This window comes from Indicator indicator, unplaced genomic scaffold (genome assembly GCF_027791375.1).
Source record: "Indicator indicator isolate 239-I01 unplaced genomic scaffold, UM_Iind_1.1 iindUn_scaffold_54, whole genome shotgun sequence".
NCBI classification, from domain to species: Eukaryota; Metazoa; Chordata; class Aves; order Piciformes; family Indicatoridae; genus Indicator; species Indicator indicator.
Genome location: NW_026539189.1, coordinates 33,787 through 163,124, shown reverse-complemented (window position 1 = coordinate 163,124; position 129,338 = coordinate 33,787). Strand labels below are relative to the sequence as shown.

General features: G+C 58.2%; 10 protein-coding genes across 12 annotated transcripts in view; 3 read left to right on the top strand and 7 right to left on the bottom strand.

Annotated features, from left to right (window-relative positions):
* The first annotated feature begins 9,617 nt into the window (after positions 1-9,617).
* Positions 9,618-19,530, top strand: RNF126 (ring finger protein 126). 3 transcript variants are annotated; one of them, XM_054398452.1, is made up of 10 exons: positions 9,618-9,692; positions 12,728-12,786; positions 14,187-14,250; positions 15,234-15,475; positions 16,057-16,125; positions 16,213-16,282; positions 16,811-16,904; positions 17,885-18,000; positions 18,267-18,387; positions 19,485-19,530. In XM_054398452.1, exons 1-10 carry the CDS (start codon positions 9,618-9,620, stop codon positions 19,502-19,504), a joined length of 930 nt encoding a protein of 309 aa, XP_054254427.1. In that variant the 3' UTR covers positions 19,505-19,530. The 3 variants fall into 3 exon arrangements, with proteins under 3 accessions (XP_054254427.1, XP_054254428.1, XP_054254426.1); XM_054398453.1 differs by lacking the exon at positions 19,485-19,530 and having other exon boundaries at positions 15,234-15,406; positions 18,267-19,066; XM_054398451.1 differs by lacking the exon at positions 19,485-19,530 and having other exon boundaries at positions 18,267-19,066.
* Positions 19,531-21,737: 2,207 nt separating this feature from the next.
* On the bottom strand, positions 21,738-25,629 carry FGF22 (fibroblast growth factor 22). Its single transcript, XM_054398442.1, has 3 exons — positions 25,389-25,629; positions 22,198-22,301; positions 21,738-21,932 (listed from the first exon to the last, which is right to left on the bottom strand). Exons 1-3 carry the CDS (start codon positions 25,627-25,629, stop codon positions 21,738-21,740), a joined length of 540 nt encoding a protein of 179 aa, XP_054254417.1.
* Positions 25,630-26,317: 688 nt separating this feature from the next.
* POLRMT (RNA polymerase mitochondrial) lies at positions 26,318-48,036 on the top strand. The gene is made up of 21 exons (XM_054398473.1): positions 26,318-26,375; positions 27,294-27,389; positions 28,866-29,536; positions 30,227-30,357; positions 32,822-33,008; positions 33,642-33,791; positions 33,930-34,097; positions 34,416-34,586; positions 35,680-35,919; positions 36,639-37,418; positions 37,968-38,090; positions 40,319-40,441; positions 43,031-43,210; positions 43,903-43,989; positions 44,291-44,404; positions 45,062-45,111; positions 45,397-45,495; positions 45,772-45,844; positions 46,337-46,419; positions 46,955-47,025; positions 47,771-48,036. Exons 1-21 carry the CDS (start codon positions 26,318-26,320, stop codon positions 47,818-47,820), a joined length of 3,705 nt encoding a protein of 1,234 aa, XP_054254448.1. The 3' UTR covers positions 47,821-48,036.
* A 2,282-nt stretch (positions 48,037-50,318) lies between these two features.
* On the bottom strand, positions 50,319-64,519 carry HCN2 (hyperpolarization activated cyclic nucleotide gated potassium and sodium channel 2). Its single transcript, XM_054398462.1, has 8 exons — positions 64,035-64,519; positions 57,494-57,917; positions 54,222-54,383; positions 53,001-53,219; positions 52,650-52,796; positions 52,163-52,403; positions 51,833-51,997; positions 50,319-51,268 (listed from the first exon to the last, which is right to left on the bottom strand). The coding sequence occupies exons 1-8, from the start codon at positions 64,517-64,519 to the stop codon at positions 50,319-50,321; spliced, it is 2,793 nt and encodes a 930-aa protein (XP_054254437.1).
* Positions 64,520-67,634: 3,115 nt separating this feature from the next.
* BSG (basigin (Ok blood group)) lies at positions 67,635-83,725 on the bottom strand. Its single transcript, XM_054398469.1, has 8 exons — positions 83,644-83,725; positions 77,232-77,388; positions 74,616-74,704; positions 73,921-74,048; positions 72,891-73,164; positions 69,539-69,563; positions 69,150-69,220; positions 67,635-68,484 (listed from the first exon to the last, which is right to left on the bottom strand). The coding sequence occupies exons 1-7, from the start codon at positions 83,723-83,725 to the stop codon at positions 69,163-69,165; spliced, it is 813 nt and encodes a 270-aa protein (XP_054254444.1). The 3' UTR covers positions 67,635-68,484; positions 69,150-69,162.
* Positions 83,726-86,323: 2,598 nt separating this feature from the next.
* On the bottom strand, positions 86,324-93,798 carry CDC34 (cell division cycle 34, ubiqiutin conjugating enzyme). The gene is made up of 5 exons (XM_054398436.1): positions 93,594-93,798; positions 90,086-90,172; positions 89,051-89,148; positions 88,238-88,372; positions 86,324-87,285 (listed from the first exon to the last, which is right to left on the bottom strand). Exons 1-5 carry the CDS (start codon positions 93,768-93,770, stop codon positions 87,075-87,077), a joined length of 708 nt encoding a protein of 235 aa, XP_054254411.1. The 5' UTR covers positions 93,771-93,798; the 3' UTR covers positions 86,324-87,074.
* A 2,028-nt stretch (positions 93,799-95,826) lies between these two features.
* Positions 95,827-96,855, bottom strand: TPGS1 (tubulin polyglutamylase complex subunit 1). The gene is made up of 2 exons (XM_054398470.1): positions 96,521-96,855; positions 95,827-96,360 (listed from the first exon to the last, which is right to left on the bottom strand). Exons 1-2 carry the CDS (start codon positions 96,844-96,846, stop codon positions 95,829-95,831), a joined length of 858 nt encoding a protein of 285 aa, XP_054254445.1. The 5' UTR covers positions 96,847-96,855; the 3' UTR covers positions 95,827-95,828.
* A 913-nt stretch (positions 96,856-97,768) lies between these two features.
* On the bottom strand, positions 97,769-100,104 carry MADCAM1 (mucosal vascular addressin cell adhesion molecule 1). Its single transcript, XM_054398440.1, has 6 exons — positions 100,047-100,104; positions 99,453-99,719; positions 99,031-99,345; positions 98,445-98,734; positions 98,039-98,354; positions 97,769-97,893 (listed from the first exon to the last, which is right to left on the bottom strand). Exons 1-6 carry the CDS (start codon positions 100,102-100,104, stop codon positions 97,769-97,771), a joined length of 1,371 nt encoding a protein of 456 aa, XP_054254415.1.
* Positions 100,105-110,415: 10,311 nt separating this feature from the next.
* On the bottom strand, positions 110,416-123,750 carry LOC128980008 (hippocampus abundant transcript 1 protein-like). Its single transcript, XM_054398433.1, has 12 exons — positions 123,667-123,750; positions 119,203-119,298; positions 118,518-118,580; positions 116,148-116,275; positions 115,653-115,767; positions 114,928-115,146; positions 113,696-113,809; positions 112,745-112,816; positions 112,255-112,367; positions 112,014-112,111; positions 111,301-111,467; positions 110,416-111,215 (listed from the first exon to the last, which is right to left on the bottom strand). The coding sequence occupies exons 1-12, from the start codon at positions 123,748-123,750 to the stop codon at positions 111,006-111,008; spliced, it is 1,479 nt and encodes a 492-aa protein (XP_054254408.1). The 3' UTR covers positions 110,416-111,005.
* Positions 123,751-128,568: 4,818 nt separating this feature from the next.
* Positions 128,569-129,338, top strand: part of SHC2 (SHC adaptor protein 2) — a 4,054-nt gene continuing 3,284 nt past the window's right edge. Inside the window, exon 1 of the mRNA XM_054398455.1 lies at positions 128,569-129,069. Coding sequence (XP_054254430.1) covers positions 128,569-129,069 — 501 coding nt within the window. The remainder of the gene's footprint in view (positions 129,070-129,338) is intronic.

Below are 129,338 nucleotides of genomic sequence, written 5' to 3'. Positions count from 1 at the left end.
TTGCCCCTTGCCAGCCCTGGGAAGCACCATCCTGCTGCAGGGCAGGGAAGCGACTGCCCACGGTCCTGCCTCAGGCAGGGGCCAAGCTGGGAGCAAAACTCCACCAACCAGTCTGCCACACACGGGGCAACGCTGCTCCCACTCCCCTCAGCTCCCACGGGGCCCGGGTGGTGACCGAGCCCCAGCAGTACCCGCGGAGCGAGGTGGGAGAAGAGCCAGGCTGGGAATGGGCGAGAAACCAGCCCGGCAGCGGCACCCGGGGAGAATCAAAGGAGCCCATGGGCCGGGTAGGGGCTGGGGGCGGCGGGAGGAGCTGGAGTGGGACAAAGGAGCCCTTTGGAGCCGCAGTGAATGCAGCCTCACATCTGACCTTTCCGTCTGGGTGCTGGCATTGTGCTGGGTCGGGCGGTGTCCCGCTGCGGCTCGGGCTCAGCAGGATCTCAGGCTGAGGTTCAAGAGCCAACCATCCTCCTCTCAAAACCCCGTCTGCTTCATTCTCCTCCTCTCCTTGCCTTTAAGGAGGGAATCTCGCCTCTCTCATCAGTTCAGGCTAATTAAACTCTGCTAAACCAATTAGAGCTGCAATTTGCAACAAGACATTCAACTGAGAAGTGTTTTTCACAGAGCCCAGGGTCAGGGCACAGGCAGAGAGCAGAGGTTTCATGTTGATGATGAATCCACAGGCAGGAGCCGGGCAGGTCCCTGGATGTCTTTTGGTCGCCGTTTGCCCCTCGGAGTGAAACGATCCCGGCCCTGTCATGCAGCTGGGTGCCCAATGTTCTCCATGCAGCTGGAGATGCTGCCAAACACCCCAGCAGTGCCTGTGGGGGGAGGCAGGGCTTGCCCGTTGGGGGCTGCCCAAGCTCAGGCGGAGCCGCGGGGCCACGAGAACCCAGAAACCCCCCTGGGGATGAAGCCTGCCGAGGGTCAGCACAGTGTGGACTGGGTGAAGCTTGACCCAAGCCTCAGCATCCCCTTCCCCCAGCATCAAACAGAGCACATGGCAAGAGACCGGTGCAAGGTGTGAGCTGGAGACAGAGATGGCCCCGGGGCAGCACAGGGTCCCTCCCCCCTTCAGCGAGGAGCTGCCCCTCCAGGCAGCTGCCGGCAGCTCTGCCCCTCAGGCTGGGTTTTCTCCACCGCGTGTCCTCACGGCTCCAGCTGGGTAAATCAAAGAGGTGCTTATGGCTCAGGGCTGCATCACCAGCGTTTGGGGGAGAGCGGTGGAGCTGCGATCCGCACCTCGATGGCCCAGCTGGCCGCACTCCACCCCCAGCGCTGAGACGCAGCTTCGCCCTGCGCCCCGGGGCAGCGGCGTCACCACTCCGTGCCTCAGTTTCTCCATCTGCTGCGGCGAGATAACGCTCCTCTGCTTGATCCTGCACTATCTCCCAGGAAGGGTGCAGGGATTAGTTAGCTAATGTTGGTGAGGAGCTTTGAAGATGAAAAGCCGTGAACAAATGCCAAGAAGTGCTGAGCTGGATTCTCCTCGGCCGAGTAATCGTTTCATGTTCCTGGGACACTTCCACTTGTGCAGATGAAGGAGGGCAGGGCTGGAGGAGTGTGCGTGTGGGGAGGGTGGGGGAGGGGGGCCTGGGAGAGTCCCAAATCTTCCCAAGACCTGCCCCTCCAAATCTGATCACCCAGCCTGTTCGACTCCTGACCACACTCCCATCCCTCCTGCTAATGCCTCTCCACCACCCACCCCACTCTGCAGATGCCCAGGCTGGCGAGGCACAGCCACCAGCAGCCTCAATACAGCTTGTAGTGCTAGGACGAGGGGCAAAGGCTTGGAGCTGGAAGAGGGGAGATTGAGACTGGAGATGAGGAAGAAAATCTTTATGATGAGGGTGGGGAGACACTGGAACAGGTTGCCCAGGGACATCATGGATGCCCCCTCCCTGGAGGTGTTCAAAGCTGGCTTAGATGGGGCCTTGAGCAACCTGGGTTGGTGGGAGGTGTCCCTGTCCTTGGCAGGGGGGATTGGAACTGGATGCTCTGGAAGGTCCCTTCCAACCCAAACCAGTCTACGACTCTCTGTTTCTATGAAAGCAGCAGCCAGAGCTGGGAGGTGGTGGGGATGTCCCATCCCATCCTGTCCCATCCCATTCCATCCCACAGGACGCTGCTGCCTGGCCTAGGAGAAGGAGCCAGATATGAGGAAGTGTTTCCCCTCTCAGTGACAGAACAGATGTCTCTGGTCTCTGGCCTGCAGTGGGCTCTGGTTTCCATCTCTCCTGGCTGGACACACACAGATTTCCATCTGCCTTAACGAGTTCCTGACAAACCCATCCTGTCGCCCCCGTTGTGCCTCACAGGGGCAGCCACAGGGCTCATGTTGGCACCACTGAATGCCTGCACAAACCACAGTCAGCAGAGCAGGCAGGCACTGGCTGGACCCAGGACATGGCTCTGGCTAGGGTGGAAGGAGAGTGGGGAACCATACTGCCACACTAGCCCCACACAGCCTCACACAGCCCCACACTGATGCCAGGACTGTTCCTCACTGCAGCAAGACCTTCCACCTCCCATTGCCAGCAGAGAACAACTTCAAGAGGAAGATGATGCAGGAAAACCAACCCTGTGCATGCATGCAGAAGCTGGCTGTGTACAAGGATGCAGCTAGAACAGCAACACTGCACCTCCATCCTCCAGGGCACTACAGGGCAGGCACAAGGACAATGCTGTGAGCAAATCATAGAATGGTTTGGGTTGGAAGGCACCTTCCAGAGCATCCAGTTCCAACTCCCCTGCCATGGACAGGGACACCTCCCACCAGCCCAGGCTGCTCAAGGCCTCGTCCAATCTGGCCTAGAACACTTCCAGGGAGGGGACATCCATGACCTCCCTGGGCAATCTGTTCCAGTGTCTCCTCACCCTCACTCTCAAGAGTTTCTTCTTCATCTCCAGTCTCAATCTCCCCTCTTCCAGCTCAAAGCCATTGTCCCTCGTCCTGTCACTCCCAGCCCTTGTCACAAGTCCCTCCCCAGCTCTCCTGTATCCCCCTTCAGGTACTGGAAGGCTGCTCTAAAGTCTCCCCAGAGCCTTCTCTTTTCCAGGCTAAACAGCCCCAACTCTCTCAGTCTGTCCCCAGAGGGGAGGTGCTCCAATCCTCTGATCATCTCCGTGGCTTCCTCTGGATCCACTCAAACAGTTCAAAGTCCTTCTTCTGTTGAAAAGTCCTTCATCCCACAGAGGCAGGGGAGGAAGATGCTCCAAGCATCCATAGGGAAGCTTCCTCTGGAATCCTTCCAGCTTCCTCTGGAAATTGCCTCCCTGGGGGCTCCTGGCCACTTCCCCCCGCCCCTGAGCCGGGCTTTTTCTGTTCCTGTCCTTGCAGGAAGCTGCAGCGGGTGCCGGGACTTTGGGCTCGAGTGGCCTGGCTGCAGCAGGGTGACAGCTCTCGGAGGAACTTTCCCGGGCACGCCGTGTAAACAAGCGGTGAGTCAGCGGCCGGGGCCGGCCGTGCGGTTTCCCCGGCGTTAAATGCTTCCTCTGCCGCGGTGGGAGGAAGAACCAAACCGAGCCTCCAGGGAAGAGCTGGCAGCACCGTAAAACATAACGAAATCGAGTGGAGCTGAACTGGGTCCAGAGGAGCTGCGAGTCAGTAAAACCTCCCGGGCTGATCCAGCTTCTCGCTGGCTCCTTGGAAAGTTTCTGCCGGAGGAGGTAGATTTGCACCAGGACGGGCAGCGTCTGCTTCACTGATCTTTGGACTGGGAGCAGTGTGCAGGTTACTGGGATGGGACAGCTGCGGGCTGCCCTCCTCCAGCACCAGACAGACAGAGGATGCAGACTCGATGGCGCCAGAGCACCTTCCTTCCACCTTCCTGCCCAGGGGGTCTTCTCCAGAGCTCTCTGGAAGCCCCACACCACTGTAACTCAGCGCTCATCATGAGCAGAGCTTGGCTTGGGAAGGGGTGGGAGACACTGGCCTCATTCTGCCCGTTCAGCCCATCAGCAAAAGTGGCTTTTGCAGCCACATCCTGCTCACCACCCGACAGATGAGGGAGCTGGGACCAGCAGAACCCAGAGCACGGGCAAGGGGCTCTGGTGGGAGGATGGGGTAACATTTTTGGGAAAGCAAAGGTGGGTGGCTGCCTGGTGAGTGAGGGCTGGTGGTAACCCTCCTGCTGAGGGCCCAGCTTCTGGGTCAGGGGAGACCAAACAGAGCCACTGAAGGGGCTGGTCCTGCACTGGTGTGGGGATGCTGATGGGATGAAACTGTTCCCATGGTGTGACCTCACAGCACTGGCTCTCACCCAGAGGAGGTTTCTGCTATAACTTTCCATGACAATAGTCACTGAGGCTGAGGCATTAGCTCTCCAGCAGCCTGGGGCATTCCAACCCTGTCAGCTTGGGGCATCTCAGTCCTATCAGCTTGGGGCATCCCAGTCCCATCAGCCTGGGGCCTCTCAGTCCCATCAGCCTGGGGCCTCTCAGTCTCATCAGCTGAGGTCTCTCAGTCCCACCAGCCTGGTGACTCTCAGTCCCATCAGCCTGAGGCATCTCAGTCCTATCATCTTAGGGCATCTCAGTCTCATCAGCCCGGGGCATCCCAATCCCATCAGCCTGGGGACTCTCAGTCCCATCATTCTGGGGCATCCCAGTCTCACCAGCCTGAAGCATCCTGGCCCCACCAGCCTGGCAGCCCTGCAGGATCCCAGTCCCCAGCTCCCTGCAGCCACATATTCAGCTAGTGCAGGGCAGAGCTGCCACAGGGCACATCCCCCCATGGAGCCCCCATCCACCCCCCAGCCATGGTCAGACCAGGAGCTTGGTCGCTTACAAAGCCCAGGCTTGTAGTTGGTAGAGAAACCCAAAGCATCTTTTTCACATTAAAATTTCCCTTGGAAAAAAAAAAAAAAACAAACCAAACACCACAATGGTTTAAATCGAGTGTAAGAAAAGCAAAGAATCCAAGAAGGAAAAAAAAAAAAAAGGCAAAAGAAAAGGTTTTTTCTTGTTGTTTGTTTTTTTTGTTTGTTTGTTTTGTGGAGCCCCAAAACCAGTCCCCTGAGACTCCAAACAACTCCTGAGCCTGTGTGCAGGGTTGGGTGATCGGTTGGGCTTGATGATCTTGGAGGTCTCTTCCAACCCGGTTGATGCCGTGTGATTCCGTGTGCCATCGCTGCCCGCCGAGGCAGGCGGGTTCCCACCAGGACAGCACACCTTGGGCTGCCACACACGGGCAGAGTGCTCCAGACCTCTGCCGGAGGGTCAGAGCAACACCAGCAGCCAGCTGTGCACACAACAACCCTCGGCCCTTGAGCCCAGCGGCGGCAAGGATGGGGCTCGGTCTGTGCCCGCCCCTCGCGGGCTATCGGGAGGGCTAACTGCCGGGGCGGGATCCGGCCCCACAGCCCCGGGGGGCCAGGCTTGGGGAGACGAGGTTGGAGGGGAGAGGGGGGTGGGGGAAATGTAAAAATCTCCCGATCTTGTCTGCGAGTGAATTCAAAGGAGACCGATTCAAATCCGCCGTGACACGACTGGCTCGGGGCTGGCAGACAATCCCTGCAGTGTTTGTAACAAATCTTGCCGCTTTCCTTTGAGTGGCCTCCAATTTATTAATTAAAATAGGCAATTATATGTAATGTGGGGTGGAGGGGAGCGGGGAGACCAGCTGCACCAGTTATTCTCACTTGGCAGGAAACCTTGCTGGAAAGCTGCTCCTGCTCCGGGAGGTGCTTGGTGCTTCCAAGGGCTGGAGGCAGAGCTGGCATGAAGCTGCCCCTGAGTCCCCGCCTGGCACAGCTGGGGCTGGAGGGCCAGGCAGTGAGTGGGCTTTAGCGACAGCCACTGCTTTATTTAAGAGCACAGGACCCAGGGGGACAAGACCTTTGAGAAAATGACTTGCTGGAGTCAGCAGGGAGCTGGCAGCAGGGATGGGAGCTGCACCCAAAGGCTCTGGGATCTGCTGGCAGTGCTGGCTGCCCCCCAGCCCCAGCAGGCAGGAGTGTGAGGGGCTGGATGAGTGAGGAATCACAGAATGTTAGGGGCTGGAAGGGACCTTGAGAGATCAGCCAGTCCAACTCCCCTGCCAAAGCAGGATCACCTATACCAGGTCACACAGGAACTCATCCAGATGGGTCTTGAATATCTCCAGAGAGGGAGACTCCACAACTCCCCTGGGCAGCCTGTTCCAATGTTCTGTCACTTCAAAATGGAAGCCAGGTCCTTTTTCAAGTGTCCCCATCCATCCTTCCATGAAAGAAAAAACAACAAGCCGGATGCCAAGGCTTCAGCAGAGCACCCCACAAGCATGGTGCCAACGAGGCGGGGGGGGGGGAGTAGAACCATCAGCAACATGCCTGTGCAATGCCAGGGCTGCAGCACCAACACCTGTGTGTCTGGGTTCATCTGAACAGTGCAGAGCCAGTGGCAGCAGACTGGCAGGGTTTATGCTCCCTGCAGGAGGTGTTGGTATGAGGCCAGCCTCAGCCGTGGGCTCCTCTGTACATTGTTGACCACAGAGGGACGTGAGGTAGACCAGACCGACCAACAGTGCCCACACACCTGGTTGGTGCCACAGGGTGAGTCTGGCACGCTCAGGGCATGTAAAGGCACCAACACGCACACAAGCCTGTGCTGGAGCCCGCCAGTGGCCACCCCATGCCAGCACCTGGCATGGTGGCATTGTCTGAGTTAAGTAACGTCTCGGGACGTGAGCTCATCGCCAACACCCATGGCCCAGGAGATGCAGGTGGCAGCACTGGGTGCTGCAGCAGCTGGCCCTGACTAATCCCTGCCACTTCCATGGGGGCTGCTAGGAACACTCCACGCCCCTGGAGGGGTCACAGCCTTAGCTGGCTCCCATATGGCACCTCCTCCAGATACCAACATGGTCCAGAGCACCACTGAGGTTTTTTCACCTTTTCTGCCAAGCCCCATCTGGCAGCAGGGACCAGCAGCCCCCTGGCACCTTTGCTCTCAAGGTCTTGTGGCAGATGCCAGTGCACCCATGGGTGCTGTGGGTCCTGGTTAGAGATCACAGAGGGGCACAGAGAGCCACAGAGCCATAGAATCATAGAACTGTCGAGGCTGGAAGAGGACATCAAGTCCAGGCAAGCACCTAAAACTCATAATCCCACCACGTGTGTCCCTCCACAGCACAGCCCAGGTGGAATCACGACTCAGAGCTACCAGAGGAGCCTCTCATCCCATCCCATCCCACCCCACCCCACCCCATCAGGCAATGACAGGCTCAGGATACTTTCTGCTGCCCTTGGCCAAAACCCTCCCTCTTTCCTGAGCCACTGTGCCCGCCCGAGCCCTGCCCGCCCGGGGAGCAGGCTCTAAGGATGAATCGATGCCAGTTTGGGAGGTGTCACCTCTTCGTCAGCCCTCTCACAAGAGGGTGCAGTTAGCTTCTTTCTGCAGCACCGTGGGAAAATCCTCCTGGCCTCTCTAGCTTCCCAGAGTGACTCAAATGTGCTCCCAAGCAGACCTGGCTTTCTAGGAGGCAGTGGGTGGGGAGGGGACAGCCAAGCCCAGAAAACCAATTCCTGGGTGTGCAGCCCCTGCCAGAGGAATAGCAAAGATGAAGCCATCTGCCAAGGGACCCTCATGTCCCCTGCAAGGAGGGACTGTGGCTGGGGCTAAAGGCAGGCACAGGGCTGCCCAGGGGAAGCAGGAACCCCAAGCCATGGAGAAGGGCTCTCACGTAGCATCCTGCTCCATGCTCAGCACTGGGGATGTGGAGGGCCCAGAGCTGGACTCTGCATGAGCCCAGAAGCTGCAGATCACAAGCACTGGAGAAGCTGCAGCTCTAACAAGGAGCTTTCTGCCTCTCCGTGCTCGCTGAGCCTGGGGATGAGGTGGCCCTGCAATGGAGGGTCCTGAGCCTTCTCCCCACACAAACACATCCTGATTAGCCAAGAAGCACTGGAGCAAGGAGGGGGACGACTCTCAACACTGATGCTGGAGGTGTTGGCATGGCCCTGCCTGCCCTTCTCCCCGCGTGCACCAACCCCCTTGCCATTGGCATCCTGACGAGTTCAGCTTCCGCAGCTCCTGCGTCAGGGAATTCCAGAGGGACAAAGTCAGTGCAGCCGGATTCTTCCCTCCCCATCCCACGGGCACCCAGCACCCACTTGATCAAGCGGCAACTTGTCCTCCAACCACAAAACAGGGCAGGAGGGACGTGTCCGCATCCTCCTCGGCGCGGAAGGGAACTTGCCCAGGAGGGCGAAATGCCTTTCGCGGAGCCGCGGGCGCTGCTCACCGGGCAGCCGACCTCGCCTGGCCGCGGGGCTGGGTCTCGCCGGGCTGTCTGGACCCAGCTGCCGATGAAGGAGCCGCCGGACTCGGAGATAATTGCTAACGTGTCTTATCAGCGGCGGGATCATCAAGCAAGGACTGCACGAACGTCTCCCACAGCTGCGATTTCCACACCGTAACCAAGCCTTTCCAGAAGTCGGTGACCAGTTACCGAGCCATAACCTTGGCTGCTTTCCACCAGTGCCCATTTTACAGCGTTTCGCCCCCCCTGCCCCCATCCCTCGTGCCCTTCCCACCTGCAGGCACTGGGACGGGAGAGTTCTTCCACTGTCTCACCACGCTCACGGTCAAGAATTACTTCCTAATATCTAGTCTAAATATCCCTTCTTCCAGCTTAGATTTAGCGTGGATATTAGGAAGAAACTCTTGACACTGGGGGGAGACACTGGAACAGGTTGCTCGGGGAGATTGTGGCTGCCCCCTCCCTAGAAGTGTTCAAGGCCAGGTTGGATGAGGCCTTGAGCAACCTGGGCTAGTGCAAGCCCCCCATGGCAGGGGGGTTGGATGATCTTGAAGGTCCCTTCCCACCCAACCCATTCTGTGATTCCACGACAGAATGGAAGGGAGGGAGCGTCCCTGTGCTTTGTTCCCCAGGGCTTGCTCCACCAGCCGACAACAGCCAGAGCAGCAAAACCTGGGCTGAAGATGCCACCTGCTGGAAGCGGGGCGAGAGGGCACCCCCGCAGCCTCGCCACCCCTAAAATTTACCGCCTCACAGCCCTGCCTCCCCAAAAGCCCAAACTCCACAACCTCACAGCCCCACCATCCTGAATCCCCCCCAACCCTATAGTTCCACTACCCCCAAATCCCCCAGCCCCACCAGCCTGAACCCCCAAACCCTACAACTCCATCACCCTCAAACCGTCCAGCTCCAGCTCCACCAACCCTCCGTTCCTGGGACGGTCCAAGTGAGGACCATGAGGATACCCCCTAATACCCTATTCCCCCTCCGTAAAAGCCACATCCTCGGGAAAGTGTCAGGCTCGAACCGAGCGCCTGCTGAGATTTGGGGCACATTCAGGCTTTTTTTGGGGGTGCCACTTGTTAAGCCAATCTTGGCATTGCACCCAAAAGCCGCAATTTTGACGTCATTCGGCAGGGGGCTCAGGCTCTCCCTATCTCTTTATGGAGAGAAGCCTCCACACACACCCCCCCCCCCAGTCCTCTAGGTGGCGCCCTTCCTCAGCGCCTAAACCCCACCTCTCCTCCCTGTCCGTTCCGCGAATCAACGTTTCTTGTTCCCTCTCGGCCACCGTTCGCTCTCCGCCGCACGTCCGCCGGTCGGGGCGGGGTAGAGGCGGGGGGGCGGGGGGGGGGGGGGGGGGGGGGGAAGGAAGATGGCGGAGGCTTCACCACAGCCGGGACGGTTCTTCTGCCACTGCTGCTCCGCCGAGATCGCCCCTCGTCTACCCGTGAGTGGGGCTGGAGGGGTCTGGTGCCGCTGTAGGGTTGGGGGAGCCGGGGCAACGGGCTAGGGTGTGGGAGGGGGAGGATTCCGGTGGGTTGGGCACGTGGGGGTGAGGCCTGGGGGAGTCTGGGGGAAGCTGGACTCTCATGGCGGGGAGGAGTGAAACGGGGTGAGGCCCGGGGGGCAGTTGTGCCTGGGGAGGTCGGAGTTGGGGGAGGCGTTAGGAGAGGGGTGGGGGGTGGGGGGATCCAGATGGGGGAAATGACGGTTGGCGGGGGGGGGGGGGGGGGAGGGCGAGGGGGTAGAGACAAACGGGGCGGCCCCGGTCTAGGAGAACAGGGAACGAAGGCGATTCGGAGGGACGGGGGGGGGGTGTTTCTGTTCTCCTCGACCCTGTCCCGGGTGGGGGGGTTCAGCGTGGCTGTCTGCGAGGCCGCGGGGGTAGGTGCCCCCCAGCTGTGCCCCGAAGGGAGGAGAATGGATCGGTGGTGTTCCGTCCCCGCGCTGCTCAGGCGCCGTCACCTCACCGCTTCATCCCGAGCGAACGTTGGATAGTCGGGTGCGGGTGTCTCCTTTTTTTTTTGGTCTGTTTCAGTAAGATTTAAATGACCCTGAGAAAAGCCTCCGGGGCGGTGGTATCTACACACCGGTTCCACTCGCACAGAAGGGCTCTGTAGGCTGGTGCAGCCTGTGAGCAGACAGGTTGTAACCACCGAGTAAAGGCCTGGTGTGGGTGGAGAAAGGAGCGTTGGCTTTGGAAAGGAACTGGCTGAAAGACCACGGTGGGGCACGGCTGGGTTTGCTGGGGATCACTTGCCAAAGGTTGTGAGGTGCTCTGCTGGGAGGATCCTGGTTTGTCCTGGAACCCTTCACAGCATCTTGTAAGAGTAAGGTGTTGCTTTTTGTGGCTACTTAGTGCGTTTAAAGTCCCCTGATGGTGCATAGGAGGTGTCCCTCTGCCGTGGCTGGTTGGAGTTCGCTCTCGGTCTGGTTTTGTGACGTGGGGTTTGTCCTTTCACCCTCGGCCTTACTGCTTTTGGGTGAGGGCAGCCTTGCTGGTAAATCTCACAGCCTGTAGTGAAGAGTGAGGAGAGAACTCCTGGTAAGGCTCCTGCTGAGCACGGACTGGAGAACGCTGCTCTGCAGCTGGAGGTTGATGACCAAAAAACTGTTGATGCTTTGCTTTTCGTTTCAGCAGCCTGTGTTGGGCTGTGCCCACAGAGCCCTTCTGGTGGAGAATGTGCTGGACTGTGATAGGGAGAGAGCAAATGGCCTGGTTGGGTCAGGTCTGGTTAATTTCCAGCTGATGGACTTGGTGTGGAAGGTCCAAGTTCATTTGGTTTCACTCCCTGTTCGCAGAGCGATCTCCTGCAGAGCCTGTAGGATCTGCTGCGGAAGGAGTGGTTCAGAGTGCCTGGGAGACAGCAAACTGTGACATTTGTGCTGCTCCAGCTGCGGAGGAATGTGCTGATCCCAGCGTTCAGAGCAGGCTGGGAGCACAAAAGCCTCCCTCAAACAGGAGAGCTGGGAGGAGAAAGTTGCTCACTGCTGGAGTGTGGCCGCCCCCATGTCATGATTGACTCCGGTGATGAACTGGTGGAACATCAACCAGCAGGCAGAGGGAATCGATCTGATCCTCTGCAATCAACAGGGGAGATTCCTGTGGGGCAGGGACCAACTTTGGGAAGAGCTTGTGTGGTGTAGAAACGTTGCTGAAATCAAAGGCTGCGTTGAGTTGCACGGGCGCCGTTCTTGCACAATCCCAAATCTAGAGAGTCCTGCGCAGGGGAGGGAGCAGCTTTTTCTCCCAGGCTCTTTCTAAGCCTCGGTGCTGCCATGCCCTTATCTTGCTGAGCAGGCCAGAGCAGCACTGGTGGGCCCTTGGCCTTGCTTCTCTGTGCTGGGGCCTTATCTGGTTGTTCTGTGGTGGCCAGAGGAGCGATCCCAGATGCCTTTATCAGAGCAGCTCCATGGGGCTGGCGTCCTCCCCTCTTTTGGAGACTCCCTTGGTGTCATGAAGGGCCTGGGCCACTTCACACAGCATGAAGGGAAGCAGCATTATTTTTAGAAGCTCTTATTTTTTTTTTTTTTGTCCCCTGCTGAGTGTGGCTTTGCCAGCACAGGAGGATCAAGAGGGTTGTGTTTGCCTGCGGTGGCTCTTCCCCCTTGGCTGTGGTTGGGGCTGGGTCCAGGCTCTGTCACTTCCTCTTCTGACTCAATGCTGCTGCTGAAGCAGGACCTTGAGCGTTCTGGGGCTGCTGCTCGCTCTGACTGTGGTTGTGGGGTGTCAATTCTTCCTTGACAGCAGGAGTTGTGAGGAAAAGTGCCTGCCACAGAGTGCTGAGGAGTCCTTCCTGGCACACTGGGGGTGTTTATTCCACAGCATTCAGCACAGAGGGCACAAGGGCAGCCGGAGCTCTGTAAGGAGCATTGAGCGTGGGAGTGTGAAACTCTGGCATTGTGTGCTGCAGAATGACCCTCTTGTGTCTCCTTGACCTCTTGTGTGCTGCAAGCCCCAGACTACATCAGTCATAGCTTCCATTCAGCCCTTCCAAAGAGACTGCTGTGATGAGCCTGTGCTGCAATTCCCATCCCTGGTTTCTTTCCTTAGGGCAGTTTGGTCCCTGGGGTTGGGAGGAGGGGGGAGAGGGAACAGGGGAAATCCTCCAAAACATGCAGCTGTTAAAAAAAAAATTATGTTTGAGGGCTGCTTTTCTGGGAGGGCTGCTGGTTTTGCTTTCACTTCACCCACAACTACATCAGATGTTGCCTAATGCTTTGTCTCTCCTGTGGATTAATTAGTGTTATCTAAATCTTCTCTAAAGCCAAGTTCCAAACAGGCTCAGGCTTAACATTTTTACTCACTGGTCTGGTGAGGGCAGATATCAGTGCTTGAGGGTCTCTGGCTCTGGAGTTGTGGGGTGTGTAGGGGGACAGGGGGCTGCAGGACTCTTCCCTTCCACCTTGTCACACTGAAGGCAGCCTTTGCAGCTTTTACTTACCACATCCTTTTCTCATTTACTATTTCTTTTCCCCTAGGACTATATCTGCCCACGGTGTGAATCTGGTTTTATCGAAGAACTTCCTGAAGAGCCAAGGTAAGGTGCTGGCCCAGAGGCTGTTGCTGGAATGAATTTGGTCTGCTCTGCCCTGTTCTTTTCCCTTTTTTTTTTTTTTTTTTCCCCAAGTTAAAAGGCATTTTTAATTACATTTTTAACTGCTTCTGCCCAATACTTGTCTCATCTTTCCTCACTACGGGTAGAGAGCACTTCGCTTACATCCTCTGCCTCAACTGTGGGAATGCTGAGTGTGGAACAGTGCTGGGAGAGGAATGGGCTGGTTTAAAACAAACAAGAAAAAGTGGTGGAGAGACTTTCACTGTGGCATGTGATAGCTCTGAGCAAATTTGAGTCCTCAGGGTAGAGATAACCCTCAGAGAGAGGAATCTGTGGCACGGAGAGCCTACCTCTGCTTGGCCAAATGCTGTGACTGAGACTTTGGACTCTCTGCTGGAGCAGCCAAGATCTGCACAGGTTCACATGCCTCACTTCTGACTTGGTGGCAGGGCTGCTCCCTGGCAGTGTCAGAACAAGCAAGAGGAGGAGAAATGTCTTAAAAAGCCTCAGACCCCTTTGCTGGACCACAGCCTGAGGACAGGCAGGTGCTGGGTGTTGGCACACAGCAAGCCATGCAGGGATGAGCCAGGCTTGTGGTGCTGGTCTGTCCAGATGGGGCTTCTGCGCTCACAAAGTGACATTTGGTCTGACCACACCAAGCTTGGGAGATGAAAATGTGCCCTGGCTCATCCCAAATGTGGTGGTGATTTCACATGACCTCAGGGGAGTCACATAATGCAGAACCTTGGGGGGTTTGGTACTGGCAGTGTCAGAGCATAAACCTGAACAGAAAACGTTCCTGCAGCTTTCTAAAAGCAGAAGCTGAACAGTGTTAAGAGTTTTCCTCATAATCTGTCCCTTTTTTGGTCACATGCCTCTGCAACAGAGAAGTTCCTTTGATTCAAGATTAGACTGAAGCATGTTTGGGTCATAGTGACCAGGGTTTGTACCTTAAGTCTTCTCTTCCTGGTGCTCCAGAGGATTAGCTGATTTGTGAGGTGGATTGTACTTGATGAGGTGGATTGTACTTGGTGGCAGTCCTTGCCTTGACATCATGATTCAGTCACTTCCCTCCAGCTTCTTGAAATCAGAATCTAAAAGGTTAGGGAGAAGTGGGGGAAGGGAAAATGAAAGTTGCAGGGAGGGTGAGGTGGAAATGGATATGGACAGGTAGAAAATGAGCAGCTGAGGGTGGGTTGGTGTCTGTGTGGAGCTGACCTTGCCCAGGGGTGGCAAGGCTCCGTGGTCCCTTGAGCTCTGGTGAGCTCTCTCACCCCCAGCAGCTGTGCCACCTGTCAGACCCTGGCCTCTTGTGCCTCTCTTCTGGGAGACTCTTTCCACAGCACCCCTGGGAGCTTACCACTGCTCCTCATTCCTCACAGGAACACCGACAATGAAACCACCTCCTCTACGTCCACTGGTGAGCAGAGCAGGCATCCCTTTGAGGTGAGTCCTCTCTCTTCCAACCCTTTCTGGTTTACCTGGAGCTGAAGTATTTTTCCATTAGCACTTTAAACATTCCTGGGACTCTGACAGAATTTGGGAAAGGAGGTATTAATATCATCCCGCTGCTCCTGAAAGCTCCCTGTTGTATTTTTACTGCATGTTTTTTAATAGGCCCAGCACTTGCAGCTTGTGGCTGCTGTGAGGGGGCTAAGCTGGGAGCTGGTGAGCTGGCTGGGTGTGTTGCTATGCAGTAGCCACGGCAGTGAAACCAGGGAAGCTGGAGATATTTCTTCCCCTCAGACGTAGTTTCAGTCTGTGTCTCGTTCCTCACGGAGCAGCCTCTCAGCCTGCCCTGGTCCACTCGTGTCAGGAGGGGCTGGTGAGGTGCTGGGGGTGTGAGGAGATGTTGTTAGGAGGCTGGTGAAACACCAGGGTGAGTCATAGAGTTGTTTTGGTTGGAAGAAACCTCAAAGATTGAGTCCAACCATTGACCTAACACCACCATGGCCATCAAGGCCTGCCCCCAGGTGCCATGGCCACACATCTTGAACACCTCCAGGGATGGTGACTCCTCCCTGGGCAGCCTCTTCCAATCCCTCACCCAGCAAAGAAGAAATTTTTCCTCATCTCCAACCTAACCCTCCCCTGGCACAATTCCAGACTATTTCCTCTCCTTCTATCAGCTGATCCTAGGGAGAAGAGCCCAACCCCCACCTCACTGCAACCTCCTTTCAGGGAGCTGTAGAGAGCAACGAGGTCTCCTCTCAGCCTCCTCTTCTCCAGACTGAACACCCCCAGTTCCCTCAGCTGCTCCTTATAAGTCTTGTTGAATGCTAAAGTCTTGCTCCTGATCCAGCTGAGGATGCCCCTGCTGACCACAGAGGGGATTGGACTGGATGCCCTTTGGAGGTCCCTTCCGACCCAGACCGTCCGACGACTCCTTTCCTCCTTACCCTCTGCTCTCTGACCTCTGTCTCTCCCAGAACGTGGATCAGCACTTATTCACCTTGACACAGGGCTATGGCCAGTTTGCCTTCGGGATCTTTGACGACAGCTTCGAGTTCCCCTTCGGGTCCAACGTGCAGGCTGAGGACAACAGGGACTCGGAGAACCGGAGGGAGAGGGAGCACCAATCCCGGCACCGCTACGGCGCCCGGCAGCCCCGCGCCCGCCTGGCCACACGCCGAGCCGCTGGCAGGCACGAGGGGGTCCCCACGCTGGAGGGGTGAGGAAGCCCCCAACCCTGTGTTGCTTCTTCCCTGATGAGCAGCCCATCCCCTTGTTCATAGGCTCACAGGATGGTAGGGGTTGGAAGGGACCTCCGAAGGTCGTCGAGTCCGACCCCTCCTGCCAGAGCAGGACCATAGAATCCAGCACAGGTCGCACAGGAACACATCCAGATGGGGCAGGGAAGGCTCCAGAGAAGGAGACTCCACAAACCTCTCTGGGCAGCCTGTTCCAGTGCTCTGTGACCCTCACAGTGAAGAAGTTCCTCTTCATGTTGAGGTGGAACCTCCTGTGCTGGAGTTTATATCCATTGCCCCTTGTCCTATCACGGGTTGCAGTGGAGAAGAGCCTCTCCCCTCCCTCCATTGCACCCTGTTCTTTTGAGAAGAGGCTGCTCCTGAGCAAAGCTCCTCTGCAGGAGCCCAGCCCTGGAGGGGTTTCTCCTTTCCCTCCCCACCCATTAATGTGACTCTTTTTAGTGCATTCAGCCTCTCCTTCCATGCCAGGATTCTGGGCTTGGAATTAGCAGAGGACCACCAGTTCTTAACCTAATCCTGGGGCTTTTTTCTTGTCTTCCAGAATTATCCAGCAGCTGGTCAATGGAATTATTGCACCTACCACAATACCAAACCTAGGACTAGGTCCCTGGTGAGTTGAAGATGTGCTGCTCTCTCTCTGACACTGTTTCTGCTCCTGCTGCCAGCCAGGTTGTGACTCTTGTCCTTGTTCTTACAGGGGAGTGTTGCATTCGAACCCAATGGATTATGCCTGGGGTGCCAATGGCTTGGATGCAATAATCACACAGGTACCATGAGTGAGGCTGAAGCTTGAGGAGGGCAGAGTGAGGCTGGAGATCAGCAATAAATTCTTGACAGTGAGGGTGGGGAGACACTGAAACAGGTTGCCCAGGGAGGTTGTGGATGGTCCCCTCCCTGGAGGTGTTCAAGGCCATGTTGGATGAGCAAGAGGTAGGGGACAGGCTCTGCTCGGTTGCACCCTGGGACAGGACAAGGGGCAGTGGATAGAAACTACACCACAGGAGGTTCTGCCTCTGATCCTGTGTCCCTGCTCATAGCAGAGTGGTTGGAACTGGATGATCTTGAAGGTCCCTTCCAACCCAACCCATTCTCTGAGCCTCCTCTCCTCGTGTGCAGAGCTGCTGTGGCGCAGGGAGGTGAACCGTGGCAGGTGCAGGAGTTGGGAGAGGAATCCTGTGAGGAGCCCAGGGTGCAGAGATCAAGTGCATCAAGTCCCTGGTTCAATAACTGAGGAGGTTCTGAGTGCTGCTGAGCTCTCATCTCCTCTCTGCCTCCCTGGCCTGTTGCTTTTTCAGTTACTAAATCAGTTTGAAAACACCGGACCGCCGCCAGCAGACAAAGAGAAGATCCAGGCCCTCCCCACAGTACAGATCACACAGGAACACGTAGGTAAGTGTGTCTGCTCTGGGGAATTGTGCACCAAGAGCTCTCTCAAGGGTCTCCTTAATGTTTTCTGAGTGTTTTAGCTTTGTATCTTCCAAGGCCTAAAGCATTTCGAAGAGAGATGGGGGGAAAGCTGCAGGATGGCTCTGTTGAACTCACACCAAAAAAAGAGCAGTGGAGACTAGATGAATTTGCCCCTGGGGAAGGAGACTGCTTGGAGAGGGTGGAGATGGAGAAGGCAAGGAGCAAGAAGCACACCCAGAGCAGTGTGAAGTGGAGTGGTTGGTGGGGGGAAGGGTTTGCCAGCAATATGCCCAATAAGGCAAATAGCATCCTGTGGTGCATCAAGAAGAGTGTGGCCAGCAGGTCAAGGGAGGTTCTCCTCCCTCTCTACTCTGTCCTGGTGAGGCCACATCTGGAATACTGCGTCCAGTTCTGGGCTCCCTGGTTCAAGAAGGACAGGGACTTGCTGGAGAGGGGACAGCAAAGGGCTACAAAGATGATGAGGGGACTGGAACATCTCTCTTGTGAGGAAAGACTTGAGAACTGAGGCTTTTTAATCTGGGAAAGAGCAGGCTGAGGGGGATCTGGTCGGTGCTGATCAATACTTCAAGGGTGGGAGTGAGGAGGATGGGAGCAGGCTTTGTTCAGTGGCAGGGCAAGGGGTAACAGGCAAAAACCTGACCATAAGAAGTTCCATCTAAACGTAAAGAGGAACTTCTCTAAGGGTAATAGAGCACTGGAACAGGCTGTCCAGAGAGGTGGTGAGGACTCCATCTCTGGAGACATTCAAACCCTACCTGGACGTGTTCCTGTGTGACCTTCTCTCAGCGACCCTTTCCCGGCAGCGGGGGTAGGACTCCACCTCCAGAGGTCCCTTCCAACCCTTCCCATTCTCTGTTTCAGTGGTGGTGTCCCAAGCTGGGTGCTTTGGGTGTCATTGCTTTCTCACTTGGGTTGTGTTTTGCTTTCCCTCCACGGCCCAGATTCCGGGTTAGAGTGTCCTGTGTGTAAGGAGGACTACACGGTCGGTGAAAACGTCCGGCAGTTACCTTGCAATCACCTCTTCCACAACAGCTGCATCGTTCCCTGGCTGGAGCAGGTTGGTGACCCTCTGGGTGGGGGTGGGGGTGGGTGGGGGTTGGCCCTAGCACCTGGGGGGGTTGTCTGTTCTGCTGCTAAACCGCTCTCCTCAGTAAATATTTTCATACCTCCACCATGAGGTCCTCCTTACCCAGGAGCAGCCTTTGATCAGGGGGAAGTCATCCCAGCCTGTTCCTGGAGTGCTGCTCCTAGATGGTGTTTCTAACCCTCTTTTTTTTTTTTTTTCCCCTTATTTCTTGTTTTTGTTTTGTCTGCTCTCCCAAGCATGACACGTGTCCCGTGTGCCGGAAAAGCTTAAGTGGACAGAACACTGCCACAAACCCCCCGGGACTGACGGGGATGAACTTCTCATCATCCTCCTCCTCCTCTTCCTCCAGCTCACCCAGTAATGAAAACTCATCGAACAACTCATGAATCTTACTCAACCTCTCCCCCTCCCCTTGCCCCTGGGGCCCTCTTCGTTGTCCTCCCTTCTCTCCCCAGCCCAGCATAAGCATCAAACAGGGGCTTCCAGAGCAGAGCCAGGGGAGGAGGAGGGGCAGGGGGGAGGCAGTGCTTCCCTTTTGCTTTCTGAAGACACTGAGTCTCCAGAGATGAGAAAAGCCTCAAGCCCTGTGCTGGAGGGGGAAGAGCTCTCTCTGTCTGTTAGTAAAAAAAAAAAAAACATCCATTTGCCATGTGGATTTTTTTTTTTTTAAAGCCATTGCAGTGAAAGGCAGCAGCTGCTCCTGCCAGGTGGGAACCCTGAAGTGCAGAGCCAGCAGTTGCCATTCCCAGCGGGAAGGTTGCTTGTATGGGTTTGACTTTGAAATTCCTTCCTCTTTATTTCTTCTTCTCCTGCTCCTCCTCCTCTTCCTCCTCCCCTCCTTGGATACTCTTCTGCTTTGGAGATTTGAAGTCTTTAGAAAGAGAGCATAAGGATACTGCCTCCCCTCCCAGGGATCTCCAGCTGGGGAGGGCTAAGAGCTGTCACTGAAAAGATGAACTTGACATAGACCTCCCGCTGCCCCCAACACCCTTCTCCCTTTTCCTCTCTCCAGCCTCATTTTTTTTTTTTGGTTTGTTTGGGGTTTTTTTTTTGGTTGGTTGGTTGGTTGTTTTTTTTTTTTTTTTCTTTGTAACCTTGCCCTTCTGATCCTCAACACTGAAAGGGTTTTTATAATTTTAAATTATTACTGCTGTTAAATAAAACAGACGTTTCAGCTCAACCAGACTTCATGCATGATTTGAGGAGCAAAATGATAAACAGGGGGAAGCTCTCTGGAGCTGGCTGTGCCACTTTGGGCTTACCACAGCTCTGGGCACCGGGTACCAACCTGCCCGGCGCCACCCCTCTGTGCAGTGCCAGCTTGAAGGTCGCTGAGCTGCAGGGTTGCAGCTGAAAGCATCCTGGCCTGGTCTTGGGCCTAGGGTTTGTTTTTTGGTTTTGGTTTTTTTTTTTTTTTTTTTTTTTATTTTTTTGACATCCTCTCCCTGTTGCAGTCCTGCCCTTCTCAGCCTGAGCCGACTCTCTTCCAGCCTGTTGCCATCGGGACTGGGTGTGCACCAGAGCAAGGAGCAGCCACATGCCATTGTGGTCGAATAATATACAGGAAAAACAGCATTTTGGAGTTAAAAAACAAAACCAAACCAACAAAAATGTATCTCAAAGCTACTTAAAATACAGCTGATTAAAAAAAAAAAAAAAAAAAAAAAGAAGAGAGAGAGAGACAAATCCCCACGTTGTGTTGGTGACTCAGTTTATGTGACAGAGCTGGAGCTTGGAGAATGACAAGAATGTGACTGGAGTGGGCAGTGCCCTACCCATGTCCCTGCTCACCTGGGCTGGGAGGTGTCAGAGGGACAAGAAATGGGGACTTTGGTTTGGTCTGGCCATGCTGAGCTTCCAGTGTAGCCTGGCCAGCTCCAAGAAGCCAGGTCTGGAGCACGGGGGAGGGTTGGGGTTGGCCCTGGATCTGCAGTTTGGGAGGTTTCCTGCATCTCTTCCAGCTGCTGGGGCCCTGTGAGCAGCTGGGGAAGGAAGGTGCTGCCTTCCCTCTGTGGGCACTCAACATCTTGGCACTATCAAGAGCTTTGATGCCTCTTTCCAAGTAGCCTTCCCTAAGGACCCGGCCCTTCCTCCCCAGGAAGGGGACAGACCTGTCTCTCATGGGAGGGGGAAGGCAGGTACCTCATTTGGTCACTTTGGGATAGAAGAAGGGAAGATTTGTTGAGGAAAACATCTCCAGCATAGATGGCAACAGCCTTTGCCAAGCCTGCCAGGGCCACGTGGCCAGCACTGAGCAACTTCCCTGGAATGTTTTTCCTCCTGGGCTTTGCCAGGGTAGCCCAGCGGCACCTTTCATCTCGGTGGGTGGATGTCTGTGGGACCAGGGTTTATCTCAGGACTGGTCTGTCAGGGTTCATGGCTCATCCTCCACCAGAGGCTGAGCCAGAAGCTTTCTGCCACCAGGATCCTGGGAGGTGGGTGGCAGTAGGCAGGTCCCCAGCTGAGCCAGTATGAGCTGAGCCCAGCTGAGCTGGGCTGGCGTGGAAGGAGTGGTGACTGTTTAGTCACAGCCCAGGACAGCTGGAAAAAAAACCCTTTCCTTCTCCCACTGCTTCAAGTGTCCTGTGGGGCTCCTGCTTCTCCAAGCAGTGCTTGGGGTGGGCTGTGAGTGAAGCAAAGCCATGGCTGCTGCCACTCAGCTGGCAGGGGCTCAGGGCTGGGGCCTGTCGTGGCCACTTCACAGTTAAGGTGGTGATGGCTGTTCCCTTTTTCAGACTTTCCTGGAGCTGGCTGGGTAAGAAATGGAACAAGTTTGGTGGTTTTTGCTGGGGCCATCATTCCTGTCTGAGGTGACAAAGTGAGCAGGCTGTGACACCTCACTGTGGCAGGCAGCACAGGAACGTGCCCTGGCTGGGTGGCTGAGGTGTGGATGCTATTTCTGGTCACAGGCCCCTTCGGGCAAGGGGCTGGTCCTTACCACTGGTCACCTCCCCAACCACATCCTTGCTGGGGAGGATGGAACAGAATTGGACTCTGGGGAACAGCCTGGAGGTGCTGGCTGCAGCCTGGGGAGGTTGGATGCCCTACTGCACCTCGGGTCTCAGTCCAAGGTGTGGATTGGGCATCTTTGGCCCAGGTGCTTTCAATGGGGACAAGTCCACCATGGAACAACCATCACTGTGATTTTCTGTGAGTAAGGCATCTCCACCCATACATGCAGGTGGATGAGGAGCTGGACACAAAGGGACCAGCCAGGCTCCAGGAGGAACAACGCTGGTGGCTGTAGCTGTGCCCCTGGGCAAGTCAACCCCACCCAGCCCAAGCCATGCCAATCACTGAAGCTCTGAGACTCACTTCCCACTCTGGACCATGAACAGCTTTATTGCTGTGGGTGCTTGGACACAAGATAAATAGAACTCACCAGTACATCCCAGTACCTGCAGAGACGCTGTTAGCAGAGCTTTGGCTGCCTGGCCCAGCTGCACAGGCAGGGGCACGACATTGGCAACCCTGGCACACACTGGCTCCATTCCTTGGGCTGTGCCACACTGGCTCTGCCTTGGCAGGAGGGTGAGGAGAGCCACATCGTTGCACATCCACCATCTGCATCCACCCTCACAACGTGCATTTACAAATAAAACAATAAATAGCCAAAAAAAATATATAGATATGTACATAAATAAAATAACCTCTTTTTTTTTTTTTTTTTTTCCCCTAGAGGACAAGTCCAGAGCCACCCGCGGGGCTCAGCTGACGAGGATGGGGAGGAAATGGGTGGAGAGGTGCTGCCGGCGTGTCTTGGCCCCTCGCTGGGGTCTGCCCTTGCTGTTGAGCGAGAGGAACATGGGGCGGCCGCGGTGCCGCCAGCGCAGCGAGGCGTAGGTGTTGTAGCCGTTCTCCTCGATGCGCTCCGTGAACTTGCAGTTGGGGCTGAACTCCTTCTGGCAGGAGAGGGAAGGAGGTGAGGGGTGGCCGTGCACAGCCAGGGCTTTTTCCTTTGCCCTGCTCCACTCCCAAAAGCAGGGCAGGGGCTGGGGCTCCTCCTTGCTACCCACCGAGTGGAGGGGCTCGGTGAGTGCTGTCCGCTCATTGGGGAGGGCAAACAGGAGCCTGGGCAGCGATCCCGGTGGGTTTGTGACACACCTCCCCATCCCTTCCAGCTCTGACCCCTGTCTGGTCTCTCCCGGGAGGCAGCGTTCGACCTACCGACCCATAGAGCCTCCCCCGCTTGTTCATGGCCAGGAAGAAGCCGGTGTGCACCGCCCGGATGGCCACCACGCCGACGCGCACCGACCGGATCTCGACGATGCCTGCGGGACCGGAAAGCGCGGCGGTGAGTGGGGAGGGGCCGGCGACCTCCCCTCAGGAGCCCTGCCCCGACACCAGGTCTGTGGCTATAAAGTGCCCCCCCGCCCCGGGCGGGGTGGTCGCTGACCCTCGCCCAGCGCTGGAGCAGCCAAGGGACAGCTGCAGCCTGAGCTGGGAGCAGGAACCTCTGATCTGGGGGAGGGTTTGATCTTTACTCCTCTCCTCCTGGGCTGTGCAGGAGTGATGCCAAGGCACAAATTTCTGCCCAGTGCCAACCTTGCATTTATTCTCTCATTGGCAGCTCTGGCCCACGTATCTGTCCCAAGCACACCCACAGTGCCCTGGGGACCAGAGTCACCTCTCGCTGCCCCTGGCACCCCACGTGCTCAGGACAGTGAGGCTGGCATGGTCCTTGGAGGAGGCAAAGTGTGCACAGGGGTGGCAGCAATGGTGCACAACCACATTCTGGTGGACAGAAACACCTGGGCAGAGGGCTGTGGGGGCAGGGATGCGGCCGGGGTGGTGCTGCCAGTGCCAGTTGACCATCTGGCACAAGCGTGGACACATGCCCCTGTGCTAGACACTGCAAGCAGGAGGGATGTGGTGGCAGCTGGGCTGTGGCTGGGTTGGTGCTCCTGTGCCCGGCCACCGAGCTGCCGGCACCGCCGCTAATGGCTAAGGCATGCGGTCAGACCAGCGGCTCCGAGGGGAAACACCCAGACCATTGTCAGGTTCTCTGGATTCCTGCACTGCCTTGGCCATCCCAGAGTGCCACTGCCAGCCCTGCCACCGCTGGTGCTGTGGGAAGGGACAGAGATGAAGGCAGGGCAGTGGGCAGCAGGTAAACCACAGCAGGAGCTGCCCACAGGCACCACTGCCCAAGGCTGCCCCAGCAGGAGGATGCACACAGGGTTTGGCAGCCAGGGGTACACACAGCAGGGGAGGAGGGGGCTGCAGGAATTCCCAGGCAGGGGCTTTCAGCAGGCATTTACTGCCCCCCCCCCACCAAACAAGCCAGTATTCCCGGTGGGCACTCGTGCCCTTGCCAGGAGTGGATGGGGTGGGCACAGCAGTGTGAGGGCTCCCAAGTGTTCAGCTCCTTGGGGATGATGTTTAAAGGTATTTTCAGCTCAGCTGCCTCAGTGCTGCTGCCAGCACCTGCCCTGGCACCCACTGGGACCAGCAGGACCCTGCCCAGTGAAGCCATTGAGGAGCAGCAGGGGTGGGGAAGGGCCAAGTGAGTGCCTCTGAATCCACCTGCCTGACCCCCAGCTGCAGCTGCTGCTATTTATAACCGAGGGCTCTGCTCCTCTAAAAATAACCCCACACTGCTGCTCCCGGTGCCCTGGCTGGCTCTGCCAGGCTGTGCTCCCAGGTGCCCAGCCAGTGCCCAGCCCTGCGCAGCAGGGATGGGTCCCTGTGGGTGTAGAACAGCACCCCTGGGCTGGGCAGCAGCCCAGAGGCAGCTCCCAGTGCTCCCAGTTTCACACCCTCCGCCCCAGCGGGGTCCCAGGAAGGCTGGGGCAGATGTAAGGCTTGAGGCGAGGGAAGCCCTGGGACAGCCCCTGGCACCACTGGCACCACTGGCACCGCTGGCAGGGCTGGTCTGGCAGCTGCCAGGAAAGCTGATGAGCAAAGCCCAGCCCAAGCTCAGGTTATCTGCTGCTCAATAACCAGAGCGAGCCCCATGCACCAGCCTGGAGCTGCTCCACCTGCCAGGCCCCATGAGCCCAGGGAACGTGTTGGGGCACCTGAACCTGGCAGCATGCCCAGTCGGGAGTCCTGACAGCCTCTGACACCACAGGAGGGTTCCCTGGGTTGGGCTGGGTGATGTCCTGCACTGCCCAGGAGACTGAGCAGCCCCTACTGCCACCAGGTCATGGGCTGGGGTTGCTACTCCAATCTGCAGCATCCTTCATTCCCCAAGGATCCATCCTGCTGAGGATGCTCAGGTATCCCCCTGCCCATGGTCCCTAGCATTCCACCTTGTCCAGCCACTGCCCTGCCAGCCTGGTGTTCCCTTCCCTGTCACAAGAATCCAGCACCTGCCATGGGCTGACACCGCAGGTGGTGTACCCTGGCTCTCACTGCAGCTGTGCTGTGGGTGCCATGTCCCCTCAGGACCCACGGTGCTGTCACCTGGAGAGGGGACCAGGGAAGGAGCAGGCAGCCATGGAGCCGAGGCAAGGATCCCCGTACCGGGAGCAGCCTCTTTACTGGCACAGGACCCCCTGTGCCGGTCTCCACTGCCGTCTCTTCCCAGCCGCTCCCCAGGGCTGCAGGGTGGAGCAGCCCCAAGGGAAGGCCTAATCCTGCCGGCTCCTTCCTAAATTCCGTATTGCAGCACGGCCCGGGCAGCACCGACGTCCCCCCTTCGCCCAGTTACCCCTCGCTCGGCCCTCCTCCACGGTCCCCCACGACGGGGCTGCTTTGCTCTCCCCCGCCGGGCTCTCGGTTCTGAGACCAGCATCGCCCCGGAGCTTCCTCCGTCCTTCCTCCTCCTTCTTCTCAGCCTTTACCGGGAACGATCCGACCCTCCCCGGTCAGCGCGAGAGGAAGACAACCCGAAACGGGGGGAGGGGAGGGGGCGGACCCCAACCTACGCTGGCAGGATGAGGTGGTACAAGCGACCCACAAGATCGTCGGGTCCCCAGCCGGTGCCCGAACGCCGGGAAAGGGGTCCCGGGAGCGCGGACAGCCGCAGCAGTTCGTGTTCGAGAGAGCTGCGGGCTCCGGCCATCCGTGTGCGGGACAGCGCGGACGGAGGGGACCCGCGGCTCCCGCGCGGCCAGAGAAGCGGCTTCAGCCGAGGTTTTTACCGGGCGGAAGGAGCCGCAGGCTCTCCCCGGGGACGCGCACAGTCCAGGGGTCCCTCCGCCGTCCAGAGTTAGCTCTGTCCAGCCTCTGTGTCCCCGGACGTGCCCTCTGCCCTGCGCCCGATCCCGGTGCCTCTCGCCTCCGCCGCAGTCTCAGCGTCCTGGCGGGATCGGGCTCTCGACCCGCGGTGGGAATGCAGAGGGACCCCGCGGGCGGCCCCAGAACTCAGCTTTCTCGGTCCCAGTCCCGGCCCCGTTCCCGGCCCCACTCACTGCCTGGCCGCTCCCTCCAGCGCGTCCCTTCCACGCTGCCGCCGCCGTCGATGCGCAGGAAGAAGCGGGTGGCAGAGAAGAGCCGCCGCCACCTCACGTCGCCTTCCAGGTGGCCGTAGCTTCGGGGGGGCCGCCGGCCGCCCCCAGCCGCCCCCGGTCCCGATGCCGGTGCCGGCTCCGCCAGAACGGCGAGTGCCCCGGCGAGGCAGGCGGCGAGGGCGGCGGGGCCCCCGCGCCTCATGGCGGCGGGGCGCGGCGAAGCGGCGGGCGACGAGCCATGGCCACAGCGGCAGCGGAGACAACCGGCCCCGACGGCGCGGGCGGCCCGAGCACGGCGGGGCGAGCCGGTGGGGCAGGGCGGGGCCCTGGGTGGCCAATGGGCTAGGAGGGGCGTGACCGAGAGAGCGGGGGGGATCTCATTCATAAAATCAGCGCCCCGACGGCTGCCCCATCATCCGCGTTCCCCATCACTCGTAGGGAGCTCTGTTCGGGGGAAACGGCGCGCTGCGGTCCCCACCGACTCCCGCGGTAGACAGGCGGACGGGGCACGGGCCCCATGGGCGGGAAGAGGCAGAAATTGGGGCGTGGGGCTGCCCCAGGCTCAGAGTTGTTGCCGGTTTGTGACTTGTCCCGAGACACGCCGGGTTCGGGGCCGGGAGAGGCGCGGTTCAGCGCCGTGTCCCAGCGCCGCGGCCCCTGCGCTCCGCCACCCGTCGAGTCCCGCTCCTGGCCCGCTCGTCGGGGCTTCCGCGGCCGCCAAGGGGCGCGCTGCGGCGCCCTGCAGTGAGCTGCCGCGCTGCATCATGGGAGTTGTGGTCCTGGACAGGGAGGTTGCTGGTCCTGGAGAGGGAGGTTGCTGCTCCCGGCGTGCACTGCGCGGCGCAAGCGCAGTGTCATCGCGCGCCGCGGCATGGCGGCCTAGGGCCGGGATGTCCCTGCTGCGGCTGCGGGCGGCGCTGGCGGGCACGGCCCGGCTCCGGGGCGCCGGTGAGCGCTGGCAGGGATACCCGGGGCAGGGGACCAGGGAAGGGGTGCTCGAGTTCTGTCCCTCACCCCTGCGACGGAACTGGGGCTCTGCGGTCCCGCTGGCCTGACCCTGGCGGTGGGGTTGGAGCTGGCGTGGTGGGGTCCCGGAGGGCTGTGGGGTCCCGGAGGCCAGATCCGGACCATGGGGATGGAGCTGGAGGCGTGGGGTTCCGGAGGGTTGTGGGGTCCCGGAGGGCTGTGGGGTTCCGGAGGCCAGATCCGGACCATGGGGATGGAGCTGGAGCCGTGGGGTCCCGGAGGCCAGATCCGGACCATGGGGGTGGAGCTGGAGCCGTGGGGTTCCGGAGGGCTGTGGGGTTCCGGAGGGCTGTGGGGTCCTGGAGGGCTGTGGGGTCCCAGAGGCCAGATCCGGACCATGGGGGTGGAGCTGGAGCCGTGGGGTCCTGGAGGGCTGACTTCAGCCACGGGGACGGAGCTGGGGTGGTGGCATCCCCGAGGCCTGATCCCAGCCATAGGGCTGGAGCTGAGGGCTGTGAGAGTCTTTCTATGTCGTGGGGGTCTGTAGGATCCTGTCCCTGCTGTGGGATAGAATCTGCCTGTTCTGGGGGTCTCTGAGGTCCTGTCACCCCATGCAGCAGTGCTAGGGTTTGAGGCCTTGCTGGGGTCATGTTCCCTTCAGGAGATTAGAGCCAGGGCCTGAGGGGGTTGTCCCTGTCACTTGCTGGCACTGAGCTGTGCCCTGCCCTGCTGTGGGACTGCTGCTGCTGTTTCTGAGACCTACAAACTGAGCAGAGGAACACCACTCACCCTCTGCCCTGCATGCCCTCCCCACTGCCCAGCTGGTGCTTGGCTGTGGCATGGCTGTGGGGCAGTGAGGGGTGAAGCCTCCTGTGACCTTCCTCTGTCTTTCCACTGCAGGGATCCCGTGGAGTGTTCTCAGGAACTACTCCTCCGCCAGTGCCAAGGAGAAGGCGAGGAGAAATGCCATCTGTGAGAGGACAGAGCTGCTGGAAGGTAAGTCAGGGAGGCCTGGGAGAGCTGCAGGAGTTTCCCTTGTTCAGTTTCCTGGGGGGGGGTTGTCTAGGAGGCTTCCCGTTCTGTGTAGCCATAAAGAAGATATCTGGGATAGGAAATCTGGTGGAAGATGTGGGGCTTCCCATGGAGCTGCTGTAAAGTGCAGGTTTGGGATGGTGAAAGAGTCCCTCCAGGTTGTGTGAGGGCCCTGCAGACTGACCTGGACATGCTGTGGCTTTGGGCTCACTGCCCAGGGGAGCTGAGGGCACGAAGGTCTTGGCGAGAGGCCCGGTGAAGTCACCAGGCAGTGTGGCAGACCAGTGGCAGCTGCTGCCTTTCCCCTTCTTGGGTTTGCTGGGATGCTGGGGTGGGCCACAGTGTTTGAATGGATCCCAGAATGCCCCTGCTGAGGGTGGCTAATTGCTGGGAGAAGGACTGGGTGAGGAGAGGAGAACTCCCTGTGTGGATCTGCTTCCCCCTGAACGCATTCCTGGGCACTGCCAGAGGCAAAGCCCTGGGTTAGGACACCCCCTTCTTGCCATGGCTTAGAATCATGGAATCATAGAATCAACCAGGTTGGAAGAGACCTCCAAGCTCATCCAGTCCAAGCTATCACCCAGCCCTAAGCAATCACCTAGACCATGGCACTAAGTGCCTCATCCAAGTCTTCTCTTGAACGTCTCCAGTGATGGAGACTCCACCACCTCCCTGGGCAGCACATTCCAATGAGCAATCACCCTCTCTGTGAAGAACTTCCTCCTCACATCCAGCCTAGACCTCCCCTGGCACAGCTTGAGGCTGTGTCCTCTTGTTCTGCTGCTGGTTGCCTGGGAGAAGAGCCCAACCCCCACCTGGCTACAACCTCCCTGCAGGGAGTTGTAGAGAGCAATGAGGTCTGCCCTGAGCCTCCTCTTCTCCAGGCTAAACTCCCCAGCTTCCTCAGCCTCTCCTCACAGGGCTGTGCTCCAGACCCCTCCCCAGCTTTGTTGCCCTTCTCTGGACACCTTCCAGTACCTCAACATCTCTCTTGAATTGAGGAGCCCAGAACTGGACACAGTACTCAAGGTGTGGCCTAACCAGTGCTGTGTACAGGGGTACAATGACCTCCCTGCTCCTGCTGGCCACACTATTCCTGATGCAGGCCAGGATGCCATTGGCCTTCTTGGCCACCTGGGCACACTGCTGGCTCCTGTTCAGCTACTATCAACCAGTACCCCCAGGTCCCTTTCCACCTGGCTCCTCTCCAGCCGCCCTGACCCCAGCCTGTAGCTCTGCGTGGGGTTGGTGTGGCCAAAGTGCAGCCCCTGGCACTCAGCCTTGTTCAATCTCATCCCGTTGGCCTCTGCCCAGCCAGCCAGCCTGCCCAGGTCCCTCTGCAGAGCCCTCCTACCCTCCGACAGCTCCACCCCTGCTCCTGACTCGGTGTCATCTGCTTGCACCTCCTCACCTCCCCCCTGCTCCTGTGTTTCCTGGCAGTGCTGAAAGCTCGAGTGAAGCAGCTGCAGGCCGATCCCATCCCGGAGGTGAGGGTGGAGCTGCCCTTGCTGGGCGATGCCAAGCAGCAGGAGTCGCTGCGGCCCGCGGTGGCTCCCGGCCCCGCTCAGGACCCAGCTGCCAGGCCGAAGGAGGAGAGCCCAGCCTGGCCCAGGGGCTGGGTGGAGAAGATGAAGAAGGAGATGCACCTCCGGCAGCTGAAGGTGGAGCGGACGTTGTCCATCGCTGCCTCCCAGCCTGCCCCGAAGAGCCAGGTCAAGGTCAAACCGGAGAGTAAAGCGAAGGCCAAACAACCTAAGGCTGCCAAAACTAAAGCCAAGAAGAGGCAGGAAGCCCCAAAGGCTGAAGTGGCTGCTACCTGGAGCCAGAGCCCTGCCAGCTCGCAGAGCGCCTGCCCCCGCAACAGGCCTGGGGCAGCAGCAGTGAAGAAGGTTGCAAAGACGCAGAGGTCTCGGAAGGTGCTGGGGGACAAGGAGAGCAGCCACTTCAAGGTGCTGCAGCAGACCATCCAGTCCAACCTGGAGTGCTTCCTCTTCTTGCAGCAGCCAGAGGAGGCTGAGAGGTTGCTTCTCCTGTACCACAGCTCCCCAGCAAAGAGAAAGTTTTTGGACATCAATGCCTACAACATCGTGATGAGGAGCTGGGCAAGAAAGGTACCCAGCTGGGGGTCCTGCCCTTGTCTAGGGGTCCTGGGTGGCTGAGGGGAGAAGTGGTCTGGCCCTAGAGGGGTAGCCTCACGCTTCTAGAAACAGCAGTTCTGCTTTCCTCTGTGTTTGTCACAGTTGCCTTCAGCAGGTAGGTGACTGCTGGGGAAGGTTTGCCTTCTGCTGAGCTGGCAGGAGGCCACTGATCCCTGTGAGGTGGCTTGGAGGGGAAGAAGGGATAGATGTAGCTGAAGTTGGACAGCAGTAGAGGGGCCTGAAGCTGTGGTTGGGGTGTGAATTAGATACTTAGAATGGTTGGAAGGGACCTTCAGGATCATCTTAGTTCCAAGCCCCCTGCCATGGGCACCTCCTGCCAGCCCAGGCTGCTGAAGGCCTCATCCAGCCTGGCCCTCAACACCTCTAGGCAGGAGGCAGCCACAGCCTCCCTGGGCAACCTGTGCCAGTCTCTCCCCACCCTCACTCTCAACAATTTCTTCCTCATCTCCACTCTCAGTCTCCCCTCTCCCAGCTCAAAGCCATTGTCCCTCATCCTGTGACTCCCAGCCCTTGTCAAAAATCCCTCCCCAGCTTTCCTGCAGCCCCCTTCAGTTACTGGAAGGCTGCTCTGAGGTCTCCTTGAAGCTGTAGGTGCTGCTGCTGGTGGCTGTGCCCACAGCCCCTTCCCTTCTCTCCCTGCAGGGCCACTTGCAGCACATCCAACGCATCTTCTCCATGCTGGAATCTGCTGGCCTCCAGCCCAACCTGGACTCCTATGCAGCAGTGCTGGAGTGCATGGGCCGGACCCTGGTGTCCAGCAAGACTGTCTGGAGGTAAGGCACTGTGGTGGCTGAGCCCTGGGCAGCATCTCCACAGCCTCACCACGCTGGGAGAACTGGGAGCTTGCTCTGCCCCAGGTGCTCTGACTCCCCTCTCACGGGCAGAGGTAAGGACAGGAAGAGTTCCTCTGCACTTGGGCTCTCCTTGCCCCCCCCAACTGCCAGGGAGGTCCTCTGAGATCTTGCAGGGAGGTGGGAAGAAGCCTACTGTGGGCCTGAGCTGTGTCTGCTGCCCACAGAGCAGCTCCCTGGGTTGGGAGCAGCCTCTCTTTGGGCAGGCTCTGCACCCATCCTGGGCATCTCCCTCTCGCTGGCCCCTCCATTGCTGCCCAGTAGCAGTGGCTCCTCCAGCAGTTCCCACAGCACCTCTGTGGAGTTCACCCTGGGAGGCACAGCCAGACAGCCAGACAGGGTTGGCAGCTCTGCAAGAGTCTGATCAGGAGATTCAGGTGGATTTTCTGGAGCATAAGGGGCAGGAAAAGTGTCAGAGCCACAGCCTCCAGGAGCTGGAGGAGCCTTGTGAGAAGCCAGCGGGGGTTAGGAGTGGTGCTGGGTCTGGCAGCTGCCTTGCCAGAGGATGGAGGAAGCTTTCTGGTGCTATTCCAGTGCTGCCCACACCCCTTGGGTGGCTCGGGGGTTTGTGTGTCCCTTGGATGGGTTCTAGAGGTCTCTGGGGGAGTGTTTTCCAGTCAGCTGATTTCCAAGGGACTGGCCCTGACCTCCCTGCCTCGGGAGAGGCTCCCAGGTCACAGGGTCTCTGGAAAGGCATAAGGTGGGAGTTGCTTGTTTGAACTGGGCTGCTCTGGGGCAGTGTTTGGGGAGAGCAGCTCTGCAGGGCTGTGGAGCTGTTCCTCACCAAAGCTCCTGCCTTGCTCCCAAATGGCACAGGCAGCAGCAGTGGCAGCAGTCACAGAATCATAGGATTGGTTGGAAGAGCTCTTTGAGATCATCCAGGCCAACCATGGCCATCAAGCCATGTCCCAGCGTGTGGCAGTCCTGGCTCAGGTGCTTTGTCACCTCTTGGGCTCCTGATGCTTTCCCAAAGCTGCCTTGGGGCTCCCCTTTCGGTGGCCTCTGTCTCCCGGCGCTGCCTGTCCTGCAGGTGGGGCTCTGAGCCCTGCTATGCTCTGGTCCCGGCACAGCCAGGGATCCAGCATCCTCTGCAGAGCTGCCAAGTGGGAGATGTGGATGCATGGGGAAGGGGGGGGGGGAACCTGCACCTCAGTGCTCAGCCTCCCAACAGCAGCACGGCTGAGTCTCCCCAGCCAGGGAAGGTGAAGCTGCAGCGCTGGGGGGCTGGGGGGCTGGGTGATTGATCGCTGTAACCCGAGCCGGGTGACCTTGTCGGGACTGGCTGTGCTCTGGAGGCAGCTCCCACACCCTAGCAGATCCTGCAGCCCCAGAGCTGGCTGCTGGCTGTGTGTGGAGAGCAGACAGGGCTCCTGTGGCCTGCTGCCAGGCTGCCCAGAAGTCCTTGCTCTTGGAGGACTGAGGCATCTGCCTTCTGTGGGTGCCCTGGTTGTGCCCAGTTCTGCACCATTCATCCCCTGGCTGGGCTGGGCTGGGCAGACATCCCTTCCTTTTCCTCCCTTCCTTTTCCTCCCTTCCTTTTCCCCCCCTTCCTTTTCCCCCCCTTCCTTTTCCCCCCCTCCCCCCCCCTTCCTTTTCCCCCCCCTTTTCCTTTCCCCTCCCCCCCCTTCCTTTTCCCCCCTTCCTTTTCCCCCCCCCCTTTCCTTTTCCCCCCCCTCCCTTTTCCTCCCCCCCCCCCCTTCCTTTTCCCCCCCTTCCTTTTCCCCCCCTTCCCTTTTCCCTCCCCCCCCCTTCCTTTTCCCCCCCTTCCTTTTCCCCCCCTTCCTTTTCCCCCCCCCCCTTCCCCTCCTTTCCCCCCCCCTTCCTTTTTCCCCCCCGTCCTTTTCCCCCCCTTCCTTTTCCCCCCCTTCCTTTTCCCCCCCTTCCTTTTCCCCCCCTTCCTTTTCCCCCCTTCCTTTTCCCCCCCTTCCTTTTCCCCCCCTTCCTTTTCCCCCCTGCCATTTCCCCCCTTCCTTTTCCCCCCCTTCCTTTTCCCCCCCTTCCTTGTCCCCCCCGTCCTTTGCCCCCCCTTACTTGTCCCCCCCTTCCTTTTCCCCCCCTTCCTTTTCCCCCCTTCCTTTTCCCCCCCTTCCATTTCCCACGCTTCGTTTTCCCCCGAGTCCTTTTCCCCCACTTCCTTTTCCCTCCCTTCATTTTCCCCCCCTTCCTTTTCCCCCCCTTCCTTTTCCCCCCCTTCCTTTTCCCCCCCTTCCTTTTCCCCCCTTCCTTTCCCCCTTCCTTTTCCCCCCCTTCCTTTTCCCCCCCTTCCTTTTCCCCCCCAATTAATCTTCTGTTTCCAAACTGTTCCCTGCCTCGCTATCTGCTGATTCCTGCCCAGCACTCAGTCTCCTGTGAAAGGTGAAGCCTGTCTTATCTGCCCCCTCTGCAGATATGTGCAGCAGCTGAGGAATGATGGTTTCCATGTGGATGAGCTCTTCCAGAAGTGCCTGTTTGAGGATGATGAGAAGGAGAAGGTGCTGAAGGTCATCAGGATTGTCCAACCCAACTACCAGCTGCCCCCTCCACCTGACCCCGAGATCTGCACCTCTTCTCTGCTCCAGGACTTCTACTCCAGAGTAAGCCACAGAGCTCCAGGATGTCTCTGGAGCTCAGGGAGGTGTAGGAGTTGGCCAAAGGGTGTTCACAGGTATCCTCAGGTCCAGCCCAGGACTGGAATATGGAAAGAATTTTTCAGTCCCATCTCTGCTCAGTAGCCTACAGAGCTCATCAGCCTTACCAGCTGCCTTACAGAGCAATAAAGAAGTTAAGTGGTGGCAAGGGGGTGATGGAGATGACCTTTATGTGCTAGAGGTGGTGCTTGGGGGCATGCTTGACCATGACACAAGATCAGAACAGCCTCTGAAGGGTCTGTTTGTCCAGACTCCCTGGGCTTTGCCAGCCAGAGACCTCTGGACTCAAAAAGATGCCTTCAGCAGGGACCTGTGCCACGTGCCTCTTGCAGGGAAGCTGGCAGAATGGGCACATCTCCTCTGGCTTTTCATAGAACCGTAGAATCCTTAATCACAGAATCCTAGAATCAGTCAGAGTTGGAAGGAACCACAAGGCTCAGCCATTTCCAACCCCCCTGCCGTGGGCAGGGACACCTCACACTAGATCAGGCTGGCCAGAGCCTCACCCAGCCTGGCCTTAAACACCTCCTGAGGGACGGAGCCTCCACCACCACCAGCAATGCCTGACTCTTGCTGCAGGACAAGGCAGTGTCATACCCCAAGCTGGAGTTCTCAGTGGAGGAGCTGCAGGAACGCTTTCAGCAGCAGCTGGAGATGGAGCTGGACAGCACTGTCACCATCGAGTCGGTGGAGGCCACCAAACCCCTGACCCCACAGACCATCAAAGCGGTAAAGCTCAGGGAGGTGCTGGGGCTGAGCACCCGGGGGAAGGGGAGAATGCAGCCCTCAGGGCCTGTGGGGGATGCAGGTGGCCTGGGGCAGCTCTCCTCACGACGTTTCCTCTCTTTGCTCTCACGGCCGGCGCAGCGCAAGCTGCTGGCCTCGCTCCGTTGCCAGTGGCACGACTCCATCCTCCAGGCCCTGCAGAAGTCGAAGCACCAAATGTCCAAGCTCAAGAGAGCCTCAGGGCACAACGTTCTCTACCCCTACCTGTGCCTGCTGCCGGAGGAGGAGTATGTGGGCATCATGCTGCAGGTAGGGCACGGCCCTGACCTCGCAGAGCCACCAGGCTGGGGCTGCTGAGGTGGCCGCAGGGGCTGCCGCACAGCACTGCTGTCCTGCTCGGGATGTCAGGCTGAAAGCTTGCCCAGATTGTGAGGTGCAAGCTCTGTCTGCTGCCTGTGCTGAGCAGCCAGAAGGGCCTCTGCTCTCTCCTCATCATCTGCTTACCTTCATGGCAGTCAACATCTTCCTGTGCTCCCCCCACAGGGGGTTTAACTCCTGCTTTGTTTCTCTGCTTCCGTCTTTCCGTTCCTCCCTCCTTAAGGCCCTCTTTGCCTTCCCCTTTCTCAGGTTCTCAACAGCCTCTCTCCACAAGGAGAATCCCTGGTTGTCCTGGCCAGGGAGCTGGGCTCCAAGATCTACAACAGGTACATCACCCAGAGGAAGCTGCGCAGCCGCCAGCTGGAGAAAGTGCAGGAGATCTATGGGGAGTACATCCACCTGCTGGCAAAGGATGGCCAAGTATGCCTGGGAGAGGGGGGGCCCTGGGGGTCAGAGCAGAGGTGGGGGGAGGTGGTTTGTCTGTGCACCTCCTCACAAGCAGCAGGGTTAGGTTTATAGAGTCACAGAATGCCCCAGGTTGGAGGGGACCTCGAGGATCACCTTGGTTCAACCTTTCTAGGTCATCGTGGAGTTGAAATGTGCTGCCCCAGTACCCTGGCAGGCTGAGGTTTAAACCTGCCCACTGTAGGGGAATCCACCACTCCCCCTGGGAGGTGATTCCAGTCTCTGAACTGTTCTCCTGGTGGACAGTTTTCTCCTGAAGTCCAATGGGAATCTCCCCAGGAGTCACTTGTCCCCATCACCCCTTGCCTTTCCCATGGGACTCCTTACCAAAAGGGAGTCTCCTTCCTCCTGGAAGCCTGTTTTGTGTACTGGAACATGGTGATGAGGTCTCCCCTAGGCCTTCCCTTCTCAAGGCTGACCAAAGCCACATCTCTCAGCCTTTCCTCACACAGCAGGCCTTCCAGTCCTCTCAGCATTCTGGGCACAGCACACAGGTTCTAGGAACCTCCTGCTGCAGGGGCCACCAAAGCCAGTAAAAGGCCCAGCTCATGCTTGGCAGGCCCCTGCCAGCTGGCAGGCTCACTTCTGGCAGAGCAGTGGGAGCAGGAGGTGTTTTATCAGTAGAGAAGTCCCCTTGGAGCCCATGCAGGAGAGTCTGAGGCAGGTTGTGAGGGGAGAAAGGTGCCAAGGTCACCAATCTGGGCAGCTCGAGACCTAGTTGAACCCCAAAGCTGTCTCGCATTGCAAGTCCAGAAAGGCAGATCAGCAGTCTGGGAGGGAGGGTCAGGATGCTGTGGGGGCAGGGTGGCAGCACAGGGATGTAGTGAGAGGAAAAGCTTTGCAGTGCCACTGGCCTGGCCTGCAGCAGAAGCAGGTTCTTGCTGTTGGGCTTGCCCACATACCCATCCTTCCCCAAATACCCATCAAGGAGGACCTCACAGGGACAGAGACAGGAGACTCCTTCTCAGATCCCTATTCCAGGTAGACAGATCCTGTCCAGCAAGGTTGGCCCCTCCGTCTGACCCTGATTTCTCCTTCCACCTCCCAGCCAAAGGAGTACTTGCCACGGGAATACTGGGAGAAGCTGGTGGCAGAAGCAGGCTTTGGGCCTTCCCTGAAGCTGAAGGAGTGCAGCTGGCCCTACATGCTGCTCATGCGCCTGAGCATGCACCTGCTGGAGCTCCTGGTGCAGGCTGCCAAGGTGCCCAGGAACATCCTCAACCCTCGCCTGGAGTCCAAGCAAATCCCTGTCCTCTACCACATCTACTCCTTCCACAGCAGCTGGCAGGTGAGCCTGGTCCTGGGAGTCTTGCAGGTGCCCTCTGCGTTGGAGCTGAGCCTGTGCAAGGCCCTGATCCATCCCTGCTGCCTTGCCCACGAGGGGGCCCTTAGAGGAGCTTCTGGTTCTGCATGGGCAGTGCCAGGCCTTAGCCTGCTGGTGGTGGAGTGGCTGTCTGACCACGTGCCCTTCCTCTTACTGCTCACCTTCACAGAGCCACAGAATCAACCAGGCTGGAAAAGACCTCAGAGGTCATCAAGTCCAACCTCTTACCTAACACCTAATCCCTCCTGACAACTAAAGCCTGGCTCCAAGTGCCACATCCAAGCATTTTTTTTGAACACCTCCAGGGATGGGGACTCCACCACCTCCCTGGGCAGCACATTCCTCTTTCTGAGAAGAACTTTCTCCTCACCTCCAGCCTGAACTTCCCTTGGCAAAGCTTGAGGCTGTGTCCTCTTGTTCTGCTGCTGGCTGCCTGGGAGCAGAGCCCAACCCCCACCTGGCTCCAACCTCCCTGCAGGATCTCCCCTGAGCCTCCTCTTCTCCAGGCTGCACACCCCCAGCCCCCTCAGCCTCTCCTCACAGTGCTGTGCTCCAGCCCCCTCCCCAGCCTCATTGCCCTTCTCTGGACACATTCAAGTCTCTCAATGCCCTTCTTAAGCTGAGGAGCCCAGACCTGGACACAGTGTGGTCTAACCAGTGTCTCTGCTTCTCCTCTGCTGCAGGTTGGGCTGCTGAAGCCCCATCCTGTCTTCTCCCAGCTCCTCTCAGAGGCGGCGGAGACCATGCTGACCTTCAACTCCTCTGCCATCCCTATGCTGTGCCCCCCAGTGCCCTGGACCTCCCCTCACTTCGGTGCCTTCCTCCTGAACGACACCAGGCTGATGCGTTTCGTGGATGGAGTCGTCCAGCACCAGCAGCTGCTGGAGCAGTGTCCCCCAGTGAACCTCCACCCGGTGCTGGATGCCCTCAACCAGCTGGGCAACTGCGCCTGGAAGATCAACCAGCCGGTGCTGGATATCATCATCTCCATCTTCAACGACAAAGGCAATGAGAAGCTGGACATCCCACCACCCATCTCAGAAGCTCCCAAGCCTCCTGTCCCTTCTGGCAGTCCCTGTGCCTTGAGCAAGAGCCAGAAGCAGGAGCTGCTGCAGTGCAAGAAGAAGGCTGCCGAGATGCACAGCCTGCGGATGGATGCCCTCTACAAGCTCTCCATCGCCAACTACGTCAGGGACAAGGTCTTCTGGTTCCCTCACAACATGGACTTCCGAGGCAGGACTTACCCTTGCCCACCTTACTTCAACCACCTGGGCAACGATGTCACCAGGGCCATCCTGCTCTTCGCAGAGGGACGGCCCCTGGGGCCCAAGGGCCTTGACTGGCTGAAGATCCACCTCGTTAACCTGACTGGGCTGAAGAAGAAGAATTCCCTGCAGGAGAGGCTGGGCTATGCCAATGAGATCATGGAGGACATCCTGGACTCAGCTGACCACCCACTGACAGTAAGGGGGGAGGGGTATGGCTGGCAGGGCTCTGCTTGTTTTTGGGGTGCAGTGGTGGGACCGTGGTCTAGGTGATCAGTTGAGGTTGGACTTGATGATCTTGGAGGTCTCTTCCAACCTGGTGGATTCTGCGATTCTTTGAACCTTGAGGAAGAGGCCTGGGCTCCAGGAGTCTGCGTGTGGTCCCAGGAGGGTTGGGAGGACCTACCAGAGAAGCAGGGAAGTTGTCTGTGTGGGAATCCCAATAGGAATTGTCCAGATAGGCAAAGAAAACAGGGAGCAGCGTCCTCTTTAGTTTCAGAGGAGACTTGACTGGTAGCACATCCTCTAGAAAGTTAAAATAAAATGGAAATCAGATCAGTTTTGGAAGGAAAACGTTTGGAAGGGTGAGGGAGACACATTCTGCCTGAAAACACTCTGGAATAGGAGGGAAGTGCAGACCTGCTGGGAGGTGGTGCCTTGTCCTGTGTACCCCAGGAGTCTGGGGGCTCCTGCCTTTGCTTTGGAGGGCACTGCCTGCCTCAACCTCCTGTGCTTTCCCCTCCCCAGGGCAGGAAGTGGTGGATGAAGACAGATGAGCCCTGGCAAGCCCTGGCCTGCTGCATGGAAATCGCCAAGGCCTCGAGGTCCCCAGATCCAGCAGCCTACATCTCTCACTTCCCAGTTCACCAGGTGGGACCCTCACAGCCCTGTGTGGGGCTGAGCAGGGTGAGGGCAGGGAGAAGGGGCAGGGCAGAGGCATCCATGTGCCCAGTGCTGCATTCACTGCGCTGTGTGGCCAGGCTGGCCCAGGATGGGGCCGTGGTCTCTGAGCATCCTGGCTTGGGAATGCTGCAGGGTGACCTCCAGGGAAGGACTTCTGACAAGGTGAGAGGACAGGGTGAGGGGCAGTGGCTTTGAGCTGGAAGAGGGGAGCCTGAAACAGGAGATGAGGAAGAAATTCTTGCCAGTGAGGGTGGGGAGACACTGGAACAGGTTGCCCAGGGAGGTTGTGGCTGCCCCCTCCCTGGAGGTGTTCAAGGCCAGGCTGGATGAGGCCTTGAGCAGCCTGGGCTGGTGGGAGGTGTCCCTGCCCATGGCAGGAGGGTTGGAACTGGCTGATCTTTGAGGTCCCTTCCAACCCAACCCATTCTGTGATTCTGTGATTTGCTGCTGCCTGCAGCCCTTAAGGAGCCACTGCAGTGAAGTGCTGCTTTGCTGCCTGTGATGGGAGCAGAGCCTGTCTGGGAGGTCACCTCATCTGCCTGTGGGTGAGAGCTGGGACAATTGCACCTTCTCCAGCCATGGGATCAGGACTGGAGTCAGTCTGGCCCTGGCTGGGAGGGACGTGGCAGCAGATGCCCACCCAAAGTGCTCAAGGCTGTGCTGAGGCCTTGGGGTCTTTGCTGCACTCCCAGGCTGAGGCTGGGGGCAGACAGCCCTGCAGGAGCCAAAGGTGGCAGGTCTGGGCCTCTGAGGAAGGGCTGATCTCTGCTCCCTCCCCACTCAGTGACTGGCTGTCCCCATGGGCCCTGTCCCTGCTGGATGTTGGGGTGCTGCAAGGTGTTGGGATGCCTCTGTCCTTCCTGACTGGAGCAAGGAGCTGGACCCTTTCTGCCTCTGTGTCCCAGCAGATCTGCAGCTCTCTGGCAGCTGCCAGCTCCCTGTCTGCAGTGAGAACTCCCTGAGCTGCATGGCAGACAGTGATTAATCATTTTCCTGGGGAGAGGCCTTTGCTCATTTGTCTCATTAGAAGCTCAGCTGGCCCCTACCAGGGTGTGGGGGGGAGCAGGGGGCTGTGTCCTGCCAGTAGCCATGCTCTGGAATATGTATGAGACAGTCTAAGCTGATACTGTAATGACAACAAAAGATCAAGAGGGCAGCTGAGGGAGGTGTGAGGTGTGGAAGGTGCCAATAATGAAATTCAAGCAAGGACTTCTTCTGGAGGGCACCCGAGAGACTCTTTCCACCTGAGTCATCAGCGCTCAGTGAACAGAGGCAGCTCCTCAGCACAGCAGAGCTGCTGGAGGGAGCTCTGTCACTTCCCAGCTCTGCAACTTGCTGCACTGCAGGGGGTGGGGAGGAGGAGGAGGGGGACAGCAAAGGAGGGGAAGGTTCATCCTGCTGGCAGTGCTCCCTTGGCCCAGGCAGAGCCCAAGTACAAGAGGAGCAGGGGGAGTCCAAAGCAGCAGCAGCAGCAGCAGATCTCCTGTGGGACATTGCTGCTGCTTCTGTTTGGGGAGCAGCAGGACCTGCCCAGTGCCATGCTTCAGGTCCTGCCTCTCATCCAGGCTGAGCTTGGCCCCAGGAGGGCTGTTGGGGCAGCTGCTGTGACAGATGGGTGGCATCCCTCCTGTGACTAGGGCTTTGGGGATGGCTGCTCTCTGTCAGAGTGATGTTTTCATCAGCCTGCTGAGCAGAGGCAGCGTGGCTGGAGCTGCCAAGCTGGCTGTGCCTTGCCCAGAGATCTTCAGCTGGCCCTTGCCTCTTCCTGCCTCTGACCCTGCTCCTGGCTTTGCTGAGGTTGTTTTGACTGCTGCCTCTTGGGGCTTCTTTTGGCATCCCAGCCAGGTTTGAGGGTTTCCAAATGTTCTGCTTTTCAGTGTTCCCACAGAGCTCTGATGCCTTTGAATGTTCACGGAGTGGGGGCAGGGTGCTGTCAGGCTTCCTTTTGCAAACCTCCCACAGCAGCAGGCAGTGATGAGAGCCAGAGGGGACAACTGGGCACAAGGAAGGTGGAAACTGATGTGGCCCTGGCCACTGCTGGGAGATCAGCCTCAAACCAGCCTGGGGAAGGGGGCACAGTGGCAAAAACCTTCTGAGCCAAGTGTGCCTGTGGTGCTGAGCAGGAGCAGGTGAGCAGGGCTCCATCCACACCTTGACCCCTTCTTTCCTCTCTGCTCTCCCTCCTCCACACCCAGGATGGTTCCTGCAATGGGCTGCAGCACTACGCAGCTCTGGGCCGGGACCTCATTGGTGCCATCTCTGTCAACCTGATGCCCTGCAGTGTGCCCCAGGATGTCTACAGTGCTGTGGCCCAGCAGGTGAGGCACAGTGGGGACACAGGGAGGGATTCTCTTGGACCTGCCTCCCCCTCCTTGGACCTGCCTCCCCCTCCTTGGACCTGCCTCTCCCCCTCCTTGCCAATGTGTTGCCTGGGGTCGCTCCAGCTCACAGGGAGAGAGATCAGGGATAAGAGCAGTGGGGAGAGAGCTGGGAAGGCAGGAGCTGGGCAGAGGCTTCCCCCATCTGGGAAGCACTGCAGCAGCTGCAGTGGGCACCTGGCTGGAGATCTGTCCTGGCAGAGGTAGCAATCAGAAATCCCCTGGGTTTTTTGTCATCCTCACTCTTCCTGAATGAGATCTGGGCAGAGAGGTGGGAGAGGGCAGAGAGTGTTGCTGTTCCTCATGTCTTGGCCTGGAGGTTATGAGAGTTTCTTGGTTGGAGCTGGAGAGGAGGGAGCAGGGAGAGATTCAGCCCTTGGCACTGCTGCCAAATCTTCAGTTTTCTTGGCAAGACACGATGTGAAATGAGCCTGCTGGGAAGTGTGCTGAGATCTCCCAGACTCACTCAACTGGCCTTGACCCCCTGGTTCTCCCTTTGAGGTCTCAGAATATGTTACCCAGAGGGTACAGGAGGAACCCACAGGGGCTGCAGGCTTTGCTGAGAGTTCCCATTCGGGTGGCAGAGGCAGAAGAACCTCTGTCCTCAGCCACAGTCCTAGAGCTGTGTCCTTGTGATCCAGCACCACCCAGCCAAGGGACACTGCTGTGCTGAGGCAGCAGTGGAAAGCTCTGCTCCCTGCTCCCCACAGCACAGTGCTGTGAGAGGTGGCTGCTCCTCTACCCCTTAGCAGATGATGTTACCCAGGGCTGGCAGAGCTGGGCGGTGGGGCCTTGGGTGGGAGCTGGGGCAGAGCACAGCTGGGAGGGTCTCACAGCATCCCCTGGGTCTCCCCATGCCGTGGGGCCAGCATGGATGGTGGGGGGAATGGGCTGGAATGGTGGGGGGCTGAGCTGGCAGTGATGGGGCTGAGCTGGCAGTGATGGGGCTGAGCTGGCAGTGGGGCTCAGCTGAGCTGGCAGTGGGGCTCAGCTGAGCTGGCGGTGGAGTTGAGCTGAGCTGGGAGTGAGGCTGAGTTGAGCTGGTGGTGGGGCTGAGCTGAGCTGGCAGTGGGGCTGAGCTGAGCCCAGCTGGCAGTGGGGCTGAGCTGAGCTGGCAGTGGGGCTGAGCTGAGCTGGCGGTGGGGCTGAGCTGAGCTGGCAGTGGGGCTGAGCTGAGCTGGTGGCAGTGGGGCTGAGCTGAGCTAGTGGTGGGGCTGAGCTGGCAGTGGGGCTGAGCTAAGCTGGCGGTGGGGCTGAGGTGGTGGTGGAGCTGAGCTGAGCCGAGCTGGCGGTGGGGCTGAGCTGGCAGTGGGGCTCAGCTGAGCTGGTGGCAGTGGGGCTGAGCCGAGCTGGTGGTGGGGCTGAGCTGAACTGGCGGTGGGGCTGAGCTGAGCTGGCGGTGGAGCTGAGCTGAGCTGGCAGTGGGGCTGAGCTGAGCTGAGCTGGCGGTGGGGCTGACCTGAGCTGGCAGTGGGGCTGAGCTGAGCTGAGCTGGCGGTGGGGCTGAGCTGAGCTGGCAGTGGGGCTGAGCTGAGCTGAGCTGGCGGTGGGGCTGAGCTGAGCTGGCAGTGGGGCTGAGCTGAGCTGAGCTGGCAGTGGGGCTGAGCTGAGCCGAGCTGGCGGTGGGGCTGAGCTGAGCCGAGCTGGCAGTGGGGCTGAGCTGAGCCGAGCTGGTGGTGGGGCTGAGCTGAGCTGAGCTGGTGGTGGAGCTGAGCCGAGCTGGCAGTGGGGCTGAGCCGAGCTGGCAGTGGGGCTGAGCTGAGCTGAGCTGAGCTGGCAGTGGGGCTGAGCTGAGCTGGCGGTGGGGCTGAGCTGAGCTGGCGGTGGGGCTGAGCTGAGCCGAGCTGGCGGTGGGGCTGAGCTGAGCCGAGCTGGCGGTGGGGCTGAGCTGAGCTGAGCCGAGCTGGCGGTGGGGCTGAGCTGAGCTGGCGGTGGGGCTGAGCCGAGCCGAGCTGGCGGTGGGGCTGAGCCGAGCTGGCGGTGGGGCTGAGCTGAGCTGGCGGTGGGGCTGAGCCGAGCCGAGCTGGCGGTGGGGCTGAGCTGAGCTGAGCCGAGCTGGCGGTGGGGCTGAGCTGAGCCGAGCTGGCAGTTGGGCTGAGCCGAGCTGGCGGTGGGCCTGAGCTGAGCTGAGCTGGCGGTGGGGCTGAGCCGAGCTGGCGGTGGGGCTGAGCTGAGCTGAGCTGACGGTGGGGCTGAGCTGAGCCGAGCTGGCGGTGGGGCTGAGCCGAGCTGGCGGTGGGGCTGAGCTGAGCTGAGCTGGCGGTGGGGCTGAGCTGAGCTGAGCTGGCGGTGGGGCTGAGCCGAGCTGGCAGTGGGGCTGAGCTGAGCCGAGCTGGCAGTGGGGCTGAGCTGAGCCGAGCTGGCAGTGGGGCTGAGCTGAGCCGAGCTGGCAGTGGGGCTGAGCTGAGCTGGCGGTGGGGCTGAGCTGAGCCGAGCTGGCGGTGGGGCTGAGCCGAGCTGGCGGTGGGGCTGAGCTGAGCCGAGCTGGCGGTGGGGCTGAGCTCCTAGGGCTTTCCCCTGCCCACCCAGGTGGAGGAGTTTCGCAAGAGGGATGCCAGGCAGGGGGTGAAGATTGCCCAGGTCCTGCAGGGCTTCATCAGCCGCAAGGTGGTGAAGCAGACGGTGATGACGGTGGTGTACGGCGTCACGCGCTACGGCGGCCGGCTGCAGATGGAGAAGCGCCTCAAGGAGATGGATGAGTTCCCTGAGGTACTGCGCCTGCCCCAGCCGCCCCCACCAGTGTCTGCTCAGCTCTTGGGGCTCCCCGATGGGAGGGGAAACCTGCCCTTCCTGTGCCTTTCTTCCCTGCTTTGCTCTCTCCTTACCTCCCACCCAAATCTCGGCTGATGGAGGGGCGTGCGGGACCCAGCTCCTCGTGTCTGAGCTTGTGGGTGGGGAGGGATTCTTCTCCTCATCCTTCCTGGGCCCGGCTTGGTGGGATGAAAACTGCAGCTGGTGTTTCAGATGCCAAACAGGGTTTGTGGCTCTGCTCTTCCCTCTGGAAGTGTCCTAGCAGAGCTCTGGGCGGGGGGGGGGGGTGTATGTCGTTCTCGTGCTGTCGTCTTTGCTGAGTGGGTTATTTGCTGTGGTAAGGTTGGTGCTAGGAGTGTTCTGCAGTGTGTGACATTCCTGGGGCAGATGAAGCAATGAGAGCCTCTCCTTCATCCAGGGATGTTGCACAGAGGTCAGCTTGTCCTCAGACAGTTTGTGTCTGAAATGCTGATCTCTGCTTCCCCTCCATCACAAACCCGCAGCCAGCTGCCTGCAGCAGCTCAGGCTGAGTCTGTGGTGGAGGCAGTTTTGAGGCAGCAGGGAGCAGGGAGATTCTCTTTCAGCTCACTCTGGGTGCTGTTACTTTGCCCCCTCTGCCTGACCCCTTGCTCTGCCTCTGCTCTGTGCAGGAGTATTTGTGGGAGGCATCTCACTACCTTGTGAAGCAGGTGTTCAGTGGCATCAAGGAGATGTTCTCAGCCACTCGAGATATCCAGGTAAGGTGCCTGTTGCCTCTTACCTCTCTCTCTCTGTCTTTTCTTCTTCCTTGTCCTACTCATCCATCGACCAGAGGGTGCTCCATGGGCAGAGATGGTTCTTCTGGGTCCTCACCCAGAGAGAATCCTCCTGTCCCAGCCTAGAGGTGTGGGGTTGTGCTTGGTACAGACCCAAACTCCCCTGTAAGCGCTGGACTGTCACAGCTGGTGGCAGGAGTCAGGGTCACCTGTGCTGGGAGGGGCTGGGGTCTCCCAGCTGCCTGTGCTGACTCCAGCCCCCCTCTTCCCTCTTCTTCTAAAGAACTGGCTGACAGAGAGTGCCAAGCTCATTGCCCAGTCAGGCCGGACAGTGGAGTGGGTGACACCTCTGGGTCTCCCCATCGTGCAGCCCTACTATCGCTCCAAGTCCACCGTGGTGAGTAGCTGCTGTGCAGGACTCCCTCTGCCCTCCCTCTGCCACGGTGGGGGCCAGGGAAAGGCCAGCTGGGCTTTGAGGCAGCAAGCTAAAGCCCAGCAGCAGGGTGGCATCACCTGCAGAGCCAGGTAGGATCTCTGCATACAGACAGCTCCTCCAGCCTCCTCGCCCCCTGCAGGGCCTGGAGGGTGTGGGTGGGCTGATGAGGAAGCTCTGCTGCTCCCATCCCACTCAGGCAGCTGGGGCAGGCTCCCGTTCCCTGCACCATGGAGCCTCCTCGGGGCTGCTGTGATTCAGCCTCTCTGCTCTCCTCTCCCACGCTCTGCTGTGCTGACTCACAGCTCCCCAGCCTGGCTCCTCGCTGCTGCTTCACCTCCAGGAGCCCTTCCCCGAGCCCCCTCGCAGGGGGAAGCAGCACGATGCTGGAAGGGCTGAGGGATGCCTGCCAGCATCTTCAGGAGGGAGGCAGGCAAGGAGTCACTGCTGCCATGGTGATTGGGATGCCCTGGAACGGTCCCTGCCCAGCTCCTTGTTGCAGGCAGGGATGTGTGGAGGTTTCCTGCAGAGCTGGGTAGCTCCTGGTCGGGCAATTCCCCTCCCCAGGAGCACAGTGCTGGGTGCTGGGTGGCCCCTGATCCCCTTTCCCTCTCCCTGCAGCTGAACTGTGGCATTCAGAACCTGAGTGTGAAAAACCCCAGCAGCAACCAGTAAGTATGGAACTGTGCTCTTGACCAAGCCCTTGCTGTGCCCAGCCCATGCTTTGGGGGCAAAGCCTTCCCCTTCAGTGGGACCTGCCAAGGTGTGCCCAAGCTCCTGGGACTCCCTGAGCTGCAGAAAGCCAGCCTGAGGAGTGGGGGCCTGTGCTTCTTGCAAGTTCTTGGGACCCTCTGGGGCTAGCCCAATCCACCCCAGGTCTTGTTGGCCCCAGCTTGGAGCTGACACTTTCATCTTTGGCCCTGGAAGTGCCTCAGCTCCTCCTGTCTGTGCTGCAGGAAGCCTGATACAGTGAAGCAGAAGAATGCCTTCCCCCCCAACTTCATCCACTCCCTGGACTCCACACACATGATGCTCACTGCTCTGCACTGCCTCAGGTAGGGAGCAGACAGCCAGGCTCTGCCTGGGCTCTGGGGCTTGCTCCCAGCTCAGGGAATGTCACCAGGACAAGGGTAGGATGTGGGATAGGGATGGAGTCTTGGGGTTTCTGGGGGAGGGAGCAGCAGGGCAGGGACAGATCCTGGGTCTGAAGGTCTGCAGGTGCTGAGCAGCTCCCTGCTCCTCTGTCCCAACGAAAGGATCTGCCTGGGGTAGGGGACATCACAGAGAGGGGGTCTCAGCACTACCTCATGGCATCTTCTGCTGCCTCCCAGGCAGGGTCTGACCTTCGTCTCGGTCCACGACTGCTACTGGACTCACGCGCTCACCGTGGACGTCATGAACCAGGTGAAAGAGTCCTGCCGGGCCCCTCGTCAGCAGGGATCTTGCTGATCTGTCCTCTGGGTCCTTGCCAGCCCTTCCCTCCCCTGGGCTTTGCTCTGCAGGCTGATGGATTGATTGATTGATCCACCCAGGCACCCCGGGGTGCTTGGTGGTGGGTGCAGCTGATTTCCTGGTGCTGAGGTCCCAGCCCTTCCCACCCTTCAGGGAGCCTGGGGAGGAGAATCTGTGCCCCTAAACCCACACTAACCTTGGTGCCTCACTCCTGCCCTGGGCTGAGTGCTGCGAGGGATCTCCTACAGTAGATCAGTCAATGGGGGTCAGCCTTTTGCTTCCCACCTCCCCAGGCTGATTCCCTCCACCCTCGTCTGGCAGCACCCCCTTCCCTCTCCTGCCCCCACTGCCTTCCCTGCCCCTCACCTCTGAGCTGTGCTGGCTGAGGGGAAGGAGGGGAAGCAGCTGTTAACCCACAGCTCACCGTTGGCTCCCTTGGGTCAGATCTGCCGGCAGCAGTTTGTGGCTCTGCACAGCGAGAGGATCCTGCAGGATCTGTCTGAGTTCATGCTGGAGAAGTACTGCAGGTACTCCATGCCTGTTGGCAAACCTCCACCACGCTCCTTCCTGCCTCCCCACACCACTTCCCTCTCCCAGGGGTGGTTGTGGCCAGACGCTCAGGAGTTGTCATCCGCCCCTGGGGGTTGCTCTGGAGGGAGCTTCCTTCTTGATTGACACCCAGAGTGCCATAGACCTGGGTGTGAAAAACGAGGAGCCTGCAGCCTTTTGCTGCAGAGCTGAAGCTGCATTTGGTGCTTGACTCCCCCAGTGTGGGCTCTAATGTCTTGGCTTCCTCACTGAATGAGGCAGTGAGGAGTGGTGAAGACCCTCCAGTGTGTGGCCCTGAGTTACCACCACAGAGCAGCCCAGTGCTGGGCAGGGTCTGTGGACTCCTCTGGGGCTGCTCTGGGCTGGGCTGGGCTCCTGCTGCTGCTGCAGGATGTGGTGTGCTTTGGAAGAGCCAAATGCTGTTGTGAAGGACTTCCACTGGGGAGCAGGGGAGGAGGATGCACTTTCTCCAGGAGCTGCCATGCTGATTTGCTTTCCTTCTGGTTCATCCAGCCCTGGCACAGAGACCAGAGCCATCTGGCAAAAGAAATTGATGGAGCAACTGTCAAGTGTCCCCAAGACAGGTAGGACACAGGGAAGGGACTGCCAAGCTCAGGAGCAGTTTGGAGACAAGAGGAATGAGATAGGAAGCAGCTTCCCAAATCCCTGAGCTCACTGAGGTTGGATACAGCCCTGCTGAAGCTGCTCCTGCCTGTGCTGGCCTGCAGAGCCAGGGGGCAGGGTCTGAGATGTTCCCTGCAGCCTCCTGGGAGCAGTTCCTGCCTTCCCCAGCTGAGCCCTGGGATTTCCCCCAGGCTTACCCAGCTCATCCAACCCTCCCATCCATCTCATTCTCTCCCATCTGTTTCCAACCACAAGGCATTATCCTGGAGATGGGATGGAGGCATTCCACAGGCTAATTGTGGGGATCTAGATGATACACATGCAATGGGATTAAGGCAATTAGTTTAACTCCTCCTAATCCCTGGGCCCTGCCTCTGCCAGACCATCTGGTCAGCCTTTGTCCTTTGCCTTTGCAAAGCAGAACCAGCCCAGCCCTGTGGTAGGGATGGTTGATACCCTGAGCCATGGGTTCCTCTCCTCCTTTCCTGCTTCCCTTGCTCTTCCTACCACTGCCCCAGATCAATCTGAAGTTCTTGGAAGCCCTCTCAGATCCACCTTGTCTTGACCCCACTCTGCAGTAGGGGCTGAGCTGAAGAGTTCCCTGCAGGAAACTGAAGTAGGGCTTGGGGCAGCTTCTCTCCTAGCTGCCTCATCTCCATGCTGCCCTGCCCTTGGTATCCTCTGACCTCTCCCTTGCTCCCCCAGGTGAGCTCAACCTGAAGGAGGTGATGAATTCTACCTATTTCTTCAGCTGAGCCTGGCTGCCAGCGGGGCCTGTGCTACCTCAGCATCCCTGGCTGCCCCCGAGGCTGTGCTAGGCACCAGCCCATGAGGCTCAGGGGGGAAGTGGCTTCTGCTACCAGCCCAGCAAAGGAGAGATGCTGGGGCAAGCTGGGCCCCCCCAAGAGGACAGGGTGTCTGCACCATTTGCTGTTGGCTGCTGCAGCCCAGGCAGGGGCAAGGGCATCATGGCAGGGGCTGTGTCTCTGGTGTGGGTGGAAGGGGAGATGGCAGCTGGGGCTGGTTCCCCTCAATCCTCACCCTGGCACCATGTGCCTGCTGCTGCTGTGAGCTCCAGAGCTTGCCAGGTGAGTCCTAGTTCTGGGGTGTCATTTATGTCACCCCCTCTGCCCCTGTGGGGCTCAGCCCTCCCAGAGGGGCAGCCAGCCAGGGCCTCCTGCCCTGGTCCTGCTTTGTGCCCTGCTGCAGCTGCTGGCACTGTCACCACTGTCCTGCAGTGCAGCCTGTGTGGATCCCAGATCCTTTCCAGGGATTGGTTTCACTTCTCAGTGGCTCAGGCAGGAAAAACCTCTAAGGGAGGGGGGGTGGAGGTGTAAGATACTGTAAATAAAACGGTTTTGGAAGTACTGGATGGGAGCTGTGTCCTTCTCAGCACCTTGACCCAAGGCCTGGGGGGTGCCTGGGTCCTGCCAGCCTCCTCCTGTGAGTCCTGAGGAGGTGGCACTGGTGTCTCCCCAGGCTGCTGTTTTGCTGTTATTCACAGAGGTATCAGAGAATCGTTAAGGTTGGAAAAGACCTCTAAGGTCACCAAGTGCAAACCTTCTGCCCAACACTTCCATGACTACTGGACTATGTCCCAGAGTGCCACATCTGCTCTTTTTGACCACCTCTAGGGACAGTGCCTCCACCACTTCCCTTGGCTGCCTGTTCCCGTGCTTCACCAATGTTCTGGAAATGCTTTTGTAGCAGAAACAGAGACAAAACTGTCCTGCAGCACAGCCTGGGCAGTGCTGCTGCAGTGGAAGCAGCAGGAGCAGGGCTCTCACAGAGACTGACTGCAGCTGCCTAGCCCTTGCCTTTCCATCCAGGAGCCCCATGAGCCTCTGAGCCCGTGGCTTCCAGCCCTCTTGTCCCATGGCTGTGTGTCTGCTCCTGCAGCAGCTGAGGTTGGAGATCTCACAGCTGGGTTTTTGGCCCCACTCTCGCCGAGCCACATACCTGCTGGCTCCAGTTTGCAGCCTGCTCCTCACCCATGCCTGGAGCAGGGACATGCTGCTGCCAGCAAGGGGAAAGGTGCTGGGAGGAGATTTTTCCACCTTGTCATTTTTCTGGCAGGGAAGCAGCTCTTGAAAGGAACAAAGCTGCCTCCAGCAGCCTAGCCTGGGGCTGTGCCCGGTGGCAGGCTCCCAGGGCTGGCCGAGGGTAAGGGGAGAGGAGGGGTAGCAGCCAGAGCCGCGGCAGGGAGGGATAGTGGCGAAGAAGCAGAGACGGAGTCGTGCGTAGCTCTGTCAGTTGCTGACGTTTATTGCACAGGATGGGCTGGATGGAGAGGTGGACGCCTGGAGTGGGGCCCTGGCCCGGGGCTGGCGTGGGGCCCCTCGTCCGCAGTCGCTGCTTACATTCGATGTGGGAGGCTCTGGAGTGCGAGGCAGAGGCAGATGTGCACATCTCACACACGCTCATACTCACACTCACCCACACACACCCCTGTGCCTTCCCCTGACCACCCCCAGGGAGCAGCTCCAGGATGAGGACCCTGGCTCCAGCGTCTGCCTCTGCCCCACCTCTGACTACAGGCAGCTCAGGCCACCTTTAACCACTCGCAGCCCCAGGGCCAGGTTGGGGGTGGGGTGGGTGGGGAGGGGACAGTGTGGGTATGGGGTGCTCACAAGCTTCAGGGGTGACCACCCCTCAGAAACACACTCCCCCACACACAACTTACCTCCAGTCCTGGACCATCGCCCCTTGCCTGGGGCTGTGGGAGGGGAGGGAGGGACAGGCGCAGGCGCCGGGGGCTGCCCAGCTCGGCTTAAAGCCCCGGGGGGTGTCCTGCGGATGCACGGCACACGCGTGGGTGGGGACTCTGGTCATAGATATCATATACAGCGTTGGTCACGGGGACGATGCAGCGGTGGCTTCGATGGGGCGGCAGCCGGGGAGGCTGGGGGGCAGTGAGGGCTTCGCCGCAGGGAGCAGGAGAGATGGAGCCACGCTTTGGTTGGAGGCGACGCAGCCGGGGGGGCTCAGCCCGGCCCCCTTCGTGCTCCCACGGTGGGTTGGGGGCAAGGTAGGGGCGGGGGGAGCAGGGGCTCCGTGCCCACTCCCGGCAGTTGCCCCACTCTGTAGCGTGCGGCGAGGGGAAGCCGGGGGGCTGGTAGCCAGCGGGGTGGCCACGGCCCTCCCGCGGTGTTCCTTGTCAGGACGGTGCAGGGCGGGCACAGGGGCGAGACGGAGCTCAGTGCCGCAGCCCCCTCCGGTGAGCTCGTCCCCGGCGGGGGTGGGGGGCCGGAGGTCACAAGTTGGAAGACAGCCTGGACTTGGCCGGGTCCGTGTCGGGCGTGCTGGCCGCCGAATCCTTGCGGGCCGCCGCTGAGTCCTGCGGCAGGGCAGCCGGCCCCGTGTGCACCGAGCCCCCCACCGCCGCCGGGTGGGCTGCAGCCCCTCGCGAGGGCGCCTGGACCCGCAGCCCGGCCGGGGGGCCGGGGCCCGGGGAGGCAGCGGCTGGGCCCCCACCGATGGAGGTGGAGGACTCGCGGGCCGAGGCCGGGGGGCTCTGGGTGCTGCCGGCCGCCAGCCCGTGCGGCAGGGAGGGCTGCGAGGCGGAGAGGGGCCTCGAATCCTGGCTGAGGCTGCTGGTGTGCAGCGCCTGCGTGCTCTTGTGGGCAGCCAGGCGCTGGGGGGAGCCGGGGGTCTGCTGCTGGCTGAGGGAGAGCTGCGAGCCCAGCTGGCCCGGGCTGGCTCCGTAGGCGAACGTCCGGCCGGCCAGGGGACTTTGGGACGGCGGACTGGCCGCGGTGAAGGCGCTGGTGGAGGCAGACAGGGCGGCAGGCTGCACCGGGTCCTGCGAGGGCGAGGGGTTGGCGTGGGGCACGGGGGGCTGCGGCTGCTGCGGGGAGCTCTGCTGCAGCAGGACCGGGGAGACGGCGAAGGGGCTGGGCACGGCCTGGGCGTACTGCAAGCGGCGCATCATGCGGGGCGAGCCCAGGGCCATGGAGCCCACCAGCGGGCTGGCCATCTGCGGGCAGAAGCTCATGGCCACGGCTTGCTGGAGGGTGGCGATGGCAGAGGTGACCTGGGGCTGGACCGGGCTGTACATGGCCGTGTGCTGCTGCAGCTCCGCCTGCTGCACCATCTCCCGGTCGTACTTGACGATCTCCTGGATGATTTCGTTTTCCTGGTTGTTGAAGACACCCGAGTTGAGGTCGTGCTGCACTTTGTGGAGCAGGATGGAGTTCTTCTTCCCTGCAGGGAGAGGGCCAGGACGGAGAGCACCGTCAGACCCTGCACTGGGGCTCCCACCCTCCAGCCACAGCTGTCTCACGTCACAGAATCACAGAATTAACCATGTTGGAAAAGACCTTTGAGATCATTAAGTCTGACCTATCACCCAGCACCATCTAATCAACTAAACTATGGCACTAAGTTCCTCATCCAGTCTTATTTTAAACACTTCCAGGGACAGAGACTCCACCACTTCCCAGGGCATCACATTCCAATGGACAACCTCTCTTTCTGTGAAGAATTTCTTCCTAACATCAGCCTAAACCTCCCCTGGCACAGCTTGAGACTGTGTCCTCTCATTCTGTCACTGCTTGCCTGGGGGAAGAGACCAACCCCCACCTGGCTACAACCTCCCTTCAGGTAGTTGTGGAGAGCAATGAAGTCTCCCCTGAACCTCTCTTCTCCAGGCTGAACACCCCCAGCTCCCTCAGCTGCTCCTCACATAGGGCTTGTGCTCCAGACCCCTCACAGACACGTGGGCCAGGACAGACCCCCTCAGCCCCCCACGAGCCCCCTGTGCCCTACCAATGCGGTCGAGGCGGTCGATGGCCACAGTCTCAAAGGCTCTTCTCATCATGGGGTACTCCTCCAGCACCTCGTTGAAGTTGTCCACCGAGAGCGAGTAGAGGCGGCAGTAGGTGTCTGCCCTCACGCTGGCTGTGCGCCGGCCCCGGGTCAGCAGGCAGATTTCTGGGGGGGGAAAAAAAAAGAAAAACACCAGTGCCAAGGTCAAACCAAGCACCAGTGAGGCCTGGAAAGTGAGGGCAGGGGGAGAACCACCACATGGTGGCTGCCCTGGCACAGTGCGGGCATCCCTTTGCCAGACCCAGGCTCTAGCCCTGCGCTGGCGCTCACCTCCGAAGTAGGAACCGTCGGAGAGTTTCATCTCCTTGTTGCCCTTGGTGAGGATGCTGACCACCCCATGCTGGATGAAGTACATCTTCTTGCCAATGGTGCCCTCCCGGATGATGTAGTCACCCGGCTGGAACACCTCGAACTTGAGCTTGGTGAGCATGGCAGTGACGAAGTTGGGGTCCGCGTTGGCGAACAGCGGCATGGAGGCCACCAGCTTGCGGCAGTTGAAGTTCACAATTTCCTGCAGGGGAGGAGGTGAAGGACCAGGAGGTGGGGGTGGGGCTCTCAACCTGTCAGCACAAGCTCCTTCCCCTCCCCCAGCACACACACACACACTTGGAGCTGCAAAGCCAGAGCAAAGAGCTGCTCAATCCCAAGCAGATGCACTGCTGGAGCTGGTGGGACCCACAGCCCCTCCATGGCAGGGAGGGTCCCATCCTCAACCTCAGCATCCCTTAGTCAGTTCCCCAGCCCCTGGAGCTCCTACCTCACGGAGGGGCTCGTTGAGCTCCCCCAGGATGCTGTCCTCATCAAACATCTTGCCCTGGTAGCGGTGCTCATAGTAGTCGTGGATCTTCTGTCGGAAGTCAGCAGGCAGCTTGTGGAAGGACATGTACTGCTCCACCTGCTTGTACTGTGGGAAGAGACCAGGTCAGCACGCAGCTGGATCCTCCCCCTTGCCACTTTCCCACTCCATGGGGTGGCTCCCAGGCTCCTCCTGACTAGTGGGTTCTGCTCCACCACCTCCACCCTGCCGCCTGTGGGCACTTCGGCGGCATCAGGAGGGGGCAGCTGGGTGCAGGACAGGACCCAGGGACCCCTTCCAGCCCAGCCCTACCTTCTCCTGGTACTGGCGCCGGGAGGAGTCCAGCGACTGGATGAGGGCCGTGGCGTGGCCGATGAACATGGCGTAGCAGGTGGCCCCCACGATCATGCTCAGCATGGTCAGCCAGATGTCCGTCATGCTCTCAGGGGCCTGCTTCCCGTAGCCGATGCAGAGCATGTGGCTCATGGACTTGAAGAGGGCGAAGGAGTAGAGCTCGCTCCAGGAGTCGTTCTGCAGCGACAGCAGCGCTCAGCCCTGCCTGCTGCACACACCTGTGTCTGTCTGTGTGTCTGTCTGTCTGTGTGTGCACCATGGCCATCAAACCATGGCCCCAACTGCTGTGGCCACACCTGTGCTGAACAACTCCAGGGATGGATGGGGACTCCACCACCTCCCTGGGCAGCCTGTTCCAGTCCCTGCCCACTCTTGCAGCAAAGAAGTTTTTCTTGCTCTCCTCAACCTAACCCTGCCCTAGCACAATTTCAGGCTATTTCCTCTCTTTCTGTCACCTAATCCTACTGAGAAGAGACCAACCCCCACCTAGCCCCAAACTCTTTTCAGAGCGCTGTAGCGAGCAATGAGATCTCCCCCTCGGCTTCTTCTTCTCCATACTGAACACTCCCATTTCCCTCAGCTGCTCCTCGCCAGCCCTGTTCTCCAGACCCTTCACCAGCCTGGTTGCCCTTAAAGGTAGCTGCTTGCAGCACTCACACTCAGGAGCCCCTGACCATGGCTGGGACAGAGGACAGCTGCAGGCAGGGACAGGCTGGAAGCACTTGGGGCAGGAAGCCCTACACAAAGCCCTGGGTGTCCTTGGGGAGGAGAAGCACAGGACAGGGAGAAGGGCAAAGGAAGGAAGCTAGGCAGGGGGAATGGAGAGGGATGAGCAGGATGGAGGGGGAAAGAGCCATTTGGAGTGGGCTGCAGGGCTGAGAGGGAGCAATTAGAAACGTGGTCCATTATTTATTAATCACAGCCTTGCTGCTAATGAGCAGGAGCAGGCGGCAGGGGACAGGGCAGAGGAGCCGCAGCGGAGGAGCCGCATCAGCAGCTTCCTCCTGCCAGGATCGATGCCCTGTCCCCAGGGTCCAGCGAGACCTCACCAGGGAGGCTGTCTGCAGCACCAGCTGGAACAGGGATGGCATCTCCTGGGGTGGGTGGAGAGAGGCCAGGCAGCACTGGGACAGGCAGGGGAGCAGGCAGGGAGCGCAGGGGGCTGGGGTTGGCACTCACCACCATGCCGTTGATGGAGACCCAGCAGTTCTGGGGGAAGTCCTGAAGCATGGGCACCAGGAACTGGAGGCAGCCATCCCAGTGGCACAGCAGCAGCATCATGCCAATGAGGTTGATGATCCTCATCACTGCACTGGCCAGGTCATAAGTCATGTGGAAAATCTGCAGGTGGAGTGGTTGGGGCAGAGGGTGAGTTCAGGAACCATCCTCCCATGCCCAGAGCTGCTCCGGGCACTGCCCCCCACAGCCTCAGCCACAAGAGGCACTGGCAGCCGGCCCAGCCCCGGCCCTCCCACCACTTATTTATAGCCCTCGGGAGGCCGCCTCGCTGCCGCCCGGGGAAGTGCTAATGGCTGCGAGCTCTGCTGGGGATAAGGCAGCGCTGGGCAGATGCTCAGGGAGAGCCAAATGCTCTGGGCACCAGGCAGGAAGTGGGGCAGACCCTGGGGCAGGGAGTGCAGGAGGCTGGCACAAGCCATGGGGCAGCTTTTGGGAAAGAGGGTCTGAGGTGCCCACGTCGGGGTGAGGGCTGATGGACCTGCCCTCAGGAGCAGCTGCTGGCACTCTTAGCACCTCTGTTGCTCCCTGTGCCATCCCACAGCTCGCATGAGGGCAAAGGTTTTCACCCCACCCCCTCACACCTCTGGCCAAGTCCCTGTCCCAGTCCAGCCTTAGCACCCACAGGGGCAAATCCAGGGGTAAAGCCAAGTCCTCCTGGTTGCAGCTGAGCCACAGGCTGAGGACTTGCTCCTTTTCTTTTAATACTTTTAGGGTTCAGAAAAGATGAGTTCAAGGGAGGGGTGGGAAAAAAAAAGAAAGAAAATAAGAAATTAGCCCTCTTGCAGTGAAGCTCTCAATCTTCCCCCCCCTCCAGCAGAGCCAAGGCTGGAGCCCTACAGCAGCTCACAGCTCAGGCATGGCAAAAGCAGGGCAAGAGCATGGGCACGGCAAGGACAGGACCTCCCTGAGCCCTGGCAGGGCACATAGTGCAGGCAGGATGAGGCCCAGCCAGTGCCATCTGAACCAGGTGAAGCCTGAAGGGCTGGGGAAGAGGCAGCCCAAGGCGAGGGCAGAAGCAGTCTCAACCCCATCTCTGCTGGCCCTGGGCATGGCCCTTCCCCTCTCCTAGCTATCACCAAAGCTGGTAGGACCAAACCCAGGGAGCCGGTACCCCCCCACACCCGAGACGCTCCCGCAGCGTCTGCCAGCCCTGACCGCGGAGCCTCCGCAAGCAGACGAGGTCCCAGCGGGATCAGGGCTCGGCTGTGCTCCCCCCGCCCCCTGTAAACGGATGCGATTACCAGGATAATCTGCACAGCTTTAACTCGTCCCGGGGCTTAACTCCTCCCCGGGGCTCTCCCTGATAAATCCCAGCTGAAAGTGAAAAGGGTGTGGGGAGGAGTTCTGCCTGGCAGGGGAGGGATGAGAGGGACAGCCGTGGTTTGGGGCCGGGGAGGGGTTGCAGGAGGCTCCAGCCCCTGAGGAAGGAGAGGGAGAAGGGCACAGGGCAGGGAGAGATGTGGGCACAGAGGTGTGGGCAGACCGAGTGGAGCTGTAGCTTCTCCCCCCACCCCAGGAACCAGGGGCAGATGCCAGCGATGGGGTGAGGTCCTTGGGGCTCTGCTGGGCACCACACTCAGTCCTGCCAGCCCCCTGCAGCTGGGGCCTGGGGATCTCCCATCGCAGGGTCAGGCCAGGTCAGAGTCAGACCCAGGCAGAGGGTAAGCAGCTGGGGGGGATGCCAGGCATGAGCTCCCTGAACCCACCCCAGCTCCCAGAGCTGCCCCTTGTCTTTGCTTGGCAGAGGCACAGGAAGGTCCAGTGCTGTGCCCACAGCCACCAGAGCCAATGTCACCATCCCCAGGCTGTTCTACAAGTCCCTACCAGACACCTGGCCAAGAGCCACACATGCCCTGGCCAGGCCTGGGGACACAAAGGCTGTCACCACCCTTCCAGTTCCAGGCTGCAGCCAGCCCCTGCACAGCCCCAGCCAGCAGAGCTGCTGCCAGGGACCTGCCCACGCACCAGAGCCACGCAGCAAAGCCAAGCACCCCAGGGTGGCACATCCCCTCCCAGCCCACACATGGCTCTGGCTGCACCAGGCAGCACTCTGCCTCCTGCACTCGGGACCCTGAGGTCCTCCTGCCACCCCAAAAGGCTCTTGCAGCCCGCTCCAAGGTCCCAGCAGAGCAAGCAGAAGGGGCTGGAGGCACAAAGCATTGAGCTGAGCAGGTGGAGATGCCCAAACTCTGGATGGTGCCAGGGGTAGCTCTGTTTTGACTGCTGTGTGAGGTAACAGGGAAGGAGGGAGGGAGTGGAGGAGGAGGTGAATAGGTTCTCTGGATCCATCCAGGGGGATGGATCTGAGGAGTTTCTGTGTGGTTTATAAACTGTAAATCTATCTCTATATATTGTACCTATATTGTATGTTTTGCACATATTCATTGCAGTTCATGCTTCCAGGTTGCAGTTTGCTTGTAAATTGTGAAAAGTTTCATTTGCTCCCATCCCAAACAGCTTCATTCCCTCCTATCCCAAACAGCTTCATTTCTTCCATCCCAAACATCTTCATTCCCTCTCACCCCAGTTTCATTTCCTTCCATCCCAAACAGCTTCATTCCCTCCCATCCCAAACAGCTTCATTCCCTCCCATCCCAAACAGCTTCATTTCCTTCCATCCCAAATAGGTTTATTCCCTCCCATCCCAAACAAACAGCTTCATTCCCTTCTACCCCAAACAGCTTCATTCCCTCCCATCCCAAACAGCTTCATTCCCTCCCATCCCAAACAGCTTCATTCCCTCCCATCCCAAACAGCTTCATTCCCTCCCATCCCAAACAAACAGCTTCATTCCCTTCCATCCCAAACAGCTTCATTCCCTCCCATCCCAAACAAACAGCTTCATTCCCTCCCATCCCAAAAAAACATCTTCATTCCCTCCTATCCCAAACAGCTTCATTTCTTTCCACCCCAAACAGCTTCATTCCCTCCCATCCCAAACAAACAGCTTCATTCCCTCCCATCCCAAAAAAACAGCTTCATTCCCTCCTATCCCAAACAGCTTCATTTCTTTCCACCCCAAACACCTTCATTCCCTTCCACCCCAAACTGAGCTGCTCTGAGCAATTTTATTTTGGGGTGGGGGAATTCTCCAAATTAGTCCGGGGGAGCGGGGGGAGTCATTTCAACCCACCACACACCCCAGCTCCTTGGGCAGCCCCCCCCCCAGCCCCTCCAACCCTGCCAGGGGCCCTGTCCCAGGGGGTCCTTACCTCCTCCCACTGGTGGATGTAGCGGATGAGGCGGGAGAGGCGGAGGAGCCGCAGGAGGCTGAGGATCTTGGTGAAGCGAACGATGCGCAGGGCTCGGGCGGTCTTGTAGACCTCTGAGTCTATTCCCTTCTCCACGATGAGGAAGACGTAGTCCACGGGGATGGAGGAGACAAAGTCCACCACAAACCAGGTCTTGAGGTACTTCTTCTTGATCTTCTCGGGGTCCAGGATGATTTCGGTGTTGTCCTCAATGACGATCCCCGTCCGGAAGTTCAGCACCAGATCCATCAGGAAGAAGGTGTCAGAGACCACATTGAACACGATCCAGGGAGCTGTGGTCTCCTCCTTGAAGAAGGTGATGCCCACGGGGATGATGATGAGGTTGCCCACCATGAAGAGCAGCATTGTGAAGTCCCAGTAAAACCTGGGAAGCCAGAGGGTGGAAGAGGATATCAGCAGTGCCCTGCTGCCCACCCTCTGTGTTGAGCCCTAAGGGACTGGTGCTACTTGTGTGCTGTCACCCTGATGCCATCTCAGCCCCAGACACCTTTCTCCTCCCTCAAGGAACCACATATCACTTCCCCACCCCCTCAAAACTGCCCCTGGGGCTGATCCCCCAGGCCAGTGCAGTCCCTGGTCGAGGTGGAGCTGCATAGATGGGGTAGGGACATGCAGGATGAGGCTGGGGGGTGGGGGTGTGCCTGCTGCAGGGGTTCTTCCCCCTGTGCATTTCTTGGCCAGAGGTCTATCTGGAGCACCCAAACCCAGCCAGGTCCTGGGGTGAGAGGAGAGCAATGCCACAGGCATCAATGAGGAGATTCCCACACACTGAGCCACCCTGGGGCAGCCCACGGGCTGGGGATCACCCTTCTGGCCACAGCAGAGCCATCACACTCCGCACGATCAAGGTGGAGTCAGGAGAGGAGAGCCCTGGGAGCAGCCCCCACCCCTCCCCACTCCCTGAGGAGGGACCTGAGGTCCGGGGACAGAATCGCGGGGAAGAGTCAGGGTCACCCCGCCCTGGCACCCCCCCTGGCCCATGCCGTGGACCCAGTTTTGGGGTGTGCAGGGTGTGGTGGGCGCCCAGCAGCGTGGCCGCGGGGAAGGAGCCATCGCGGCTGCCGGCACCGCTGATCACGTAGGGCTGCAGCTGGAGCTGGTATCGCTGCAGCCTGGTCAGACAGCAGAGGGGGTGCGCAGCCCCCTCTGCCTCTGCCTCTGCCTCTGCCTCTGCCTCTGCCTCTGCCTCTGCCTCTGCCTCTGCCTCTGCCAGGGCTGCAGGGCTCCTCCCGGCCGCCACTCTTCCCTGCTTCATCCCCGTCCTGCTCTCCTTTCTCCTTGTCCCCATCTCCCGGGTCACCAATGACCTTTCTGAGCATCTGCAAGGTCACAACATCCCCATCCCAGCAGGACCGTGCAGAGGGGACCCCAGCCCCTCGCTCCCCTCCTGCCCCTCACCCCGGCACTCCCCTGGGGGCGGGGCAGAGGAGGGGAGGATGCTCCTCGGTGCCACACGCAGGACCCTTGCCCAGCTGGCTCCCTTCAGCTCATCCTGCCACACTTCCCACATCAGACAGGAGCTCCTGCTGGGCCTGGCCACACTGCCAGGAGCAGGGGGGATGCGTGGGAGACCCCCACCATGGAGGAAGAAGAGATGGGCCAGATCCATCCCCCCTCCCTGTCAACACGGGTCCAGAAGGAGCTGAGCATCCCAGCTCCTGACCTTTCTCCAATGACACCTTCCCCATGTGAGACGTTGCCCTGGCAACCACGAGTGATGTCACTGCTGCACAACGATGACTTCACACCCAGGGCAGTCTCCAGGGTACCCTCCTCAGCTGCCAGCCAGGCTGTGCTCTCCTCACACCCCGTGAGCAAGCTCTGGTCACCACCACTGAGCAGCTCCAGCGTCCTGCGACCTCCCCCCAGGGTGGACCCAGATGGACCCTCTGGCTGCAGCCGCTGGCACAACCATCCCTAGTGATGCCAACATCAGCAGAGCTGGGGCTGGGGCAGCCCAGGGTGCCAGCACTGGGCAAGATCTGCCCTGCAAACCACCATCCCCTCCACCCCCCCCAGCAGCTCTCCCTGCAAATCGACCCTGCTGCACCGCACGAGTCCCGTGGGGGCATTCACCACACGAGGCTGGGCAGAATGAAGATTAAATAAGCGTGCCAGCTGGGCATGACTCTGCCCTGGCTCAAATCCCTCTGCAATCTGGCTGAGGCAGGGCCCAATTCAGCCTGCTGAGGAAGATAAACTGCTCCTGATCCTCCCCCCACCCCAGCACACACACGCCCGACTCGGAGCTCGCTCTCTTCGGGGACCCGGGTGCAATGCCAATGCTTTCTTCCTCAGAGGGCAGCGTGTGCACAGGAAAGAAAAAAAAAAAAAAAAAAAAGAAGATTCAACCCAGGCTACTAAAAATATCTGGAAACAAATTAATTAGGCTCCCTGGCACCCCCTCCCTAGCTTCTGACCCAATTGAATGACAGCGATGGTGACGGAAGATACTGAAAGCCTCTGCGAGCTGGGGCTGCTGACTTCCTGCTCCATCAGATGCCCAGAGCGTGGCACAGCAGTGCCACCCTGCAGCTCCTGGGCAGCAACCCAAGCTGGGGCCAAGACCCAGGAATCCCACCATGCTCCTTCCCCCTGGACCTAGGAACGTGCACTCCTCAGAGCTGCCACTTCCCCAGTATCCCCAAAACCCACCCGGAGGGGTGCAGGGCGATGCCAACACCAGCAGGGCCTCCTCATCCACCTGCACTTATTGCCTGGGAGGTGGCCAGGAGAAAACCTCCCCTGAGCTGTCCATGGGGGCATGGCCACAGGACGTCAGGGATATCCCCACTCAGCTCCATCACCAACACACAGAGCTCCAGAGGAGCTGCTAGGGACAATCCAGCTGGTGCGGGATCAGTTGAGGACCAGGTTGGGATGGGGGTGGGATCAGCACCTCACAAACTTGCACCAAATACTCTCAATTCTAAAAACGAGGTCACTCTTAGAAGTGGGTTAAGAAGCCAGCATCAGAAGTTTGCCCGAGCTGAGCTAGCAGCAGGGGTGGTGCCCAACACTCTGTCCCACTACAGCCAGCTGTGACGACTGACTGCTGCTGCTGCTCTCCCCTGCAGAAGCAATTTACCCCAGGGGCCCCTGGAGATGGGGTAGGAGGTGGAGATAAAGGCTTCACAAAACCTGCTAAGGGACCCAAAACTTCACAACTCCCCTCCTTGGTTGCAGCCTTTCTTCCTTGGTGGCCAAGCGGTGGCTTGCAGCTCCTCCAGGTTCAAATGCCCAACACTGGCACTGCAAAGGGGCAGATGAACTCCTCAACACCCCCCCCCCCACCAAGAGGCTCCAGTCACACAGGGACCAGCCCCAGTGCACAGCACCAGTGTGCACCTGGGGAGCTACAGCAACCAGTGAGCCCAAACCCTTCACTCAGAAGCCCCAGTGGTGGCACCAGGCAGCAGCAAAGCCCAGAAACCATTTTTAAGCCCTGAAGAGGATGGGCTCTGGCCCAGCAGCACCAGGGACATGTGCTCTGGATGCAGCTTCACCCCAGTTCAGGTGCTGGAGCAGCTCTTGCAACAGAAATTCACTGCAGAAGAGCAGCAGCTCAGCCTCTGCTCCTGCTCCATGCCTCATGGAGGCTGTGAGAGCTGTGCTGGAGACAGTGGATGCTGGCACAGCCATAGCAGGAGGCCTAAGGATGCTCACAGAGAGATGGGCATCAGCACCACCACTGAATCACTGCCTGCATGCAGCTCTGATGCATCCAGTGAAGCACTTGGGATGGATCCTCCTCCCTTACACAAACCTCTCACCAGCCAGCAGAGGAAGGGCTCAACCATGGAGCTGGAGCACCCACCCATGCCTCTGGGAATGCCACTGGCCACTTCCTCATCCCTGGCACCCCACATCTCTGCCCTCAAGGCCTCACAGACCTCCCTGGCCCTGTGTATGTCCCTCCCTGGCTCCCTGGGTGTAAAGATGGGAGTCAGACCAGCAACATGCCCCAGATCACTGCAAAACAAGGGCTGAATGAGGGTCCCCAGCTCCCAACCCCACTCCTAGGGCTGCAGAAGCACCCCGAGAAATAACAAGACAGGCAAGGCTGGTTAGTGTTTTTTTTTTTTTTCCCCTCCCACCAATAAAGAAGCCACAGAGAACAGAGCACAACACCCTCATGGGGGTGGCTCTGCCTGACACCATCTACCTCAGAGCACAAACCACAAGGTCTCTGTTCCCAGATTTGCAGCTTGGGATCTCACCCCCCCAGCCACCCCAGCTGCTTCCTCAAGCATTCAGTATCGAATGGGAAACAGCAACTTTCATTCCTGGAGCAGGTCTGCCCCTGGCTTTGGCATGAATGAGGGCAGTGCTGGGTGCCCACGAGGAGCCAGGCTCTCCAAAGGATGCTGATTACCAAATGATGTCACACATGCAGATGGGCAATGATTGCATCTTCAGATGGGCAAATGGGGGTTTGCAAGGCTCAGGCTCCGTTAGCATCAGGAGACAATGTGGTTTATTTTAAGGCAGGACAAGGTGGAAAGGGTGGACACATGTCCTCAGCGTGCACAGACAGAGCAGGCTCCTGCTGGGGCTCTCAGCCCTGCCCGGAGCCGGTCCTGTTTGTGTGCACGTTCGTGGAGCAGCCGATGCCGAAGCTCTCTGCCTGCAGCTCCTCCCCGCTGGGCAGGGAACTCTCCTACGCCACTCACAGCAGCAAAACACAGGCAGAGCCTCTTCCCCCAATGGGTTTCAAGACTTGATAAGCGACTCCGGGAGGGATGGAGCCAACAACGTGGGGCAGGCCGGCCAGGGTGACTCCCCAAGGTCACCCCCAGCACCTGCCCGGGGAGCAATGCTGCTCTGTGCCAGGGAAGACCCCACCACGGCCTCGGTCCCACCAGGGGCTCACTGCAGGGAGACCCTGCTCTTAGCAATACCACAGCTTTGCCACCCAGACCAGATGGCTCAGGGGTGGGGGGGATGGTGGAGCCAGGCCATTGCCCCACTCCCACCCTTTCCCCAACAGCTCACAGCTGCTGAGGGGGACGTGGAGCAGCGTGGAGGGGCAGAGTCCCCCAACCTGCCCAGTCATGAGAGGGACAGCAGAGCTCCCTCCAGCCTGGGATTGGCAATGGCCATGTGGCCACCCTGGTTCTGCAGCAGAACCTGGTCCCCAGGCAGCAAGAGAAAGAGAGGGCTCCACTGGATACCCACAGCAGGTTCCCACTGGGAATGTCTGCCACAAGGGCGTGGAACCCCTGTGTGGAAGGTAAGGCCTGAGAGCAGGTTAAGGGCCTCCAGCTGCTCCTCTGGAAGATGCTGGATCATCCCAAGAGCAGTGTACAAGGGTGGGAGCAAGAGGGGCAGGTGCTGCTCTCAGCCTGCTCAGCCAGAGCGGAGCACACCACCCGTGGCCATCTCCTCCTGCCATGGGGATCCTCACACAAGTGGGCACCCATCAGTGCCAGCAATGAACGTCTCCCAGCATCTGGCATCTCCCATTCCAGCACCAAGCAAAGCCTTCCTGGAGCCTCCCCAAACCACACCAGAACGACTCAGAGCCCTTCATCCCCCTCAGCCAAAGGCCCCTCTGAGGTCACTGGACCAGGGCCCCCGGTGGCTGTGTCAGCAGTGATGCCAGCAGGATCTCAGCCACCCAGCCCCACAAAGGTGCCATGCCACCTGCCCCAGGTGAGCCATGTCTCCATCCCAGCACCTTCTACATGCCCTGGGAAGCATTTGGCACCTCTGAGCTCACCCAGAGCTCAGGGGGTGAAAAAGGACAGAGCTGCAGAGTCCTTCGCCCAGGTTTGCCACTCCTGGGCTGGAAGCCACTGAGGCTGGACCCTGGGGACTCTGGTGCTCTTGAAGAGACGAATCCCTCCTCAGGGTCCCTGAACCTTAGGGACAGCATGAAGCCTCCTGGGGAAGGGGGAAGCCTTTGCAAAGCACTGCTTGGCAGTAGGGAGAGCATCATGTCCCCCGGGCCAGATCCCGGCCCTGCCAGGGGAGGGTGGCAACCTTCCCCGGGGCTGTTCGGGGGAAGCCAGAGCTCGGTGGGGCTCCAGAGGAGCCCTCCTTGGCCAAGGCGCTGGAGGCCCCGGGAAGGACGAGGGGATGCCCTTGCTCGGACACTCCAGTAGCAGAGCACCCGGGCTCCAGGCACCCTCGGATCACCGGGCGGTCTCGGGGAAGGGGATGCCCGGCCGCGGCCCCTCCCTGCACGCAGCAGCATCCGCGCTGCCACCTCCAGCACAGTTCAAGGTGCCCTCTCCCAGGGCACGGCTCGGCACGGCTCGGCCTCTCCTTTCGCAGCCGCCGGGGCCAGCCCTGGGCTCCGCTCTCCTTCTCATCCCCATTCCCGCCCGTGGTCACCGGCTCTGGATGCTCCGGCGCGGCCCGATGCCGGTCCCCGCGGGATGCTCCGGCACGGCTCGGTGCTCATCCTTTCAGGATGCTCCGGGCCGGTGCTCTCCCCCGCGGGGTTCCGCTCGCCCCCCGCCCGGCCGGGCCGCACCTGAAGTCGCTGTAGGGGTGGATGATCCAGGCCCCCGCCGACTTGACGCGCTCCTGTTCCCGTTCCACCGCCTTCTGCGAGCCGAACATCCGCAGCGAGAACTTATTCACGCCGGGCTGGAGCATGGCCCCGAACTGCCGCTGCATGAAGCTGGCCTGGCTCCCGCGGGCCTCCTCTCCCGCATCCTCGCCCGCGCCCTCTTCGGCCGCCTTGGCCCCGCCGGGGGATGCGGAGCCACCGCCGCCGCCGCCGCCACCGCCGCAGGAGAAGGAGACCTTGGGCTCCCGGGGCGGCTCCGAGCCGGGGCTACGCGGCGGATCCCCTCGCCGGCACTCGCCATTGGGGGACCCCTTCCCTCCACGGCTCCGCACCCGCCCCGCCGCAGCCGCTGCCGCCGCCGCCGCCGCCCCGCCGCGCTTGGCCCCTTCGGCCGCTTCTTCCTCGGCCGCCGCCTCCCCGGCCGCCGCACCGCGGCCCGCCCGCATCCTGCCGCCGCTGCCGCCGCCGAAGCCACCGGCGGCCGAGTGTCGCGGGCCGCCGAGGCGGGGGCGGGCCGGGGGCGGGCGGCGGGGACGGGCTGAGGGCGGGCGGCGGGGACGGGCCAGGAACCGCCGGTCTCCGCAGCTCCCTCCGCCGGTACAGCCCGGTACCGGACACCGACACGTGCTGCCGGCCACCGGCACTGCACACCGGCTACCAGCCCCCGGCAGCGCAGCCCTCGGTGCGCGGCCGGTCCGGTCGCTGCTCACCGGGGGCTGGCATTTCAGGGCCGGCTGCAGGGAGGCTGAGAGGGTTCCTCTCTACCGGGAGAAGCCGAAGGGTAACGATGCAGGCTCCTCCGGGAAGATCCCGGTTGGAAGAAAGAGAATTTTTCCCAGCCAGGACAAGTGGCCACTGGAATCATCTCTCCATGGACGAGGTGGAGTCCCCCACATTGGACACGTTTAAGATTCGGCTGGAGAAGGGCTGGGCCAGCTTGCCTAGACCAGGCTTTGCTAAGAAAGGTTGGCCCAGACGATCCTTAAGGTCCCTTCCAACCTGAGAGTCTGTGATTTCCCCCCCTGGGGCTCCAGAGCCAAACAGCCCCTGGCCCAGCCACCCTGCTGGGGTGGGAATGCTCTAGGTGATGCCCGTGTTCACAGAATCATGGAATTGTTTCCTTTGGAAAAGCTAAGATCTAAACCTAACACCACTGTGGCCATTAAACCCTGTCCCCAAGTGCCATGGCCACAGGAATCTTGAACAGCTCCAGGGATGGGGACTCCACCACCTCCCTGGGCAGCCTGTTCCAGTGCCTGACCACTCTTGCAGCAAAGAAAGTTTTCCTCATCTCCAACCCAGGGACTGACACCCCCAGGACAGGGCAGCTCCTGCATGTTCCAGAAAGAACTTGAGCCAGAGATTGCAGCTGGACACCACCAGGGCACCCACACCAGGCACAGCCAGGCCCAGTGCTTCAGATACCAGGAAGAGGTCATTGGAACCAGCACCTGCAGCTCTCCACCCCAGGAACAGGATCCTCCTGCTGGGCACAGGCACGGGGGCACAGCTCTCACAGCCCTGGTTCTGCAGGCTCAGGGCAGGGCAAGGCTTGTCTGGGGTTATGGTGCCACACAGGCAACGTGGCCACGGTGAGTGGCACCATCTGCTGTCCACAGTGCAGGACGGCTGGCCCCTGCCCATGCCCAGCCCCTCATGCTGGCTGTGGCCAGAGCCAGCCCTGCTCCATGCCCAGGGTGGAGACCAGGCAGCACTGCAGCCCCTACCCTGAGCCCCCCATGACAGGGTACCCTAAAAACCTTCCTCCGGCTGCCAGCAGGCTCTCAGGTCGCCCCTTAGCCTGGCATAGCTGCCAGCTACAGCCCACTTCTCCAAACCACCCTGAGCACAGTGCTGGCCCCAAACGCCCCCGGGAGCCCCCATTAAGCTGAGGCTGTGGCTTAACCTGAGCAGAAGGCTGAAGCCCCCACAGCAAACATGCCCTGCCCAGCAAGGCAGCAGGACTGTGCCCCAGGGCCGTGTTCCCTTCCAGGAAGAGCATGGGTGGGTGCTCTGGGCACTGCCAGGACCCTGCTTGGTCTCTGCTGTGGCAGAACTGTGGGTGATGCCATATCAAGCTTTGCACAGGGCCAGAGGGAGCAGGATTGTGCCACAGGGCCTTGTTCCCTCCCAGGAAGAGCATGGGTGGGTGCTCTGGGCACTGCCAGGACCCTGCTCGGCCTCTGCCTGCTTGGTCCTGCTCCCTCTGGCCCTGTGCAAAGCTTGATATGGCACCACCCAGGGCTCTGCCACGGGCCGAGCAGACCAAGCAGGGTCCCTGCAGTGCCAAGCATGCTCTCCCCAGGATGGAGCAGGGCTCTGTGGCACAGGATCCTCACGCAGAGGTTGATACGGCAGCACCCAGAACTCCACCACAGCAACTGCTGCGGGCGAGCAGGTCCAGCAGAGAGCAGCAGAAGCTGCTCCATCCCTCCCTCAGCTCCCGGGGCTGTTTTCCCTGCCCTAACCCCGGCGTCAGCTCTGCCAGAACAAAAGGCACAAGCGGTGCTTTGTTGCTGGGGGCGGGGAGAGGGCCCGGGAAGCCAGGTCAGGCAGGCCCCCCTCATCCTCATCAAGGAAACGAAGCCAGGCATTGATTTTTTTTTTATTTTTTTTCCCCCCCTTTTCCAGCAGGCTGCAAAAGGCTTGCATAACCTACTTACGTGCTGCAGAGCCATGCTGCCTGGCCAGCCCCGAGGCCAGCCTGCCTGCCAGACAGGCAGCAGAAGCGGTGTTGGCATCAAGTGGGTCTGGAGCACCACTGCTGTCAGCTCTGGGGGGCAGTAGATCTGCCCAGGAAGGTGCAGGGAGAAGTGTTTGGCTCCAGGGTGAGGCCACAAGGCTCACCAGGATGGGCAGAGCTCCATGGTCACCCCCTCCCCTCAGAAGCCTACTGCTGGCAGCAGGTAGAGGACTCCTCCCCTCCTCTTTGCGGGCATTAAGGCAGCAAAAGCTTCAGCCTTTTGCTTCCCACCTCCCTCTCCCCTTCCAGGGAAGAGGAAGGTGAAGGAAAAATAGCTGCCTGGAGCTCAAGGGACAGAAGCTGCACAGCCTGCAGGTTGGGGCCAAGGCCCTGACCTCACAAGCCACAAGAGGAAGAGTTTGGGGAGCAGGGGGAGGTGGTGGCCCCAGTGCTGCCCTGAGCTCTTGCAGGGGAGGGAGCACCACTTGCCTGCCTCCCTTCACAAGGACTTGAGCACCCCTGGAGCTGCAAAGTGATTTAGAGCACAGGCTGGCACTCAAGTGAGACTGAGGATTGTGGTCTAGAGCCTGAAAGGAGTCAGCAGGTCAGGTACTCCAGGGTGGGGGAGCAGCAGGAGGGAAGAGACCAAAGCACAGAGGTGGAAAAAGGAGAAGAAAAAAAAAAAAAAAAAAAAGAGAGGAATCATCTTTATTTGTGAAGTGTTACAGATGGAACAGGTCAAAGCTACCCAGCAATAAAGGTGTTAAGACTCCACTGAGCATTCATCTGCTTTCAGGCTCCTGTCACATCCTGCTGGCTCAAGCCCCCCTGGGAGTTGTCCCACACACACCCCAAGCCCCCCTGGGAGTTGTCCCACACACACCCCAAGCCCCTCTTCTTCACCCTGCCCCCAAGCAGCAGCTCCAGCTGAAACCTTGACAGAGCCACAAAAGAAGTTCACAGCAGCTGTGCCCTGCTCCTGGCTGTGTGTCTCACTGAGGAGAGCTCTGGGAGGAGCTGATGGCACCAGGGCAGGTGGAGTGGCACAGCCCTGGTGGCCCTTCCAGGACATGTGCCACTCCCACCCTAGGAAAGGTGCAGCCTTGCTCAGGTAGAAGATACACAACCACCTCCTAAGCCCTTCTGGGTCAAGTCAGATCACCTCCAGAGGGGCACCAGAGCATCTCCACCCCACCCAGCAGGCAGGAGCAGAGGTACAGGGACAAGGCCAGGCAGGTCCCAAAGCTGGGCAGTGGGGCAGGGCAAAAGGAGGGCACATCAGGACAGCCCTGCCCAGCACATTCTGATCTCCCCAGAGCTAGGAGAGAAGATTTCCTCCTCCCTCTGCACCAACAGAGAAACCTAGGACAGAGACAGCCAGTGGCCTACACTACCAGGATCAGGGGTTTACATTTACAGGTAGAAGAAAAAAAAAAAACAAACAAAAAAACCAACCAACCAACCAAAACCAACCCTCCCACAACTCTGTTTTCTTTTTATTAAAAAAAAAAAAAAGTGTGTTTCAGATTCTACAACTTAAAAAGTTCCTTTAGAAAGTGAAGTAACTGAATTGCAAGGACACACTAAAAAGTACTCCTGATGCTATTTTACCAAAAAAAACAAAAAAAAACAAAAAACAAAACCCAAACAAAAAAAAAAAAAACCAAAACCCAAAACAAATTAGAAAGAAATAAAATTGTCCAGATCAGTTCTTCATCTCCAAGTCACCTGTCAGGAAAAAAAACAAAAACAAAAACAAAAAGACAGTGAGATAATCCCAGTTGTACCAGTAAGGCTCAGCTGTGCTGGAGGGGCTGATGGAGCTGGACAGGGCAAAGCTGTGGGTTAGGACTTATCTCTCCTGCTTGAGTCTAGGGCAGGAGCCTCCAGCCAGTCCAGCTTTAGAGCAAATTCAGCCTTCCCTAGGCCCTCAGCACCAGCCCAGCCCTTCCCCAGACCCTCAGCACCAGCCCAGCCCTTCCCCAGGGGCCTCAGAGCCCTGCAGCAGAGTCCAGCACTACTTCTCCTCCTCCTCCTCCCCTGCTCTGTCTGGGCAGAAGCCACACTGCTGACCCCCCACCACAGGCACTCCAAGCAGCTCTGGCAGGTTCCTACAGGGCTACTAATGGTCCATGTTTGAGCTTCCCTCCCCTCTCCCCAGATCCTACGGGATGAGGTTGGGTCAGGAGTGCCACTGGCTGCATGGATGCTTCTCCCAGAGACCCCTGCTTGCCGAGACAGGAGCTGGGCCTGAGCCCCTGGTAGAGCAGAGCTCCAGCCAGGACACAGCCAGAGCTGGGCACACCCCGGGCACTGTGAGGAGGTGAAAAAAGCTGGCACACAGCAGCTGCCTCTGGGCACACAGCAGCTGCCTCTGGGCACACAGCACTCACCTGGGCCCTGCTGTTAGTTTGCGTTCCGCTGGCGGACGTTCTTGTCCTTGTGGTTGGTGGCATTGCTCTTCCTGCCAGGAGGAGAAGGAGCAGTGAGGAAAAAAAAAAAAACAAAAAAACCAAAACACACCAAAAGCCTCACCCTGGCACTGGTGTCATTCAGACCCAGGTGATGGTCAAGATGAGATCAGTCACCAGAGCAGTGTCACACACTGGTGCCACCCCAGGATGTGGTCCGTAAGACATTAAATGGACCACGGCGGGGGGGAACGTCCCCCAACCCACAGAGCTAATCCCCTCCTGGCATTCCCACCCCAGAGCAGATTCCCCAGATGGATGTGGATCTACCAGGCCAGATCTGGCTAGACAGGAAAAAGCAGGGTACTCACAGTGGTGCAGAACCTCCATCATCATCTTCACAGCCAGGACGAGCATGGAAAGAAAGAACAAACAGCATCAGGGCACAGCACGTCCAAAGTAATCCAAAGTCACCTCTGGAACCTTCTGGGTGCTGCATTCCAGACAGGTTACAGACACATGGGATACTGCTGCCTGCACAGGACTGCACCCAAAAGGTCACCTCACCCCACAGGGGCTCTTGTTTCACCAAGGGGCTGGCAGGGCAGGGAGCTGCTTCTTAGCAGAGCACAACCCAGCCCTGCGTGAGAGTTGTAAGCTGCTTCTTGTCTAAGTTTAGACAAGGCACAAAGTTAAGGCACAAGCCCCTGTCAGGCAGCTGATTCTGCTGGCCCAGGGGCAGCTTGGCTGGCAGGGGAAGAGTCACCACCACCACCCAACCTGGCAGGAGAAGAGAGTCACCACCACCACCCAACCTGGCAGGAGAAGAGAGTCACCACCACCACCTCCCAACCTGGCAGCAGAGCTCAGGTCTGGCACCTCCTCAAACCTGAGAGCACAGCACTGGAGGCCCAGAGGGAAGCAGCCAGGCAGTCCCTGCAGGAGCACTGCTGGGAGCTGAAGTCTGTTTTAAACATTCCCAACCTAGGCACCCTCAGCTCCCCAGGCAGCAGCCTTCCCACCACCACCACCACCTGGGGAAAAGCCACAGATCCACAGCACCACCCGTCCGGGCAGCTCCTGAACTTCCACACCAAGCCAAGGGGATCCCAGACAGGGTGTTATAGGAAGGAGGATTTCAGGAAGGAGGATTTCAGCAGCAGGAAACCCTCCTCCCTCCCAGCACAGCAGAACAAAGACACCACACACACATCCCCCCCCCCACATTCTTGCTACAGCTAAGAGAACCTCTGCCAACACCTGCCAAGCCCTGGGGCCTTTCACCAGCTCCTTGCAATTTGCCCCCCCCCCCCCCCCTCCAAAAGAAGGCTTCCCAGGCTCCCCTCAAACAGCACCAAGCAGCAAGGCCCAGGCTCAGAGCACTGGCACTGCCAACGGGCACCAGGATCTGCACACAGCTGGTGAGAGGACAGATGGAGACATGGCTGCAGCCATCTCCTACTTACCATGCAAGGTGGCACCCAGCAGCAGAGGAGGGAAGAGTGGAGAGGTAACACCAGCAAGGACATCAGACCACACAAGAGTCAAGCCTCTCCCCATCCTGGCTAACAGGGAGCAGAGCCAGCTCACCACCACACACCACGAGGGACAGCATTTGTCCAAGCTGTGCCTTACTGTCACCACCCCCCTCCAAAAGGAGCAAAGGGACAAAGACTTTTAAGGGAGAGAGAGAGAAGCACTTTACAGCAGGAAAGCACAAAGCTGTGTGTTTGTCAGACAGCTGTTGGTATCCTCACAACCCACAAGCACTCAGGAACTCAGCCAGGCAGCATCAGAACACCAGGGCACACATCCTGCCTTCAGCTGCCACAGCTCTGACATGAGCTGGACCAGGCTGATGGCGTCAGAAACCAGATCACTCCACACCCAGGCTGGAGGGTTTGGAAGTTGTTTTGCTGGAAGATGAAGCTACAAGATCCTGGAGAAGGCCTTCAGCCAAGGGTGGCTGAGGGCAAACCATCTCCTTAGCAGAACACCCCAAACCCTGCAGCCAGGGGAGGGCTATCTGCCTACAGCCCCCCTGCTGCACCCCACAGCACTCATCCTGCTGGATGTGTGTGTCCCCCACAGGGGGCTGAGGGGCCTGAGCAGGAAGGATGCTGAACATTTACACTTCATTGTTCCCGGGATCAGACAAGGGGAGGGGCAGCTGGGCCAAGACAATGCAGATCCCAAGATAAGGAAAGGGAGGAGCTGATACTTCCAGAACAGATTAAAAGATAGCCCTGGGCTCTGAGAGTCAGGATGGGAGGGCCTGAAGATCCCAAACAGATCCAGGACCTGCACCTGAGTTCAGCTAAGCACAGTCCTGTGGAGCAACTGACACAGGACCCAGCAGCACCAGCAAAGCTCTTCAGACATCAGCTGCTGCTCAGCTGCCAGAGGCAGCCCCATCCTGGAGCCACCATTCTGAACCCCTCCAGGAAAGTGCAGAGCAGCTGCTGGAGACAAAAGGGTCAGGCTGGCCTGTGCTCAGTCTTATCTGGCTGCAAGATCCAAGGCACAGCTTTGCCCAAGGGCTGGCACAAACACTGCAATTACTTGCAGCTTCCTGGCTCTGTAGCCTGGTAAAGACTTCACCAGGGTGTTAGAAGTGCCCTGAGAAGCAAGCCTCAAACTAACACCCATCTGATGGAGTTGCTCTGCAGGACAGGACAAGGGGCAATGGTTTGAAACTGCAGCAGGGCAGATTTAAGTTGGGCATAAGAAGGGAATTCTTCCCACTGAGGGTAGTGAAATACTGGAACGGGTTCACCCAGGGATGTGGTGGAGGCTCCATCCCTGGAGATGTTCAGGATCAGACTGGATGTGGCCCTGGGCAGCCAGGGGGGTTGGACAAGACACCCTTTGAGGCTCCCCTTCCAACTTGATGCAAGCTGTGAATCTGAGTATTTTGCCTGCACCCAGAAAGATTTAACCCAAACACCTCTAAGACTGAACCCCAGCACCTCCAACCTCCATCTGATGAAGTTCTCTGCAGGAACATCTCAGCTGCACCCAAGAAGTTACTTGGATCTTTCCAGGAAGATTCAACCCCCAGCACCTCTAAGATTTCAACCCCCAGCACCTCTAAGATTTCAACCCCCAGCACCTCCAACCTCCATCTGATGAAGTTCTCTGCAGGAACATCTCAGCTGCACCCCACAAGTTACTTGGATCTTTCCAGAAGGTTCTGAGCCCAAGCACCTCTAAGGTTCTGAGCCCAAGCACCTGATGAAGTTCTCTGCAGGAATATCTTGGCTGCACCCTACAGAAAGATTTCACCCCAGCACCTCCACGACCCTCACCCCAGCACCTCCAAACCTCCATCTGATGAAGTTCTCTGCAGGAACATCTCAGCTGTACCCTACAAGTTACTTGGATCTTTCCAGAAAGGTCTCACCCCAAGCACCTCTAAGGGTCTCACCCCAAGCACCTGAAGTTCTCTGCAGGAACATCTTGGCTGCACCCTGCAGAAAGATTTCACCCCAGCACCTCCACGACCCTCACCCCAGCACCTCTAACCCCCATCTGATGAAGTTCTCTGCAGGAACATCTTGACTGCACCCTACAGAAAGGCTTCACCCCAGCACCTCCACGACCCTCCCCCCAGCACCTCCACGACCCCCACCTGACCGACGGTTCTCCGCAGCAACATCTCAGCAGCACCCTCCAAGTTACTTGCACCTAGCCAGAGAACGATTTCACCCTACCACCTCTTACCATCGAGCACCTCATCTGGCTTCCTCCTCTTCTCGTAGATGAAGATGATGGTGACGAGGACCAGCACCTCAGCCACGATGCCCAGGAAGGGCCAGAGCGCCGCCAGGCGGCTGCGGACGCGCAGGTTGACGACGGCGCCGCTGGTGCCGTAGGCGTTGGTGCCGTTGCAGTGGTAGTCTCCCGTGTCCTCCTCGATGTTCAGCTTCAGGATGCGCAGCTCTGTCTTGTTGCCACTGCTCTTGATGATGTACCTGCCAGAGCCGTTGAGGATGGGCTGGAGGGAAAGGGGAGAGAAGACAAAAGGGCCCTCAGGGCAGCGCTTGGCGGCGGAGGAGCCGCTGTCCGCTCGCGCCTGTGCTGCTACGGGAACCTTCCTCACCGGGGCTGCTCAGGAGGCTGCTTCAAAAGAGCTGATTCCTGCTGGGATGGAATCCTGAAGTTCTCTTCCAGCCAAAGTGAAAGATCCAAGTCCAGCTGTTAACCCAACCCCACCATGGCCACCAAAGAATGGCCCCAAGAGCCGTGGCCAGGTGTTTCTTGAACACCTCCAGGGACGGATGGGGACTCCACCACCTCCCTGGGCAGCCTCTTCCAGTCCCTGACCACTCTCTTGCAGCAAAGAATTTTTTCCTCATCTCCAGCCTAACCCTCCCCTGGCACAATTTCAGGCCATTTTTTCTCTCATTCTATTGCCTGATCCTAGGGAGAAGAGCCCAACCCACAGCTCACTGCAGCTTCCTTCCAGGGAGGCGTAGACAGCAATGAGGTCTCCCCTCAGCCTCCTTTTCTCCAGACCCCACAACCCCAAGTCCTTCAGCTCCTGTTCTCCAGAACCTTCCCCAGATTCATTGCCCTTCTCTGGACCTGCTCCGAGCCCCTCAATGTCCTTCCTGGAGTGAGGGGCCCAAAACCAAATCCAGTACTCAAGATGTGGCCTCCCCAGTGATCACTGCCCTGCTCCTGTTGCCCACAGATGGGATCCTCCATCTCTTTGCAGGGAAGTAGGACAGGAAGAGCAGCAACCACTTACCTCTTGACCATTTTTACTCCAGACCCAAGTGACAACTGGGGGGAAAGAGGCACTCTTGCAGGTCAGCACACCAGTGTCCCCCTCATTCCCATGCTCAGATTTCTTGTATGCTGTCACTTGTGGTGGAACTGTGGCCAGAGAAAGAAAAAAACAAAAATCAGACCCAAAGTGTTGCACCCCCTGCAGCTCACCTCAGCAGAATCCAAGCTACCCAACAAAACCTGACTCCAGCTGAAGAAACTGAGAGCTTTGTTCCCTTCACTTGCCCATTGTTTGGCAGTTTTTTGAGCAACTTGGTCTAGGGGGAGGTGTCCCTGCCCATAGCAGGGAGGTTGGAACCAGATGATCTCCAAGGTCCTTTCCAACCCAACCCATTCCACCATTTTCACAGCTGCTTCAAGAAAGCTTCAGAGAGATTTGCCCACCAGGTATTACTCCTCTCCCATTCTTCTTGTGGGAAGATGTCCACAGCAGAAAGCTGATTTAATGTAAGGCCCAAGAGGTGATCCTGCAGACATTGACTTGCCTGATCCAATGGAGCTGCCTGCCAGAGCAAGTCTGGCAGCAGATGTGTAGAGTCCTGCAGCCCAATCAGTAAAGGGCTAGAAGCAGCTCTTTGAGATGTTGGAAAGAGCCCAAAGCTCCCTGCCCAGCAGATCAGAGCTTCCCCTCCTCAGAAGGAAACATGAAGTTACCTGAAACATTCACTTGTCCTTTCACCACTGGGTTTGCTTTGTAGACACACTCATAGACACCAGAGTGCTCCTCCATCTTCCCCTCAATCCTGTCAAAACCAGGATGGCAGATGACCAATCAGCACAAGTGACTTACCCATGAAGAGACCAAACCCCACACCCATGGAAGCACCATCTGGAAGCATCAACCATCTCCTCCCCAGGCACCTTCTCCCACTCCATCATCTTCCTACAGCAACCCAACCCTCCACCTTCTCTCCCCACACTGAGGATGGGTCAGAATTCCACCTCCCCCAAGTCTGACACTCAGTGATCACTGACACCTCCTGATCTTCTGTCCCAAATCCCTAAACCCAGCAGCTTCCACTCCCTAACCCAAGGCACTTTTGCCATCAAGCCCTAGACTGTTAGCTAGATGAGGAAACCCAGGAGCACCAAGCCACCCTCAGCAAGCACAGGACCCTGTGTACCCTTCAGAAACAGCCAACTCCATCCTCATCCTCCTCCTCCTCCTTCCATACCCCAAGGCTCTTGAAACAACCACCTCGAGCCCAAAGTGTGAGGTGCCCCAAGAAACAACCACCTCGAGCCCAAAGTGTGAGGTGCCCCAAGAAACAACCACCTCGAGCCCAAAGTGTGAGGTGCCCCAAGAAACAACCACCTCGAGCCCAAAGTGTGAGGTGCCCCAAGAAACAACCACCTCGAGCCCAAAGTGTGAGGTGCCCCAAGAAACAACCACCTCGAGCCCAAAGTGTGAGGTGCCCCAAGAAACAACCACCTCGAGCCCAAAGTGTGAGGTGCCCCAAGAAACAACCACCTCGAGCCCAAAGTGTGAGGTGCCCCAAGAAACAACCACCTCGAGCCCAAAGTGTGAGGTGCCCCAAGAAACAACCACCTCGAGCCCAAAGTGTGAGGTGCCCCAAGAAACAACCACCTCGAGCCCAAAGCGTGAGGTGCCCCAAGAAACCACCACCTCGAGCCCAAAGTGTGAGGTGCCCCAAGAAACAACCACCTCGAGCCCAAAGTGTGAGGTGCCCCAAGAAAGTCCTCATCAGCACAACCCAGGACACAGCCAGACACCAACCCTGCAGCTCCCCAGTAATGGTGACAAGAATGAGCTGAGGACAAGGGGTTCAGAGGGAAGCCCACTCAAACACAGGACGAGGAAACACCCCAGCTGGGCTGCTCCACGCGTAGGGAGAACCTCTCCCTCACTCTCCTTCGCTCACAAAGCTGCTGCAATGAGATTTCGTGGATTAGGCTGCAGCACACCAGACTCTCTCACGCTGCAGCTGAGCGATGCCTGCTGGAGGGAAGGGGCAGGCCAAGTTTTGGCCCCCATGGCTGGGGGTGGGACAAGAGGCTGTTTGTTAGGCTCCGCCACGCACGGCGCTTCCCACTTCCAAAAAGCGCCGAGGGAAGGGATTGAGGTCACGCGAGGGAGGCTGGGTTATAAATACTTTAATCCTTGTTCAGCTCCCTGTTGCTATGGGGAGCCAGGCACGTCGGCAGTGCCACACAAAAGGACATGGTGCCTCCACAGCTGCTGGGTCACTGCCAGTTGGGCCTGGCTGCGAGCAAAAGGGGAAAGCTGGCTGCCTGCTCGCGGCGCGGCCGGGCATGCTGCTCCTGCCCACCCACAGGCCTCACAGGTTGCAGCAGGTGGGAAAGGATCCCCTCAAAGGGCATCTTGTCCAAGCCACCTGCAGTCAGCAGGGATGTCTTCAACTAGAGCAGGCTGCCCAGGGCCACCATTAAAAGTCTGACCTTGGAGGTTTTCTGCATCCCTGGGCAATCTCTTCCAGTATCTCGCCACCCTCCATTGTGAGGAGCTTCCTCCCTTGTGTCCTGCTCCAGCTTCAAACCACTCCTCCTGAGCACCAAAACATGCCCTGCAGGCAGCTTCCCAGCCTGCTCCCTAACAACAGTTGGGCTTTTGGAAAGGTACAGAAGCCCCAAAGGCAGGGAGAGCACATGCTGGAGCCTCTCATTCCACACAGGGCCTCTGGGGAGCAAGGAGCTGATGTCCTCCCCAAGAGCTCTATGGAACAGCTCTAGGAGTCCCAGCCATGCTGCAGCCAACAAGGCAGCTGAGCCCAGCTCAGCACCTGCAGAGACACAGGAAGCAGCAGAACTTTTCACTAAGAGGATATTGGTGAGCTGTAACTTTCCCTTTCTCCTCTTTTTTTGTCCCCTCCTCCCCATAAAGGAGGAAATTTGGGCCCTACCAAAACCGTGCTTAGCTCGAATTGTGCCAGGGGAGGGTTGGGTTGGATATGAGGAAAAATTTCTTTGCTGCAAGAGTGGTCAGGGATTGGAACAGGCTGCCCAAGGAGGTGGTGGAGTCCCCATCCCTAGAGGTGTTCAATTAAGGTGTGGCCATGGCACTTGGGGACATGGTTTGATGGCCATGGTGATGCTGGGTTGAAGGCTGGACTCAAGAAGTCTTCTCCAACCCAAACCATCCTCCAATTCTGTGACCTACCTCCTGTTCTGCAGTGTAAAGCAAGAGGGCAGGCACTTAGCTTTGGGTTCTGCTGGCAGGAAACAAAGTGCCTCTGGTAAACAGCCTGTCCCCCACTTTCAGGCTCCCCTCTGCCCCTGCCCCACACTCACGTGTAGCTGGTGGAAGTGCCTGAATCGGTGTCGGTCTGCAGGACCTTGTTCCCATGCACCCACTCGTGGCCCTCGATGCCAGAGTAGGGCCCACTCATGTTGCAGGTGAGGAGCAGCTTGCCAGCAACTGTGGCTACCTGAGCCTTGATGTCTGGACCTGCATTGGAAACAGCTCAAGTCAAGTTAACCTGAGGTACTGCTGTGCCCCATCCGAGAACCTTCACCACAGCGAACCAAACCCACAGCTCCTCGGCCCTGCCACAGCTTCCACTTACCTCTGCAGGCAGCTCCCCACCAGAACTGACCACACCAGCACAGGAAACTCCAAAACCAGGTGATTGAGGTCTGGTTACACCTAGTGATAGCTGCTGGTGCCCCTGTGCTGCTCCCAGCACAGGCAGGGCCTCTGCCATGTGCTCTGGACAATTCCAAGCCTCCTGCTGTCCCTACGGTGGGCACAGCCCCAGCAGTGTTCAATGAGCAATGGAAAAGGTCAAGCTCTGAAGGGCAGAGCAGAGCTCTCTCTGTTTAGGAGCCACCACCCTCCAGACTGAGCAGATGCAGACACCTCCAGGGACAAAACGGGTGGATGGCAGCAGAGACCCTCTTGTGAGACAAGACAGTGTGTGAGCTGTGAGCCCAAGGGTTATAGAAGCCTCCAGGGAGGACACACAGAACCATGGCTCCAGAAGGTCCTGGGCCTCCAGGTGCCAAGCAGCAGTAAATTATGCAACCTAAGATGACTCAGCTCTTTCAACTGGTAGGAGGCAGCCCCAGAACACAGTGACACAGCCCTGCTGGCATCACAGTTCCTACCCTTCACCCAACCTCAAAACTCCTGGAAGGAACAAATCCTGCAGGATGCTGACAGGCACTTGGCTGTTTCCTCCCACCCACCCAAGCTCCACTGGAAGAAGGTTCTGCTGGAGTCTGTGCTCCCTGGCAGGTTGATGCTGACCAGATTGCCACACTGATACCTTCAGGATGGCTGCCAAGGCCTCAGCAGGAGGCTGAGACACCCTCAAACCAGCCCAGTTTCCATCCTCAAACCAGCCCAGTTTCCATCCCTAGAAGCAGCCACCCATCAGCTCCCCCAACAACTCTGACCCCCAGCACTAAGCAGAGGCAAAGGAGCCACTTCCACAGGACAAAGCAACTACATCAACAACTGTTGCACACAGACAGGGCCACTTCAAAAACGGTTGCATCCAGAGGCTCAAAGCAGCTTTTGTTCCCCACAGCTTGAGGTGGCACTAGCAGGAAAGCAGAGCTTAAAGCAGGACCGGTCACCAGAGCAGGAGCTGGATGAGCTGCCAGGGAAAAGGACCAGTTTTGCCAGTGGTGGTTAGGGCAGAGTCTGGCACAGAATCAAGACTCAATTCTGCAGGTCAGCAGCAGGATTCGGAGGCAGTCGGGAAGGAGCAGGAACGTTGCAGGTCTTTGGCCCCAGGGAAAAAAACAAAACCAAACAAATGCCCCAAAAGGAGCAGGATTGCCAGGAGGGCATTTTGGTTGGGAAGCCACAACCCTTTTTGAGCAGGGCCATTTCAGGTGGAGCCACAGGTGGTGAGGGAGATGACAGAGGGTGGGAGCTCTCTCTCTGTTCTACAGCTTGGGGGAAGGCGGGAGGGTGAGGGAAGCTTTCGGGAACCACAGGACACAGGTGCAGGGCTTGGGGGGGGAGGGGGGGGCAGTGAGCATGGCAGGAGACTCGACATCAGTGTGCCAGCAAGTGCCCAGGCCTCGGAGGAGGGGGTGAGGGGGGTGCCCACTCACGTTGGATGACAAAAAGGTTTGCCTGGGAACGGATCCACTTGACTTTGGGGCTCTTCGACAAGTGGTTGCGGTCGGGGTCGTTGCTGGCCCGGCACTCGTACATGCCGGAGTCGTCTGCTGTGAGGTTGGCAATGGAGATGGTGCTGGTGGAGTGCAGGTTGTAGGTGGCGTTGATTTGGACACGGTCCTGCCGTGCCCCATCCCAGAGCTGAGCAGAGGTCTCATTGGGGTCGTTGCCCTCAAACCACCACTGGATCTCGGGGATGGGGTTGCCAACCGCCTCGCAGTGCAACTCGACGCTGTCCTGAGTCAGGCTCTTTTGAGACAGAGGTGACTTTATAAAACCAGCTACATGAGTTGGGAGAGGTATTAGTGCAAAGTGTTAGTTGCAAAAGCAAGAACGGACCCTCTACAAGCAGAGAAAAAAAAAAAAAAAAAAGAAAATGAATCCAGCCATTGAAAAGAGGCCACACACACAACCTTCAGACCGCTGTGCTCTTCCCTCCCTTCCCCTTCCACCTCGCTGAACTCTGCCCGCCTCAGACAGGGCTGGAGAGGCAACACAATTCCAAACAATACTTCTGTGTGCCTCTGCTCTGCAAAACTAGAGCAGGCAAACCGGCACGGGGGATTTCCACTGCTCAAACAAGAACCCCAACCCCCCCACGGCATCGCCTGCCTGCTGTGAGGGACAGGGGCACAGCAGGGAGCACAGCAGGGAGCTCACCAGGGGCAGAGCCAGAGCCTGCAGTCCTTCCGCAGCACTCACCAGCCCCCAGCTCCTCCAGTCCAGGATGAAACACCAAGAGAATTTGTTGCAAGGGCTTATCCACCACCATCACCCCCACCCTTTCCCCCCAGCTTTAGCATCCCCTGAGCTCTGGATGTGTCCATCCCTACTTGCTGCACATGCCTGAGGTCGGCTGACCATAACCCAGGGAGTGAACTGGGTCCTGGGCACCCCCATGGCTATGATGCCATCCCCAGGGCACACAGTGTGCTGCCACACAGCCCCTGAGCTGGCCCTGCTGTGTGCCCTGTGCTCACAATCTTCCATGGCTCTGCTCACCAAGATACCCAGCAGATACATTTTAAGCACGAAATACAGATCATTTTTTAGAGGGGGGGGGGTGGGTGGGAAGAATGTCTTGCAAACTGTGAGACGAGGCATAGCAGTGAGGAAACGATGTCTGGACCTGGCAGAAATCAGCCTTCTCCTCCCAGGGCAAGAGAAGCCTGCAGAGCTAAATTAGCAATCACCAGATTAAAGGCAGGAAAGGAGCCGCGGGGCTGGAGCTGTGCAGCTCCCCCGCAGCCAGAGGCTGAGGAGTCAGCTCTTCAAAACAAGACAGTCCAAAGGTGGATCCACAAACCACTGGACTGTGGAAAGCTCCACTGCCAAACATCTTCAGGCTGCCAGCCAACACACTGTGAGCAGCATCCCCCCCCTGCCAGGCACAGCCTGCCCAAACCGTGGCCAAGGAGCACAGCAGGGCCCCCGAGGAGCCACTCTGGGGAGGAGGGGGCAGGAAGGGAGGTTCTGGCAATATTGCTTCAGGAAAAGCCATCACCCACGGGACGGGGGTCATTTACGTGACTCAACCCCAGGCATGTTGAAGAAGAACTAGTTCAGAAGAATTCATTAAGCTTGCAACATGCTTCCTGCACAGACTGCACCTCAGATGTGCCCACAGCAGGTTCTCAGGGCATCCTGCGCTCCAAGAGGGCTTCCAGGAAATTAATTTGCTCAGCTGCTCAGCACTTAACAGTTCATGACTATGTACAACCCTCCACAGGAGTACAATGAGGTACAGGCATGACAGAGGTGGGGTGGGAGTGAGCATTTTGGTTGGGTTTGGAAGGTCTGGAGGTGTTTAAATAAGAAATCCTACAACCATTTCTTAGGAGGACCAGAAAACAAATCAAGATTATAAATCTGAGTTTGCTCAAACTCGAGGAAAACCACCAGTGAGTGAGCCTCAAGAGTCCCAAATACAACAGTTCTGCATTTATCAAAGGAAAAAATGAGCTCTCCATACTAAATTTTTTACAAGTCTGGAAGGCTAAACATACCTGGTTGAGGAAGGTAAGACCTGACCCTCCCCCAAAGCCACTGTTAGAAGGCTGCTGCTGAGTTTTTAAGAGTGGGAGATGATGGAGGTCCCCCAAAGGCATGTGGGGGGTAACCAGCTGTAGGCAGCTTCCCTCAGACTCCAAGCTTCCCTCCCAGAACAACCAAACTGCCTGTGCCAGATGGTTTTACCACCCCAGGCCTGCAATTAAACACTCCCAAACACCCAATTCTGAAGAGTCACAGAGTGGACTGCAGCAGCACTTGTCAGAGCCTGTCCCATTCTAACCACCACCTGATTCCAACTGGGAGCTTGTCGAGGGGGGTGGGAGGGAAGATCAAGGAGGGTTTGCAGATAGAAGGTGATTACTGCAAGCTGACCAAACACTCTGGTGCAAGGTTATTTGCTCCGAGTTAAAAAGGGCACTTTGGGCAGTTCCAACAGGCTGCAAAAGCTTCAGCACCTACCCCCAGCAAGCACCTTTTGCATTCACGTGGTGTTAATAACCTCCCCCACCCCACCCCCAACACAAAACGGAGCAGGCAACTAAAACCCCAGCACTCAGGGCTGGGGATAGAGCCAGGGAGCCCGGGGTAGAGGAGCACAGGCACCATCAACCCGCTGCCATCAATCAGAGGCTCAAATGTTTTCCAAACGGTGAGGGGCTGAGAGCTGAGCTGAGCTCACAGACCCCAGACACTCTTCAGAGATCTGAGCAGGCTTCTCCTGGGTGCAGGGCTGTGCCTGAAAGAGGTGGACAATGCTAAAGGCAGATAAAGCCCAGATAAGGCTCTCCAGAGCAACCTTCAAACTTAAAAACAACCTCCCCGCACCGAGCAGGAGTCGTCCCCGGGGTGTAAACAGTGTCTGGAACCCAGGGACCAGCTGAGCCTGGCAGCAGCCTGCTCCAACCCACAGCCCCTGCCACGACCTTTGTTTCTCAGCCTCAGAAGGGGATATCTGAGGCTCTGACCCTTTTTGACAGTTGCAGTTTGAAGAGAACATCTTTCATAGCCTAAATCAGCCACTGCTGAGAGGTTTCAGCTCACTTCCCAGTCCCCAGCTCTGCTAACCCCCAGGAGTCAGCAAAGGCAATTCCTGGTGGCTAACGGCACACTGAGCCCTACAGCCAGGGCAGGACACGAGTGTTACACAACCAACAGGCCTGCAGAGCAGAAGCTTTTCAGACCAAGGATAGAAACAGCCTTCCCCACATCTCGTTTGTGACAATCCCTCAGGAGAGAGATGGCTCAGGGGCAGTGCTCAGGGTGGCAGAGGGAGCAGCTGATGCGGGCAGTTTCAGGTTAGTTTATGAAACTCGTATTTTACCCCAAAAATATCAAGTTCAGGGCAAAGCTCTGCCTCACCCCCCAGAATTAAAACACAAGGAAACACTGGGAGTGGATACTTAGGTCACTGCCCTTGATTTTTAAGAATCCTCCTGCTCTTTCACCTTCAGTCACTGAATTCGGCTCAACTACACTGAAGTCAGTCTGATGCCAAAAAGAGGCTACAAATTTTTGAGTACCCAACATGCTACAGAGCCAGGAACAAGAGCCCACCACTCACTTTACCACCAGCACCTCCTGCAGCAGGTCTGAACCAGGGACTGAAGAGTCCTCCAGGCAAAAACCATCACCATCTTTGTGTGTGTGTGTGTGGCCCCACACACCAACCTTCCATGCCAGCTCAAGAAGTGAGAAAAGTCAACGTCAGAGCAAACTGCAGCTCGTTGGACTTCGAAACACCCAACCACAGGCTCCTGCAATTCCCAACTCCCCACCGCACATCATCCATGGCCCCAGCCCAAAAGCAGGCATTGTTTCCTCCTCATTAGGGGATTATCCACTTAAGCACCATGTGAACATCTTGGAGGCTTTAAAGCCTCGAGATCTCTTACTCCTCATAAGCCCCTGGAAATACCCAAAGAAGTGGCTACAAGAAATAAAAATCCCTCATTTTATATCGTAGAGGAAAACCAGCTCAGCTCCGTCCTTCCATTTCAGGGACTGCAAGATGTCCCTTCCCGGGGGAACCGACGCTAAGGGGTCGGCCGAGCTCCCACCAGAACGCAGGATGTGCCTCAGGCGACCCTCGGGCTCCAGCCGGGGCTCGCCCGGCCCCTCAGCGCCGCTTCACCGGCTCCGCTCCGAGCCCCACGGGTTAGCCCGCCCCTCCCCGGCCCCGCCCGCCGTGCGACGTGCCTCGCCGCAGGCCGCCCTCGCCGCTGTTTGCTCGGCCCCGGCGACTCCACCGGTAGCTCCAGCACTGCTCACCCCACCCCCTCCACCGGCGGCAGCGGCGCCGCCCGGGCACACCAGGGAGCTCTAAAGCCCCCCGAGCACCCCCGCATGCTCCCAACCCTCTGGGCTCCCCCTTTCCCCCCCATGGAGCCAGACTTCCCCCTCAGAGCCCTGCAAATCCCCCCATAAGACCTCGCCGGGGAGCTCCCCTCAGCGTCTTCCCCCCACCTCTCCTCAGGGCCTCGTGGCCTAAAACGGCCCCGGAGAGCGGCGGTGCGGCCGAAATCAGCCCTCCCCTCCCCGGTCCCCCGCATTCCGTACTTGTCCCCGCGGCGCCGGTGACCATCCCGCCGAAGAGGAGAAGCGCCAGGAGCCCGCAGGACGCCACCATGCCCGCCACCATCTCCACCCGTGCTCCGCGGCCCGCCGCACCGCCCCGCTATAAGCGCCGCGCCGGGGCACAGAGGAGGGAGCGGGGCCAGGGCGGGCCACGCCCCGATCGCCACCCCTTCGGCCAATCGCTGCTCCCTCCGACGAATTGTCCCACCCACCCCGGCGTGACCAATCAGAGAGAAGAGCTGGCAGAGCCCTTCTCCCCCTTCTAGCCCCCCACTCGCAAAGCCGGTTCGGGCCGGTCCCCCGCGGCCACGCCCCCCCGGGCGGGCGGACAGCCAATGGGGAGGCAGGGAGAGGGGACGGCAGGCGACGAGGGGCGGTGGGGTCGCTCCGCGCAAGGGATGGGGAACACAGGGAGATAGCTGGGGGCGGAGGGGACGGCTCTGCGCTGCACCAGGAGGCTACTGTCGGGGGAACAGGGCTGCATGTGCCGGGCCAGCGGGGAGAGGGCAGGGGTGCCGTCAGAAATCCCGTCCAGAGAGTTTCCACCGGCCGAGGCCGGGAGCGCTGCGGTATGGCAGGGAGCACCGCCGCGGGAACCCACCGGCACGGCACGGCCCTGCCAGGCAAAGTACAGTCAGGCCCAGGAGCCACCGAGCTGCTGAGGTGGGCTGTACCCCACACACCTTCAGCCTTTCAAGGCACATGATGGGTAGAGGCACAGGGAAGCCCCCGGGGGGGTTTTAGCTGCCGGCAGGTCCCCAGGCAGGGCTCTCCCGGAGTGGCTGCACCGGAGGCTCCGGCCCGGGAGGGTGACGATAAGCCACCTGCGTCCCCACAGCGGGACACGTGGGAAGGGAACTGAACGGCGCTTCCTCGGCGCAGGGAGGGGGAGACCGAGACAATGGCTCCCGCGAACAACAGCGGGGCCGGTGCCAAGACAAACCACCAGCAGCCTCCAGAGAGGGCCCCAGGGCCCCGCTCAGGGGTACCTGTGGTGCGGGTAGAGCTCCTGACCCCAGGATCTCGGCCCAAGCTGCACTTGCCGTGAGGCCAGAGAAAGCTGAACCTCCGGTTCCCAGCCCAGCTGGAGCTGCCTGATAACGGCGAGAGGCCGCAGCAGGCGATAGCGGAGCACGGGTGGGCGCTTTGGCCCTGGGGCAGCTGGAGCAAAGAGGCCTCTGCAGGGGGCAGTGGCTCTGCCCGCAGCTCTTCCCCGCCTCGGGGTCTGACTCTCGGCTGACCCGGTCCCGGGAGCCAGGTGGAACACTCCCAGCCGGGGGTGCTGGGTAGGGGGGGCAGGAAGAGCCGAAACAATGGGGCTGGTGGCGCCAGCCCCCGGCCGTGCTCTCCGTAGGGATCTGCTGGCTCTTGTGAGCTCCTGAATCCTCCTGAAATGTTTCTTCCCGCCCCTCCCGCTCAGCACCGCGTCTGGCCCCAGCACGTCCTTGCCTGGCTGCCCAGTTCTGCAGGGCCAAGGGTGAGGCCATCCTGGACATGCCAGGACAGCTTATGGTGCCATTGGGACCGTGGCTCTGGCACCTGCAGCAGCATCCTTGGGGCAATGAGGAGGGGTCACCCGCTGCAAGGAGCCAGGGGCTTTGCAGTCCTGGCTGCAGGTCCCTGGATTCCCAGGGACCAGCCAGGGTGGGAAGAGCTGCTGGGGGGGGGGAGTGTGGAGCAGTTCCCTAGGGGAAAGAAAAGAGAGGGGTCTGACTGAGCCAGCAGCTAGGCTTGCTGCTGCTCTTTGCTGGCTGGGTGACCTTGGAAGCCGTTTGCCAGGCCTGAATAAAGTGACAATAATCCTATTCACCTTTTAGCCTCATTTCCTGAGGCTAACAAAGCACATGTGTGTGCCACGTGCGGGTGCAGGTGTCACTCAAAGCCTGATCCCCTTTGCGTGGCTCCTGCAGGAGGTGAGGGCAATGTTCCTCATTACTCCTCAGACAAGCTTTGCCCTATGGGGGTCACAGAGAAAGCCCTGAGCAGGCAGTTTGCCAAGGTCTCATCCCTGCTACAGCCCCAGGGAACCGGCAGCAGAGCTGACCTCCCCAGTCCAGCAGAGTCAGAGGAGGGATTGGCAATGCCCTTTGGCTGGGAGCTCACCACAGCCCTGGAAGCTCACATGTCCCAACCAGTCCTGGCCTGTGGGCTCAGGGAACACCCAGTTGCACCCACATGAGAGCAGCCACGAGGCCCCAGGCACCCATCAGGCACCCATCTGCTACAGCTCTGTGCAGCCAGGTGCTGCCTAGGCAGGTTTGCTCTGGGCAGAGGTGCCCATACAGCACAGCTGGGCTCTGCAGAGCTGGGTTACAAAGGCCCAGCAGAGCCCCAACGTCCTGCCCAGGCAGAGACCTTGGCCTTGGCTCCAGGAAGAGGCAGTGAATGCTGCACTGGGAAGGGCAGAGATGTTCTCCAGGCCAAAAGCAGCCCAGCCCAGACACTCCTGCCCGCTTTACAAGCTTGAAAAGGGAGAAAGGAGAGTTCCTGTGAGACCCAAGGCCACCCTGCAGCCCTCAGCCCTGGGAGGGCAGCTAGCTTGCCCCACAGCTGGAGCTGCAGGCCAGGAGCTGGATCCACAGCTGACACAGAAACCCTCACAGCTTGGGCAGAGGCTGAGCTAGAGCCTCACCCACACACCACAGAGCCATTCCTCCAAGTACTTTATTAAATATTTTTCAGGAAAACAGAAGCAGAAAGACTCATCAGCACTACCCCAACCCTCCCAGCTGGTTAAAAACTACAAACAGTCCCCCACCCCCACCCTAAAGCCCTGCAGTGGCTGCCAAGCACATCCTGCCTCATGTCTTGGCCCTTCCCAATGTCCCAGCCCTTCTCGACCCAGCGCCAGCATCACAGGAAGGGCAGTAGAAGGATCCCACCAAGGAGGGCTCCACCACTGGGGCTCCACCACCCCAAAGGCTGCAGGAAGCTCCACAAGGCTCACACACAAGTCCACAGCTGCCCCAGAGACTGTTCCTCCCATGCAGGGCTGCAGGAGGTCAGCACACCCAAAAAAGATGAGCAGCCAAGCATCAGTTCTGTCATCACTCCTCATCCAGGCAAAGCCACCAAGCTCCACGAATTCTGTGAGTTCATGGATACCCCAACACAACTTCTCCCCTTCCCTCCCCACCCAGTGCCCAGGAAGTTTATAAAACAGGGTTGATTTTTGCCTTGGTTTGGGTTTTTTTTGTTTGTTTGTTTGGGTTTTGTTTTGTTTGTTTTTTTTTTTTTTTGCTTCTTCTACAAAGAGAGTGGTAGGATTTCCTTTGCAACAGCAGAACAAGTCTCCCTGCGAGGTAGAGAGTTAATTTCAGGGCTGACAGATCCTAAATTCAAACCACTTCTGTCCTAGTTGAGGTAAAATTCAGTAGTTTGTAAGCAAGTTTTGCAATGCCAGCAGGGCCCCATCAGGATTCCTCGTTGCCAGAGTCGTCCTCGTCGCCGTAGCAGCTGTCTGCTTCCTCCTCCATCTCATCATCTTCATAATAGTCATCATAGAAGAGGTCAGAGCCCTCATCTGGGGCTGGAGTCTTGGTCTTCACACAGTACTCTGCCAGAGTGGTGGGGACCTTCACACCATCCCGCTCAGCATCCACCTTTGTGCCCAGGACTTGCTTCCTGGAAGGGTGAGAGGCGAGGGGGTGAGAGGCTGGAGCCCTGCACACTACAGCCACATCACCCCCTGCAGCTGGCCCTCAGAACCATAGAATCACCAGGTTGGAAGAGACCTCCAAGATCATCAAGTCCAACCAATCACCCAACCCTATCTACTCAAGCAGGCCATGGCACTAAGTGCCTCATCCAGGCTCTTCTTAAACACCTCCAGGGACCTCGACCTCACCACCTCCCTGGGCAGCTCATTCCAATGGGCAATCTCTCTTGCTGGGAAGAACTTCAAAGATCAAAGCCTAAACTTCCCCCTGCACAGCTTGAGACTGTGTCCTCTTGTTCTGGTGCTGGTTGCCTGGGAGAAGAGCCCAACCCCCACCTGGCTGCAACCTCCCTTCAGGTAGTTGTAGATGGGGAGAGGACAGCAGAGGTGAGAGGACCATGGAGCAAACCTGGCTGCACTGCAGCATCTCCCTTGCTCTGAGGTATCCCTGACCACACAGGGCTGGGGGGTGAGAGGAGGGGCAGGAGAGGGGAGAGAGGAGGGCCAGGAGAGGGGAGAGAGGAGGGCCAGGAGAGGGGAGAGAGGACCATGGAGCAAACTTGGCTGCACTGAAACATCTCCCTTGCTCTGAGGTATCCCAGACCAGGCCTGGGGGGTGAGAGGACAGCAGAGGTGAGAGGACCATGGAGCAAACCTGGCTGCACTCCAACATCTCCCCTGCTCTGAGGTATCCCAGGCCACACCAGGGCTGCTCAGTCTGCAGCTGTGAGGTTTGAAGTGCCAGCCCCATGGCACAGCCCCGGCAGCAAGACCGCTCTGGCCCCACGTCTGCTACAACCCCAGATCCTCAGCTGCAGAGCCAAAAAGGGCCAAGGGCTTCAAGCTGAGAGGGCATCTGGGTACACAACCCAGCCAAAAGCCCCCCTCAGAGCCAGCTGAGGTCTCCCCAGCACACACCTGATGATGTCTGTGTACTCCCGGTCCTTGCCCTTGCTCTCCTTCCACTTGCGGTACATGACGGAGGCGTCCACGTTGGCTGGGGAGAAGGTGTTGGGTTCATTCAGCAGTGAGATCACACTCAGGAGAATGGTCCTGGAATCCATCAACACCAGCAGGTGAGGGCTGAGGTGGGGCAGCGAGTGCCCACGGGCCAGCAATGCCAGCAGCTTTGGTGCCACGCAGATCACTGAGCTTCCCCGGTGAGCTCTGACCGTTCTTAGAGAATTGTCAGGGTTGGAAGGGAGCTCAAGGCTCAGCCAGTTCCAACCCCCCTGCCATGGGCAGGGACACCTCACACCACAGCAGGTTGCTCACAGCCACATCCAGCCTGGCCTTAAAAAACCTCCAGGGATGAGGCTTCCACCACCTCCCTGGGCAACCTGTGCCAGTCTCTCACCACCCTCCTGGGGAAGAATTTCTTCCTCACAGTCAATCTGAATCTCCCCATTTCTAGCTTTGCTCCATCCCCCCCAGTCCTATCCTCACCTGACACACTCAAAAGTCCCTCCCCAGCTTTCCTGGAGCCCCCTTCAGATCCTGGAAGGCCACCAGAAGGTCTCCTGGGAGCTTCCTCTCCAGACTGAACCACCCCAACCCTCTCAGTCTGTTTCCACAGGAGAGGAGACAACCAAGCAAGCATTCCAAAAGCCTTTCCACAACCTCCAGGCATCCTCCCACAGCCTTGGGGAACAGAAGGCAGTCCCCACCTCCCCACTTTCCCCACGCCAGGTCCCTGAAGGAGCTTCCTGCCCGCAGCCCCCCGGCCCTCACCGCACGTTCTGGGTGGGGTTCCACCGCTCGGAGGGCAGCTCCCCGCTCTGGGGGTCGTCCACAGGTGGGTGCAGGATGGAGATGCAGACATCACCAGTCTGAAAGCACAAGTGACACAGCACCCTTAGGAGCTGCTGCCCACCTCCCCACCCCCCCCAGCAGCAGCTGGGTCCTCCCCCTTCCAGCAGCCTGCTTGCTTTTCGTAGATTCATAGAATGGGTTGGGTTGGAAGGGACCTTGGAGATCAGCCAGTTCCAACCCCTCTGCCATGGGCAGGGACACCTCCCACCAGCCCAGGTTGCTCAAGGCCTCATCCAGCCTGGGGCATCCACAACCTCCCTGGGCAACCTGTTCCAGAGTCTCCTCACCCTCACTGTGAAGGATTTCTTCCTAATCTTCAGTCTGAATTTCCCCTCCCCAAGCCTCAATCCATTCCCTCTCGTCACTGCAAGCCCTTGTAAAAAGTCCTTCCCCAGTTCTCTTGTAGCCCCCTTTCAGGATGCTCTAAAAGCCTTCTTTTCACTTTGCTTTAAGCCAGGTGGGGCACTCCCAGCCCGTTCTTTCAGTCCCTAGGAAGGGACAGCAGAAGTGGTGGTCCCCACTAGGCTGCCTGCAGCCAGAGGCCTTGGATGAGTTCCCTTCCACCTCCAGCACAGTGGAGCTGAGGCTGCCTAACCACATCCCCAGCACAGCCCCAGGCAGCAATCCTGGCAAGCAGATAGCCCAGGGCCACACACATCACTCTCCTGGCACCTGTCCTTGGCAGCAGTGTGGCATCCTGCTCTGGTACCTGTCCTTGGCAGCAGTGTGGCACCCTGCTAGCCAAGCATGGGAGCCTGCAAGCCTGGCTGGCCTGGAAGCCACTCCAGGACAGGAGCCTGGCTGTTGTAAGCTCGTTAGCTGCATTCCCAGTGCCAGGCACGGAATGCCAAAGGCACAGAGTTTCCAAGGCCACAGACAAAGGCTGGCATTTTCCTCCTGCCACGTGCCCTCCCCTCTGCCCAAGATGCCCTTGTGCTGTCCCAGGTGACTCACCTCATAGATGTTGGGGTGCCACATCTTGGTTAAGAACCTGAAGGCAGGAGGAGAATAGGGATAGTCGATGGGAAAGCGGAGACGAGCCTGGAAGGGAACAGGAAAGAGAAATGAGGGGGGGGAAAAGGGGAGAAGGGGAGAAGGGGAGAAGGGGAGAAGGGGAGAAGGGGAGAAGGGGAGAAGGGGAGAAGGGGAGAAGGGGAGAAGGGGAGAAGGGGAGAAGGGGAGAAGGGGAGAAGGGGAGAAGGGGAGAAGGGGAGAAGGGGAGAAGGGGAGAAGGGGAGAAGGGGAGAAGGGGAGAAGGGGAGAAGGGGAGAAGGGGAGAAGGGGAGAAGGGGAGAAGGGGAGAAGGGGAGAAGGGGAGAAGGGGAGAAGGGGAGAAGGGGAGAAGGGGAGAAGGGGAGAAGGGGAGAAGGGGAGAAGGGGAGAAGGGGAGAAGGGGAGAAGGGGAGAAGGGGAGAAGGGGAGGAGAGCACAGCTCTCCTCTGCCAAGCCTAGCTGTGCTCCTGCAGACACAGCCTTGGCACCAGCCAGCTCTACAGGCAGGACACCAGCAGCAGGCCACTGGGCAGAGGAAGCTGAAGGCAGGGGGCAGCGACCTGCAGCAGTTCCTTCACCACCACCCTGTGCCAAACCCTCCTCTCCCCTGCTAACCTGGTGCCCTGTGGCACAGAAGGAGCTTGTGGTGCTGGTCCAGCACACACCTCCCATGCTGGCACTGATGGCACAGCGTGGCAAAACCTAAGGCAGGCTGCTTCTGGGTGGCAAGGGCCAAGCATGGGGGCAGCCAGGACTGGGGGCCCCCAGCTCGAGCCACGTGCTCCAGCAAACCAAGTGACCCCAGGGCCATCCCTGGTCCTGTTGTTGGGGACACAGGAGGGTTGCACCACCCCAAGAGGAGGCTGTTTACCCTTCAGAGCTCTGAGGGAAGGAAGCATCAGGTGCTGGGTTGCTCCTGAACCTCTAAAAATAGCCCAGTTCCAGAAAGAGCCTGAGTCCAAACTGGCTGCAGCATGCAGCTCAGGGGCTAAAAATAAAAGCACACAAAGATCATCCCACAGGCTGGGCTCCAGCAGCCACAACTGGCCACAAAACCCCAGGTGTTAAGGCAGGTCAGAAAGTCAGCCTCTCTGTGGGGCACTGAGTGAGAAGGCAAAGCCTGAGGTGGCAGAGAGACCCTCCCCAAGAGCTGCTGCTCCAAGCCCACTGGCACCCCACAGGGTGCAGAGCTTCTCCCTGTGTCACTGCACAACCTGCCACAACTCTGCCAGCTTTTGGGTGTTTCCAGACTCTGGAAGCAAACTTCCAGATCGAGATTCAGCCACTGGAGGTTGGACAAGATGACCTCTGAGGGTCCCTTCCAACCTGATGCATTTTGTGATGGTGAAAAACACCAACAGCCAGGAATAAACAGGGGAAAAAAAAAAAAAAAAAAAAAAAAAGAAGACTTAAACCACTTAAACAGCAACTCCCTGAACGTTTTTTGCTCTCTCAGTTTCTGTTCACGAGACTTCAGATGTTGGAGCCCTGAAGCAACAGCAAGAACTAACCCCAGCTTGGCCTGGCAGTGACCCAGGATCGTTGTTTACCCTGGAACAAACCTGGCATGGGCCTCATTCAAGAGGGTAACTGCAAACGAGGCTTGGGATGCTTCTGGAATTACAGCCTTGACAATAGGTGCTGCTGCCAGCCCCAGTCATCAGCTAACAGCTGTTAAGAGATCAGTGTAGAAGGGAGACAGACATCTCTCCTCCTCCTCTCCCTCCTCTGCACTGTCCTGACCAACCCAGCTCCATCCCTAGGCTCCAACCCCTCTGCTCTCCACCCTCCTCTCTCCCACCCTGCTAGCATCTGGCCCTGGTACAAGTTGATCATAGCCATAGAATTGTTTGGATTGGAAAAGGCTTCCAAGACCATTAAATCCAACCTAAGACCACCACAGCCATTAAACCACATTCCCAGGATTCTTGAACACCTCCAGGGATGGTGACTTCACCACTCCCCCCCTGAGCAACCTATTCCAAAAGCAGCCCCTGACCACAGCAGGTCCATCCCTACACTCATTACCCCTTTTGCCTCCCAGCTGTCCCTTTGTTGGGTTCTCTGGAGCAGGACAAGGGGTGGGAAGAAGCAGCAGCATGGAAGGGGCTGGGGCTGGATGTGTTTGGTGCAGCTTCAGGCAGCCCAGGGCAGCACACACACACACATGCAGAGCAACACATGGCCTGTGCTGGGCTCTGGCCAAACAGCTGAACTTGGCAGAATAATCCCCTTTGTTGTGCCAGAGGGGATCAGAACACAACCAGCCAGAGGCAAAGCAACCCCCAAGGGGGCTTGGGAAGCAGCCCTGCTTTGCTGGGCACAACTAGGGTGGTGTTATCACGAGCTTGAAGGGGACTCAGCCTCTTCTCCTCTTATGCACAGCCTCATCTGCTGCCAGCCAACTGTGTTGGGTCTGGAAGCTCTCAGACACAAACAGGAGCATGAGCTGCTGCCAGGGTAAGAGTTCAAAGGGCCCAGAGCCAAAAAGGGGCTACAGAAAAGAGGCTGCGTTTCGGTGAGGAAATAAAACTCGACTCTGAAGCATCAAACTTGCCTGCCCCTGCTCCCTGAGAAAAACAAAGCTCCCGGTTTCTGGGGCACAGCTGACCCTCGGGCTGACTCACCCCGAGTGCATCCCCACCCTTCCAGCAACAGGATGGCGACAGAGTTACCCGTAGCGGAGGAGGGAGGACGAGAAAGAGGAAGAAAACAGCTACCAGAGGTTGCACAACCCCTAGGAAGAGCAGATACACATCCTCTCGACAGGGACTGCGCAGGCAGGCACACCACCTTCTCCCCTCCCCACACGAAACCCTAACAGCCGCTCCCCACCCAACTCGAGCTGCTGCTCGCTCAGCCCGAGCTGTCTGTGCCTGCACAGCGGTGTCCTTTGCCTTTCCCCTCTAGTTTGGTAGAGATACACCAGATCCCCTTCAGGAAGGAGGAAAAAACCCCGGAAGCAGAGCCAAATTCCCCTTCCAGCTAAAGGAACCCTTACCTAGTCTGGCAGCAGCCACCTGCACATAGGCTCCCTTCCTCGCCCTGGCTCCTCCTGGCAAGCACTCCAGCTCCCAAAACCCCAGGGAACCCAAGGTGTCCAGCTACAGATCCAGCTCTCCCCGGCCCCCATCGCCCCCTCATACCCAACAGCAATCTTGTCATGCCCGCCCCCACTATCCGCATCAACTCGACTCCCAAGATCTCCTCTCTCTCTCTCCCCACGGCCCCTTTTCAGGGGCTCTCTGCTCTCCTGCCGTCTCTCCCCCTTCCAAAATCACTTCCCAAGGCATCCTCCCACCCGAGTTCCACCTCCCAACACCACCTACGCTGCTTTCTGTCTCCTAAACCCCGTTCCCCAGCACGCACCTCCGCCCCCTCAGCCCCCCCCCCGAGAGCTTCGCCTCTTCGAGACATCGGTCCTCCCGACACATCCCACCCTCCCCCCTTACTGCCCCCAGCCCCTCACCTTGAAGTACCCGCCCTCATAGTAGGTGTTCGGGGGGCCGAAGATGGCCACCTCCCAGTTGTAGAGGTCCCCCTCATCTACCAAGTTGACCCGGAACCCTTCCACGGGCTCCTCCTGCAGCCCTTTCAGCTCCAGCAACAGCGCTTTCTGCGAGCTGGGCACAAGGGGCCGCGCCATGGCGAGGAGCCGGAGTAGGCCGCGGACGAAGCCGGGTGCTGGCGTAGGCGCGGCGGCCGCTGCGGGGCGGGGGGCGGCGGGTGCTGGTTCGGCTGCTCGCAGCCGCTCCGAGCGCAGCAGCGCGGGGCACGGCGGGAGCTGTAGTCCGCCCGCGCCGGGCGGGGCCAGAGCGGGCTCCACCCACACGGGCGCCGCTGGCCTATCAGAGCGCGCTGTTAGTACAGGGGCGGGGCAGAGAGTAGGTCCCGCCTCCCTCACGTCGCTCTCTGCCTATCACAGAGCGCCGCTGAGCAGGGGAGGGGCAGAGCCTCCTGTCCGGTAAACTCTGCGCTCCCTCGGGGCGCGGTGGGGCCGTACCGAGACTGTTCCAGGAGCTTGCGTCCGTCCTTCTGGCCTCCAGCGTAGCCAGGCTTCTCACCCGGCAAACCCATCGAGGGTGGCCTCGGAGTCTGGCTGCTTCCTCTTCAGGCCCAAGCAGTCATGCAGGCCTCTCAGCCCCAGGAGCCTCCCCTGCACCAGAACACCCTCAGCACGTTGAGCCACACCAAATCCAAATCCTCCTGCCAGCCCAGGTGCTCCCTGCAGCTGTGCTGTCTCCTGTCAGTGTTTACCGTGCATGAAGTGGTCCAGGCCGCAGCAGGTGGTGATGTCTGACACCCAGGAGGAAGCACTTAGCATAATTACCATGCCTACATAATTATTTTACAGCATTTCAAAAAGCAGTGTCTGGAATTCACGCAGAGGGAGCTCCTGGCATGGCAGAGATCTCTCCAGCGTCACGAGTTCCCACTTCCCTTTGTGTCACATCCCAGCCACCTTGTTGAGGAGCCACCCAAACCGGCTCCAGGTACCGCCCCTCGTGCCTGCAGGGATCAAAACATCCGCTGAACACAACAAAACAAACAGCCCACAGCACAAAGAGCATCCTCCCTCGACCTTCTTTTTCTCCTGGCAACTATAAGTGCTTTGCACTCCTGTACCTTCAGCTGGGTGCCTGCTACAGGCTTCAGACATCAACCCCTGAAGACAAGAGCTTTCCCCCTGGGATCTGAGCCCTGCTGTGGTTCACCCCAGCCCTAAGTGCTAGAAGCAAGCAAAGAAAATGGGCCACTAAAAAAATCATAAAAAGCTTTAATGTCTTCGAGTAAACCAGTAGACACAGTATCAATCAACACAGACAAGTTCAAATAAATAACACATGATTCAACAGGCATCTCTGCTCAAAAGCAAACTATGACCTCAGGGATCAGGGTTTGTCTGGTCTTGACCCAGATTTCCCCAGCCCAGATCATGACTGAACCCACAGCAAGCTGCAGCTTTGCAGATGAAGTCATCACGCAGGTCAGAGCTTTCATCATCAGAGTCCAAACCACAGCAGCCAGGGGTGGTTGGGTAAACAGCAGCTCACATGGCTCAGCTGCTGGCAGAGCCAGAAGCCCTCTGCTCAGCCCCAGCCTGGTGAGGGTTTGCTGCCCAACTGTCTGGTCCTGTGCGTTTAAAACATTCAACGTAATTCATCTCACACTTGGGAGCAGCCTCACGTTTGCCTGCAAAGCCTTGCAGCAGCCTGTGAGGCAGGTAAGCATCACCCCCTGACTTCACAGTTAAGTGCAAAACAAACCCCGAGACCAGAAATAAAGCTCCCTGCTGAAGCTGCAAAACATAACATTGTGAGGGCTGGGACAAAACTGGAAGCTGTCTGGAGGTCCAGCCCCGCATTTACTTCATTCTAACTTATTTTGAATGACTAACACTGCCCTACAGCTCACAGGCCTCCTTCCAAATCCCCAGGTAACACCTGAAAAAGATTTACTAGTGCCAGCTGGATCGGAGGAGCCACAGCTGGGAGAGGCACAGAGGACAGGGACACATCCAGCACCTGTCATGATTGAACAAGGAAGAGGGGTGGAAATCAGGTATCTTTCATCAGGTAGAGCCAGGCTCTCAGACAGGCACGAGCAGCCCCTGTGCCCCCTGTCCAGCTTGACACCAGGGTCTGGAGCCTCCTTGGCATGGACAGCCCTGCAAAGAGGTTGATGCGTTGTTCCCACCCAAACATTACTCAACAGGCTTCACTTTTGCCACGAACAAGGCAGTGGCCTTACTCAGAAACTCCTCTCTGCTCATGGAGGGACCAATCTTCCTCTCCTGCAGCGCCTGGTCCATGGCCAGGGCCAGGCCGTCTGGCCCCAGCTTGGAGCCTGCCTCCAGGTAGCGGCTGGGGACGGAGAAGTGGCTGACGCCCAGGGCATCCTCCAGCGCCCGCAGCACGGCCTGGCACACCCTGCTGTCAGCGGCACCGGAGCCGCCATCCAGGACGCCGAAGAGCGCATCTGCCTTGGCCGCAAACTCCAGCAGCACGAAGCAGGTGAGGACGCCGTAACGGAAGACGTCGAAGGGCACTGCCTCGTGATCGCGGCAGCGGACGCGGCCCAGCAGCGCAGCCGCCGCCTCCGCCGGCGCCGCCCCGTGCTGGCAGATGCGCCGCAGCAGTTCGCTGTACAGCCGCCCGTCCACGCCCGCTCGCCGCCGCCGCCCGCCGGCACCCAGCACCTCGTAGGCCGCGCCGGCGTTGCTGTCGAAAGCTGTCCTGTCGCGACATGGCACAGACACAGACACGCGGCCTCAGCCCCGCCCGTCCCGCACTACAGCTCCCGGCGTGCCCTGGACGCCGGTGCGGGGCACACCGGGAGCTGTAGGCCGCCACCGCCGCCGCCCCAACCCGGCCTCCGCCCTCCTGTCGCCCGCACCTGTGGGAGTGATGAGCAAGCCGCACATACCACAGCGCCCGGGCCAGGCGCTGCGGCTGCCCCGGGAGCTCGGCAGTGGCCTCGGGGCTGCCCAGCACCAGCCGCTCGAAGTAGTCAGCCAGGAAGGAGACCGGCTCCTCGGGCCGCGCCTCCAGCACCTTCAGCAGCGCCTCTCGCACCATGGCAGTGACGCCGGCCCGCAGCAGGAACTCCGCCTCGCTGCCCAGCTCGCCGCCCGCCGCCCCAGCCGGCTCCGTCAGCCCGCTGCCCGTCACCGGAGTCGCGGCCGGGGCGGCGGCTGCACGCCGCTTCTCATACGCCGCCATCTTGGTTGCGGGCAACGAAGGCCGGTTCCGGCCATTTTACTGCGGTTCCGCCCGGGGAGGGGGACGTTCCCGCGCCGCCATCTTGCACACCGGTAGCCAATCGGTGAGCGGTAAAGTAGTAGGGCGCACTGCCATTGGGCGAGGCTGCGGGCCGCCATTTTGCGTGTGGGCACAGGAGCCGCCCTGGTCGCCGTCGCTACTGCGGGCAGGTGCCCCTCCCTTAGCAACGGGGCGCAGGGTGGTCGCTGCGGACGCTGCCGGGTGACCCGAGACCTCCCGCCGGTGGCGGTGAGGGGCTTTCCCCAACCCTGGCCCTTTGCTCACGGTTCGAACAAAAGCAGCCCTTTATTGGAGTCTGCAGCCCGCACACCATGGCCCCGTTCTCCTCCGTCCGCGCCCAGGGCTGCTGTCCCTCTGTCGCGACAGACGATCCGGTCCACCCGCGTGGGTGCCGGGAGCCCCGAGGGTCGGACTCCCCACGAGCGCTCAGCGTCGGGCCCAGCATATTCCATCGCTGTCCTTTTAGGCGTCTCGGCTCGACTCCCTTCCAGCCTCCCCCTCCTGCGGGGTCCCCGCAGCAGCCCCGCGACTCTGCTCCCGCAAGCCCCCCGGCAGCCCTCCGAGCCTTGCACCCGGGGCCCGAGCCCCTCACAGGCCCCTCAGCTTCTCAGACAGCAGAGCCTCAGACGTGGGTGAAGATTTCCAGAGCAGCTCAGGGGTCTCCAGGTCCCCTCGTGTGCCCCAGGGCTGCTCTTCTCTCGGGGCTCACAGCAGCATCCCACCCCCCACCAGCTCCGCCAGTCCCCGCTGGGACAGGGGCAGCTCCATCGGTTAGTCATTGTCCCAGGGCCTGGGTGAGGCCAGCAGCAGGAAAGGGGACAGTGAGGGCAGGGCTGGGGACACTCGCAGGCAGCTCCCACTCCTAGTGCAGCTCGTACCGAGACCTGACTCGTTTCCACAGGCGGTGAGACACGACACCGGTCACGATCAGTCCCAACAGTGAGATCGTTGTCCCCGTGGCAATGGCAGGGACTGCGCTGAACGAATCTGCAAAGGCATGAGAGGACCCCCTTGCTGCCCGTGCCACCAAACACCCGAGCAGGGCATCAAATGTGGCACTAACGCAGCTTGCTGCAACCCGAGCCCAAGCGATGGGGGTAGAGGAGAGGGGGGGCTGCAGACCACCACTCACCATCCAAGACCATCAGCTGCAGACTGACCACCTGGGAGCGGTGGCCAAGCAGGACACACTGATAGGAGCCCTGGTGTTGGGGCTCGGCGTGGTCCAGACGCAGCGTGGAGCTGCCGCCCGCCACCTCCTGCCGGTACTGCGAGAGGGCCACGGGGGTCTGCAGCCAGCGGACGGTGACGTTCCTGGCACACCCTGCGTGGCACTCGATGCGCAGGGCTCTGCCCCTTGTTCCCTTGGGAGGCAGCGACCAGATCTGCAGGCTGCAGGCAGGCGCTGTCCCCTCCCATGTCCCCGTCCCCTCGGATGTCCCTGTCCCCTCGGATGTCCCTGTCCCCTCCTCCGCTGGCGGCGTGCCCCAGCTGATGCTCTCCACCGCTGTCCCCGCTGCCTCTGCAGGGGCAGTCACCGTGCTGGAGCCAGGGGTTGTGGTGGCGGTGGTGGCCAAACGTGCCATGGGGCTGCCTGTCATGAGGTCCTGGGGAACAGGGTGCTCTGCAGAGTGGGGTTTGGTCTCAGTGTGGGGCTCCCGTGTGGTGGTCAGGGCTGTGGTGGGATCCTGTGTGGAGATTGTGGTTGGCTCTGGGGGCAGTGCTGTGGTGGTCACAGGTTGGGCTGTGCTGGGGCTCTCTGTCGTGGCTGGCACTGTCCCGAGGGTCCCAGGGGAGATGGCCATGGCCACTGGGTGCTCCATCACATCTGTGAACACAGCAGGTCATGGCAGCCTCGCCGTGGCTCATGGCTGGCATGGGACCTCTCACCTTACCCCCAGGAGGTGGCAGCTCCCCCCACCCACACCTCCCATCCTCTCCACTCCCACCTCCCATCCCCTTTCCCCCACGAATCTGCTGCCCTGGGCAGGAAAAAGCAGCGAGCAGGAGCAAAGCAGCACCCTCAGCACGGCAGTGGGGAAGGGGCCAGGAGGTTTGCAGAGTGGCATAGAACTGGGGGCTGGGGGTTGGCCCGGGGTGCCCAGCTCCCACACCAACACTCACCCTCAGTGCTCACGGCCAGAGATGCCACCCGGGTGAAGGTCTCCTGCCCAATGCTCAGCTTCACCTCACACCTGAACTCTGCCCCTTCTTCCACCTTCTCCCCGGGCACTGACAGTGTGGACTCGATGTCGAACAGCATCTCATCAGTCTCCGTGGCATCCACATCAGCTTCCTCCAGCACCTGGTCGCCCTGGTACCAGGTGAGCCCCAGCCCCAGCAGTGGGTAGATCCCTCGGGCTGAGCAGCGCAGGCTGCCCGGCTGCCCTGGCTCCAGGGCGCTTGGCTCTGGCACCAGCTGCAGCACATCCGGCAGCGCTGAGAGGGGAATCAAGGCATCAAACAGGGAATGTTGACCCCGGGAAGGAGGGGACTGCAGGACTTAGCTGGATGGTCAGCAAGGGCCAGGTTGGGGGGAAGCTTACCATAGACCTTCAGGTTGACAGCACGCTGGTAGAACTGCCCTTGGCAGGTCCCCTGGCAGATCTTGGTGCCCTCTGCGGCCACCCCGGCGCTGCTGATGTGCAGGATGCTGTGGGTGGGGAAGGAGGTGATGCTGCCCAGGCTGGTGTCCAGCCCCTTCCACTGCACCGTGCCCCCAGCACAGGCCAGGGAGCAATTCAGCTGTGCTGAGCCCCCGTACGGCACCACCGGCTGCTGTGGCATCACTGCCAGCCTGTCGGCAGGGAGTCCTGGGCAGAGGAAGGAGGAAAACCACAGGATTCAGGGAAGGGGTCGCCAGAACCCAGCCATCCTCGAGGGAATCGTTTGCTGAGACCCCTTCCTCCCAGCTCTGGCAGCAGGACAGCATCCCCAAGCCCGGCGCAGGATGCCCCTGGCACGGTGCCACCCTCTGCAGCTCCGAGCAGCAGGACAGGGAGCCAGGGCTGAGGGGTGAGGAGACCTCGGGGCCACGTTGGCCCGCGGTGCCATGCAGCAAAGCAAAGAGACCAGCAGGCAGGGCCAGCAGCTCAGCGAGCTGAGGGGTGGGGGCAGCTCTCAGCCCCCTTGGCACTCACCGCTGCAGTCCCACAGCGAGAGGAGGAGGAGGAGGAGGAGGAGAGGAGCCGAATCCATCGCCCGCGGGGCAGGGCAGCAGCAGGGGTTGGTTTTCCTTCCTTCCCTCCTTCCAGGGAGTGAATGCTGCCGGCTGAGGTTGTCTCTGCCTGGCCTCCGGTCTTGTCCTCAGCCCTTCTTAAGCTCCACGGGAACCGCCTCCCCCCCCACCCCCAGCCCCGGGTCCTCCACCACTTCCAGCCCGAGGGGTATTTCCAGAGGGAGGTTTCTGCTTTTCCTCCAAGGTCAGCTCTTGCACAACACCAGCTCCACAGCCAAGGGCTATGCTGGCAGCCCCCAACCCAGGAGTTGGCACCAAGGGTCCCTGCATGGCTGCAGGGGCTCCCATCACCCCCACCGGGCAGCCCATGGTGCAGCCAGGATCCTGTCCCTTCCATAGCTCCCACTGGGCTCCACCATTCCCATATGGAGCCTCTGGCAAACCAGCTCCAAACACCCAGAGCTGAACTGAGCCTTTCTGGGGCTGCCTGGGAATTCCTGACTATAGGAAGGGTCATCTCAGACCCCTGCCCCAAAAGCAAGGCCAGGGGTCCTGTTCAGCATCACTGGTGCTGGCAGTGCCTGGGGCACATGGGGTGGAGGGAAGGGAGCCAAAGCTGTGATGTCTGCCTGGAGCACATCCCATCAGGACCCCTGTGGAACGTGGCCTCAGGAGCAGGCAGCATCCAGCACAGCCCTGGCAGCAGCACAAGGGCACCCACAAGGAACCAGGCCCTGGGTGCCCTGAAATGTGGGGTTTGGAAAGGTGCAGCCCCAGGGCAGAGGAGGAGGTGCCCAGCCCCAGGGTGCTGCTCAGCAGGCTCAGCATTGATGACCAGAGCAGGGTGTGTTGGGGGATGCAGCTCAGGGTTCCTGGGAAGGAGGAGTTTATGGTACAGGTGGGGAAGGTGCCACCACCTGTGGAAGATGTTCATTACCCAGCCCCAAGCCTTGGCACAGCCTCAGCACCCATCCTGGCCCACATGACCCAGCCCCAAGCCCTGGCACAGCCTCAGCACCCATCCTGTCCCACATGACCCAGCCCCAAGCCCTGGCACAGCCTCAGCACCCATCCTGTCCCACATGACCCAGCCCCAAGCCCTGGCACAGCCTCAGCACCCATGGCAGGTCTGGCATTGCTTCCTCACTCTTACCCAGCTCCCTGGAAAGAGACAGATCTGATTCTCCTCCATCCCATCCCATCCCATCCCATCCCATCCCATCCCATCCCATCCCCAGGCTGTGACTGAGGCCAGGGAAGGTGCCAAAAGGGCTGCTGGAGGGACACCTCCTCTGTCACAGAAGGTGGAAAGTCAGTGCAGGACTTGAGCATTTCCCATCCCAGAAGCCTCCAGAGAGGCAGCTCCGGGCACTGGGTGTGTGGTGCATCCTCTCAGGAGCTAATTACCTTTCGGGTAATTAATTAATCCTCTGCTGGTCCAGGAGACCTCTGAGTGAGGGAAGTGCTCTGTAAACAGCTGCCATCAAATCTGCACATTCAGCCAAAGTTGGGTGATTAATGGCTCTGAGCTTTTTGTTCCTTCCATCCTGTGTTAACAGAGCTGCTTCCTGGAGTTTTCCAGTGGCCACTGGAGCCCCTGGCCCAGCCTTGGCGTGGGACAAGCCATGGCCAGGGCTGCTCCCAGCACCAGCCAGGCTCTTCCCAGCAGCAAGCCCAGGATGCCAGAGGATGGACACACAGTGCCAGGGTTTGGCCTCCCCATCCAGCTCCCATGGCTCTGGCTCAGTGGGTGAGGCTTTGCCAGGGCTGCCCCAGCTGAGCACCCACAGTGGTGCTGAGAGACTTTGTCAGGGGCAGGATTTTGCTTCCTGATGTCACCAGGTGAGGGTTTAAAGAAGGGAAATACTTTCCTCAGCTGGGGGCAGGAGGGGCAAAACACAGTTAACAACACCACAAAAATATGATAGAACCACAGAACTGTTTGGGTTGGAAAAGCTCTCTGAGATCATTGAGCCCAACCAGCAACTCAACCCCACCATGGCCACCAAACCACAGCCCCAAGTGCCATGGCCACAGGTTTCTTGAACACATCCCCAGGGATGGGGACTCCACCACCTCCCTGGGCAGCCTGTGCCAAGCCCTGACCACTCTTGCAGCAAAGAAATTGTTCCTCATCTCCAACCTAACCCTCCCCTGGCACAATTTCAGGCTATTTCCTCTCCTTTTGTCACCTAGGGAGAAGGGACCAACCCCAACCTCACTGCAGCCTCCTTCCAGGAAGCTGTAGAGAGCAATGAGGTCTCTCCTCAGCCTCCTCCAGACTGAACAGCCTCAGTTCCCCCAGCTGCTCCTCACCAGCTCTGTTCTCTAGACACTTCATGAGCTTTGCTGCCCTGGAATCCATCCTTGGCCAGGGTCTGGTGCAGCTTTCTGCTCCTGCAAGGAGGGAGCAAGACCAACAGCTCCTAGGAGGATCACTCCTGGCCTTTTGGCCCCTGCTGGCTGCCAGGCCCATGCCTAGTGCTGAGACTGTGAAGCTCCACAGCCACAGCTAAGAGGTAGCTCTCCATGAGCCTTCAGCATCACATCCCAAAGCCCAGGTGCCCCTCAAAAATGGTGCTTCAGGTGAGAAAAGAAAAACCTCACAACTCAGTGTCACAACCAGAGCTGAGCACTTATGGAGCAGACCTCTCTTTTAAACAGGAACCTTCCTGGACCACTCATCAGGAGATTAACAGCTACCAGAAAGTCCAGCACCTCATGATGGACCCTGGGCTTGTCAGCTTGACACTGGAAGTGCCTGGGAGCTGCCCTGGGCTCTGCTGGGCAGCATGGATGGCAGAAGAAATTGGATTTATGGAGCCTGATATACCTCCAGCTCCACCAGGGCTGGTGGATCAAACCAGGGAGGAGGTTCTCCAAGCTCAGAGAACATAGCAGTGGCCCCCAGGGCAGCTCTCACACTCGTGGCCATGAGCCCCCAAGCAGTGACCCCACCACAGCTCCTCTTCCACCACTGGCTTGGGGTCTCTCTGGTGGACTCCGAGGAGCTGCTTCCATCCTGGAGGAGCACAGGCAGCTTCCCCCAGCCCCAACAGGGCAGAGAGAGCTCAGCAGGCTGCAGGCACAGGGCGGGAGGTGCAAGTTTTCCACCTGGCAGGAAACCTTTCAGATGAGAGCGAAGGGAAGGAGCGGTGTCAAGAACCAGAACCCCCAACAGGCTGCCTGGAAGCCGCCGGCGCTTCCTCCTGACCGGCAGAAGAGACTCTGCCGGGCAGCGCCGGCTCCAGAGGCGTCTCTCAGGAAACAAAACAGCTCAGCGGAGAGAAACAAACTGCAACGGGGCAGGCACTGACCCCCAGCACAGGATACCCTCGGCACAGGACCCCCCCCCCCACACCGCTGGAAGCCCTGGGGCTGGGGTGTAGCCCTGGGCTGTCATCACCCGCTCTGGCTACCGCCCGGAGGGGACAGGGCAGGGCTGGAGGTGCTGCTGAGGACAACTGGAACACGATCAAAGTTTTCGGTACGCTTCAAAACGTGGGAATGCTCCCTCTGGGAAGGGTTGTGCCATAGCCCAGCCGTGTCCCCAGCATGGCCCCCCGCAATGAGGAGGGGGGTGGCCAACACCACACTGGATGGAAACACTTTCCCCTGTGTTTTTGTGGGGTTTTTGTTTGGTTTGAGTTGGTTTTTTTGGTTGTTTTGTGGGTTTTTTGGGGTTTTGTTTGTTTGTTTGTTTGTTTTCTCCAGTGATGCAAAGTGAGACGAGCTGAGGGCTCTTTCTAAACTGAAGATGAACCCCCCCCCAAAAAAAAAACCCATAAAACCAAACCAAAACTAAACATAACCCCCAAAAACAAACAAAAAAAAAACAAACAAACAAAACACAAAAAAAAAAAAAGAAAAAAGAAAAATAAGAAGGAGAAAAAGAAGAAAAGGAAGAAAAATAAGTAAAAGAAGAAAAAGAAAAAGAGGAAAAAGAAGAAGAGGAAAAAGAGGAAAAAGAGGAAAAAGAGGAATAAAAAGAATAACAAAAAGAAAAAAGAAAAAAAGAAAAAGAAGAAAAAGAAGAAAAAGAAGAAGAAGAAGAAAAAGAAGAAAAATAAAAAGAAGAAAAAGAAGAAAAGAAGAAAAGGAAGAAGAAAAGAAGAAAAAGAAGAAGAAAAGAAGAAAAAGAAGAAGAAAAAGAAGAAAAAGAAGAAGAAAAAAGAAAAAGAAGAAGAAAAGAAGAAAAGAAGAAAAAGAAGAAGAAAAAGAAGAAAAGGAATAAAAAGAACAGGAATAAAAAGAAGAAGAAAAAGAAGAGGAAAGGGAAGAAGAAAAAGAAGAAGAAAAAGGAAAAAGAAAAAGAAAAAAGAAAAGAAAAAAGGAAAAAAGAAAAAGAAAATGAGAAAAAGAAAAAGAAAACGAGAAAAAGAATCAAAAGAAGTTTGAGCCCAGAGGAAATGAATACAAAAGGCAAAGTATTGTCTAATAGGTGACTTCTGTTTCATCACAGGACATCAGCCATCAGCCACCAGATCCCATCCAAGAGCTGCCTCTGACGTGTTTATGCTTGTGGGGCTTTTATTGTTCACTTGGTACCGCCCTCAAACACCAAAAAGAGCATTTAAATGACCAGGATAAGATCTAAATTAAGCCTGGCTGGAGGACATGAGCCTGGGATGCTCTTGTGGGATGCTGAAATCAGCCCCTGGGAAGAGGTTCCAGCAGGGCAGGCGCTGGAGCAGGGAGGTGGAAGCCGAGGACATGGCACAGGGACCTGCTCCATCAGCTGGGGACCTGCAGCACTGTCCCAGCCCACACAGACCTGACACAGCCACTTGCTCCTCCAGAGCATTCTGTGCTGCTCCCCTCTTGGCCCGAGATTTTCAACCTTGCCCTGCACAAAGTGCCCCAAAACGACTTCCCCCTGCACAAGCACTTTGGCCACCCCCAGCAGGATGAGCAGCAGGGTCAGGGGCTCGAGTGACTTCAACCCCGAGCCCCAGAGGGGCTCAAGCTGTTGTGGGCCTGCTGTTGTAAGATTCCAGGGGAAATCTGGATGTCTGGTTTAGCATCAAGAGGGAATGGATTGGCTCCAAGTGCTTTTTGCTCTGGAATACTTCTAGTTTTCAGGAATTGGTAGAAACAATGACAGGTTGGAGAAGTGGGCACAGGAGAACCCCACGAGGTTCAGTAGGGTGAAGTCCAAAGTCCTGCACCTAGGTTGGGGCAATCCTTGCTATCAATCCAGGGTGGGGGGTGATGAGATTGAGAGCAGCCCTGCAGAGAAGGACTTGGAGGTGCTGGTGGGTGAGAAGCTGGACATGAACCAGCAATGGGCACTGGCAGCCCAGGAGGCCAATCACATGCTGGGGTGCATCATGAGCAGCAGGTCAGGAGAGGGAATTCTGCCCCTCTGCTCTGGTGAGATCTCACCTGCAGGGCTGTGTCCAGCTCTGGGGCCCCCACCACAAGAAGGACAGGGACCTGCTGGAGAGGGTCCAGAGGAAGGCCACAAAGATGCTCAGAGACCTGGAGCACCACTGCTATGAGGACAGGCTGGGGGAGTGCAGCTAGGAGAAGGCTCTGGGAGGATCTTAGAGCTGCATTTCAGTATCTGGAGGGGACCTACAGGCAGGCTGGGGAGGAGCTGTTCCGAAGGGGCTGTGGGGGTAGGCTGGGGGGCAATGGTTTGACAGTAGAGCAGGGCAGAGTTAGGTTGGACATCAGGAGGAAGTTCTGCACAATGAGGGTGAGGAGACACTGGAACAGGTTGCCCAGGGAGGTGGTGGATGCTCCATCCCTAGAGACATTCATTCAAGGTCAACCTTGATGGGACCCTGAGCAACCTGATTGAGTTGGGGATGTCCCTGGTCCCCTTCCAACCTGATGCCTTCTGCAATTCTATGAACTTGTGCCCATTTCAGAGAGATGCTGATCCCCAAGGCCTGCTCTGGGGTGTGGCCTCTTCCAACCACCTCTTCAGCACAACCCCCAGGGGTCAAGAGCTGCTGGGCAGAAGTTCAGGGGTGGGGTTGTAGGCGTGGAAGGACAGGAGGGGAGAAGGACAAGGACAGAGAACTTCAACACAACAGGAAAGCAGCAGTTTAATAAATAATCCATCAGAGGGAGAGGTTAGCCAGTTCTGAACACAACCTGAACTGAAATAAATACATTTCACCAACCATCAGCTTGAGAAAAAAAAAAAATAGAGAGAGATACAGAAACGCAGGAGACAGCAAAACAGAGACTGGAGGTTCAGCTGCTCTGCAGTGACCTTGGGCTTGCCACCAGCCCACTCCCAAGGTGGCAGCAGCCATTCAAAGTGCAGAGGAAGACTGACAAAAAGCAGTGAAAAAAAAAAAGAAGAGAAAGCAATGGGTTGGGATGGGACAGGGGCAGCTTAAACTCGCTTGAACTGCTGCCAGTGGCACTGCAGGGGGAAAAAAAAAAAAGAGGCAAATTCAGCCAATTGGTCTTTTTTTTTTTTTTGCCTGGTGTGTTACAGGCACTGCTGTCAGCAAGCTGAATGCTGAAAGTCACTGCAGAGAAACGTTGGAAGAACCCAGGCTCAGGCACTGCCCAGCAGAGATGAGAGTTGAAGGGTTTTAAGAAAAGGCTCTTAAAAAAAAAACAAAACCAAAACCTGCCTTTTCCTAGAAAGTAACAACAACAACAAAAGATTGGCAAGAACCAGCTGAGTGCTCCATCCACATCTCCCAGCCTCCACCTGGGACACTGCAGAATCACCAAGCCCTTCAGAATGAGACATTCTTCATTCAGGTCTGGTGCTTCCAGCTCCCCTCACCGCTTGGCCCCTGCCCCCCGAGCTCTCCTCCGTCACTTAAAGGCAGAACGGTGGGTGGGTGACATCCCTGCGTCGATGGGGAGGGGGTTAGCTGGGGCTGAGGCCCCTCTGAACCAGAGGAGAGGAACTCCAAGGCTGTGGGAGGAGGTCCCCTGCCTGCCCCAGCACCAGGACAAAGGGCCAGCAGCGTGAGGAGACCCTGACCCCACCGGGAGGGATCAACGGCCGAGTCGCCTTTATGCTGTTGGTGGCACCGCAATCAGACCTCCACTGCTGCAGCCACCCCAGCCCCATGGCATCACCCAGCCCCCAAGCTCAGGGGTGGACAAAGCCACCAAACACTTCCGTGCACCACTTTCAAGTCAGGGATGCTGGCACCACTGGGGAACTTGGGCTTGGTGCTCCCCCCAGGGAGAGGGAAGCTCACCCAGAGCGCTGCTGCCTGAAGGGTCGGGAGAAGCTGAGACGCTGCAGGCAGCAGAGGGGGAGAAGGGCCAGGACTAGAAATGGATTCAATAAACTATCCAATAAAGGACTTTGAAAAATATATCTCTCTATACTTTATACCATATAAATTCTGCTCATCTGTTGTAACATTCCACTAAACTCTACCCCTGAAGCTCCAAGTGCCTCCGTGCCAACGAGGTGAGGACTCTGCACTTCGTCCTTACTGTCTGAGGGACAAATCCTACTTGGTTTAAGGTTTAATTGTGTCAATAACTGAATCCCACGTGTAGTTTGGGAAGCTCTGGCCTGAAAATCAATCAAAAAGAAAACAAAAAAAGAAAAGGCATTTTGTGAGCAGTACAGAGCTGCCTGCAAGTTGAAGGGAGTGGACTGCCTGTCGGAAAGGAGCTGGCACCTGCAGGCACTGAGGACAGAGCATCCCAGTTTGGGAATTTGGTGAGCTTGGGAAAGAGGAGTCAGGGCAGGACACTGACACTCTGCAGCAAACCCTCTGTGTCCAAGGAAGCTGCTCTCAACAAGCAGCTCTCACAGGATCTGGCTATCAAGGCTGGATGAATGCAAAACAAACTGGGAGTTGTTTTTTTTTTTTTTTTTTCCACTTCGATGTCCACCTCCAACAACAAACTGGTTCAGAAAACTGCTACAGATGGGAAATTATCAGCCCAGCCCTGACAGGCTGCACTTCCAGCTATCAGTGTCTGACAGGTGGATAAGAGACCTACAGAGAACTGCAGCTCTGGACCTGTCCAAAGCCAACATCCACCAGCCCTGGTGCTGCCAAGCACAGACAATGCCAGGCCTTGGGTACCCCAAGAGCTCAGGTCCCTCACTGCTGAGCAGGACAAGGTGGGCAGGATGGACAGTGCAGGGCAGGATGGACAGTGCAGGGCAGGATGGACAGTGCTGGGCAGGATGGGCAGTGTTTGGCACGATGGACAGTGCTGGGCAGGATGGACAGTGCAGGGCACGATGGACAGTGCTGGGCAGGATGGACAGTGCAGGGCAGGATGGACAGTGCTGGGCAGGATGGACAGTGCAGGGCAGGATGGACAGTGCTGGGCAGGATGGACAGTGCTGGGCAGGATGGGCAGCGTTGGGCAGGATGGACAGTGCAGGGCAGGATGGGCAGTGCTGGGCAGGATGGACAGTGCTGGGCAGGATGGACAATGCTGGGCAGGATGGACAGTGCTGGGCAGGATGGACAGTGCTGGGCAGGATGGACAGTGCAGGGCAGGATGGACAGTGCTGGGCAGGATGGACAATGCTGGGCAGGATGGACAATGCTGGGCAGGATGGGCAGTGCAGGGCAGGATGGGCAGTGCTGGGCAGGATGGGCAGTGCAGGGCAGGATGGGCAGTGCAGGGCAGGATGGACAGTGCTGGGCAGGATGGACAGTGCTGGGCAGGATGGACAGTGCTGGGCAGGATGGACAGTGCTGGGCAGGATGGGCAGTGCAGGGCAGGATGGACAGTGCTGGGCAGGATGGACAGTGCTGGGCAGGATGGACAGTGCTGGGCAGGATGGGCAGCGTTGGGCAGGATGGACAGTGCAGGGCAGGATGGGCAGTGCTGGGCAGGATGGACAGTGCTGGGCAGGATGGACAATGCTGGGCAGGATGGACAATGCTGGGCAGGATGGACAGTGCTGGGCAGGATGGACAATGCTCTGTCCTGCCCATGCCAGCTGTGGGTCCCCAGCAGTCAGTGCTGCACAGGCACCACAGCAGCCATGGTGACCCAGCTGCAAAGCCCCAGGCTGGCAAAGGGCAGGGCTCTCTCCCCCTCTCCCAGCCCTTCTCCCCTGCCCCAAAGCCACAGAGAAGGGATCCCAGCTGCTGCATTCACCCCACACCCACACAGGACTAGGAGGTGGCCCTGCCCATGGCAGGGGGTTGGAGCTAGCTGACCTTTAAGGTCCCTTCCAACCCAAACCATTCTGTGATTCTAAGACTCTTTTTGGTCACTGTATCCTCAGTTCCTTTAACAATTCAATTCTCCAGCATTCCCTATTTGGTCCTTACTTCCCCAGTGGCTGCTCAACACCACAATTCCTGCTCTGACCCAAATGGGAACAATTGTTTCCTGCCCTCTGCCAGATCTCCATGTATCTATAAACAGCCCAGCATTCCCTCTGTGTTTGTCTTGGCTTCTTCCACAGCTCTCAGGTCCAAGTACCTGCTGCTCTCCCTAAACAGAGCTGAACCCTGCAGCAGAGGTTGCAAGTCTGTTTTCTCAACAAAACCAAAGCCTTCACAGCAGGGCTGAGTGACACCACAAGGAACCCAAAGCCCTGAATCCAAATTGATTGCAATCATCAACACCAGGAACTCTTGGACTGAGGAAAACAAAACAAGAGAAGACAAAACAAGAGAAGACAAAACAAGAGAAGACAAAACAAGAGAAGACAAAACAAGAGAAGACAAAACAAGAGAAGACAAAACAAGAGAAGACAAAACAAGAGAAGACAAAACAAGAGAAGACAAAACAAGAGAAGACAAAACAAGAGAAGACAAAACAAGAGAAGACAAAACAAGAGAAGACAAAACAAGAGAAGACAAAACAAAACAAGACAAAACAAGAGAAGACAAAACAAAACAAGACAAAACAAAACAAGACAAAACAAAACAAGACAAAACAAAACAAGACAAACCAAAACCAAACCACCCCAAACAGTCATTATCTGGTTTTAATATCAGATGGCAAGAGACTGATGTTGGTGGTGGGGGGGGGGGGAAAAAAATCAACATGCTTTATAAAAGTGCTCAAGAGCTGCTTCTTTAACCTTTCTCTCAGGAAACCACCCTTCAAAAGTGCCTCTCTGTCAGAGAACTGCATCTCCTCAACGACCTTTATGGTTCCAGGAAGGAAAAAAAAAAAAAAAAAACAAAAGAGATTCCTGAAAAATCTTTTTTACCTCCCACACCTCTGGAGGCAGCAGCAGAGAAACATTCCCTCGGTGTAACAAGAAAAAAAGCAAACCCAAACAGGACTGCAGGTGGTGTTGACCATCCAAGCAGTTGTCATTTGCAGTCTCCCTCCTCTCATCTGCAACTTCACTTCACCAGAACATTAAGTGAGTAGATTTTGGGGTTGGGTTTTTGGTTGGTTGTTTTTTTTTTTTTTTTTGGTCTAAGTTTATTTGGGCCAGTGAGGATCTGCTCACAGGTGGCCACACCATCTGCTCCTCCCTACACTTTTTCCTTGGGGTGTCCTCACAGCTCAGGATGCTTGCTGAGCCTCTCCCTGGGCCAAACTCAGTGAGCTGTGATGGGGCCAGCAGCAAGTACCAGTGACAGAAGGGGATGGGGCACATAGCAGCCTTGCTTTATTCTGCTGCCAGCTCAGTCAGCTCACACCAGACCACAGGCAGCTCTCACTGCTGTGTCAAACATTTGGCAGGGTCACACCAGGAAGTTCAGCATCAGGGACCAGGGCAGGTTTGCTCTCACCAACTCTCCCTTCCCATGCAGCAATCCAGCATCTCCCCTTTCCACCAGCACCAGGTGACACAAGTCCCTTTCTGCACCAGCTGGCTGTGTTTGGCTTGAAGGGAAGCCCTGTCCCTCCTCACTGGCTCTTAGTGGTGCAGTTTGTCACCTCAGGTCTCTCCCCCAACCCTCTCATCCCAAACTCCCACTTGCTGAGTCCATCCTTGCTCTGGAGCTGAGACAGGAGCCAGGTCTTTCTCTCCCACCCTTCACACGCTGCTGTCCTCGAGCAGGGGCTCCTTGCCCTCTGAGCCTGCAGCCTGGGGGCCGTGGGTGTGGGTCTGGGCTCCATTGCTGTGCTTCTTGTGGCCTCCTGCTCTCAGTGTCAGGTTGTGCTCAGGAATGAACAAGGCCACCAGGAGAGACAGCAGGACAGAGCAGGCCCCAAAGAGGAATGGAGGCCCTGGGATAATGCTGCTCTGTAGGGGAAAAAGAGAGGCACAATTAACACTCAAGTGCAGGACAGGAGCAGCCCAGCACATGGTGACAAAGCTGAAGTCTTACCTCATCTGTAGGGTTGGCCATGTTGGGTTTGGAGGCCTTGCCCAAAGTTTCCACCTCAGCCATCTCGTTCAGCTCCACGTGGAAGAGATAGAAGACAAAGCCATAGAGTGCTGGGCCCAGGCCATTGCACAGACCTCGAATTCCAGTGATCATCCCCTGCACCACACCTGGGGACAGAGCCAGGGAGGAGAGACATGGCCTCAGCTTCCTGCAGAACTTGGTTTCACAGAATCAGCCAGGTTGGAAGAGACCTCCAAGATCATCAAGTCCAATCGACCACCCAGTCCTAACTAATCAACTAAACCATTCATTCCAGGCTGCTCAAAGGTCTAAAGATAAGCTCAGGCACTCAGATCTAGACTGACATGATGAGCTTGCTGCTCTGGACAGCATGGGAACATCAAGCAGCAAGGTCCAACTGGACTGGAATTTAAGGCAGCCAAGTCTGAGGACTCAGGGTCAAACTATGAAGCAAGTGAAGGATGAAGCAGCAGACTCCCCTCTGCCTCAGACACCTAACACCTAGGTTCACAATTTAGGGATTCTCTCCCAAATCATCAGCTATGAAAGGCAGGAGAGTGCCAACACTACTGGGAACAAAGCAACCCTCCAGAGCTGGCACTGAAGTTCCTGCCCTCCCCTCCATCACCAACACCAACGATCTGAACCTGCAGCAGCTCCAGCACCTGCTGGACAAATCCCTGAGGACTCACCCTGTTGGTCAGGATCTGCATTCCTGGACACCATGGCACTGATGGCTGGGAAGGTGATGCTGGACATGGCAGCCACAGCTCCTGCTGCCCACATCATCCTGGGGGGAGACAGAAGCAGCAGTTTGGAGGCAGAGTGCCAAGAGCTGGCACAGACCAGCACTGGGGCACAGGGTCTTGCTGTGGGGCCACTGTGGAGGAGTAACCTGCCCATGCCAGGAGACAGATGTGGGCAAACTCTTACCAAGGCTGTGATCCAAAGCCATACCAGGCAAGCTGCAGGATCTGGAAGCCCAGGCCCAGCAGGATGGTGTTTTTATTCCCTATGGAACGCATCAGAATCCCCAGCACTACCGTCTGGAAAAGAAAAGAGAAGCTTTCAAAGGGAGTGCACAGAAAGATGACAGCACTGGAAGGTGAGGACCTGAACCTGAAGGACCTTGTGTGTGTTGGCCACACACAACCCTAATTCTGCTGGAAACCAGCACATCCCCAGCCACAGCAAGCAGAGCAGCCTGTGGAGGTTCACAGAGCAGCACGAGGCCACCCCACAGCTCCCCACACTTTGGTACTCGACAGCTGTGCTCTGAAGGTAAGAAATTGGGGCTGCAGGTAGCTGTCCAGAGGCCCAAGGAGATCTGTGTGGCCACAGGGATTCTGACAACTCCACCATCAGACATTCTGGGTGTTCTTAGACCCACAGCTCCAAAGACAAGAGAGAAATTGCTCCTCACCTGTGCCAGTATAGAGAGAATTCCAACCACACCAATGAAGGCTGCCACAGTCTCTGAGGAGAAACCAATGACCTGGGGAAAACACCAGAAAGGGACTTTTCAGGCAGCAGATTTGTACCCTGCATCAAAAGCCACCCCAGCAGTGTCACCAATGTTTACTGACCTCACCTCTCAGCTACCTAAACATTCATCAACCTTCCACCACCTCCCTGCTGCCATAGAAATGAAGTGGAATCTTCTCCTCTGGCTGAAGAGCCAACTTTAAGTCACTAAGCTCACCTCAAACCCCTGGGTGGGGGGGCGGTAGAGAGGCAGCCCACCAGCAAGAGGACAAGCAAGGGTCCTGGCAGTGCTCACAGAGCAGTTGTCAGGCTCCCATGGGTTTTAGGAAAGCTGGAATGAGTCCCTGTTTCTTACAGCTTCAGCTGCAGGGTACCAGAACATCAGATTAGGGGGACTGGAACATCTCCCTCATGAGGAAAGACAGAGAATTGGGACTTTTAGCCTTGGAGAAAAGGAAGATTGAGGGTGAGATCTGCTGAGCAGTGTCAGGAGGATGGCACCAGGCTCTGTTCAGTGGTGCCCAGGGACAGGACAAGGGGCAACAGCCACAAACTTGACCAGAAGAAGTTCCATCTGAACGTGAGGAGGAACTTCTTTAGTTTAAGGGGGAGGAAGCCCTGGAGCAGGCTGCCCAGAGAGGTGGTGGAGTCTCCATTTCTGGAAACATTCAAACCCCACCTGGATGTGTTCCTGTGTGACCCTCTCTAGGTGACACAGGCAGGGGGAGGGGTTGGACTTCATTCTCCAGAGGTTTCTTCCAATCTTGACCACTCTGAATTTGTTGTTGGCCAAGATTTGCTCGCAGGGGACATAGAGCTAAGGGAATATTTATAGGCTGGGCCTGCCTGCCTTCAGAGCAGGAAGGATCATGAGACTCAGGAGACTGACCTGTCGCAGGTAGAGGAAAAAACTGGAGTACTGGCCAGCTTCAGGAAGGTAGGAGAGAAAGACAGTGATGCAGATCAGCAGCACCGTGGAATCCTGACCCACCTTCCGCAAGGACTGCAGGGGTGAGGGTGAGGAAGGACACAAATGATGAAAAAGAATTAAAACAAAACAAAATAAAACAAAAGGAGTTAGCACCATGAAATATTCTCCAGGTACACAGCCAGCAAATCCAAGTGCCATCTCCTGTCTTAAGAAGCAAACCAAAGCAGCACTTCAAAGGAAGGTGCAAATGCTGCCACGACAGCCCAGAGCCAGCACATGACAGCATCAACAGAAGGAGAAATCTTTACCTCTCAGTTCCTCAGATTTCACAGAATCATAGAATTGTTTGGGTTGGAAAAGATCTCTCAGGTCATCCAAGTCCAACCATCATGGCCACTAAACCATGGAGGTTTCTTGAACACCTCCAGGGATGGGGACTCCACCACCTCCCTGGGCAGCCTGTGCCAATGCTCCACCAGAAATGCTTTTTCTTTATTTTTTGCCCTCAGACAGGCAAAATAATCTCCCTAAGACTCAAAGGTGAGGGGAAGCTGTGCAAAATTGGTAGCAAAGGTTCCAAGAAGCCAGAAACACAAACAGGCTTCTCCTGCCATGATGCTACTGCTAAGTCATGGAACTCATATTCAAACCACTGGACCATTTCCACCAAGAGATTTTGTGTTTCAAGACATCTGGAGGTGCTTTGAGCTGGTTTGTGGTGGCATAAAACCAGTTAGAACCTGCTGGACAGCTCTAAAACGTGTGGATCAGTTGGAGAAGGTCCAGAGAAGGCCACGATGATGATCAGAGGACAGGCTGGGAGAGCTGGGTCTGTTCAGCCTGGAGAAGGGAAGGCTCTGAGGAGACCTTAGAGCTGCATTGCCATGTCTGAAGGGGACCTACAGACAGTGCACATTCAGTAAGGTTAGTCCAAGCCTCACATTCTTCACCTCTTGGGGAATGATTTTCCTTTTTGAGAGAACAGGCAGCCCAGAGAGGTTGTGGAGTCTCTCTACAGACATTCAAAACCTACCTGGATGCATTCCTGTGTGACCTGCTCTCGGTGACCCTGCTCTGGCAGGTGTGGGTTGGACTCAATGATCTTTCAAAGGTCCTTTCCAACCCTCTACCACTCTGTGAAGTCAGAAGAACTGAAGCAAATACCAAGATTGAGCAGCAAGACGACTTACAGCAAAGGGGTCTGCTTGTTCCCAGGAGATTGGGGCTCCCCAAGAGACTGGACGCATCTCCTCTGGCAGAGACTCTGGCACAGCCAGCAGGATGAATCCAATGTCCAGCAAAGCCACCCCTGAAGCCAGCACAACCACCAAGGTGTCACCATAGGCCTCAGAAAGGTAGGCTCCAATCGCTGGGCTCGTGACCAGACTAGCAGCGAAGGTGGCTGACACCTGGAAGCACAAAACATCAACACAGCTCCTTCTACAGCCTGTTTGCCCCTCAAGAGGCACCCAAGAGCTCTTGTTGTGTCACCTTTGATGGGAGACAACCCAGGTGAGCAGGGACTCGTGTGGACAGAAAGGTAATGCCTTCTCCTGGTCCACTCTAGCAAAGGGCAATTAAAGCTTCACACACAACCCTTACAGTAAACCCCCAGAAAGGGCCTGCTCACAGCACACCAGCATCTCCACCTGCCCTGTTCCTGGTGCACAGAGGCTCACAGTCCAGGCTGCTTCAAAGGCTGGACCATGGAGCATCACAGCTAAGATGGCAGAGAAATCAGCCCTCTCCCTCGGTGCTAAATCCCACACAGAACACTCTTCCATCAGTGGAGTGCACATCACCTCTTCACTGATACTGTCCCCTCAGGCTTGTCAATAAACCTCCCACCCTCATTTCACACCTCTCCCACCTGCAGAGCCCTTTCAAGAGACAAGGCAGCTCCTCAGCTGCTTACCAAGCCATAGGCAGTGCTGCGTTCGTGCTCCTGGGTGATATCAGCAACGTAAGCGAAGATCACAGAAAAGGTGACAGCAAAGACTCCAGACATGGAAATGACAGCAAAGTACCACCTGAAAGAGGCATTGCAGAAGGGTTAGAAAGCAACCAAATGGCAGCCCACAGCTGCTGAACTGCAACCTCTCTCCCTTATCTTTCCTTCAGTTCATGCAGCTTCACTGCAGCGGACAGTGCTCGGCAGCACCGCAGGCCTGTGGAATTCTGTCACTTATTTTCCCCCCTCCCAAGAAGGAAAACACCAACGTGGCCAAAGAGTGGTAAAACATCTGTCAGGAGAGGAATGAGACTCTTCCCTTGAACCCTCCAGCACAACCAGGCAAGTCAATTTGCCCCTGGGCTGAGTGCTGGGCAGACTCTTCCTTCTCATCCTCAAGCACCACATCCACAAACCCCACACTGGTCAGCCTCTGGGCTACAAGAAGTGTAAACTCACCAAGGACTGATCTTCATAAGGGGAATTGGTGCACAGGTGAAGAAGACAGTGAGGAGGAGGAAGGATTTCCTGCCCCAGACATCAGAGAGAGCACCAATCAGTGGGGCACTTAGAAAAGAAAGCAGACCCTAGGAAAGAGGACAGCAGAGAGAAATCCCCGAGTTAGACTCCGGTTGTTGACAGCAAGAGCTCTTGACAACATCATCCCCAGACAAAAGCAGGAGGAGACAATCCATTCCTGTTGTCTACAAACAGGCAACGTTGCCAAAACAGAGCAGTTTGTTAAACAACTTTTCAGGGAGACAAAAAAAAACCCCAACATAAATCCCCAGGCCTGGCTGGCACTGCTGAGCCCTCCAGTCACCTCCTGCTCCCTCAGCTGCTCAGCCTGCAGCCCTGGACCTCCCCACGGAGCTAGAGCTGTCCTGCCAGGGCAGTTTCCCTCCTCTCATCTGCAACTTCACTTCATCAGAACATTAAGTGAGTAGATTTTGGGGTTGGGTGGGTTTTTTTTTTTTTTTTTTTTGGTCTAAGTTTATTTGGGCCAGTGAGGATCTGCTCACAGGTGGCCACACCATCTGCTCCTCCCTACACTTTTTCCTTGGGGTGTCCTCACAGCTCAGGATGCTTGCTGAGCCTCTCCCTGGGCCAAACTCAGTGAGCTGTGATGGGGCCAGCAGCAAGTACCAGTGACAGAAGGGGATGGGGCACATAGCAGCCTTGCTTTATTCTGCTGCCAGCTCAGTCAGCTCACACCAGACCACAGGCAGCTCTCACTGCTGTGTCAAACATTTGGCAGGGTCACACCAGGAAGTTCAGCATCAGGGACCAGGGCAGGTTTGCTCTCACCAACTCTCCCTTCCCATGCAGCAATCCAGCATCTCCCCTTTCCACCAGCACCAACATCTGCTGCAGTTTGAGGGAAAGCATTCTCTGGGGGACAGAGACCAGACAGCCCTGATGAGGTGCCAAGGCTGTCCTGCACAAATGAAACCATTCAAAGCCTTTCAGTGTCGCTCGGACCCCAGGCTGGGTGGGAAAGAGCCCTGCAGCATACACAGCAGAGCCTCACTCACACAGGGCAAACCCCTGTGGGGCCACTCCCAAGACCCTCTTCCCAGGGAGGAAGGATGTGGTTTGCCACATTCCCAAGGCAGAACACGTGGCTGCTGCTTGTACACTGCAGCTGCTTCCAGTTCTGCTCTGGGTCCAAACTCACTGCTCACAGCACGCTCCCACCTCTGTCTGGGGACAGCCCACTCCCTTTTACCTTCTATTCCTGACAAGTTCAGATGTCCTTGATTTTCATTTTGCAGACAGAGAGCTGAGCTCATGCCCATTAAGAGTATTTTTCAGCTGAAAAAACCACAGCTGTCACAGCCCCAAGCCCACGCTGACAAGCTGCATGGTGTCAGCACTGCTCAGGAAAAATCAGCCACAGAAGCTACCCCCAAGTCTGTGCTCTGCCTTCATTGGGCATTAGCTTGGCCACCAGCAACCCCAACCCCAAATCTGAAGGTTCCTCTGCCCAACATGGCAGGGTGACATCAGCAAACCTCAGCTTGGATGTTTGGAAAAAGCTGCTTCCCAGAAAGGGTTCATGGATTCATAGAACGGTTTGGGTTGGAAGGGATCTTCAAGATCATCCAGTTCCAACCTTCCCCTGCCCAGGGGCAGGGACACCTTCCACCAGCACAGGTTGCTCAAGGCCTCATCCAACCTGGCTTTGAACACCTCCTGGGAGGGGACAGACACAACCTCCCTGGGTGACCTGTGCCAGGGTCTCACCACCCTCACTTCCTAATCTCCAGTCTCCATCTGCCCTCCTCAAGCTCCAATCCATTCCCTCTCATCCTATCACTCCCAGCCCTTGTAAAAAGCCCATTCCCAGCTTTCTTTAGGCCCCTCCAGGCACTGGAAGGCTGCTCTAAGGTCTCCCCAGAGCCTTCTCCTCTCCAGGCTGAACAGCCCCAACTCTCCCAGCCTGTCCCCACAGGGGAGGTTCTCCAGCCCTCTGATCATCTTTGTGACCTCCTCTGGACCCACTCCAGCAGTTTGATTTCCTTCTTCTGCTGGGGGGGGCACCAGAACTGGACACAGTGCTGCAGGTGGGGGTGTCACAAGAGGCAGTGGAACAGGCTGCCCAGGGAGGTGGTGAAGCCTCCATCCCTGGAGGGGTTTCAAAGCTGCATGGATGTGGTGCTGAGGGACGTGGTTTAGTGGCAGTGGCTGAGCAGCAGTGGTGGCATTGTGAGCTCTAGGCCAAGTGGTTGGACTGGATGATCTCCAAGGTCTTTCCCAACCTCACCAGTTCTCTGACACCATGAAATGACTCAGGTGGTGATGACTGGAGGGGGACACATTCCTTACCTTGACTCCATGAATCAGGCCATTCATCAAGAACGTGTGCTGAGGGAAAGTCTGGTGCAACACCTGGGGAACAGAAACAAAACCAAACCCAGAGCTAGAAACTTCCTGCAGAATTTCCATGTGCTGCCTGTGTGAACCCCAAACAGGTTACTGGGGACCCTCCTCACACAAGAGTGATTATGGTCTAGGGAAACTGTCTCAGGAAATTGCCTCTGTGCTTTTACACCCCAGAGAACCCTGGTGGTAACTCAACAAAAACCTCTTTTAGCCCTAAATAAGTCAGTGGAGGGTGAAGGGTGCAGTCTTTGGATGAAAACTCAAAGCTTTGCTCAACTTTCTTTCACTAAGCTCCCAAGTGGACTTCTTTTTAATACCTTGGGGAGGAAAAATGCAATAAATGACAGCAGACATGCAGTAAATTTTAGTGATTTCAGGCCAAACCTTCCACTCCTGCTTTCTTGACCTCCTCCAAACACTTTCAAACATCTAACTCAGGCTTTGCTCCAACTCAGGCCACAATAATTAAGAAAACAATTGCCCAACTCCATCCACACTTACTCCAGCTTTTTCCAGCTACATCTTTGTTTCTACACCTCACACTCTCCAGGCCCAGGTGAAGATCTTGCCAGCCCAAGGTGGAGTTTTACTCCAGGAGCCAATTTTACTCCCAGGGAGGTTCACTCACCGTCAGCATCGGCGTGGTCAGCAGCCCCCAGGCAAAGAACTCCAGGAAGATCACCACCACAGCATGGTACACACTGGGCTCTCCAATCCCCTGGCGCTGCAAAACAGAGCTCTGTGAGTGCAAGGCACACGTGTCCTGCCCTGCCAGAGGTGTGAGGCATCTGCTTGGATGCTGGAACACCAACCCTGGCCTCTGCCATTGCCCAGGAGGCTTGGTGCTGGCTGGTGCTGGTAGGCTCACGCTGCAGCATCCCTCGGGCCAGGCTCTGCCAGTGCCTCTCCTACAGCACTGATTGCTTTCCATTTGCTATCCAGAGACTAACAGCTCTGCTACCCTTCTGCTTCACTCTCTCTGCTACCCTTCTGCTTCACTCTCTCTGCTACCCTTCTGCTTCACCCTCTCTGCTACCCTTCTGCTTCACCCTCTCTGCTACCCTTCTGCTTCACTCTCTGCTACCCTTCTGCTTCAGCCTCTCTGCTACCCTTCTGCTTCAGCCTCTCTGCTACCCTTCTGCTTCACTCTCTCTGCTACCCTTCTGCTTCACTCTCTCTGCTACCCTTCTGCTTCAGCCTCTCTGCTACCCTTCTGCTTCACTCTCTCTGCTACCCTTCTGCTTCAGCCTCTCTGCTACCCTTCTGCTTCACTCTCTCTGCTACCCTTCTGCTTCACTCTCTCTGCTACCCTTCTGCTTCAGCCTCTCTGCTACCCTTCTGCTTCAGCCTCTCTGCTACCCTTCTGCTTCAGCCTCTCTGCTACCCTTCTGCTTCACTCTCTCTGCTACCCTTCTGCTTCACTCTCTCTGCTACCCTTCTGCTTCAGCCTCTCTGCTACCCTTCTGCTTCACTCTCTCTGCTACCCTTCTGCTTCAGCCTCTCTGCTACCCTTCTGCTTCACTCTCTCTGCTACCCTTCTGCTTCACTCTCTCTGCTACCCTTCTGCTTCAGCCTCTCTGCTACCCTTCTGCTTCAGCCTCTCTGCTACCCTTCTGCTTCACTCTCTCTGCTACCCTTCTGCTTCACTCTCTCTGCTACCCTTCTGCTTCACTCTCTCTGCTACCCTTCTGCTTCAGCCTCTCTGCTACCCTTCTGCTTCACTCTCTCTGCTACCCTTCTGCTTCAGCCTCTCTGCTACCCTTCTGCTTCACTCTCTCTGCTACCCTTCTGCTTCAGCCTCTCTGCTACCCTTCTGCTTCAGCCTCTCTGCTACCCTTCTGCTTCAGCCTCTCTGCTACCCTTCTGCTTCAGCCTCTCTGCTACCCTTCTGCTTCACTCTCTCTGCTACCCTTCTGCTTCAGCCTCTCTGCTACCCTTCTGCTTCACTCTCTCTGCTACCCTTCTGCTTCAGCCTCTCTGCTACCCTTCTGCTTCAGCCTCTCTGCTACCCTTCTGCTTCAGCCTCTCTGCTACCCTTCTGCTTCACTCTCTCTGCTACCCTTCTGCTTCACTCTCTCTGCTACCCTTCTGCTTCACTCTCTGCTACCCTTCTGCTTCACTCTCTGCTACCCTTCTGCTTCACTCTCTGCTACCCTTCTGCTTCACCCTCTCTGCTACCCTTCTGCTTCAGCCTCTCTGCTACCCTTCTGCTTCAGCCTCTCTGCTACCCTTCTGCTTCAGCCTCTCTGCTACCCTTCTGCTTCACTCTCTCTGCTACCCTTCTGCTTCAGCCTCTCTGCTACCCTTCTGCTTCACTCTCTCTGCTACCCTTCTGCTTCAGCCTCTCTGCTACCCTTCTGCTTCACTCTCTCTGCTACCCTTCTGCTTCACTCTCTGCTACCCTTCTGCTTCACTCTCTGCTACCCTTCTGCTTCACCCTCTCTGCTACCCTTCTGCTTCAGCCTCTCTGCTACCCTTCTGCTTCAGCCTCTCTGCTACCCTTCTGCTTCACTCTCTGCTACCCTTCTGCTTCACTCTCTGCTACCCTTCTGCTTCACCCTCTCTGCTACCCTTCTGCTTCACTCTCTGCTACCCTTCTGCTTCACTCTCTGCTACCCTTCTGCTTCACCCTCTCTGCTACCCTTCTGCTTCACCACTTCTGAGAGCAAATTTGACATCCTTTCAATCCTCAAATATTTGGAAATGAAGCCCCTCAAATCTCTGGGTATTTTGACACCAGAAGACTCTGGGAGTTGGGGAAGGCAATTTTACTTCCCAGTACAACAAGTGGAAAGGAGGCTGGGGAGAGATAGGATTCAGCCTCTTCTCCCTAGGATGATGTGACAGACAGAGAGGAAACGGCCTGAAATTGTGCCAGGGGAGGCTTAGGTTGGAGATGAGGAAAAATTTCTTTGCTGCAAGAGTGGTCAGGGAGTGGAACAGGCTGCCCAGGGAGGTGGTGGAGTCCCCATCCCTGGAGGGATTCAAGAAGTTGTGGCCATAGCACTTTGGGACATGGCTTGATGGTCATGGTGGTCTTAGGTTGATGGTTGGACTGGATGATCTTAGAAGGCTTTTCCAACTGAAACAATTCTATGACCAACTCCATCTACCCAGCACAGTGGGAAAAGCCCAATCCTTGGCTCAGCTGCCAACTCCTCCCACTTCTCAAGCCCTTGCTTCTCCTTCCTGCCACACAGATTTCTCACAGGGCTTTCAGGACAGTGTTTGTTCTGTCCCTTCTCCAAGTGCCAAACCTCAGCTGCCCAGGTCCCCTCCTGCCACGCAGGACACACCTGCAAAGTCACGAGCTTCACATGGAAAATAAATCACAAGGAAGGGGAGGAAACCACACAAGGTTCAGCTGAGTTACAGCAGGGATCTGCACAGTAACTGCACTGTGCTGTTCCATGGGAACCAGGCTCTTATCTCAGGAAACCACAGGCTCTGAACTCACCAAGAAGTGCAGCTGAGCCTTGATGCATTATTAACAAAACCACCTGAAGCCTCAGCAGTCTCAGCAACTCCAACAGCTTCCCGTGGCTTGAGGAGTATCTACAAGTTCAGAAAGCTTCCATCAGCTGCACAAACCTCCCATCCAAAGGGATGCTGGATGTGGGATGGGAAGCTTTGAATCCACAAGCATTTTTTTTTTTTCTAGGCTGAGGGAAGAGACTTTTGGATTCATTTCCTCACAGCTGCCTCACATTTCTACACAGTGCTCCTGAGGTCCAAACCATTTCATGGAGCAGACCAAAGATGTGTCTGTTCCCTGCCTCCAGCTTTGCTGCTGGCAGATTCTCAGGGGCAGGAACTCGAGAAACTCAGGATGTGAAGTGTGACCAGCCACATCCTCCCGGGTTCTGAGAGAATAATACAGCATTTTGGATTACCAATCCAGCAGCAAAGGATTTTGTTCTGCTTGAGACACTGTTTATATTCAAAGGCTCCATTAAAACTCTCCTGCAGAGAGGCCATGACTGCTTAAAAACCAAGTCAACAGCATCAGCAGGAGATGCACCCTACCCGAGGGCACTTGGCCATTAGAAGCCAGTTTTATTGCACACAAATGATGCTTTGCAGCAGAGGGAGAAGCCCCAAGGCAGTATGAAGGATATAATTAAGAGCAGAACCATCATTATCCACCTTGCTCCACGAAGCAGCCCTCTTCCCCCCTCATCACACCTCTCCAACAGTTGAACACCTCCACAATGAGTGCCACAAAGCCAAGAGCTGATCTCTTTTTATGAAGCAGGTCCAGATCTAACCTGGCACAGCTTAATGTCATAGAATCACAGCATGCTAGGGGGATTGGAAGAGACCTCCAGAGATCGAGTCCAACCCCCCTGCCAGAGCAGGATCACTTAGGGCAGGTCACACAGGAACACATCCTGATGAGCCTTGAAAGTCTCCAGAGAAGGATACTCCACAACCTCTTTGGGCAGCCTGACCCAGGGCTCCAGCACCCCTGGGGACAAGAGCCTGCAACCATTCAGGGCTGCCATAGAGGAATCAGGCTGTCACCTACTCTGAGGAACCTCAACAGCCCTGTTCTTCCCCCACGGGCAACTCCTCTCAAAGAGGTCGACACCTGACACAGATTCGAAGGTTGTTTGTCCTCCCCAAACCAAATATTAAACGTTTGTGCTGGGATCTCATGAGCGGTGATACTGGCACCAGTGGAAGAGGGCAGTGGGTCGAGCAGCCTGACTGGAGGACAATGGCCTGACACCCCCAAACAGCAGCAGGGCCATGCTCCCCATGGAATTAGAGATAGGTTTGGGCTAAAAGGACCTTAACGATCACCTAGTTCCACCCCTCCCCACGGGCAGTGACCAGGCTGCTCCAATTCCCGTCCAATTGGGCCTCTTCCACGTACTGATGAGCCCCACAGCAATGGAGCCCCGGGCACAGCCGGGATGGCCATAGCCCCGGAGGCCCCACTCTCAGGTCCCTGCGCTGCAGCCCCAGCTCCAACCCTGGGCTCCTACCCATTCGGAGGGCCTCAGCCCGGCAGCGCAGAGCCTGCCCCGAGTTTTTCGGCCCCCACGCTCCCACCCGCCTCCCACTAGACCCCGGCCCCGCGTCTCACGCCGGCCCCGTCCCGGATGACGATCTTCTTGGCCAGCAGGACGCTGCGGTTGAGCCGCTTCTTCTTCTTCTTCTCGCCGGTCATTGCGCCGCCGGGCCGCTGCCGCTCGCCGGACTCGGCGGCTGCCCCATCCTCCCTGAAGCGGGCCGCGCCGCGCCGAGCCCGGGCCCGGACCCGCACCGGGCGGGAGAGCGCCGGGCCCGGGGCTGCCGGGCGCGGGGGCGGCGCCGCGGGGCGAGGGCGGCGGCCCGGTGGCGGTGGCCCGGTGGCGGCGGCGGCGGCGGCAGAGGGCGGGCCGCCCGCAGGGCCCACCCTGTGGCCCGCCCCCGTCACTCGGACGACGGCGCTGACAGACACTTCCGGCGGCCCACTCCTCGGCGGCCCCTGCCGCTTCCTCGCATCCCATTGGCTGCTGTGCTTCTTCCGTGTTTGCAAATCCGGTCGTTGACTGGCTGGTAAGGGGAGGAGTGGGCGGTACCGAGCGGCCTCATCCGCTGGGCTGGAAGGGCGGTGCCGTGACGTCACGGCACCTGCCGAGGGCGGCGCAAGGCACGATGGGATGTGGTGGGAGGGGTGCGCCCGACGCGGCGGCGGCGGCTCTCGGTGATGGGTACCGGAGCTTCCCATCGGGCTCCCGCTCCTCCTCCGCCTCTTGTAACGCGTCAGTCGGCAGTAACACCTCACTGGTCTGGAGGCAGCGAACACGCCTGGAGTTGTTTAGTCTGGGGAAGAGGAGGCTGAAGGGAGACCTCATTGCTCTCTACAGCTCCCTGGAAGGAGGTTGCAGTGAGGTGGGGGTTGGTGTCTTCTCCCTAGGTGACAAAAGGAGAGGAAATGGCCTAAAATTGTGCCAGGGGAGGGTTAGGAGATGAGGAAAAAAAAAATCTTTGCTGCAAGAGTGGTCAGGGGTTGGCACAGGCTGCCCAGGGAGATGTTCAAGAAACACGGGGATGTGGCACTTGGGGCCATGGTGGTCTTAGGTTGACAGTTGGACTCAATGATCTCGGAATTCTTTTCCAACCAGAACGATTCTATGATTTTATGTAACCCCTGCTTCTCTGCCCGGAGTTTTCCTCTGGCTGTTCAGCTACAAAAGCTTCACCCTCCCATGATGTCCACCACAGAAATGAAGAGGAACTGGGCTGATGCTGAGGTCCTGCTCCCTGCTGTGCTCTCCCACCCACTACCAGTATCGCTCCCTGCTTCCCGTAGGGCTCATCTTCACCCTTGCCACCGGTGCTGTGATGGATGGAGGGCTGCTCTGCCACTGGCTCTCCCAGCCTCTGTGCCCACAGGCACCTCCTGGCTGGAGCAGGAGTTGGGCAGCGGCATGAAGGTTGATGGCTGCAGCCCCAGCAGCTGGTGGCACAGGAGGCTGCCGAAGGGATGTCCCAGCACTCCCCCAGCCCTGCTGAGTGCCAGGCAAGTGGCTCTGGCCGCTGAGCACCAGCTAGTCACGGTCACTACAGCTGAGTGCCTTCCTGGGGTGGTCCCAGCCCTGTCCCCAAGCCTGGCACCGACGGTGATGGGGCAACCCGTCGAGGGGCTGGGCACAGCCACAGCCTGCAGTAGAGCTGCTGGTGTCAGGCTCAGCACCGCTGGCGAGTGGCTCGGTGCTCGGCTGCACACACTTGTTCTCCTAATTAATCCTTCACGGATTGGAGAGCACTTGATGTCAGTTCCCCTAATGCTGTGCCAGAGGTGTAAGGAGATTAATTAGGCACAGTTTAGAGAAGCGATGCAAATTGGGTGCCGCTGGGAAGTGGCAGGGCTGGGCCCTCCTCTCCCCGGTTATTCCCCGCCCCGCAGCATGGGTTGATCTGTGTGGCTGCGGCCGCCGAGCACCAGCGGCGGTGCCCAGGAGAACCTGGAGGGCTCTCGCAGTGGGGCAGGATGCTGTAGGATGATCAGATGCTGCAAGGCTACCCCTGCCCTCAGAGCACCCAAGCCTGTGGTTCAGGGATGCTTTCCTCTAAGTAAGGATGGAAAGCAGCCAGGGGAAAGCCCTTGCGAAGCTTCTCCCCAGAGCCTGAGACCAGCTGCAAATGAGATGAAAATAATCTCCTGGCCACTGGGGACTCAGTGAGGAGAGGAGATCGGTTCCATCTCCTCAGGGCTTCAGCAAACATGCTGCTGCTGTGGGCATGGGGCCGGTGAGGGCTCCTGCTCTGTGGCCAGATTTGCCCCCAGCCTCAGACCACAAGGTGCCCAGTCCCATCCCTATGCCAAGGGGTGCCTGTGGTCCCCAAAGATCTCTGCATGGGGTAAACCATCTGTAATCTCCACGGGGACCCAGTGCATTCCCTCGAGGTGACCCCCCAGCCCCTGGAAACATGCACCCAGAATCACCCACACCAGCCAGGGACCTGAGTCCCTACAGGGACCCACTGGAGCTGCCTTGAGAGCCTGGAGGAGCCCAAATCGCTCCAGTGCTCTGCGGCAGTTTGAAAACAAATCCGAGGAGGGTGGAGAGAGAAGAGAGCAGAGGAGCAGTTCCTAATATGGCAACAGCAAATGTAATTCTATTACCTTGATTTATTGATCGCACTTAGAGCAATTACTGGCTTTCACCCCATCACCTGCCAGCCAGCAGGAGACAGCAGGAGGAGGCAAGACAAAGGCAGCCTCGCGTTGCCCAGGGCACTGCTGGCCTCCAGGGAGGCTTCGGTTTTGTTTGTGCCGGCTGGGGGAGAGCAGCAGCTTTGCCTTCACAGGCTGGGCAGTGGGGGGGGAGGGAGGCTTTCACCCAGTCCAGGAGGCTCCTGGGGATGCTGGAGCTGAGTGAGTCTGCTCTTCAAAGAGCTTATGGTGCTGGCATTGTGGGGATGGAGCCCAGGCTTTATGATGGTTTCTGCCATGGAGGGGATGCAGGACCAGGGTGGGCTGGAGAAAGGTGAAAGCAGCTCAATGGAGCACCTGTGGTCCCCCCAGTGAGTGAGTTTCAGCTGTGGGGCCCCCTCATTGCCCCTTTTATAGTGGCTTTCCAGTGGCTGAAGGGGCTACAAGAAAGCTGAGGAGGGACTTTTTACAAAGGCTTGTAGTGATAGGATGAGGGCCAATGGCTTTGAGCTGGAAGAGGGGAGATTGAGACTGGAGATTAGGAAGAAATTCTTGGCAGTGAGGGTGGGGAGACACTGGAACAGGTTGCCCAGGGAGGTTGTGGATACCTCCTCCCTGGAGGTGTTGAAGGGCAGGCTGGATGAGGCCTTGAGCAACTTGGGCTGGTGGAAGGCTCCCATGGCAGGGGAGTTGGAACTGGATGATCTTTAAGATCCCTTCCAATCCAAACTGTTCTGTGATTTTTAGTCCAGCCAGCCTGAAGCCAGCCTGGGCAGGCTGTCAGCAGCCACAACAAAGCCCTGGACACACTAGGGCAGAGGGGGAGCCCTGGGCTTGGTCTCTGGCTCTGAGTGGGCCACACTGGGCAGCCAGTGTGAGTGGGGCATCACCTCAGCACCTCACAGGGACAGGGCTAACATTCTCTGCCCCAACTTTCCTCCTACCACCCCAAGGCACTAGGAGCAAGCCCCAGGAGGACTCCCTAGCTCTACCACACCAGCCTGGTGCCCATCACACACCAAGGGGGTCACATACAGCCTGGCCCCTCAGCCCTGCATTGAGCAGGATGCCATGGGTTAGTGAACTGCTGGGGAAAAAAAAGCAGGAACCACTGGGGGGAAAAAAAAGCAGGAACCACTGGGGGAAAAAAAAAAAGCAGGATCCATTGGGGGAAAAAAAAAGCAGGAACCACTGGGAGGGAAAAGGCAGCATCCCCAGGGCTGGAGGAAGGACAGTTATTTGACTGATCTCAGAAAGTCCCTTTAAGGTTGTGGTTTGGTTTTTGTTTTGGTTTGGTTTGGTTTTTTTTTTAACCCACTTGCTGCAGATCCTGGCAGAGAAGCAAGAAAATGATTGTGCTTTTTACCCTCCAGACAGATACAAATGAGTGGAGCCAGGCCTGGCTTGGGAAGTAGATGAAATCAGAGCAAACAAGAACCACTGGGCTGGGAGGCAGTGAAACAGGGCAGCCCTGCTGCGCAGCGAGGCCTGGCAGAGCCTCTCACCAACCCCCCCCTACCCCCGCCCCCCGAGCTCCCAGCCGGCCTCGGGCTCTGGGAAGCACTTCCCAGTGATGGAGATGTGGGAAGAGCTGAAAATGTCCCTGCCGCGGGCGAGCTGCTCCAGTTCATTGCAAAACGGGAGCAGAGGGGGTAGGCAGGAGACCACCCACTCCGCAGCCCCTTGACCCCACCACGCCCGCGGGGAAGCTGGAAGCTGCGGGTCCGGTGCATTACTTGGGCTCCGGCTCAGCCCGGCTGGGACCTGGGAGCAGGGCGAACGGTCCTGTCCCCCGTCTCCGTCCCCGGGCCGTGTGTGTGCGGGGGCAGGCGGAGGCGAGGCCGCAGAACCGTGCCCGGGCAGGGAAGAGCCCGATCGGACTCGTCGCCCCATTCGTCGCCCCACTCGTCCCCAAATGTCGCGCCCGCGCCCGCTCGTTCGGGGCTGCGGCTGCCGCCACCTCGCAGTCTCCTCACCCCCGTTGGCGCCCCGGGGTGCAGGGGAAGTGGCATAGCCTGGGGGGCACCGGGTGGCCGGGGGGGGGGAGGGGGTGATGGAAAGGCTGAGGATGCTGAGGCAATCGGGGGGGAGAGGGGCAGCTGGGGATGCTGGGCTGGGGGATGCTGGGGCGGCCGCTGGTCCATCCTGGGGGGGGGGACCGAGGAGGGCGGAGGATGCGCGGGAGGCCGGGCGTGGGGGGGCCGGGGCGGGCGGCGGAGCGCTCACACCATGACATCAGCGCGGCGCGGCCCCGGGGGAGCGGGTGGGAGGCGGGAGCCGGCGCGGCAGTGGCGGAACGGAGCGGCGGAACGGAGCACAGCGGAGTGGAGCGCGGCCCCGGGCATGCTCCCGGAGCCCAAGTATGACCGCTTCCGCGACGAGCCACTGACCGCCCCCATGCCATCGCCGGCCCCCGGGCCGTGCCCCGCGGCGGGCGAGGAGCCCGAGCCTGGTACCACCTTCTGCGCGCTGCTCCCGCGGATGCCGCAGTGGAAGTTCCACGGCCCCGCCGGTTTCCTCGGCCGCGGACCCGCCGCCGCCGCAGCCAACCGGGACCTCTCCGGGCCAACCCGGGTGGGAGGCACAGCGGGGACGCCCTCGGCGCTGGCCGCCGTGCTGGGCGCCTGCGATCCGCTCTGCGCCGCGCCCTGCACCGGACCGGCAGGCGGGCGGCCGCGGGGGGCGGCGGCGGCGACGACGGCGACGGCGGCGGGGCGGGCAGGGGCGGCCCGGGCGGGCGGGGACGAGTGGAGCCGCAAAGGCAGCTTCATCCGCAAACCGGCGCAGGGCTGGCTGCACCCCGACGAGCGGGTGCTGGGGCCCGGCGTCTCCTACATCGTCCGGGTAAGTCCCGCCGGAGCCCGGCCCGGTGCGGGAAGGAGCAAAGCCCCGCCCCGGCCCCACGCGTGTCCGGTGTTCAGCGGTCCGTCCGCTCCTCCCGACGACTGTGGGCCGATCCTCGGGCTCGGGTCCCCCCCAGTTCCCGCTGCCCCAAGCCGGGCTCTGCCGCGGGAGCAGCCGTGGCTCAGGATCACAGGACCCCGTAGTGCCATGGAGAGGAGGGTCCTGGGCAGCCACGCCTGGCACACGCAGCTTGCAACCCCTCGACCCCA

Excerpts from the sequence above, each read along its gene's own strand:
- CDC34 (XM_054398436.1), bottom strand. The coding sequence starts at position 93,770 with ATGGCGCGGCCCCTTGTGCCCAGCTCGCAGAAAGCGCTGTTGCTGGAG. Across the intron at positions 90,173-93,593 it reads ATGAGGGCGGGTACTTCAAG|GCTCGTCTCCGCTTTCCCAT; the intron begins GTGAGGGGCTGG and ends GTTCCCTTCCAG. Across the intron at positions 87,286-88,237 it reads GAGTACACAGACATCATCAG|GAAGCAAGTCCTGGGCACAA; the intron begins GTGTGTGCTGGG and ends TCACCCTTCCAG.
- MADCAM1 (XM_054398440.1), bottom strand. The coding sequence starts at position 100,104 with ATGGATTCGGCTCCTCTCCTCCTCCTCCTCCTCCTCCTCTCGCTGTGG. Across the intron at positions 99,720-100,046 it reads CTCGCTGTGGGACTGCAGCG|GACTCCCTGCCGACAGGCTG; the intron begins GTGAGTGCCAAG and ends TCCTCTGCCCAG. Across the intron at positions 99,346-99,452 it reads TGTCAACCTGAAGGTCTATG|CGCTGCCGGATGTGCTGCAG; the intron begins GTAAGCTTCCCC and ends TTCCCCTCTCAG.
- POLRMT (XM_054398473.1), top strand. The coding sequence starts at position 26,318 with ATGTCCCTGCTGCGGCTGCGGGCGGCGCTGGCGGGCACGGCCCGGCTC. Across the intron at positions 40,442-43,030 it reads ACAGTGCTGTGGCCCAGCAG|GTGGAGGAGTTTCGCAAGAG; the intron begins GTGAGGCACAGT and ends CTGCCCACCCAG. Across the intron at positions 43,211-43,902 it reads AGATGGATGAGTTCCCTGAG|GAGTATTTGTGGGAGGCATC; the intron begins GTACTGCGCCTG and ends TGCTCTGTGCAG.
- BSG (XM_054398469.1), bottom strand. The coding sequence starts at position 83,725 with ATGGTGGCGGGCATGGTGGCGTCCTGCGGGCTCCTGGCGCTTCTCCTC. Across the intron at positions 74,049-74,615 it reads AGGACAAGTGAATGTTTCAG|TTCCACCACAAGTGACAGCA; the intron begins GTAACTTCATGT and ends CTCTGGCCACAG. Across the intron at positions 69,221-69,538 it reads GATGGAGGTTCTGCACCACT|GAAGAGCAATGCCACCAACC; the intron begins GTGAGTACCCTG and ends TCCTCCTGGCAG.
- RNF126 (XM_054398451.1), top strand. The coding sequence starts at position 9,618 with ATGGCGGAGGCTTCACCACAGCCGGGACGGTTCTTCTGCCACTGCTGC. Across the intron at positions 15,476-16,056 it reads GGGGTCCCCACGCTGGAGGG|AATTATCCAGCAGCTGGTCA; the intron begins GTGAGGAAGCCC and ends CTTGTCTTCCAG. Across the intron at positions 18,001-18,266 it reads TCGTTCCCTGGCTGGAGCAG|CATGACACGTGTCCCGTGTG; the intron begins GTTGGTGACCCT and ends TGCTCTCCCAAG.
- TPGS1 (XM_054398470.1), bottom strand. The coding sequence starts at position 96,846 with ATGGCGGCGTATGAGAAGCGGCGTGCAGCCGCCGCCCCGGCCGCGACT. Across the intron at positions 96,361-96,520 it reads CTTGCTCATCACTCCCACAG|GACAGCTTTCGACAGCAACG; the intron begins GTGCGGGCGACA and ends ATGTCGCGACAG.
- FGF22 (XM_054398442.1), bottom strand. The coding sequence starts at position 25,629 with ATGAGGCGCGGGGGCCCCGCCGCCCTCGCCGCCTGCCTCGCCGGGGCA. Across the intron at positions 22,302-25,388 it reads CTGGAGGGAGCGGCCAGGCA|GCATCGTCGAGATCCGGTCG; the intron begins GTGAGTGGGGCC and ends CCGGTCCCGCAG. Across the intron at positions 21,933-22,197 it reads GGGGGAGGCTCTATGGGTCG|AAGGAGTTCAGCCCCAACTG; the intron begins GTAGGTCGAACG and ends CTCTCCTGCCAG.
- HCN2 (XM_054398462.1), bottom strand. The coding sequence starts at position 64,519 with ATGCGGGCGGGCCGCGGTGCGGCGGCCGGGGAGGCGGCGGCCGAGGAA. Across the intron at positions 53,220-54,221 it reads TCTCCATCAACGGCATGGTG|AACGACTCCTGGAGCGAGCT; the intron begins GTGAGTGCCAAC and ends CTGTCGCTGCAG. Across the intron at positions 52,404-52,649 it reads TCAACGAGCCCCTCCGTGAG|GAAATTGTGAACTTCAACTG; the intron begins GTAGGAGCTCCA and ends CCTCCCCTGCAG.
- LOC128980008 (XM_054398433.1), bottom strand. The coding sequence starts at position 123,750 with ATGACCGGCGAGAAGAAGAAGAAGAAGCGGCTCAACCGCAGCGTCCTG. Across the intron at positions 118,581-119,202 it reads TGACCACGCCGATGCTGACG|GTGTTGCACCAGACTTTCCC; the intron begins GTGAGTGAACCT and ends TCTGTTCCCCAG. Across the intron at positions 116,276-118,517 it reads GCCTGATTCATGGAGTCAAG|GGTCTGCTTTCTTTTCTAAG; the intron begins GTAAGGAATGTG and ends CCTCTTTCCTAG.